Raw genomic sequence first — 142,496 nt, forward strand, 5'->3', positions numbered from 1 at the left:
CTTTTTTGTGAGGCATTCTACACCAAAGATTATTTGTGCATTTCCTCATGAAAATGGGTGTAAGTGTGACAAAATGTGACTGATGTCACATTTAATAAAGACATTGAGAAATTATTCTAAAAATTTGGGAGAATAAGAATGAAAGGTGCTATTTCAAGTCTCCTTTTGGGATAAATTTTGCTAATGGACTAGATAACCATTATTATGCAAAGCATGTTTTTTGCATTTATTATTATTCAGTAAATAATTGTTATTGATCTCTAACCATGTTTCAGATGTATTCTTGGCATTAGGGATATAGCACTAAACAAGAAATAGGTCTTTGCCCTCTAGAAATTAAACAAGTATGAAAGTGAAAAACACAATGGGGTGTGGAAGACAAAACAAAAATAGAGCAACTCAAAATGAGTCTTTTAAACAAATTTCAAAAAAAAGTGAAGAAATGTTAAGAAAGCCAGAAAACAAAAATTAGAACATGAATGCACTTAAAATGTAATTAATTTTAATGAAAAATATGATACAGATAAAAATAAGTGCACTTACAATGATCAACAGGAAATATCAAGTATAAATACTATCAAAAAGAAATTAAAAACAAGAAAAATTTAAATAAAATTAAAAATCATGAAATGGAATTCATACTAGACATAACATCTATAAAAATTGTATGCCTTTTCTCCTGTTAGTCTATCATTTATTAGTTAATTTACAGGACTCCGCTACTGAACCTGAGAATAGAGGAGAGCGCTTTTTCCCCTACATAACTCACAAGAAAATAAATTAATTTGAAAAACCATTTTTACTTATATTTACCAAGATTTAAAAATAACTTTGAAAACACACAGAAATAGTGAAAAATTGGAAGCAGGTAGGCCCCTGCTTAGGGGGTGAGAATAACCTCAATAAAACAATTGGGTTGTCTCTCTTAATATTAAAAATGAAGACACTCGTTTTTCCACCAATGCTACTCCTAGGAATTACTCCTAGAAAAAAAAACTTGTTCATATTGAAATTAATCATTTATAAGAATACTAGAGGCCCGGTGCACAAAATTCGTGCACGGGGGGGTGTGTCCCTCAGCCCAGCCTTCACCCTCTCCAATCTGGGCCCCCTCGAGGGATGTCCAACTTCCCGTTTAGGCCCGATCCTACCGATCCTACCAGGATCGGGCCTAAACAGGCAGGTAGTCAGACATCCCTCTCACAATCCAGGACGGCTGTCTCCTAACTGCTTGCCTGCCTGCCTTCCTGATTGCCCCTAACCGCTTCTGCCTGCCAGCCTGATCACCCCCTAACACTCCCCTGCCAGCCTGATTGATGCCTAACTGCTCCCCTGCCAGCCTGTTTGCCCCTAACTGCCCTCCCCTGCAGGCCTGGTCCCCCCCAACTGCCCTCCCCTGCAGGCTTGGACCCCCCCAAATGCTCTCCCCTGCAGGCCTGGTCACCCCTAACTGCCCTCCCCTGCAGGCCTGGTCACCCCTAATTGCAATCCCCTGCAGGTTGATCGCCCCCAACTACCCTCCCTTGCAGGCCTGGTCCCTCCCAACTGCCCTTCCCTGCTCGCCTGATCGTCCACAACTGCCCTCCCTTGCAGGCCTGGTCCCTCCCAACTGCCCTCCCCTTATGGCCATCTTGTGGTGGCCATCTTGTGTCCACATGGGTGCAGCCATCTTTGACCACATGGGGGCAACCACCTTGTGTGTTGGAGTGATGGTCAATTTGCATATTACTCTTTTATTAGATAGGTTAGAGGCCTGGTGCACGGTGGGGGACAGTTGGTTTGCCCTGAAGGGTGTCCCGGATCAGGGTGGGGGTTCCCTTGGGGCATGGGGTGGCCTGGGCGAGGGGCCTGTGATGGTTTGCAGGCCGGCCACACCCCCTGGCGACTCAAGCAGAGGCCCTGGTATCTGGGATTTATTTATCTTCTATAATTGAAACTTTGTAGCCTTGAGCGGAGGCCAGGGCTGGCCAGGATGGGTAGAAAGCTTGGCTTCCTCCATCGCCGGGGGCAACCCAAGCCTCCTGCCTGCTCCAGCTCTGTGACTGCTGCCATATTTGTTGGGTTAATTTGCATACTTACTCCTGATTGGCTGGTGGGCGTGGCTTATGGGCATGGTGGAGGTATGGTCAATTTGCATGTTTCTCTTTTATTAGATAGGAGGATTTACTGAAGTATTGTTTGTAATAGGAAAATGTTCATTAGGGAGCAAACTAAATAATGTAAAATCTCATACAATGAAAAAGGATGCAATCATTTTTAAAAGTCATTAAGTTCAAAACTGACTGATAAGGAGTGATTCTTAGGATCCTTTTTAAGTGAAAAATGTCAAGTTCCCATGTAAGGAAAAAAGCAATATATATACATGTGCTCATATATGTATAGGCATAGCCATCTTCTGGAAGGGTCCACTAGAACTAGTAGTTCAAAAATGGTTGCTGTCGGATGCAGAAAATGGCGGTGGAATAGACAGACGTGTTCCGAGCCTTGTCCCAGAGCAGAAAGAAAGAACAGCTGAAGGTCGCACGAGGAGTGTTTGTTGGCAACTTAAGGGACAGCTAAACTCCAGAAGAAGGTAGGGGACTGCTAGACGGGGTTCCCCTGACCTGGCAGCCCCCACTGCGGCTGGGTCCCCTCCCGGAGCTACAGGCTCCAACACGAGGAGTTTGTGCCATCTTGAACGGGAAAGTGGAGCTTATTGGAAGCCTGAGAATCCACAACTGTGGCACCCACCGAACAGCTGCGAGCCCCAGAACACAGGTCCCCAATTGGCACAAACACACGGATTCAGAGGAGCTCTACACTCCACCACGGAAAGGTCAGATTTTGCCTGGGATAAGGGGAGTTCTCTGGTCCCGGCGGGAGAGAGGAATGTGCGTTTTGCGGGAGCTGGAGGACTAGGAAAGTCTGTGCCTAGAAAAATCCGTGGCTGTTGGGGCTGGCGGGATCCGTGAATGTGGAAGGGGGTCCTCAGAGCTGCTAACAGAAGGGCTCTCTAAAAAGTAACCCATTTTGATCTGACGTGCAGGGACACCCTAAGAATTTCAAAGGTGTGCCGGCTGCCTAGACTTGCGCGCAGACCCATTGTTCGCACACTATGGGCTTTTTCCTCTTCAAATCCTTGCTTCTGATTACTAAGCCCAATACATAGGATCACCCAGTTAGGGAAACCCTGGGAGACTTCAGGGGAAAGTGTTTTTCTGGAACCTGGGGATCGGAGCAGGTAGTGACCATCGGAGAGCCAGCGCTGAGGCAGCCCACTCCCATAAACCGGTAGTGAGTGCCACAGGGAAAGGAGGCTCTAACACTGCCTAGAGAGGCCATATATAGACCCAGAAGTCAATCCAGAAACACTGCCACCCAGGGGCTGAATCACAAATTGACTCTTGTGTAAAAAAAAATAAATAAATAAAGGAATACGAGAAATTAAGACACACTGCCTGCTTAAAATCAGGACTGGCTTACGACACTGAAGAGCAGTGGAATGCAGGGAACTGCAATACTGTCCAGACTGAGAAACAGGCGTGCCAAACAGAGCAACAGAGGAAGTGAATGACTTTCACTACTCCACATTTTATTTTTATTTTTTATTTTTTTATTTTTTTTATTTTCATTTTTTGCATCTTTTACTCAACAAACTATTTTTTTTTCTTTTTCCCTCACTTGATTTTACCTTTTTAATTATTACATTTTTATTTTCAATTCGTATTATTACTACTGCTATTTTATCTTTTTTTTTCTTTAAAGTGTCATTTTATTTTCTCTTCATTTTATTTTGGGATTAGTGTTCTACATTCTATTGTCATCTTTCCTTTAGCATCGTTTTACTCTATCTCAACTCTATCTTTATGCCATCACTCTCTTCCTAACCTTCCCCGTTTGGTGTCCTGTTTAAATTACCCCTTTCCTGCTTTAGATTTTCCCTATTCTTTCTGTTTACCCCTTGTTAAAATTTCACCCTACTTACATATCTAATCTCCAATCCCCTGCAACAAGTCCATAAACACCTCTCTCTTCGCTGTCTTAACTATCCAAAAAATTGTTTTCCTCTCTGTCCTTTTGTTGTTGTTCGCTTGAACATTGATTATATCGAATTTTTATATTTTGTGAGATTGTTTTGCTTATTATTCTTTTGTTTGTTTATTTTTTTGTTTGTTTTGTACTTCTGTTTTCCCTTGCCTCACTCAATATTAGTTGGTGTTGTAGTTTGTATTAATGCCCAGGTAATTGTTGCTGGCATTTGCTGGGATTAGTGATTGTTCTATTGGAGTTTTATCCCCATATATATAGTTTGTTCCCCTTTCACTCTTAGTCTCTTTCTTGTCTATCTTACTTTTTTTTTCCTTTTCCCAATTTGATATTGACACTGCTTTTTTTTTCCTTTCTTTCTTTTTCCTCTTCTTCTTTCTCTCCTATCTCCTAATTTGCCTTTCACTGGTGGTCAACTTTATTGGAGGTTATTAATATCGAGAATACATTTCTGTTCAGTGCCTTGTGTGTTTTTCCTGGTAGTGCTGTATTTGGTGCCTTTAAATCAACACAGGAGAGAGAGAACTACATAACCAGACACCCAGAGAAGAGAGACCATGGGGAGACAAAGAAACAGCTCGCATATGAAAGAAAAGCAGGCATCACCAGAAAAGGAAGTAAACAAAATGGAGGCAAGCAACCTTCCAGATAAAGAATTGAGAGAAATGGTCATAAGGTGGCTGAAAAGAATGGAAGGCAAATTTGACAATATGAGCAAGAACCAAGAGGAAATGAAGAAGAACCAAGAAGAAATGAAAAATGACATCGCTTCTGTAAAGAACTCAATAGAAAGCATCAAGAGTAGACTAGAAGAAGCAGAGGACCACATCAGTGAGCTAGAAGACAAGATGGGAAAAAAATACCCAAGTAGAGCAACTTCTAGAAAAAAAAATTAAAAGGCAGGAGGAGAGCCTAAGGGAACTTTGGGACAACACAAAACAAAACAACATCTGCATAATAGGGGTTTAGAAGGAAAGGAAGCTGAGCAAGGAATAGAAAACCTGTTTGAAGAAAAAATGACAGAAAACTTCCCTGATATAGGGAAGAAAAAACCCACACAAAACCCAGAAGAAGCTCACAGAGTCCCAAGCAAAATGAACCCCAAAAGACCGATGCCACGGCACATTATAATTAAATTGGCAAACACCAACGACAAAGTAAGAATCTTAAAAGCAGCAAGAGAGAGACGGAAAGTTACATACAAAGGAACACCCATCAGACTAGCGACTGATTTCTCAACAGAAACTCATCAGGCCAGAAGGGAATGGAATGAAATATACAAAGTCATGCAAAGGAAGGGTCTGAATCCAAGAATACTGTACCCAGAGAGGCTATCAATCAAAATTGAAGGTGAAATCAGGAGCTTCACAGACAAAAAAGGACTAAGGGAATTTATTAACACCAAACCAGCAATGCAAGAAATGCTAAAGGGTCTGCTGTTAAAAAAAAAAAAAAGAAATAGGAAGCGAAGAAGGAACACAGGGGTAAAGAATAAAAATGGCGACAAATAAGTACCTATCAATAATAACTTCAAATGTAAATGGATTAAATGCCCCAATCGAAAGACATAGGGTAACGGACTGGATAAGAAAACAAGACCCATATATCTGCTGTCTACAAGAAACCCACCTCAGAAAAAAAGATGCACAGAGACTGAGGGTGAAGGGATGGAAAAAAGGTTTTCCAGGCAAATGGAACTGAAAAAAAAGCTGGGGTAGCAATACTTATATCTGACAAAGTAGATCTCAAAGTGAAGGACATAAAAAGAGATAAGGAAGGCCACTTCATAATAATAAAGGGAGCAATCCAACAAGAAGAAATAACTCTGGTAAACATATATGCACCCAATACAGGAGCACCCAAATACATAAAAAAAAACTCCTGGAGGATATCAAAGGAGAGATGGACAGCAATACAATCATAGTAGGAGACTTTAATACCCCACTATCACCATTGGACAAATGCTCTAGACAAAAAATCAGCAAAGAAACATCAATCCTAAATGACTCACTAGACCAGATGGAATTAATTGACATCTTCAGAACATTTCACCCCAAAGCCACAGAATATACATTCTTCTCAAGTGCACATGGGTCTTTTTCAAAGATAGACCATATATTGAGACATAGGCAAAGTCTCTTCAAATTCAAGAAGATAGAAATCATATCAAGCATCTTCTCAGACCACAGTGGCATAAAACAGGAAATCAACTACAATAAAAACAACCCAAAGAAATCAAACACATGGAGAGTAAACAGCATGCTATTAAACAATGACTGGGTTACCAGAGAGATCAAAGAAGAAATAAAAAACATCATGGCAACAAATGACAATGAAAACACAACAATGAAAAATCTATGGGTCACAGCGAAAAAAGTCTTGAGAGGGAAGTTCATAGCTCTACAAGCACACTGCAAAAAACAAGAAACAATGATAATAAATTACCTAACCCAACAACTCAAAGAGTTAGAAAAAGAGCAACAAGAAAAGCCCAGTGTAAGCAGAAGGAAGGAAATAATAAAGATCAGAGCAGAGATAAACGACATAGAGACCAAAGAAACAATACAAAAGATCAACAAAACCAAGAGCTGGTTCTTTGAAAGGATAAACAAGATTGATGAACCTCTAGCCAGGCTCACCAAGAAACAAAGAGCGAGGACCCAAATAAACAAAATCACAAATGAAAGAGGTGAAATAACAACAGATCCCGCCGAAATACAAAGGATTGTTAAAAAATACTACGAACAACTCTATTCCAACAAACTGGACAACCTGGAGGAAATGAACATATTCCTAGAAAAATATAACCTTCCAAAACTCAATCAGGAAGAATCTAAACAGCTCAATATGCCAGTAACTATGCAAGAAATTGAAGCAGTCATCAAAGAGCTTCCGGCAAACAAAAGCCCGGGGCCAGACGGCTTCACAGGAGAGTTTTACCAAACATTCAAGGAAGAACTAAAACCTATCCTCCTCAGACTATTCCAAAAAATTCAAGAGGAAGGAACACTTCCAAGCTCCTTCTATGAAGCCAGCATCACCCTAATACCAAAACCAGATAAAGACAACACAATGAAGGAGAATTACAGGTCAATATCCCTCATGAACGTAGATGCCAAAATCCTCAACAAAATTCTAGCAAATCGGATCCAGCAGTACATCAGAAAGATCATACACCATGACCAAGTAGGGTTTATCCCAGGAATGCAAGGATGGTACAATATCCGCAAATCAATAAATGTGATACATCACATAAACAAATTGAGAGATAAAAATCACAGTCATATCAATTGATGCAGAAAAAGCATTTGACAAAATCCAACACCCTTACTTGATAAAAACTCTCAACAAGGTGGGAATAGAAGGATCATACCTCAACATAATAAAAGCTATATATGATAAACCGACAGCTAACATCATACTCAATGGGCAAAAACTAAAACCATTTCCCCTAAGAACAGGAACAAGACAGGGATGCCCACTCTCACCACTCCTGTTTGACATAGTACGGGAAGTATTAGCCATTGTAATTAGACAAGAAGAAGAAATAAAAGGCATCCAAATTGGAAAAGAAGAAGTAAAGCTGTCTTTATTTGCAGATGACATGATATTGTACATAAAAAACCCGAAAGATTCCATCAAAAAACTAACAGACTTAACAAATGAATTTGGCAATGTAGCAGGATACAAAATTAACGCCAAGAAGTCTATGGCATTTCTATACACCAATAGTGAACTTATAGAAAGAGAGACTAAAAAAGCAATCCCATTTACCATCGCACCAAAAAAATTAAGATACTTAGGAATAAACCTAACCAAGGAGGTAAAAGACCTATACGCGGAAAACTGAAAAAAGAGATAGAGGAAGATGTAAACAGATGGAAGAACATACCATGTTCATGGATTGGTAGAATCAACATCATTAAAAGGTCCATACTACCCAAAGCAATCTATAGATTCAATGCACTCCCCATTAAAATACCAACGGCATATTTTACAGACCTAGAAAAAACTCTCCAAAAATTCATCTGGAATAAAAAGGACCCCGAATAGCCACAGCAATCCTTAGAAAGAAGAATAAAGTAGGAGGGATCTCAATACCAGATTTCAAGCTGTATTACAAAGCCACTGTCCTCAAAACAGCCTGGTACTGGCACAAGAACAGACATATAGATCAATGGAATAGAATAGAGAATCCAGATATCGACCCAAACCACTAAACGCAATTAATATTTGACAAAGGAGGCATGAACATACAATGGAGTCAAGTCAGTCTCTTCAATAAATGGTGTTGGGAAAATTGGACAGATACATGCAAAAATATGAAACTAGATCACCAACTTACACCATACACAAAAATAAACTCAAAATGGATACAGGACTTAAATATAAGATGGGAAACCATAAAAATACTAGAGGAATCCACAGGCAGCAAAATCTCAGACATATGCCAAAAGAACTTTTTCACTGATACTGCCCCTAGGGCAATGGAAGCCAAAGAGAAAATAAACAAATGGGACTACATCAAAATAAAAAGCTTTTGCACAGCAAAAGAAACCATCAACAAAACAACAAGAAACCCCACTGTATGGGAGAAAGTATTTGCAAACGTTATCACTGATAAAGGTTTAATCTCCTACATCTACAGGCAGCTTATACAACTTAATAAAAGGAAGATAAATGATCCAATAAAAAAATGGGCAATGGACCTAAATAGAATCTTTTCAAAAGAAGACAGAAGGAAGGCCAAGAGACACATGAAAACATGCTCAAAGTCACTAATTATCTGAGAGATGCAAATCAAAACGACATCTCACACCTGTCAGAATGGCTATCATCAACAAATCAACAAACGACAAGTGTTGGCGAGGATGCGGAGAAAAAGGAACCCTCATGCACTGCTGGTGGGAATGCAGACTTGTGCAGCCACTGTGGAGAACAGTATGGAGTTTCCTCAAAAAACTGAAAATGGAACTCCCATTTGACCCAGTAATCCCACTCCAAGGAATATATCCTAAGAAACCAGAAACACCAATCAGAAAGGATATATGCACCCCTATGTTCATAGCAGCACAACTTACAATAGCTAAGATTTGGAAACAGCCTAGGTGCCTGACAGCAGATGACTGGATCACAAAACTATGGTACATCTACACAATGGAATACTATGCTGCCATAAAAAAGAAGGAATTATTACCATTTGTAGGCACCTGGATGGAATTAGAGAACATTATGCTAAGTGAAATAAGCCAGTCAATGAAAGAAAAATACCACATGATCTCACTCATTTGGGGATAATGAAAAACGGTATAAACTGATGAACAAAAAGATAGATACAGAGGCAGTAAAGCATCAAACAGACTGTCGAATTACAGCGGGAAGTTTAGGGAGAGGTGGGGGAAATAAGAGATCAACTGAAGGACTTGTATGCATGCATATAAGAGTAACCAACGGATGCAAAACATTGGGGGGTGAGGGCATGTATGGGAGTGGGGTGGGGGGGCAATGGTAAGATATGTACACATATAATACCTTAATAAAAATAAATAAATAAAAATAAATAAATAAATAAATAAATAAATAAATAAATAAAAATAATAAATAAAATTACCCCACATGAAAAGGTATAAAAAAAAATGGTTGCTGTCATTAAGGACACTAAGTACCTGATAAATACGGGGGCATACTTTGAATTTTTAGTCAATTTATGAATTCTCTATTTGGAAAATAAAATTTAGAATATATCATATGTAATCTGTATTGTAAATCTTTATGTGAGTTTTTTGAAATTTATTTTGCCACAGAGCCATTTTTAGTGAATATACAGTGTGAATTGCCACCTCTTGTCAATGTCTTCTCTAGTAAGAAATGATCTCTCCTTCCTTTTGTAATCATCATATGGTGTGTGCTGTGGCAGCACTCAGAAAGTAGGACTTATACTCACCTATATTCATGTCTGATCTGCCCCCTTTCAATCATAACTTCCTTGAGGTCATTCCTAGTGCCTTATTCATCTTTGTATCACCAGTATTCATCAAAGTACCAACACACAGGAATTTGCTGAAGTGACACATCCCTCACCCTCACATTTTGCATTGGAAGGAGCACTCCTAAAAGGGGGTACAGGGGTGCCACAGACAGGAACATATGGCACAGCCCGGTCAGATATGGGTTGCCCATCTACCCAGAAGTGCTCTGACTGCCTTGTCCCCTTGGTTACCCTGACTGGTCACTTGACTATTCAGCTGCCCTTATTATTGTAATCCCTCAGATGGCCATCTGCTCTGCTCAGGTGGGAGAGCTAGCCCCTGGGAGAAGTACTCAGCTGCCCTGCATCTTCAAATTAGGTCAATTACACCACTGCTCCTTAACTGCTTGTGACAGGTTGGCTACTGTGTATGAACCATCAGTAATTTCCAGTTCACTATGGCTAAAGATTTTGGACTAATGAAGGTTCCAATCTGTCCCTCAGGGTCCCTGACACCACTCAGCTTGTACATGTTGCACAGCATGCTGGGTTCCATTTCACACCCTATCAGCTGCTGAATTTCAAGCAAACTGCAAGTTAAAATAAAACCGTATCACAAAAGATAAGGCAAGAAAAGTGTCATGTAAGGACAGTGATTCATTTTCAATGAAAAAGAACAGGGAGAGCATAATTGTGACAATAGCCCTAATCGGTCCTTTTGAGTAGCAGCCCACAGCCATCCCTAAACCCAGGTCATTAATGCTGTTTCATCTGAGGAATGACCAGTCCCACAGGTCACTGGCATGAACACTTACTGGGTCAAATTTAGGGGCTTTTGAACAATTTCAGAAAAATGAAATTATCTAAAACTTCTCATTTGAGAAACTCTAGTGTTCATTTCTCATCTTGCCCTGATATAAATGAATAATCTCCTTCAAAACTTGCTACACTGTGAACAGTTGGTTTCCTTTTGTCCAATGGTAAACAAAAAGTTGATGGAAATGTCCCAGGAAGCACATTTGAAAAGGCTGGATTTATAACAACAACAAAAAACCTCTTTCTAGCTCTGAGCGATACTAAGAAATTTAAACCTTAAAGCTACCCAATTTCTTTCTCTCACCCCCTCTCCATACGATTATATATAAAATCAGAATTAATTGCATGTTAGAATAAATTCTCAATGTCAAGGTTTCATTGATACCATATTTGATGAAGTTACTAATATAGAATGGATGTCCTTTCAACTTCTCAGTTTTCAGACAACTGCACCTTGGAGTTTAGAGTCATAGATGCTGCTTCCAACGTGGTATGGCATTAAATAAGCCAAAAAGCCAGCCTTTGGCTGTCAAATCACAATATTGAAGCTAACTATTTTAAATCCAACATTCTTTCTTGGAATTTTGGATTTAAAAGAGTTTGGAAAATTTCAAGGAATTTTCCACCTACAAGGAAACTTCAAGGCCACTTTACCAAAAACCCGGCCTTTAAAAGTAAATAATCCAAATAGGTTAGATGTGTTTCTAAGTCATGTGACTAAATAGTAATGATTACAGATCTAGCACCAAAATCTCCTGGGGGAGTACTGTGAGCCTGTGTCACGGAGCTTCCACTTGAGTAAGCGATTCCCCCACAAAGAGTTGTCTAGTATTTCCATTACCAAATGAAATTGTGTCAACTGAATTAAAATAGTCAAAATTAGTTCTTTCTTTCCTTTTTTTCTAAATGTCGAGTCTATATCTATAATAATAAAAGTGTAATATGCTAATTAGACTGGACAGCTGAACGACCTTCCAGTCGTCCTTCTGGACGACCTCCAGACGAAGGCAGGGCTGCGAGGGCTGAGGCACGCCACCACGGCTGCAAGGACCGAGCCCCTTGCACGAAATTTTGAACATGGGGCCTCTACTTAGAATATAGTAACTGTGTAAAATATTTCATGCAAAGGGATTTTGAATTTCATTTAAAACCCACTTCCCAAGTGTTAACATGAAAATTGCAGTCTAGAGTAAAAACATGCTTTGCAGAAAATTCATGTGATATGTACAGAATTACTGGCTTATAAAAATTAAATGTCCCTTTGAAGTGAGAATACATTTACAGTAAATTATCCTCTGCAGAAAGGAAGTCAGTACATCCTGATGGATATTCAGAAAGAAGAGCTTACAACCTTTCCTGGTGACCCATCTTTATAATACTGTGATGTAGAAGTCAAAAGATCAAGTTTTAATCAAAGCTATGGTTACTCTTTACTGGAGGTATGACCCAGAACAAAGAACTTCTCCAGCTGCATTTGTAAATGAAGACAGGTCCCTCCAACTCTGCCTCACTGATTTCTGTAGTCCTGTTGCCTTTACTCCTTAATTTTCTTATGCTTTTAGCACTTTTACACAGACAGTATATACATGTCCAAAAATGTAAATAAAGATTATAGGTTGTGACACTAAAGTAATGAATGAATCGTGTATAGTTCTATTTTGTTTGTAAAAAAAATCATCCCAGTAGCTATATTCAAGAAAAGCATTCTCCCCTTTTAAGTGATTATCTTAAAAGGCTATATGGCCTCAAGTAAGTTTATGTGGCACACAAAAAAACTTCATTACTTTAGAATCTCCTTTAATTTTTTTAACAGGAGTGATTTTGCCTACATTACTCAATGTATTTGTCAGATTGGCCACAGTAACGTAATATTGTTCCTCCAAATCAGAATACCATCGAAAGATGAAGGTGTATCATCACTGGAGATGCATCAAATAATAGCCTAATGTTTGAATAATAACATGCTTTAAAAAAATCACATGATCTCACTCATTTGCAGATTATAATGAACAACATAAACTGATGAACAAAAACAGATCCAGAGACAGAGAAGCATCAATCAGATGCTCAAACCTCAGAGGGAAGGCAGGGGAGGGTGGGGGTAAGGGGGAGAGATCAACCAAAGGACTTGTATGCATGCATATAAGCCTAACCAATGGACAGAGATACCAGGGGGGTGAGGGCATGAACGGGAGTGGGGTGGGGGGGCAATGGGGGGATAAGGACACATATGTAATACCTTAATCAATAAAAAAAATGAAAAATTAAAAAAAATCAGTTTCATGGAATAGAATAGATGATACATTTCAAGAACTCTAGGGTATGCCTGAAACCACAGATAGTAAAGTTTAATTTATAAATTAGGCACTGTAAGAGATTAACAATAATAACTAATAATAAAATAGGATAAGAATAAGAATATCCTGTATAATAAAAGGCTAACACGCAAATTGACCGGATGGCAGAACGACTGGTCGCTATGACGTGCACTGACCACCAGGGGGGAGACACTCAACACAGGAGCTGCTCCCTGGTGGTCAATGCGCTCCCACAGGGGGAGTGCTACTCAGCCAGAAGCCAGGCTCATGGCTGGTGAGCGCAGCGGCAATGACGGGAGCCTCTCCCGCCTCTACAGCAGTGCTAAGGATGTCCAACTGGTGTCAATCAGACATTCCCCGAGGGCTCCCAGACTGCGAGAGGACTCAGGTCGAGCTGAGGGACCCCCACCCCCTGAGTGCATGAATTTCATGCACCGGGCCTCTAGTACTATAATAAGAGTTGTGTGAATGTGGTCTCACTCTCTCTGAAAATATTGTATGGTACTCACCTTTTCACATAAAGAAAGCACTTAATAACTTCTCTTTAGCATATCTTAATTGACAATAATACTACTCTTGTGCTTTGTGGCCTTATTAAGTAAAATATGGGTTACTTGAATACAAATACTGCGATACCACCACAGTCAGCCTAATATATGAGATGGTTCCAAAGTAACAGGTGGGGGCATCTACAGCATGAAGATGCTGAGGGACAATTCACATCTCGTGTGAGATTTCATCGCACTACTCAGGACAGTGTCCAATTTAAAACGTATGAACTGTTTATGTCTGGAATAGGTCTAGAGACATAGAAGCATGGAACAGACAGTCGAATCTCAGAGAGAAGGCGGAAGTGGATGGGTAGGTGAGTGGGAAGAGATCAACCAAAGAACTCATATGCATATATGCATAACCCAAAGACACAGACAGTAGGGTGGTGAAGGCCTAGTCATAGCAAACCTTAAAGCATTTCATATAAGCTCTTTACCTAATAGTCTTAGCAGCCATTGATACTATTGCCCATATCCATTAGTTCTTTAGGGGTTACAAAATGGCATCTTTTAATTGTCTCTTTTTTCTTCTTTGATTAGCTATAATCTATAATAATAAAAGTGTAATATGCTAATTAGACCAGACAGCCGAACAACCTTACAGATGTCCTTCCAGACGACCTTCTGGATAAAGCCAGGACTGGGAGGGCTGAGCCCCTTGCACAAATTTCATGTATTGGGCCTCTAGTGCATATATGAAAAAGACTACTTCATCAATTCCACTGAGGTGGAGAAACTGGGAAGACAGGAGAAATACTTGATTTTGAGGCAGCAAGAGTGCTGTCTCCAAAATCTCCAAGCAGACTTATCTAAGAGTACAAATGAGTCAGCCCTTAAGAATTCCCAAAATGTTTGAGAGGGGAGGAGTCTTGGGACAGAGAGGTGTGTATTGGGAGGAGGGGGGGATGAGCAACTGAAGTTCCTGCTCAAATGGGGACCTACATTTTCGTGCTATATGTAAGTAATTACTGTTAAAATTACCCAATTAATATCCATAGGCTCGTGAGGCATGGGAATATTCAACTTAGATTTTAGTATAATATCAAATTAATGAGGAAGAGAAAAATTATGTTAAAGTAGGACAATCAGAAAAGTATTTGGAGTTTAAAAAGTTGTATCATCCTTAACTCAAATGTTATACCAAAGAACACCAGGTGAATTACAGTTAAATAGAAGAAATGAAACCAAAGAAGCATGAAATTTTTGGTTAACATTTATCTGAATTTGTATTAATATTTCTAATAATAACAACAAGGAAAAAACTACACTGGTAAAAACTTGATATATTTGATTTCACATAAATTTTAATAAGTTTGTCAACTCTAACATAAAAGATAAATGACAACAGGGGAAAAAATGACAACAATAACCTCAATATATAAGGAGCTTTTATTTGCTAGTCAATAAGCAGGTGTTGAACATTAATAGTAAAATAGAATATATGCATAAGTCATTCAAAATGAGGAAACATGCAAATTAAAATAGAATACAATTCTATGTTTTTCCTTTAAAATTGACACCAATTTTTTTCTCTGTTAAAACTTACTATTGGAACTGGCACAGAAAAAAGAAAACCCATACTCTGCAGAGGGAATCATGTAACAGTATAATTTTTTAAGAAGATCAACTTGGTATCATGAATAAAATCTTAAAAATACTCTTACTTTTGAGTCAAAATATCCCTTACTATAAATTTAAATTTTCTTTTAAACACAAACACATACAGCCCTAGCCAGTGTGGCTAAGTGGATAGAGTGTTGGCCTGCAGACTAAAGAGTCCCAGGTTTGATTCTGGTCCAGGCTCATACTTTGGTTGCAGGCTCCTCCTGGCCAGGAGTGAACCCTGGTTGGGGGAGTGCAGGAGGCAACCAATCAATGTGTTTCTCCCACAATGATATTTCTCTCTGTCTTTCCTTTTCTCTTCCATTCTCTCTAAAAATCAATGGAAAAATATCCTCAGATGAGGATTAAAAAATAAAAATAAATAAAGACAGACACATACATTAAGAGTTGTGTGTAAAGCTGCTCCTGTTAGGATTAGAAAATTTGGAAAAATATTTAAATAAATAGTGTACATCCATGAAATGAAAAATTATCTATACTAATAAAAGCCTAGGTGGTGTCTCGCCCTCATCATCACAAGATGGCCGCACCCATGTCATCACAAGATGGCTGCACCCATGTCGTCACAAGATCAGGGGAGGGCATTTGGGGGTGATCAGGCCAGCAGGGGAGGGCAGTTGAGGGTGATAGGGCTGGCAGGCAGAAGTGGTTAGGGGCAATCAGGAAGGCAGGTGAGTGGTTAGGAACCAGCAGTCCCAGATTGTGAGAGGGATGTCCAACTGCCAGGGGGAACCAGCAGTCGGACATCCCCCAAGGGGGTCCCAGATTGGAGAGGGTGCAGGCTAGGCTGAGGGACACCCCCCCCAGTGCATGAATTTTGTGCACGGGGCCTCTAGTATAGCTAAAAAAAGTTTCAAAAAATGTTTTAAATGTGAAAATCCTTCACTGTATAATAATAAAGAGGAACAAAATAAGTTTCAAAATTATTCTGTAGTCTAAATCTAATTCATTTATATGTACATATTTATATACATACAAGTAGACATAACTGTATTTTATAGATACATATGCATGTCTACATATATATAAATATATGTTTATATGTGTGTGTATGTGTGAGTGACCAGAGTGCTAACAGTGTTGAGTTTAAGGACTTTTTTCCTTCTTTATAAATTTATTTTTACTTATATATTTCCCAATGAAACGTCATTTTATAATTTAAAATAGAGAAAGCTTAATATTATTTTTAAAAAGAAATTTGTTTGATTCACTCAGCTGCTCCATCTAGGTACTTTCATTTCATCACCATCAATTTTACAAACATTTTTTGTTATGTGCCAAGCACTGTCAGTACTGGGATCCATGGGGAAAAGGACCTGACAATTATACAATATTGAGTAAGATGCTGACCCTGACCTTCGGGAAACATACTCTGGTAGAAAAGCAGATCATTACAAAACTAAGTGTGGTATCTGTACTCAGCACTCTAATAAAAGTATAAACTAAGAGCAGATAGCTATCACATTACCCGAATTCTTTTTTGTTTGTGTTAAGTTCTGATTAGAGCAAATATATGTTTTCAAGGACAACTATCTGTGTAGTATACAGTAGATTCCCTAGCAAAAGAAAAGTAAAGACAGAATGCAAAAGACTCAATGTTGTTAGTACTTCACATAAACATTGTCATTCACTGTACTTAGAGACAGAACTATCAATCCCATTTTTGTTGTTTTATAGTTCTGGTTTTCTCTCAAGTCTTCTCTACCTTCTTAGTGCAAAAGTGGCAATAGTTCAAGATTTTCCCATTAAACATGAGAAATGGTCATCAGCCATGCTTGTCCCTCTCAGCCTCTCTGCCCTGTTCCACATCAGCTAGCACCAGGTCCCAATCCAAACCAACCTTGGAGGTTTTGCTTCACATGTTATGTGGGCAGAGTTAATGGAGCTATCACTTGCTCTTGTCTGCAAACGAGGAATGATGGATGGCTATCTGTGAAATGTATTAAACTTCAGTCCAAGAGAGTTGCTCCTTGGCGAGAGAGAGAGAGAGAGAGAGAGAGAGAGAGAGAGAGAGAGAGAGAGAGAGAGAGAGATATCTCCATTCACCTCCTACATTCTAAGAAGATACTTCCCTTCTCATCTTCTCATGCTAGTCACCAACATAACTCACAAGTTACTCGGTGTCAACCCCCATATTCAGAAAATTTATTTAACACAGTGCATCCATTCATTCATTCTACAAACATTTATTGAGAACCCATTAAGTGGCAACATTCTGTGCTAGAAGCTGGAGATACAAAATAAATAAAACATAGTGCTGGTACTTGTGAACTTTTATGATACAGTAGAAGAGGGAGAGAGACAGATATTAAAACAAATCATTGAAATGAAGCATTATATGTTTTTATAAATAAAATATATCGAGTAACAATTATAAACCTCTTTTACTGAGAACTTGCTCTATAGTTACTCTGATAATACAGAGTAACTCATTATGCATTAAAATCAGTCAATTCTTACAATAATTATCTTTGTGATATAGGGATACTTTGCTGACCCTGTTCTAAATAATTCTGACAATAGTTTTCTGCCTATGTGCTAAAAATACTAGGACCGAATAAAAGGAAGTACTTTTGCTCCTGGAAGATAAGACTATAAGGCAATTAAAATAGCCTACTTATTACCAAGACTAACCCACTCATCAGGGCTTGCCACATCCAACATCAGAGACACTGCCCAATCCCAACCAATTCTGTGCCTTGAAACACTCACCTTATAATCACACAGCTCAGGCCCTAAAACACCATATATATCCCCCCCTCATGTATTCATTTTGTAACACTACCAGAAGTCATCAAATTGGCCTTCTCCTTTATTTCAGAAGACCTAATAAGCTTAGTTTTGCTTGATCCACAGGTTTTTCTGGGATCTGTTGAGAGATCAATGATCAGCAATTGATATTATAGTCATCATTTCACATTTGTATCAGGACTTATGTGACTCTAACCTAAACCTAGTATTTCTGTTCATGCTCCCATTTATGGTGGATTTAAAGAACTGATATTGGGAAGTGCATGAAGGAAGGGCACAGTGGAGGTGTTATTTGAGCCAAGTTTTAAAAGACAAAGTATCCAACTAATTTCCAAGCAAGGAAACATTATTTGTGTGCAAAGAGACAGAGGTATGAATTTGTAAGATAGATGAAAATAACTTAAAATCATATAAAACCGCTAGAACCAAGACTATATGCAGGTGGTCTGCCAGGAAACAAAGCTGGAAACATAGGAGGGGCCTGACCACAGGTATTGCCCTCCTAAGAGTTTTAATTTTATCTTGTATGCAATGGGAAAACAGAAAATGATTTTTTAACTAGGGAGTGACATAATTAGTATAATATTTTTATAAAGTTTATTCTGGCTTCAGTGTGGAAAACTGATCTGCAAGGCATAAAACCAGAAACAAGGAGAGTGTTTGGGAAGCTACTTTGACAACCGAGAAGAGATTCCAGTGACCTGGGTGATGTCAATAGCAGAGGGATGAAGAAGATGGGATGTATGAAAGAAACAAAAGCAATAGGATTTTAGTGTCAATGAGATGTTGTTAGTATGGGTAAAAGAAGAGCTTAGGTTAAGGGATACAAAGTCACACCATTTCAAAGATAAAAAAATTTGAGGAGAAAATCTTTTTGGAAAAATAAAAACAGATACATTCAGGTTTAGACATAATTTTAGACATACTGAGTTCTAAGTATCCAAGGAATAACTAGACAAGAAGTTAGATGATGTTGGGGTCTCTGAGAGACCCAATAAATAGCACCCTTTCTTCCCTGAGCAAATGAAGAAATTAAGTAGTGGTGCAAAACTAACGAGAGACTTAAATATCACGTTTTCTACCAATAGAGGCCAAGAAAGAAGATGCGAATTTAGGTTTGTTATCCAAATTGGCCTGCACACAAATAGATGGACACACCAACCCTGCCATTGGCCCTGGGGCCCATGAGTCAGGCAAAGAAGCTGAGAAAGGGCAGTCACAATTAAAGTGGTATCACCAAAGCCAGAGCAGGGAAGAATGCAGAAGGAAGGCAGCTGCAGTGTCAAATACTGTGTAGGTTAAGCAAGAGGAGGCCTGGAAAAATACAATGGAATTGGACATTCAGGACATGACAATCTGAGAACAGGGGGCTAAAGATTGAAAAGTCAGGTAATCTTCTAAGCTACAAGGCTATGAAGGTATTGAACAATTCTGGGCCTCACTCAGAGGAGCGATAATCTATAATAATAAAAGGGTAATATGCTAATTAGACTGGACGTCCTTCCGGATGAAGCCAGGGACAGAGTGAAGCCCGCGTCCCAGGTGCCTGAGGGAAGCTGATTCTGGCAGCCAGCTTCTTGCACAAATTTTCGTGCATCGGGCCTCTAGTAGAATATATGGTCCAATCAAGGCAAGGATCTTGCTTGTTATACCCTTCTCTCATATATTACATCCTCCCAAGATAGAAAAGTTGGAAGAAACTTATAACCAGCTGTCCTTTCCTTATTTAGTGGCTAATATGATATGATTATAAGGTTTGATACCAAGCTACTTCTAAAGCTCTAAGAATTTGTGAGTGTAATAGCAAATGAATACTACTGGAAAGAAAAAGTCCCCAAAAATGCATCTGAAAAAAACAGAACAATGCAACATCCTTTGAGAAAGATGCAATTTAGGGAAGGTGATACTCATGACATTCTCTTTGCTCTAAGACAGGTGCCTTCTCCTTGCTGCTTTGGAAAAAATGTCTTTAGCCTGACATGTAAGTACCACCTTCATGAGACCCTGGTCTACTTCCCCCCTGCCTCCCTTCATCCATCCTACTTTCTAGCCTATGAGTCAGCAAACTATGGTCAGTGGGCCAAAATGAACTTCCACTTGTTTCTGTAAATAAAGTTTTATTGGCAACACAGCCACATCCATTCATTTACTTATTGTCTATGAGTACTGCAACATAGATCAGATGTCTTGCAAAGCCCAAATATTTGCTATGTGTCCCTTTACAGAAAAAGTTTGCTGACCCATGTGATCTAGCAAACATGAACTTTATACTTTTATTTCCTCCTTTTTAAGCTTTGCTTATTCTGTTTACTTTGTGGAATGCCTTTCAAATGCTATATATCCTTCGGGAGCAAGCTTCTTGTGATGCCATTTCTTCCATAGATCAATCAAGATGAGTTCCCTGAGGCTCCTTCCTGGAAGACATTACTGCTGTTTATGAATTCCCACAATATCTAGAGTGTCTGGCATGTATTGGGGGACCAATTAGTAATTGTTAAAAGAATAGAGGAAGGGGTCTGTTTTAGGATGTTGTCCATTCTTTTGTTTTAGCTATGTACGCATCTCTAGCCCTTCTGTCTTGAGGGTAAATCAGTCTGATACTTCTTAAAGCATTTAGCACAATACCTTAAACACTATGGTGTGATGAGCATTAACTGAATGAAGGGCTCAGAAGCAGGAAGACAGGTAAAGCCTGAATTAGTTAGTTAGTAGAAAGAATGTATTATTATTATTATTCTCTCTATATATAAAAGGCTAATATGCAAATTCTCCCCTCAGAAGTTCGACTGGGAGACCGGGAGTTCAATGCTCACTATGATGTGCACCAACCACCAGGGGGCGGCATGGAACATGGCGGGCATCAGTGACACAGCACTGGCAGCAGGCAGCAGTAGAGGCTCTGCTGGCCCTGATGGGCCCCAACGAGAGCAGGACCATGGCAGGATGGTGGAGCAGGTGAGCAGGTGGCACCAGGCCAAAGTGGGGTGCCAGTAGGGGCTGCGGGGCTGTGGGGCTGAAAGGCTGGGGGTGTGAGCTGAGTCTGCGAGGCTGGGGACTTGAGCTTATACCTCTGCAGCTGAAAGAAGCCAGCAACATCAACAGAATAAGTCTGAAGACCAACTATTGGCACAATGTACTTCTGCAGCTGAAAGAAAGCAGCAGTGTTGACAGAATGTGTCTGAAAAACCTGAAAAACTGTCGTCAACAAGTACTACCAATACTGGTAGGAACTGCCTTCACAGTGAAAATGAAGTAAATGAGGATGCAATTATTTAACATAGTTGTGGTGGACTGACTGTTACATGTCAATTTTGCCTATCACTAAATTTCTCCAATGAAAAACCATCTGATGGAAAATTTACTCAATGTTGCAGCAAAGGTAAAGTTTGTCCAAAGTATATAAATTTTCCAGAATAGCCGGCTTATATTAAAAAATTAATGATAAAGATTCTGACAGTAAAAATGTTATGGAAGATATTCATTCTATAAATAGTTCTTTTGCTTTTGCTTCAATGGGTGCAAATATCGCTTCACCATCAGGATATGGACCATACTGTTTTAGAATACACGGTCAAGTTTATCACCATACTGGAACTTTACATCCTTCAGATGGTGTTTTCTTGGAAGTTTGCTCAAGTCTACATTTTAGACACAGCTGAAGCGACAAGTAAAAGATTAGCAATGCCAGAAAACCAAGGTTGCTCAGAAAGACTCATGATCAACATCAACAACCTCATGCATGAAATAAACGAATTAATAAAATCATACAAGAAGCTACATGAAGTAGAAAAGGAAGCCCAATCTGAAGCAGCAGTGAAAGGTATTGCTCCCACAGAAGTAACAATGGCAATTAAATATAATTGTAATAGTGATCCAGTAGATATAATTATCCCTTTGTAACTGAAGTTACCATCATATTCAGAAATGAAGATGGAGAACCTCCTTTTGAAAGGGACCTGCTCATTCATTATAAACCAGATCCCAATAATCCAAATGCCACTAAAATGAAACAAATCATTATCCTGTTTCCTTACATTAGATGCAATGACGTAGCCTATTCTTTTTCTACATGGTGAAAAAGGCTGGGGAATGGATATTGCATTAAGACTCAGAGACAATAGTGTAATCTATATATATAAGAGGCTAATATGCAAAGTGTCCCCTCAGGAGTTCAACCGAGAGACCGGGAGTTTGCTCGCTCACTATGGTGTGAACTGACCATCAGGGGGAATCATGGAATGCAGGAAGGCGTTGGCCAGCAGCCAGTAGGCTCCAATCAGCCCTGATCGCAGGCCAGGCCTAGGGACCCTACCCGTGAATGAATTTCATGCACCAGGCCTCTAGTCAACAATAATACCAGACAAAATGTAAGGACACAAGTCACACAAATGCAGTATTATGGATTTCATCTCTCTGTCCAGGACATGTTCAATCCTATTTTAAATGAAGGAAAATTAACTCAACAGTATATTGTCGATTCATATTCAAAAATGGAAGCCAATCGAATAAATTTCATTGAAGCAAACCAATCTAAGTTGAGAGTTGAAAAATATGGTGGTTTGATGGATTATCTCACATCTAGATCTGAAAATCACAATGTGCCAATTGGTAAAATGATAATACTTCCATCGTCTTTTGAGGGTAGTCCCAGAAATATGCAGCAGCAATATCAGGATGCTATGGCAATTGTAACTAAGTATGGCAAGCCCGATTTATTCATAACCATGACACGCAACCCAAAATGGGCAGATATTACTAATAATTTACAATGCTGGCAAAAAGTTGAAAACAGACCTGACTTGGTAGCCAGGGTTTTTAATATTAAGCTGAATGCTCTTTTAAATGATATATGTAAATTTGATTTATTTGGCAAAGTTACAGCTAAAATTCATGTCATTGAATTTCAGAAAAGCGGACTGCCTGATGCTCACATATCATTGATATTAGATAATGAATCCAAACTACGAACGGAACATGACATTGACTGTATAGTCATTAAGGCAGAAATTCCGAATGAAGACCAGTGTCCTCGACTTTTTCAAATTGTAAAATCAAATATGGTACATGGACCATGTGGAATACAAAATCCAATATTAAATATTAAAATATTCTAATTATTTTCCTTTCAATGAGCACAAATCCGTGCTCTGGACCATTAGTTTTAATATATTTTTATTGATTTCAGAGAGAAATGGAAAGGGAGAGAAAGAAACATCAATGATGAGAGAGAATCATTGATCAGCTTCCTCCTACACGCAGTGGGGATAGAGCCGGCAACCTGGACATGTGCCCTGACCAGGAACTGAACTGTGACCTCCTAGTTCATAGGTTGATGCTCTACCACTGAGACACATCAGCTGGGCTAGAAAGAATTTTTTAGGAGCTCCTACTATTCTAAATTTTAAATGCTTGCCCAAAATAAACACAGATTCTAAAATCTTTGCAGGGCCCTCCCATCATTAGCTTTTATAAGGATTTCTGCAACTGAAACATTGCCTGCTCTTTATTTTGCTCCCTGGTATTTGAAATGGCTGAGCAAGAATCATGTGGCAGAGAAATGAGAAACAGTGAGAATATTTGGAAGCCTGATTTTTTAAAATTTTTTATAATATGCAGAAGATGACATTTACCTTTTAAACCATTTTTAGTTATACAGTTTAGTGGCATTAAATACATTCACATTGTTGTACAACTGTCAGCACCAGGCATTTCCAGAACTCGTTAATTTTCCCAAACTGAAATATTTAATTTCAACATTTGATTTGCACATTCAGAATCTGGATTATCTCATATATTATCATGGGACATTATCTCATCACTTCATTAACTCAAGTCATTCAGTGGCCCTCCCCAAGTATAACTCCAGCATACAGAAAATGAGCTGATTGTTTAGAAATAATTTAAGACAATGAAATTTTAGACAAAATAATTATTCATTGTACCAAGGCTCTAAGGAGATTCAATGGCTGGGATTGAGGTTGTTTGTTTTTTTAATTATTGAACATAATTAATAAGAAATGTATTTTATGCAAGCATCTGTTGCTTTTTTATTAAAAAAAAAAAAAGACAACACACCAGCAGCTACTCCCCAAAACTTCCCAGTACCCAGCTATTCTCATTTCCTGTTAACAGATATTCCCACGTGTTGAAACATAGTCCCAAGAGAGGATTCTGTATCTTCCATCCGAGCATTTCCAGAAATACAATCTTCTTGGCTAACATGGCAATCGCTGCAGGGTGTCCCACAAGAGGGCCACTCTTCACCTTGTAATGTCTAACCACTGGAGTGTTTGTGTGGTGAAGATTGATTTACAAACCAAGGTGTCTGATCCCGAGGGCCACTCGATTCACTCTAGCCTTCAAGAATTGTATTTCACAGTTCCGGATAACCCGCTTGGGTAAACAATCAAATTGAGCCCCAGAATTGCCCAGAAAGCAGAAGGTTTGTCAGACATCAAGCTGGGATGCCAGCTCTGAGGCTTTAAGGCAGGGTAGATGTTTCTGGAGGTACCACCCACTCTTAGCCAGGTTTCTTGATTGACAAGTGCTTGGTTTTTTGTTACTTGTCTACAGGGTGGTACAGCCCTGGCGATTAATCACTCACTAAATTGCAGTCTTCAATCCAGAAAGGCCATGTCTATTAAACAGAAGGCCAAATTCTGGAAGGAGCTGGTGGGAGAAGTGTTCAGTGGTTTTCCAGTGCTAGGGGTCTGTGGGCAGAGCTTGTGCAATTTGCATGGACCAAAGGAAGAATAGTGGCTTCTACAAAGCCCTTGATCCCCTCAACCTGGGTTTGGGTCTAGTGCAGAAGCTGCTTCAGACTGGAACAGGGCACCTTTTAAAGGTGGCTGGTGGAAGCCAAGCTGAGGAAGTGCCTCAGGGTGTATAAAGGCTGCCTGGAGGGGTGGGGGAATCTGAGCCGACACCATTACAGATACTAAGTCCTCCACTCAAAACAACCTTTTATATATGTTAAAATGATTAAAGAAGATGTAGGTGATGCATACAAACTTTTGAATACTTCATGAAGCAGACAGTCTTTACTCTCAAGGATCCAGAGAACTGCACAATGGGGCAGAGGACAGGAAGCTTTTATAGGATGAAGAAATAATAAAAGGAAGGAAGAGAAAAACAGAAAATTAATAAGGAACAAGGAAGTAAGTATAGAGCCCAGAGTTGGCTTGGCATTTGGGGAATGGCTGACAGAATATTGTGAACTTCTGGTCAATTGGAACATGTACAGGGACACAAATGTTTTCTAAGTTTTGGTTTGCTGATGTGACACCCAGAGCAGAAGTGGCTCCATTTTGGGCCTGGAAAGTTATTTCAACATATATATCTATATAAATAAACATATTTTATGGATAAAATAGGCATTTTATACTTGGATGAATCTACGTAAGTTTTTCTCTTTTTAAGGAGAAATTCTACTGCAAAACAAGCAGATGAACTAAAACCTCTGATGAGAAAAAACAGACTTCTAGTGCAAAAAGACCCAGCAAGTTCAGACATATTGAGCGAGGGCCAGAGATTAGAATCCATGTCCTCCTAACTTCCCACCCACTGCTTTCTCTCCACCCAGCTGCTTGCTTCACAGTGTACCCTTTTAACTCCAACATGCAGGGTGGCTAAGCCATTTACAATGTTCTGGTCTCAATTCTCATTGAGTGTGAACAGCAGGAGAAAATGAAACCTCTGAAAGAAGCAAACAGGATCTGCCTGTGGACAACCCAGAAATCAATGTCAGACCCAGAACAAACGCAGACAAGCTTGCCTCAGAATCCACTATTCTTTGCCCTGAACTCATTTTCACCTGCTTGTGAGCCCTGCACTGTCTTCAATATTTGTGGTTCCTGATTCTTTGAGATGTACAAGGTGACAAGGAAAATTCTGATACTAGAATGTCCCCCAAATTATACCTATACCTGTGCCCTAAGGAGCTCTGCGATTTCAATACCTTCTAGCTAGTGTATTTTTTAATTGATTTGAGAGAGAGAGAAAGATCAGTTTGTGTTCCACTTATTTATTCATTAATTGGTTGATTCTTGTGTGTGCCCTGACCAGAGATGGAACCCTTAACCTTGGTGTACCTGGATGATGCTCTAACCCAGTGGTCGGCAAACTCATTAGTCAACAGAGCCAAATAATCAACAGTACAATGATTGAAATTTCTTTTGAGAGCCAAATTTTTAAACTTAAACTTCTTCTAACGCCACTTCTTCAAAATAGACTCGCCCAGGCCGTGGTATTTTGTGGAAGAGCCACACTCAAGGGGCCAAAGAGCCGAACGTGGCTCGCGAGCCGCAGTTTGCCGACCATGGTTCTAACCAACTAAGCTACTGGCCAGGGCCAGCTAGTGTATTTTTAAATGCAGACTTGTTTTTCCATATAATTGAGAGGCTAGGCTAGGCCCTTGAGACAAGGAATACCAACCTTATTAGATGTTCCTGCTGATGCCCTGAATAAAGTGTGGGTACTCCCTGAATAAATTAGTATTCAATACCATGGTCAGTTACTTAGGAGGAAATGTTTCATAAGAGTATTGCCCTGTTCTTTCAGAAAAGGAAAGAATCTCATATACAGTGGTTCCCAGATCTTTTGCACTGCATTATTCTCAGATGTCCAACTATTTTTTTTTTGCCTATATTTAAGAGAACACATTGATTTAACCAATTAGTAGGAGGCAAAATGAGTCACCCAGAAATCTTTTTCTCCCCTTCAAGTAAATGACAGAAGGATTCAAAGCACCAGCACCCAAAAAGACAATAAAGACTTAGTCCAATTCTTTGATTTTTACAGTCACTTAAGCTGAGAATTACCCAGAGATTCTAAGTAGTTTATGGGAGAACCCATTTCCTGGTCATGGATCTTGCCACCACCCCTCATAACAAGAGCAGGTTGACACTTTCGCCCAGTTTGCCTAGGATGATCTTGGATGATGTATGCTATCCCAGTGAGGTTACTAATAGTGCCTCTGTCACTCACTGAAGTGTTCCAGTGAAGACAGTAAATGACATGGTCACATCTCCTAAAGATGTGTGTCACTGGGTTTCTAACTAAGATAGATAAAGCCACCAGGAGGAAGTCAGAAATGTACAGAGCATTAGCCCTTGGACTGAGCACTCAGAAAATTGGACTGTCTTCAATATTTGTGGTTCCTGATTCTTCGAGATATGCAAGGTGACTAGTGAAATTCTGACACCAGAATTCCCCCCAAATTATCTTTATACCTGAACCCAAACCTCATGTTGATGTGCATGTTCCTCAAACTCTCAGAGACACCCATGATCTAAAATTGGTGAACAATCACTCAACCAGTTTATGGCTCCATTCCCTGAGCAAACATGCCAGAGACAATGAACTAGGTAGGCAGCCTCCCCCTTCTCTGCTCACTATGCCAAACCATTCCCATGAAACCCTGACTTTTCCAAGTCAGGTTGGCTCTTGTTTTAGTTTTTGTCTAACTCCCTAGGGCCTCATACTTTGGCAAGATTCTGTTATGTTTGTCATGTTTCAGACGCGTAATCATTATGAATCACAGAAGGCAAGGGAGTGGGAGGAGCAGAGACAGCAAAGGCGGTGGAGGAGGGGAGGCAGAAGGAGGAGGGGTTGGGGAGGAGGAGGAAGTATTGTTAGCAACAGGGCCACTGGGACAATCAGCCATGGGAATGATTTCAGTTTAAGCAATAAAGACTGTTTTGTTTCCCTGAACTCTCAACTGAGCAGCATTTGGCTGAAACAGAAGAAAGAGATCCCTGGGGAAAGTCGGAGGCTGTGTATTCAACTGAATCCCTCATCACCACAGGCTGTCATCTTGTCAGGAGCTCATAAAGCAGGCAAAGATGGGTTCAGTCCCCCGCCAGGGGGAACCACCCAGGGAGACATCTACTCCTGCAGGTGTTTGGGGTGATGCCGAGGGGGTCTATCTCTTCCCTCTGAACCTCTCCATGGGAGATTCGCCCTCCTAGAGATTCTGCCTTCTCTCACAGAGACATGAAATAAGGTTCAGACCACTTGGGATAATAAAAATCCCGAGGCAACTTGCAGGAGCTCCCTGCTGGCTCCCTTTGGAGGTGAAGCACACTCATGTTCTTCTCTCACCTGCCTTCCTTCCCAATGAAAAACGGTGCTCACTTGAGAAACGGGAACAGTTTCCCCACTGGGTTGTTGTGAGGACCAGGGAAAATACAAACAGGGCGTTCTCGCCACTGTGTCTGACAATCAGTGGTGCTACATGGCAGCTCTCATTGGTGTTCTGCATTGAAAGGCCTGATTTATTTATTTACTTATTTATTTTAGGAAGAACTAAATGACTTCCTAGAAAGAAGAAGCACTATTAGACAGTGCGTGAGTCTGTCTTAAAAACTAGGTACATTCAGTCCAGTGTTTGAAGGAACGGCATGCCCTGGTTTGGCTGAGAGCACTTCCCAGCACAAAAATTAACATGTCTGAATTTACAAAATGATCTCTGTGGAAGTAGGAAGATGGTCATGTGGTGCTGGCCATTCACCCACAAACCGGTGGCAGTGATGAAAGAAAAAAGCACATGATAAACACCCTGTACACAGGCCTGGGTGGAGAAAAATGAGCATCTGGTCAATGTCAATGGGCAGATTCTCCATAAAGAAACTCAGACAGTAGCGGGCAGGGCTGCCTGCTTAAACTTGAGAAGTCCAGAGGCACAAGAAAAGGCAACATCTGCTAGAAGTCCAGGGAAGCATCGAACACTCTCATTCCCCTCTCATGCTCCCACCTGCCCTCTCACTCAGGGTTGAGACCAAATGTATTCATACCCCAAAACTGAGAGCTCACAGTACCATGACCTTTCTGAAACGCCCCTTTGCTTTAGGGGAGTAGAACAGTTCCTGAGCTGCCCTCTCCAGAGCACCATTCATTACTGCTCTGAACAGGCTGGGACTTGCTTTCAAAAGGCAGCTGGGCCTGGGGACCATATTTCACTTCTTGACACCATTAATTGGGTTATGAGTCAGAGCCATAATGAAGACAAGTTTTGGTGTCTCCTGCAACTGTCCTGGGAAATGCAGACGCACAGGCCCAAAAGCCACAGAGGGAGGGAGAGACGGACAGATTTGCTTTGTTTATCGGGCCCTCATGGCCACCAGATAAATGGTCAGTGCCATGGGACTCCTCTGTGGACAGACCTACAGTTTTTCTGCTATTCTCAGAGGCACTTAGGTGTCAGTCTCTCACCCAGAGTGGCTCATTAGTAACAGGAGGAAGTGGGAAGAGGTAGATGTAGATTCAAAACAAGCTACAGTGGGAGGCTTAAAGGAGAGAATATTTTGAAAGCCTGTGATGGTGAATGTGAGGCAGGAGCTGGTCTTCCATGCAAACCAGACTGTATCACATTCAGGCATGACACTAGTTCCTTCAGTGGGACAGCAAGAAGAACAAGCTCTCTCAGCAGCTCTCTACGTCAAGGAGCAAACCTGGAAAGGTTTGGTTCAAAATTAACAGCCCAAACTTATCAATCTTGCAAGGAGCCATCATACACATTGTCCTGAATCTGTTCAGTTAGGCTGCATAAAACATGCAGGCTGGTAAGTCCATTGCCACAACTAAATCAAAAGTTCAATTTACATTTATAGGATTATTGGCATCTCTAATACCTTCATGCAGCTCTATCAGACTTCATTTCATCACCCTGCCTTTTGGGTTATATGTTTGCAGCCCCAGCTGCAATCTCACTTGGATTTTAGAATCCCCTGGTCTGCCATATTGTTTACAACTAGCAGGAGGCTCATGCATGGTCCTGTGGAGAGGATGTATTATGACATCATCTAGGGAAGTTACGATGCAGGCCATGTACAGTCTCCCTGAAGTCACCACTCCAGAACAATTTCACAAATCCCAGCATTTTACGAACCAGACTCTAGAAAGGCACAAGGTCTGATAAAGATGACCATTCTGAAAGCAGGACTTGGGCACCTTTTCTAGGGGGCAGAAGGGGACATGGTGCAGTACTGATTATCTGCTGCCAGTCCTGGGAAGGTGAGAAAGCTAGGGTGAGATGAGAGGTTGGGCAGGTGTGTGAACCAGGCCTGAATGCTGCCCCAAGGAGTTTGGGAAGCACAGAGAAAGAATTTGTGTCTTTGAAGCCATATACTTAGAGGTTCATTCTGAGTGCTCTTAAGTCAGATTGCCTGGTTCCAATTCAGCTCCATTCTCTGTGTCCTTGGGCAAGTTTGCCAACCACTCCCTGTCTCCTCTTTCTCCTTTGTAAAATGGAGAGAATAAAACTGCTTGCTTCATAAGACACTTGTCCTTGCTTCATAGGACACTTGTCAGGGTTATGTGAACTGCACAGAATGATGCTTGGCACAAAGTAATTGCTCAGAACATTAGCTCTTATCACTAATATGCCTTCTCTAAGCACCTGATCACCTTGACTTTATTATCTCCAAAGGAACTAGAAGTTGCAGGCTCTGCCCCTAAAAGGAATGAACATTTAGCCAGATAGCCCAGGCAAAACATGGTGGCACCACAAATGCCTGTTACCTCCACTTCCTCACTCAAGACACCAGAGGCTTTCTGGTTGGAACTTTCCAGAGACAACAATACCAAATGAGGCACACAGAGCAGCCTTACATTGTGCTGCCAACCGCGGAATCAGATATGGTGCTGGGGACTGAAACCTGGGCTCTAAACCCTAGTGCCTCTGATAAGTACCAATTACATCCTTTCTCAGCGTTAGCAAGCAGCAGGCTGCAAAATCTGGATGCATTTTAAGGCAACAAAAAGCTAAGTATTTCCTGTTACCCTCAGTTGCTTATTAAACCTCCCATCTTGAGCACTGCAATCGACCCTAATAACATGGTTATTTATCCACAGCCTGTGTGCCCTTATTCATTAACTGGCATCTATTCCACATGAAGTTACCATCCTGGGAATTTCCAGTTCCGGGGCTGGACCCACAATATTGCTCACTCAAGTAAAACTCTGGTGGGAAATTGGTGGATAAAGCCCCAAACTTACCCAACCCCACCACACTCCAGGTGGAATTGGAATTTAGAACTACTATCACCAAATGTCATATTCAAGTGATATGGTATTTTCATCTAACTTGATCTGAACTGTGAATATTTCTGGGCTCACTTACCTTTAAAGACAACCCCAGCTGAGATTAACGCTCCCTGCCACCGCACATGGTGCCAGAGTGTAACATTTACAAGGGGAAAATAACTTGAAAGTGAAAGAGACCAAAAAGGCATAATTACCCCAGGCAAACTGTTTTGTTCATTCAGTGATTACAGTGGTTTTAAAGCCGTATAATTTATCATAGCTCAGAACAATTTAAATCTCAGTTGTGCTCCTTTGAGAAACTGAGACACTTCCCTTTCTTTATTCCTTCTGACAGGCTATTCTTTTAATATCATCTTAGTTCTAAGATGGCATAGACTCACCTTTCCCTGCATCACACGCAGAAGAAAAACAAAACTGACCGAGACAGGCTTTACCTTTGCATTAGGCTGCAGTGCACAAATAACTAGAGTATAACAATTCCAAATGGGTGTAAATTTCTTGCAGGTTCAAGGATCAGTTTGCTTGTTTTGCTGCTGCTAATCACCTCTTAAACAAACAATTGCTTTATCTGTGTACTGTGCCTCATTTCACTTTCAAATTATGTGTGTGTTTTGCTGCTAACAGCTTATTATGATCTATAATTAACAATTTTGCTGAAAGCAGAGCCATGTATTGAAGAGAGCCCACATGCTATCTGAGAAGCACTTAAAACAGGCGGCCTTTGTTTTCTTCACAGATTGGGCAAACAGAAGGTACCTCCCTCCTCGGGGATGCACTGTCTTCTCCAGAAGTCCAGAAGCACACAAGCAGAAAAGGAAAAGAGAGATTTCCAACTTGGGCAATATTTCAATTTTCTATCTTTAAATATAAATAAACTAGGCATTCTCAAGTTTTGCCACAATTTAGAATCACGTGGATTCTAAACTGTCTCACCCCAGACCAGAATCTCTGTGGCCTGAGTACTAGTTAAAGTGTCCAGATGATCATAAAGTACAGTCAAGATTGAAAATTATCATGGCAAACCATCTAGTCTACTTTGCAGGAGCCCAGAGAAAAAAGGTTCCACCAGTAAGAATTAAATGGTTAAAAACTGAATTTACTAGACTATGCTAAAACTTGGATTATTTTCCAAGTGCATGGAATACCTCCAATGTAAGTGACTTGCAGAAGGTTATTTTGGCTCATCTCTCAGCTTATTCAAACTCACCAAGCAAGCAGCAAAGTTGTTTAAAAGTTTCTTCCATGGAACTAGGCCTTTGAGATAAATGGAATGGAAAATCAGGGGGTAACAGATTTCCTGGACATATTCCAGAATAGGCAACCTGCATTTCTCTTGTGGCTCAACCACTTTAGAACTTTCTCTGTGAGGCGTGACTAAGTTATTAAAGACACAGCTCCTGAATTCTTATGTTGAAAGGTCTTGGTATGGTTCTCCACTGTGAGACTGGAGGGAACCCAGTTTCTTCCATGAGCTTCAGAGGAGGTAGGCGTGGGCTTTAGCGTGAGTGAGCCATCAGAACTTTTAGGTGTAGGTATCTTTATCCCTCTGTGATGCAGCCTTGAAGCCCTGCCAGAGGAGCTTCTCCTGGACCCAAGACTAAAGTTGCCAATTTTGTTTCCTGTGCTCCACTCTATCCTCGCTGCCACCCTCTCTGGGAACTACTCTTTTATCTATTATTCAATTGGACTTGGTATCAACTAACTTAATCTCATCAATTCTCGTACATGCACATTCAAATTCAAAGAGCTAAAAATGAATTCTGAATTGAATACTGCCCTTTTTGGGGAGGGGAGCAACTTTCCCCCCTTTCGTACTTCTACTCAAACTCTTTCTTCATCAAATACACACACAGTTCTGTTATCTAATCCAGTAGTTCCCAAACATGGCTGGTCACTGGACTCAACTAGGGAGCTTTTAAAATTATAATTGCCTGGGCTCCACTCCCAGATTCTGCTTCAATGGGTCTGGAATAAGGCCCAAGAACCTGTATTTTTGGAAGCTCCCTAAGTGATGCTGACAATCATCCCTACTTGGAAACCATTGATATACTTCCTAAGAGAATGCCAGGTCTGACTGAGGGAAAAGGGAAAGGGCTGCCCCTGTGGAGCTGCACAGGGAGTGATGTTCAGAAGTAGGCAAGGATTCAGGCTACTTCTTCAGGCCTGTGGTGCGGTGCTGGGCCACACAGCAGCTGTCCGAGCATGTACTATAGAGTGACACTGCTCAGAGTGAATGGCCCAGGGTTTGCAATCTATCACCATCACTGTGCAAATAGTTCCCAGAGGTGTCAAGGGAAAGGACCACCTTTGGCCACAATTAAGATTTTCATTTTCCAAAATCTATTCTGCATGCAGTAAATGAGAAAGCATCTGCTATATCCAAGGGTCTGCTCCTCAAAGGAAAACCTCCAATTAAACGTTAAAGAGGGGAGCAAGGGGTTGGGAAGAAGGGGAGCTGGGAAAGAAGGTTTATGAGAGGGTTGAAATGCATGGAGAGCATGGAGGGCAGGAGACCTTACATTTAAAAATCGCTTCAACACAAAAACATTTTCTGAAACAATGGAGCAAGTAAGGGTGGGAAGCTAAGGAACTCTTCTCAGTATCTCTCATTGGCTGGTTTGCCTCACAGATTCTACTCATGAAGAAAACATTCTGCAAGGCAAGAAACAGTGTGTCTTAAATTGCATTCATGAGATTCTCTGATTAAAAAAATCAATGTTTCAGATCAATTTTTCTTAAACAAGTTCATCATACTCTAGAGTGATCAATAGGGAATGTTTTTCAGCCGCTTCCCACTTCAATAATTGCTAGAATTTCATATCGACAGGCCATAGGATGCATTGAAGGCTGAATTGATCCATTAGCCTGTGGTGCTACAAGGCTGGGCCACAACAATAATGCTGTATCTCCCCAGGGACAGAGCTGGAATCAAACAGGAGGTAAGCCATCATATTATGTGTTTGACCCTGGAGGAGCCAGGCTCCAGCTTCTATTTGCAACCAGGGAAGGAGGAAGAAGAAGAAGAATGGAGGAAGTAAGAGGAGAATGGGACCCAGAAGAGGAAGCAGCCAAAACTGGGAAGGAAGGAAATGCCAAGAGACCTACAGCCTGATTATAAATGGTGCATATCGAAGAGGAAATGCGTGTGGCCATGTGAACCCATATGCTGAGCAGCTGCATCCAAAAGAAAAATAAACTCAAAAGAACTCCAAAAGGGAAGCTAAATGATGCTCATCAATATCGTTTTGGTTCTGAACCTTAGCTCTTCTTTGAACCTCAGTTCTTTTTTAACAGTGATGCGAATAATTACTCGTGCCTGGGGCAAAGGAGAAAGAGCCTCTGGGAGTGAAGCCCAGGAAAGAAGGGCAAGGACAGGGGAAAATGGAGAAAACTCTTCCCCGGTGCCAAGAGGTAAAATTATTCATCTTGTAATCATTCCTGAACAGCTGTTCTGTGCATTTATGCTACCCACCAGCTCAGCAGCTTATCATAACAGGAATTATAATACAAAAAGCATCTCGGAGAAATCAAGGCTTGATTCACTATAGAGAGGACTTACCTTAGGGGGCCAGGTCAGACTGCCTTTTGCAGTACGAAGTCTAACTTTGGTAACAGGAAAATAAAATCTGGCAATCACAATGTATTCTAGTGAGAGGCACTGATTTGCCCATTACAAAGCCAGTTAATCTATTAATCCAAGAATTGTTCATTAACTATCCCACACACCACAGTTATGTGGGCTTCTGAGAAACCTGTTGGAAAGCAATGTCTGTGGAAAGCAATGTCTGTGGAAAGCAAATTTATACGAGATGAAAATTGCGCACCACATGCTAGCATGGTTAACCTTCAATTTTTATGTGGAAATTAGGTATGCCTTATTAAAACTCAAAAGCCAGAGCTTTGCTGCTCTCAAATGTAAGCATATGTAGATAGCAGTAGCATGAGCATAGCTCTGAGTGACAGGTTGGTATATATTAGCAGCTGGGTCAGACCTCACCGGAGGATAAACTGACGTGTTCCATGCTGTCACACGTCACTTTATGCATGTACCAGACATCCTGAAGGATGCTGACCTCCTTGGAAACTCACGTTTTTTCAGTTTTCAAGAAAACTTTAGGTCAGTGGTCGGCAAACTGCGGCTCGCAAGCCACATGCGGCTCAAGAGCCGCGGTTTGCCGCTCTGTTGACTAATGAGTTCGCCGACCACTGACCTAGGCTCTCAATTCCAATAATTATAGGCTGTTGTTGTTCCTTGTGATTAAGCCCCTATCCCAGTGGTCGGCAAACTCATTAGTCAACAGAGCGGCAAACCGCGGCTCACAAGCCGCATGTGGCTCACGAGCCGCAGTTTGCCGACCACTGCTTTAGGTAATGAGGCTATGTGGGTGTTTGCTCGGTATATTTCAGAGTTCACCCTGGACCACATGGGAATATAATTAATCTGTCCACTCTGAATAGACAGTTGTAGTATCACCTATGTGATTTTTTTTCCAAAATATTTTTATTGATTTCAGAGAGGAAGGGAGAGGTAGAGAGAGAGAGAGAAACATCAATGATGAGAGAGAATCATCGATCGGCTGCCTCCTGCATGCCCCACACTGGGGATCGAGCCCACAACCCAGGCATGTGTCCTGACCAGGAATTGAACCCTGACCTCCTGGTTCATAGGTTGACACTCAACCACTGAGCCATACCAGCTGTGCACATATGTGATTTTTTTATATAAGAAATATGGGAGAAATAAAATTACAAAAATGATGACTGTTTCAATACTAGGTTTGTTGAATATGTCACTAGATAAAACCATTGACAGAGTTAGGCAATATGCAGTTAGCAATATATTTGAGCAAATATGCTGTGAATTATGGAAAATGCATTACTTCTAGAAACAGTGATTTATGAAAAAATAATACACAGTGGCCCACAATAGGCAGAGATGCAGTGGCAATACCAACCTCGCTTCTCACCTAGAGTGATGTGGACAAATTTGTCACCCAAATGTCTGCTATCCGGGCATGGGGCTAATTCCTACACAGAGCAAGGCAGACAGGTCACACTCCAAGCAGGCTTCTCAAAATCGCCACTGCAGTGAGTGATAGATAAGACTGTCTCAGGAAGTGAACCTCACAAATACCCTGTCTATGAACCAACTTCACAACTGTGAAGTTTTTATAAAATGTATGTCCCCAAGCTCCACCTCCAGAACTTGTAACTCACCAGCTCTGAGGTGAAGTCCTGGAATCTGTACTTTTTAAAAGTTCTGTAGGTGACTCCAAAGGATAGGTTGGGGTGGGAACCAATAAGTTATATATGGTTTCTTAGGTGCTCAGTCCTTTCTGTGCAAAGCATGTGTGTACCAGTGGCATGTTAGAAATGCAGAATCTCAGGCCTCACCTACTGAATCAGAATCTGTATTTAAACAAGATCTCCAGGTATTTGGTGTGGATGTCAAAGTTCAAGAAGCACTGCTCTAATTTGTTTGCATACCTATTAAGTCACTTAAAGTTATCTACCTAGTGCTCACTGGATTGCCTCTACCTTGCTTCACATACAAAGAAGTGCCTTCACTAAGGTGTGCCATCAATTTTGATAGATCTCATGAAGAATATTTCTGGTTTTAATAAAATCATTGTTTAAGGCATTATCTATCATTTAAGGCTGTCAAGTATACAAAGACCTATGAAGAAAATTATTCATTCATTTTTATTTTAAACTATTAATTTTTATTTTAAAACATGGTATTGATTTCAGAGAGAGAGGAAGGGAGAGGGAGAGAGAGAAATATCAATGTGAGAGAGAAGCATCTATCAGTTGCCTGCCATATGCAACCCAACTGGGGAGCAAACCCGCAACCCAGGCATGTGCCCTGACCAGGAATCGAACCAGCAACTCTTCAATGCATGGGAAGATGCTCAACCAACTTGGCCATACTGACCAGGGCAAGAAATTTATGTTTAATGAAAAACACAGCAGAAAGTAATAGATGTTTGAATGAAAAAATATAAATAAGCAAGAACACACATACACATACAAACACAAGCAAATAAAAGTGAATAAAAGCAATCTATGATTACAGCTTCCAAAGGCAGATACTGCTGATATTTTTCTGTAAAGTATATGTACAAATTCTATGTATCATTATAAACATTTTCACAGAATGAAAAATAGTCATTTTCAACATGCCATCAAAAGATTCGTATGTAATAGTGGTATGGAATATAACTATACCACTATTCCTCGGTGTTTTTCTCCAGTTACATTTTTGCTAGTCTGAGCAATAAACATCCTGAACTTCATTTGGATTTACATATCCCTGAAAATATTTTTAATATATAATATCTATAAATTTGACTGCATCTCTAAGGAAATCCTAAGGTCACATTTTTCAAATGAGAATTATAGTTAATTGAGTTTCCCTTTTTGCTTTTGCTATTGGGAAACTCAAAATAAAATGTAATGCTCAATTATTCTGATTATTCCAACCTACATTTCATATATATATATATATATATATATATATATATATATATATATATATATATAATTTTTGATAGAATGAAAATATGCATCTCTAATAAGATTCATCAAATCTTTTAAGGAAATAGGGTAGTTATCAATTTAAATAAATGTAATTAGTGCTTTCAAATAAAAAGATTCCAAAGCTGAGAGTTCCTTTTAATGCATACCAATAAAATTACAGTTAAGTTAGGAATATAAAGCTCAGCAAACATACTGTTATTTAAATACCAACCAAAATTTTCCTTACTATTCTGTTATTAGAGGGTTATTTCTTTATACCTTAAAGCAGCAATTTTCAACCTTTTTCATCTCGTGGCACATATAAACTAATTACTAAAATCCTGCAGCACAACAAAAAACATATTTTCTACTGGTCTGACAAAAAATATAGCTATAATTCTTTTTATTCACACCGGATGGATATTGTTGTGTTAGCTGTTGTCATTTTTTTTTATTTGACAATCTAAGGGAAAAGAGATCAGTGCCACTGACTCAATAGTGGGGTATTGCATGTTTTAAAAATTCTTGGGGCACATGGATTAAAAATTGCTGCCTTACAGCATGCCCCTATAAAATGCTTAAATCCATGTTAAATGAAGGACATTAAATTCAGAGCAAATTGCTACAAAGGGGAAAGAGGTGACTATAGAAAGATGATAAAAAGGAACTAAAAGAAGAAACAAAGCCCTAGCCAGTTTGGCTCAGGGATAAATTCTACTGAAGGGTCCCAGGCTTGATTCTGGTCAAGGGCACATGCCCGGGTTGCAGGCTCGATCCCCAGTAGGGGGCGTGCAGGAGGCAGCCGATCAATGATTATCTCTCATCATTGATGTTTCTCTCTCTCTCTCTCTCCTTCTTCCTTCCTCTCTGAAATCAATAAATATATATTTTTTTAAAAAAGGAAACAAAAATGGAGGCTTTGCCCCATGAGAGCACCTACTTTGGCAGATTCTCAGAGAGTGGGTTACAATACAATGACTTCTAAGGGAAATGAAGCTTTAATTCATTGTAAATATAGATTACCACACAAGGATTGGGTTTCCTCTGCAAAGGGGAAGTTTAGATTCACTCAGATTTAAATGCAAATAAGTGATAAGACTAAGGTAGGGAAAGGCAAAAAGTGAGAATTACTTTATCCATTCCCAGGATCAAGATATGAATGTGAGATACTGTCAGACAGAAATTTGTCTGCTCAAATTTGAAATGATGAAGACATGGGAAGGCAGGAAATGTAGACAACTGAGCAGTTCCCATAGCAACTCCCAGTGGTTCTTAGGAGATTTGACCCAAAGCCTTGTCTCACCAATAAGTAACTTAAACTAGAGGATAGACACTGAAGCCTTTGTAACCTTCTCTGCCTTCTAGGCACCTTCTTGCTTGCAGTTAGTTAATGCTAGGAAAACTTCTAATTCTTCAAGAACGGTACAAGTAGATAACCTGAAAGCACAAAATAAACTTGAGATAGACTATTTGATGTGAACCTTAAGAACACAGACCTTCAAAGCCTCAGACTTCATGTTACATCATTACAGAGATAGAACCAACCTCATGGAGAGAGAGCACCTCAGATGTAGCCCTGTAATGGGCCTATTATTACTGTAGAAGAAATAAGTGGCTTTCATTTGGGGAGCAATTTAACCCTGGAGCAAATTATTTTGTACTAAAGTTCAACCAATGGAAAGCATATATATATAAAACACGTGAGCAATTAATCCATTTGCAAACAGGTGAGAAGAGTTTTGCTTGGCTATCTCAGAATTGGAATTTTGGAACTGAGTAAGATAGAATAATCAGGGGTCCTCAAACTACAGCCCTCGGGCCACATGCAGCCCACCGAGGACATTTATCCAGCCCGCCAGGTGCCACTGCCTGTCCTGCTTAGCAGCCGACTCGTCCCGGGCCCACAGTGCGCATAGGAATTTGTTCACAGTTTTTTTTTTTAAACTATAGTCCGGCCCTCCAACGGTCTGAGGGACAGTGAACTGGCCCTCTGTTTAAAAAGTTTGAGGACCCCTGGATAAGTGCTCTAGTCCAGGGGTTCTTCGTAAATGAAAAATCTGATGTGGTAGGCAGAATAATGGTCCCCAATGATGTTCACTTCCTAATTCCTGGAAACTGAAAATATATTCCATGGCAAAGGGGTATTAAAATTGGAGATGAAATTAAGGTTGCTAATCAGCTGATCTTAAAATAGAAAGATTACCCTTGATTATCTGGGTGGGTCTCTAGTGTCATCACAAGAGTCCTTTAATGTGGAAGGAGGCAGTAGAGGAGGTCAGTCAAGGAGGGATTTCAGCCCTCAGCGTATAGAGCATCAGCCTGCAGACTGAAGGGTCCCAGGTTTGATTCTGGCCAAGGGCACATGCCCAGGTTGCCGACTTGATCCCTAGTAGGGGGCGAGCAGGAGGCAGCCGATCAATGATTCTCTCTCATCATTGATGTTTATATATCTCTCTCTCTTCTTCTCCCTTCCTCTCTGAAATCAGTAAATATATATATATATATTTTTTTTTTTTAAAAAAAGGAGGGATTTGAAGGAACTATACTGTTGTGTTGGCTTTGAAGATGGAGAAAGGGGCCATACCAAGGAATGCATGGAACCTCTGGAAGCTGGAAAAGGCAAAGAAATGGATTCTCCTCCAGAACTTCAAGAAGCAACACAGGTCAGTCAATACCTTCACTTTAGCTCCATGAGACCCAAACTTCTGACCTCCAGAGCTGTAATATAACTTTGTGTTGTTTAAGCTAGTAGGCTTGTGGTGATTTGTTACAGCAGTAATAGGAAAGGAGCACACCTGGGAACTTGTTAAAAATGCAAATTCTCTGGCTATACCCAAACCTGCTGAATCAGAAATTCTGGGGGTGGGGTTCAACAAAACAGCATTTTAAGAAACGATCAAGATGATTCTGATGCATGTTAAACTTTGAGATTACTTATCTAGTTCAACTCCTTCTAAGACCCAAGAGTGATTGATTTGCTAATGTCAAGAGGCTCATTACTGGCAGAACTGGAACTGGACCTACATCTTCTGGGCTTTTTAAAATCGATTACTTTATGACTTTTTAAGCATGTACTTCTATTTAGTCTAGCCCTGAGCTGTTTCATCAGTTAAGTGAGATTAAGTCTGTTGAGAGTAAAAATTTAGGTAATATATAGGTGAAAATGCTTTGAACAGAATAAAATGTTGTTTTGTGTGTTTTTGTTTAAAAAACAAACAAAACAGTATTTTGCCCAGCTGGCATGCTCAGTGGTTGAGTGTTGGAGGTCACAGTTTGTTTCCCGATTAGGGCATATGCCCGGGTTGAGGGGTTGAGGGCTCGATCCCCTTTTGGGGGCATGCAGGAGGCAGCCAATCAATGACTCTCTCTTATCATTAATGTTTCTATCTCTCTCTCCCTTTCCATCCCTCTCTGAAATCAATAAAAATATATTTTAAAAAATAAAATAAGTATTTTTACTAAGCTAATGAGTGCTAATATTATAATGGGATTTATATGGGACTGGAGTAGCCATTATTTCTGTGTGTTCAGCAAGCTATTCTACCTCTTCTCATGCTAATATAATCACTCTCTCCTTAAAATGTCACCCATGGATATGGCATATAACCCACATCTGGCCAAATAATACCTAATTCCCCCGAATTGTGTTTTGGGAGGATAAGATGACCCTGGACCAGTGTTTCCCCCTTGGATTTCCATATACCTAACTAGAGGCCCAGTGCATGAAAATTCATGCACTGGAGTGGGGGTCCCTCAGCCCAGCCTGCCCCTCTCACAGTCAAGGAGCCCTCAGGAGCGGGAGGCGACCCAGCGATCAGGGGAAGGCGACACCCCATCACGCCACTGCTGCAGCACAAGCCTCGGCCAGCCCTGGTTACCTGAGCCTCATGCTGCCCTGGGCAGCTGGGCAGCTGCCATCCAAGGCTTGCCTGTGCCTCTGGCCGGCCGTGGGCTGCTGGGGGGCTGAGGGGACTGGGGGACTCTGGATGCAGGCGCACGGCAAGGCTGAGGGGACTGGGCGCCGCCATCTTTGAGGGTGGGGCAGTCAATTAGCATATTCCCTCTTTATTAAATAGGATTGGGGAAAGAATCCCTTTCCTCTATGTTTGCTAACTCCTGCCATTTAGAGAAATTCTATCTGCAGAACAAAGCCCAGCATAGATAGACATGACAGTTGTATGGGTAGGTGGGTGGGTGGGTGGATGGATGGATAGATGATGGATGGATGCATGGATGGATGGATGGATGGATGAAGATGGTGGCAAGAAGCAGAAAAAGATTCCTAGAGTCAAGTGTGGTTCCAGTTCTTGAGGTCCTGGGTCCTATCCTATAACTTCAGTCCTATGAGCTATACCTATTTCCTTCTAAGCCAGCCATGGGCAAACTACAGCCCACGGGCCGGATCCGGCCCGTTCAGCTGTTCTATCCGGCCCGCGGAGCCGAAAGAGCAGAGGGTTCTCTTGCTCTCCCCTTCGCTCCTTTACTTTGAATTTATATTAGTTCACACAAACACTCCATCCATGCTTTTGTTCTGGCCCTCCGGTCCAGTTTAAGAACCCATTGCGGCCCTCGAGTCAAAAAGTTTGCCCACCCCTGTTCTAAGCTATATGAGCAAAAATGCCCCTTTTTTGCTTAAACTGTCTAAATTGAGATTCTGTCACTTGTAGCCCAAAGAGTTTTAAATATATAGCATTCTTCTTAAATATAGTACTGTTCTTTAATACCAAAATATTGCCTTTCATACTGACAATTCTCTTCATCAGCACTTCATAGCAGTTTTAATCTGTACTCCCACCACCCTTGGAAGGCATCATGCTGAGGGTCAATTTCCAGGCTCTGGCACCCATTTGGAAGTCCCCTAACTTGCTAGTCCACTCCCCACTGCTCTCACTAGTCTTTCCTTCCCTGCAACTGCATCAAGAGTTTTCCTAGCCAACAGCCCAATGGTATGGCACCAAAACTTGCAAAAAGGTTTTTCTCTATCTCCTTATGACTTCCACCTATGAACATTTCTATAATTCCCAGTAATACCTACAAGTATATCTGTAATTACTCCTTGAAAACTCATGGAGCATCCTATCTTCATAAAGTTCCTCTGGGCCTTCTAAGGTAAAAGAAGTACTAATAAGAATCACAGCTTTCCTATGTAATTTAGTTCAAATTTGACTCAAGCCAAATGCTACCTGAAACTGAATCCATAATGACATACTGTGTGTATGAAATGAGGTTATGATTTGGGAACTATGCCTAGTGGGCTAGTACTCACGTAACAGAGGTCCTCACAAAGCCTCTCAACTGATGGGGAAAGAACTGAGTTAGAAATAATTTTCTATTCACTAAAAAACTATGTCTAGTAAAAGGAAAGGAGGGAGGGAGGGAGGGATCCACTGGCCAAGCAAAGAAGAAAGGGAATGAGAAAAGCTGATTCTTTATTTTGTATGCTGAAAAAAGAAAACATCCTTATTGACATGGAATATTTTCAAGGAGAACAAGGATGTTTACATTTTAAGGTGGACACTAGAGAAGGGTAAATTCATCCAAAATATAAAAACAAATATGCCATACTGAATGGTGTGGTATAATAACTACCTTCTAGACTGAAGCAAGCATTTGTCTTAAGTAATTAGCCAAGGTCATGACACAGAGAAAGAAATTCATACTGAGCTATCTCCTCTTATACCCCATGTTCTAGAAGGCAACAATAGTTTTCTCAAGTCTAGGGAGAACATATGTCTTTTTTACGCAACATCCATTTCTCCAACATGCTCCTTGGACTTAATGAAAACCTACATCTGCCACATGTCTGGGTTCACCTCAGCAGTCTGCATCGCAAGGCTTCTTCCATTACAAGCCTATCTTTACAACATGGTTTGTAAGTCCTGTGGGCTAATTAAGCACAGCTGGGTCTACATCAGCCACACTCAAGTGTGACAATTAAGCTGGCAAGAAAAAAAATCAATCATCATTAATCACTAAATCTATGTAGTGACTTTTAGAGGTGCTAAATGGGTTGAGCAGGGCAACAGTGATGCTTTTCATTGAGTGACCAAATGGTGAAAGTAAGAGAGAGCACACATTGCTCCTATCATGAATAGCCTGGATCGGAACATCAGATGCTCATGTGTGTACAGAACAAGAAAATCTAGCTAAAGTGGGAAGGAAGGGCTTATAATTTTCCATAGATTGCACTCCCTCCAATTTTGACTCACTGTTAGGACCAGGGGGAGATGCATATATAACTATTGCCACCACTTGTTATCACCTCAATGGTACTGCCGTTAGAATTTAGGATATCTCTTTTAGAGTGAATATATAAAGTGTTTTCATTGAACAGACTTTTTCCTTTTATTGGACTATTCCCTACAGCCCTTTGCCTTATGATGCTTTGAGAGTTTATGCCTTTTCCAAAAATAGTCTTTACCAAACCATTCACTATAAAAGAGTCTTGTTTATATCAACTTCATTTAATTTGCCAAAACCACCCTCCTTTTTAAGGAAGGTGGTGTCAAGCTTTTAGATCTCCATGAGAACAATTAGCACTAAGCTCATTATTGCTTTCTATAATGTTTTGGTTTAGGTTTGTTTTCCTGTTTTTAATTCCATTCTGTTTCACTAGCCAAGTAGGTTGACTGTGGAAGCTGCGGAAATATTTTATTGTGTTCAGGATGAGAATAGCTTATGATATAAAGGAGCCCAGTTTCTCGTTTCTTTGCTGGACATTAGTTTAGAAGCCATTTGTCCTGTGCCCTGTAGTAGAGAATTCAAGCCAGGGTGTGCATATTTCCCCAAAATGAAGCAAGCTCTGGTATTCTTTCTGGTGCAAAATGAGTGCAGGGATCGATTTAGGCAACAACACACTCCACACTGCTTCTATCACACTCCAGCTGAAAACAATAACAGCACAGGGAACTCATTTACAGGCCAGTTTGAAAAACAAGAGGTACAATAATAGGAAAACAGCCTTAAGTAGGTGAGGCAATTTTCACTTTGCTTCCTGAAACTTCAAGGTTTGTGTCCACTATAAACTCACCATGATATATGTCCTGTTCTTAGGTCACTCTTTGAGGATTCTTTGCTGGAGAACCAGCCTGGGGGAAGGTAGGTTATAAATTCCAATGCTTTCACCACTCTGAACCTTCTTCCTTTCAATCCCAGTGCATGATCACTCTCCTCAATGAACTTTGGAATTGTTTGGAAGATAAAAATGACTAACATCTAAGGTCAAATTTTCTCCTACTCTTTTAAAATCAGAATAGCATATAGAAAAAAATGAAAGGCATCTTCCTTTAGGTCTCCATTCCCCTTTTTATCTTCCTGGAAGCAGCAATTTTATTTTTTAAAATATATTTTTATTGATTTCAGAGAGAGGAAGGGAGAGAGAGAGAGAGAGAGAGAGAGAGAGAGAGAGAGAGAGAGAGAGAGAGAGAAGCATCAATGATGAGAATCATCCATCAGGTGCATGTGCCCTGGCCAGGAACCGAACAATGACCTCCTGGTTCATTGGTCAACACTCAATCACTGAACAACACCAGCAACTTTAGAGTGAAGAAGCACAATATGGAAGAGGTGGTGGCTATTACGGAGGAAGAGAAGCAACATTACCAACAGAAGATGGAGAAAAGCAGGAATGACAAAAAGGGAAGGGGACAGGAGATCCTGGAAAGCAGACATAAAAGGAAGTGGCCTGGACAAAATCATAAAGAAAGCCAAGATCGTCTATGGTCCCATTTTCCCACACACCTCTCATTTCTCTTAATAATGCTTAAACACCCAGCAGTCTCCTCTCACCCATCCAGTCCCACTGTCTGGTACAAAATTAGCTCTCACAAACCCCATCCACATCAAAACATTATGCACTTTGTCATCTGTTCACCACACTGAATGTGTATGGTCTAGCTGACCCCACTATGTCCCCCACAGTCTCCAGCATAGTGCAGACACAGCAAGTACTCAACATATACTTAAAGAAGACTCAACCAAATAATGAGGACTGGTGGACTACTAAATTTAGAAGGGTTTTATGAGGATTTTTATGCCTTCATGACCCTGATTTTCCTGGAAAAAATCACAGGTCATTGGCAGGCTCTGGAGTAGACATCATGGTTGTTCAGGGTTTGGAGAGGATCTTTAATTATACCAAGGCAGCGACTTACTGACCAGCCCTAGGGGAAAGGAAGGCAACAAAAGCTCAACTTGTATAATAATAAGCTAATTCTGGGCCCCCCTCCACCTCCACACCTCTCTCTCTCTCTCTCTCTCTCTCTCTCTCTCTCTCTCTCTCACACACACACACACACACACACACACACACACACACACACACACCATCCAATCTGTCCCCTATCACACTGGACTAATGTCAGAAATTTAAAGTCATGTTACCGAAGGTTTTGAACACCTTGAGAATGCTAACACCTTAAGTTGTCCATCATGTATACTGTAGTGTGAGTGTATGGTTCTTGAGCCTGTTTTGATAAAGAGAAGGAAAGTCAATGGCAGGTACTATCAATCTAATTTAGAGTCATAGAGAAATAGGTTAGGACTCAAGATAGGAAAATAAAAATGTTCAGATGCCCTTCAGGCAAGCTGTCCAAGTGTCATCTTCTAAACTAGAAAATCATTGGCTGGTTAACACAAACTCTCACCCAAAACCTGCAAAGCTGACACTCGCTCAATCATTCAGAATGGCTTTTTTTAAGTCTCGTGAACAAGATGCCTCTGCGTTTCTGGCAGTGCAGGTGACCCACATGAAAAGGGCCAGCTGAGTTACAAAGCTGCTTCACCATCTGAACTCATGTTCTCCATCAGCAGGTTTTGCCAACAAGCTCAGTTCCCAGGGCCTAGGCCTGGCACAAGGTAAGCAGACACGGAAAGGAAGGAAGTGTAGTCAGTGGGTGAGCAAAAGCAGGAGAGAGTGATCATGGATGTTGGCAGACTGGGTTTCCTGAGCGAAACACCACCAAGAATCCAGCATTCAAAACAGGAAAGACATAGATTTAAAAAGCCACACACATACACACACATGCATAAATGCACACATGAACACACACACAGGCACATACCTAGAGAATAAGAACAGCTCAGGAATAATAAAAACTTTTAAGTGAGCACAGGTAGACAGCAGAAAAAGTCTATAGAGGCTTGAGATAGGAACCCAAAGCCCCAAGAGATGTGTGACAAATGATAAGGATTTGATAACTAACAGCTACTACAACTCCTACTCGTATAAGAACCTATTGACTAGCAAGTGGAGGGAAAGGGCAGCATTGCTGGAGCATCCAATCCAGATGCTATTTTTAAAAATTTCCCCCTCAGTGCCTTCCTTGGTGAGTGCTGCAGGGTGCTGGCCACCGATGTGAGTGCTCAGATGGACAAGTGTAACAGGATGTCAGAATAGGACCCTTCACACCTCATTTGTCAATAAGGACCTCATATGACAAAATACCAAAGCTAGTGTGAGATACTACCTCCTCCCATAAGCAGAATGTATAAGAGCAATACAGGAGAACCTGTTCCACTAGTCTTGACTTCAGCCACCCATCTTGAGAAGATGAAAGGAAAGAGAAAGTAGAGAGAGAGGGTTGATGAAGGGTTCTGCAGAAGAAAGCTGTTCCCTATAAGGAATCACCATCACAGCTGGAACCCCATTGTGCAACCCAGGAAAATCAGCCCAATTGTATTTGATGTGTCCTATGTATTCTGGAGTGACAGAAGCTGTGAGATATATGGAATGAAATATGAATGCTGCTTCCCACGCCCTACTCCTCAGAATTCTAAAAAGCCACAGCCTAGTCCCATCATATTTCTTAGGGGAAGAGGTGAGGGATGCTGCCTTCTCTCCACACATTTAGTGAGGGAATCTTCAAGGTTTACATCACAGAGCTCTGAAATGGATTTCCTGCCTCTGACACACGCGCGCGCGCGCGCGCTGGCGCGCGCGCGCGCACGCACGCACGCGCGCACACACACACACACACACACACACACACACACACACACAACTAGTGCCTGATTCATTCCTGAGAAAGACAAAGCAGATTGAGCACTGGAACCTGACGTGAGGGGACATGACTGGCAGAAGTACACAGCAGCATGGAATCCATCTGCAATCCCAACATTCATCACAGCAAGTAGGGGGCTGGGGGAAGATATCAGACTAGGCCAGTGGTCGGCAAACTGCGGTTCGCGAGCCGCGGTTTGCCGCTCTGTTGACTGAGTTTGCCGACCACTGACCTAGACTCTCGATTCCAATAATTACAGGCTGTTGTTGTTCCTTGTGATTAAGCCCCTATCCCAGTGGTCGGCAAACTCATTAGTCAACAGAGTGGCAAACCGCGGCTTGCGAGCCGCATGTGGCTCGCAAAGCCGCATGTGGCTCGCAAGCCGCAGTTTGCCAACCACTGGTCTAGGCTAAGAGAGCTATGGACAAGAGGGACATCAGAGAACCTCCAAAATTCCTGACAAATACCCATAAACAGAGCCAGATAGGACCCTCTGCAGGCCCAGAACAGAAGCCACCAGCCAAGTAATAACTATCCTACCTCTTATATCTCCTTGCCCCCATTCTACGCCACCACCACCCCTCCACCGTATAACAAAAGGTAGCTAGGCACAGAAGGTGAGCCTGGAGAGAAGAGTAGGAAAAGCCAAGAGGTTCCCCTTTACTCCTTGGTGTCTATCTGAGGAAGGGGAGACTTAAAACTGTACTGTTTACTACTGCTGTGTAACAAATTACCACAATCTTAGCAGCTTAAAACATCTGCTTATTACTTCACAGTTCTGTAGGTCAGAAGTTCAGCATGGCTCAGCTGGGCTTTTTTTTTTTCAGATGAAAAACTGTATTTTTAACATATATTGCTTTGATACTCTTTAAAAACTTCTTTCTTTTTTGATTTAAATTCTTTATTGTTTAAAGTATTATATAAGTCACCTTTTTCCCCCATTGACCACTCCACTGCTGCCCCCACGCCCCAGCACATGCCCTCACCCCACCACCACCCCCGTCTGTGTCCATTGGTTATGCTCATATGCATGCATACAAGTCCTTTGGTTGATCTCTTACCCTCCTCACCACCCACCTTCCCTCACAGGTTGGACAGTCTGTTCGATGCTTCTATGACTCTGGTTCTATTTTTGTTCATCAGTTTATGTTGTTCATTATATTCCACAAATGAGTGAGATCATGTGATATTTATCTTTCTCTGACTGGCTTATTTCACTTAGCATAATACTCTCCAGATCCATCCATGCTGTTGCAAATGGGTAAGAAATCCTTTTTTTATAGCAGCTTAGTATTCCATTGTGTAGATGTACCATCAAGTGGGATTTATTCCAGGGATGCAAGGCTGGTACAATATTTGCAAATCAATAAACATGATACATCAAATGAACAAACTGAGAGACGAAAATAACATAATCATATAAATTGAGACAGAAAAGGGATTTTACAAAATCCAACACCCTTTCCCGATAAAAACTCTCAGCAAAGTGGGAATAGAGGGATGATACCTCAACATAATAAAAGCCTTATATGACAAATCTACAGCCACCATCATACTCAATGGGAAAAAACTAAAACCTTTTCCCCTAAGAACAGGAACAAGACAGGAATGCACACTTTCACCACTCTGTTCAACATAGTACTGGAAGTGCTAGCCATAGCGATCAGACAAGAAGAAAAAATAAAAGGCATCCAAAGTCAAAAAGAAGAAGTAAAATTGTCACTATTCACAGATGACATGATATTGTACATAGAAAACCCTAATGATTCCATCAAAAAATGACTACAACTAATAAATAAATTTGGCAATGTAGCAGGATACAAAATGAACACCCAGAAATATATGGCTTTTTTTATACACCAACAATGAACTCACAGAAAGAGAAATTAAAAATAAAATCCCATTTGCCATTGTAACAAAAAAATTAAGATACCTAGGAATAAATTTAACCAAGGAGGTAAAAAACCCATACTCAGAAAATTACAGGGTGATGAAGGAAGAGATAGAGGAAGACATAAACAAATGGAATAATATACTGTGTTCATGGATTGGAAGAATCAACATCATTAAAATGTCCATACTACCCAAAGCAATCTATAGATTCAATGCAATCCCCCATTAAAATACCAACGGCATACACCAAAGACCTACAACAAACTCACCAAAAATTCATCTGGAATAAAAAAAAGACCCCAAATAGCTGCAGCAACCTTAAGAAAGAAGAATAAAGTTGGAGGGATCACAATACCATATATCAAGCTATACTACAAAGCCACTGTTCTCAAAACTGCCTGGTACTGGCACAAGAACAGACATATAGACCAATGGAACAGAACAGAGAATCCAGAGATCGACCCAAGCCATTATGCTCAATTAATATTTAACAAAGGAGGCATGAACATACAAGACAGTCTATTCAATAAATGGTGTTGGGAAAATTGGACAGATACATGCAAAAAATGAAACTAGACCATCAACTTACACCATACACAAAAATAAACTCAAAATGGATAAAGGACTTAAACGTAAGATGAGAAATCATAAAAATCCTAGAAGAAGCCATAGGCAGCAAAATATCAGACATATGTCGTAGCAATATCTTTACTGACACAGCTCCTAGCCCAATGGAAACTAAGGAGAAAATAAACAAATGGGACTACATCAAAATAAAAAGCTTCTGCACAGCAAAATAAACCATCAACAAAACAACAAGAAAGCCCACTGCATGGGAGAACATATTTGCCAATGTTATCTTCAATAAGGGTTTAATCTCAGCTGGGATTTCTGCTTAGTGTTTTATAATCTTGAGGTTCTGAAAAAGATCCCATTTCCAAACTTATTGGATCATCGGCAGAATTTAGCTCCGTGTGGCTATAGATCTGAAATCCCATTTCCTAGCTGTTGGCCAGTAGGCCCTCTCAGCTCCTATGTCTCTCTAGTTCTTGCATGTGGCCTCATCTATCCACAAAGCTGACAAGAGCACTTGGAATCCCTCTTAGGCTTGGAATCTCTTACTTCCCTTTCTACTACCAGCAAGAGAAAACTGCTTTAAATGGTTCATAAGCCAGGCTGGTGTGCTTCAGTGGTTGAGCAGCAAACTGTGAACCAGGAGACCACGGTTTGATTCCTGATCAGGGCACATGCCCAGGTTGTGGGCTCAATCCTCAGTAGGGGGCGTGCAGGAGGCAGCCGATCAGTGATTCTCTCTCATCATTGATGTTTTTAACTCTCTATCCCTCTCCCTTCCAGTCTGAAATGAATAAAAATATATTTTTAAATAAATACATACATACATACATACATACATACATACATACATACATAAATAAATGAAGGGTCCATGTGATTAGGTCTGGCCCACCAAGATAATCTCCCTTTTGCCATATCAAGTAACATAATCATGAGAATGTATATCATTATCTTTCTAGATTTTACTTACACTCAAAGGGAAGAGAGTTATATAAAACTAGGGGTCACTAGAGATCACTCATAAATTTTCCTACCAGAAATGAGTCAGGTTGGATGTTTTGATTACTCCTCAGGTCTGAACATTCAAATTACTACATCAGGAGCCTGTTTGCAACACAAAGGAATTGTGGCTGTCTATTAGTGAAGAAAACTCTATGGTTTGTGTAGTTTTTATGGTGGGGGAGAGGAGGTAAAATGGGAGATTATCGATCAGCCCTCCTGCAACAACTTCCCCTCCAATCCTCAGCACTGCTTGTGGAGGTGGCAACCATCTCCTACTTGGCATCATTGTTGCCCTCACACTTCTCAGGAAGCCTAAGGTGGTAAGAAAGAGGACCAAGAAGTTTATCTGACACCAGTCTGACCAATATGTGAAAATTAAGCAGAACTGGCAGAAACCTAGAGGCATTGACAAGGTGGGGTACAGAAGATTCAAGGGCTAGATTTCAATGCCCAACATTGGTTATGGGAGCAACAAGAACACAAAGCACATGTTGCCCAGTGGCTTCCAGAAGTTCCTGGTCCACAAGGTCATGGAGTAGCGCTGTGGTGTGCAACAAATCTTACTATGCTAAAGTTGTTCACGACTCCTCCATGAATGCAAAGCCACTGTGGAAAGAGCAGCCCAGTCGGCCATCGGAGTCACCAATCCCAATGCCAGGCAGCACAGCAAAGAAATTAATAGACAGATTGTGTACACATTGTGTTTGTGTTAATAAAACCATATAATTACCCCCCCCCCCAATAAAAAGGCAGGGAGGTTATCACCAATGAATAATTGTTAAGGACAGTGGGATAAATAAAGCATTAAGGGTTTTGTATGCATCATGAGTTGTACTTGTTGGACATACCGTTTATCCAGGGAATCCTAAAGAAAGGTAGGGATGAATCAAACCAAAAGAGTATGTGCTAATGATTGGAATCATGAGAGGAATGTTAAAAACAGAGGTACAGTGGAATTCCCTACTATAAAGAAAAGTTCCAAATTTACTAGAAAATGAATCCTGGGTGAATCTTTGTACACCATAGGGGAAAACATAGCTATATCATGGGATCACTGGAGTAAATGACAAGATATTAAATCCTGGACCCAAATTCTTCCCCATCACTTGTAGCATACACTCAGGCAAGACCCTAACTCCCTAGACCTCAGTGTCCTATCAGGAAAATATAGCAAGAATGAAGGAAATAGGGTGGCATATACTCTAAAACAGTGTGCAAACTGAAGGCCCATATGCTCTGGTAGGCCCACAGATGTGTTTTGTTTGGCCCATGCAGTGTTTTAAAAAATATAGTATCATATCATTTAATGCCAACATTTAAAAAAAAAATCCAGATTTCCAGCTTCTCTTGAAAAACGGAAAGATCTGGAAACACAAGGCTCTGTGGCTCTGCATCAGCTGTCTTCAGCGGACTCAGGCGTGGGTACTCCAATTCCCCACCATCCTCACCAGGCGGGCTTCAAGCTTTAGGCTTTGGAGAGACCACACTGGGCCCTGTTGGCAACTGTGTGTTTGACCTTGCCCTAAAGCATTACACAAGTGTTGGCTGTTATTACCTGTAAAATGAGGTCACTGGAATGGATGATCTACTTCTGCTCTCAGAGGCTGTAACTCCAGTCGATTAGATGGGTTCTTTGGTCAATTTTCCCAAATAGGTGTAAAATGACCACCCAAAACCCAGGGTGGCCTATGTCCCCTGGGTGTGGTATAAAGGCCATAAAATGCTCTTAAACTCAAGCATTTGTACTACAAGTTGCCGAAAGACTTCAATAAACTGCAAATAAACTTCAAAAAACTGTAGTTTTCCAGTGGGCAATATTTAAGCACTGGCTTCTTTAAAAGCAAATAGAAAGTGGAGATGAGGAAAGAACAAAGTTACCATCAACACTAAGAAACAGGGGCAGGCCTCCAAGAGAGGAGGGGATTTTAGGGAAAATAAACATTTGCCATAAGAGAGCAAATCCCAAGTGGTACATCCAGAGAAAGAAGCCAAGAGTTTATGGTACTTTGGGGTTTGTTTTATTTATTTTTCCCCACAAGATATAAATCAATCTATTTAGATAGGGATGGTAGAAAGAACACATTTTATTGCAATGGATAATTTCCCAAGGGTGAAAGATCATTGTGTTTTATTTCTAATGTGTGTTTTATTTCTAATGTGTGTTTTTTCCTCGTAAAACCCCACAAGTTTATGAAAATTTGTCCAAATGAGGACATGGAACTTAGCAAATTATTCCTATCTTTAATTCTCATAAAAAGTGGAAACACATACCCAGGCTCATGCACACAGAGCACTCGAAACCCGGAAAACTAATTGAGTGCCAAGCACTTCTGGTACCCTACGGAGATTATATATATATATTATATATATATATATATATATATATATATATATATATATATATATCCTGAGGCTGCCAGAAACTTTGCCTGCTGAATGAATTATAGAACAGGAAGCAGATGGGCTGTGTATATGAAACAACCACTATCTGGCATGATGTGCTGTGCAATTTGGCTGCAAAGATTAAATTGAGCTATTGAATGTTTAATACACTATGCATAACAAATACAGCCAGAGCCACAAAACAGCATAAATTACAGAATTGGTATTCACACGGCCTTTCCCAGGAATCAATACACTGCCACCGCTCATAAGAGTCTGTTGTTTAATACACATAAAGAAGAGAAGAATTCTTCTATTAAAATGAGTTATCTGGGCTATTTACCAAAGGCAGTGATTTAGCAGTGGTAGAGTCTATGTAGTGCTGTTCAATGCAGATGATAATACTTCTTGTCCTTGTCTGCCTGTTTCATTGTGCCTATCAGTTGCTGGGGCTGAGAGTCCCTTGGGTACATTAGCAGTCAGCCCAGGAAGTGTGTTTAAGTAATGGACATAATGTTCACATTTGCTAGACCAGCCTTCTCTCTAATCATGAATTATTCTTCCCCAAGGCTCAATTGAACATTACTTTAGAAGCAGAAGATTTAATCCTTTTCAGCTGATTGGAGGGAATGATTACAGTATTATTTTCTTGTACAGGCTGTCTCCAGTGAAGGTGCCTTTTTCTGTCCCCATCTTTAACAGGCAGCACTCTTTATTTCCCTGGAGGGAAATAGCAATGAATTTGAAATGGGATAAATCTTCAGGAATCCAAGGTGCTAAGGCTGTAGATCACTGCTGGTTAGTTAATTAGTTTAGCCCTCACTTGTTTCATCTTCAAGGTAGAGTTACAAGGGAAAACAGGGGGTAGGTGGGTATGTGGGTGGAGTGAGAGAGTGAAGGAACCAGTTGTGGACATATAAATAATCAGATGCTTTAAAGCAACAATGCCCCCATGGATTTCCTTCTATGTAAATGTTCAGTTCTGGATCTTTGATTCCCAGTCGCTACAATGACTAAAATAAGCAGTACTTGCCCATTCTGACTTCTAAGGACAATTCAAGTCACTGAAAGGGATTGCATCTTTATCTTGTAGAGATGGTTAAAGCAAAGTAAGGCAGAACAGTATGGGATAGGCAACCAAAGGAGTTGTTGCCCTATAGTGACAGTGATACTTATATTCAGGTCTGGCCCCAGACTCAGTCCTGGGAGGAAAAAAAAAAAAGTTTAAACATTCCTGGTGAGTGCTCTTTAAGCACTGCAGCACAGGGATGTGATAAATAACAATTGGCTAGGTGTAGGTTGTTTTTTTTTAATTTCCATGATTAATGTTTCTATAGAAGGGAAAATGTGGATTCGAAATTAATTACCTTGGGGTGGAAGATCTAAGCCTAGGACATGTCTTCTTGCCCCGCCCATCTGATGGAGAGGCCACACGGAACAACCTTCCAATCCCCTGAAGTTTGATTTTTATCAAATATTCCCTTCACCCACCACCATTTTCTGTTGTTTTTTAACATAAATAACAAAGACAGAAAAGATCAAATCTAAGGAGATCAACTGAATCATAATGAAGTCCTTGCGGGATAATGAGTCTTGCATCTGATTTAAAGCAGGAAACCCCCATGTCTAGCTGCCTGTGATCTATTTAGAATAAAACAAGGTCATGCTGCCTTGGCCCTGATTATAAATATATTAAGTTTAAGTGATGAATACTGCATTCATGAGGAGCAGGAGATCAAGAGTGCCTGAGGCTGGCAGCTTTCAATCTCTCCTCAGTGCCAAGCCGGAGAAGTAAAATAAACACACTGTTAAATCAATGCTACAGGACCCATGTACAGAGGCACAGGGACAATTCTGTTTCCAAAGTTGAACATAACAGGAGAGGAGAGGAAAAACCATGCTAGGGCATGGGGGAAAAAACCTACTTCTATTGAGTAGAAGTAGAATCTATTGGCTTGGTGGGGGGTGGGAGTTGGCCCCCTCAGCCTATTATTTTAAGCCACCAAGAAAGATGGAGAAGGTCACATATCTTCACATCAAAGTTTTCAATGGTACTGATATGCCTGTTTCTGTACACATGTTCAGTCCTCAAATTCTTCCATTTCTCACGAACGGTCACAATGGCTCCCCACCACCTACACATATCCTCCAATGATAGGACTGGTGTACAAACTCCAGCAACAGTCACCTTGATCTGCTCTCATATTTCAAAGAGAGCAAGAATCTCTTTAAAGGACACCCAGCTGGGAAACAGCAAACCTAGAACTGAGACCCAAAGATGCTGTGCTATGTCTATCTACAGGAGACAAGCTGCCGGCTCACATGTCCCCTTGTTTAAGTCACCCCTGTATTCTGCCCCCAGAAATCCTAAACTCCTCTGAATTCAAAAATCCACAAGCCTTGGTAAAGGACCACCAGCACTGCCTATCATTCCTCTGCCAGCTCTTTCAATTAATCAATCAAATCAATATAGATCAAGCACCTATTTACCTCTCTCAACAGCTGAGTTCTGAACAGAACTGTCCTTCCTGTTCGAGATTCCTTTAGTTGTGTGACCCACTTTTTTGTTTTTCATTTTACTTCCATCAGACTCTGGTTCAGAAAATTAGTATTTTCCCCAAAGCTGACATTTACATACAGTATAATATCACATGTTTCTATTCTGCTGTAGCAGGAAGTAGGAGTGATTATCATATGCCACATAACAGAAGGAGCCAGTGCTGGCAGTTTTCAGCTTTTCTTCCTCTCCCTCTCCCTCCTGAAGGTAACAAAGTTCAGAAAAAATAGCCAAAGCTGCAGAAAGGAAGAGGTGCAGGGAAACATGGGCATGAGAAGGGGGGATGAAATGTGGAGATAAGGTGTCTGTAGAACTGAATCCTAATCCCAGTTGGAGTGAAGATTACTTGTCTGACCTTGGTTGAGCTGCTCAAACTCCTTAGGGCCTTGGGAGTTTGTAGCGTGGAATATTAGAGGTTGGACTTAGGTCCCTGACTGCTCTGTCTACAGTCCTGATTGCCCCCAAAATATTAATTGGATTTTACATCATTTGGTTTCATTTCCGGACATTTACAATTCTCTGAGTAATGGATAACATTCATAGCCCAATTATTTTCCCAAGCTCATCAAAATTTAATTTGCTTCGAGCAGTGACACACAGCCTGAGTTTGACGAGGAAGTCAGCAAAGCCACACCAGTGATTTACACAAGGCTCCCTGTCTACAGAATTTACCATTAGGGATATCTAATGAAATTTTTTCTCATGTAAACATACAGCTTTCACGTCTATTGGAGCTGGAGCAGATGAGCTTCCTGGGAACAAATGTACTAGACAATACGCTCCTTTTCATATAATGAGCTCAGGAAATTCTGTGAAATGAAAGGTCTTGTAGTTATTAAAATGCTTCATAAATGAGAACTCTATCTCTTTCAGGACTTCACAATGCTATTTGCATGTTTAAAATACCTGACCCCAAGAGGCTACATTTATTCTACTACAGTTTTAAAAATACTTTGACCTCCACATTTACCTTTAAATATTGATACCTGTGCATTTTTCATTCTCAATCTACTATAAGGTTTGCATGAGAAGGGCAGTTTGACATAAAATCAATGTAATTAGGAGGCAGGAAATATTATTAGAACTTAGAGATAAGTCAACAATATAACCATCATTAAATTGCTGGATCAGAAAGTATTTTCTTCTTCCTATCACAGTTTTTTTAAAATAAATCTTTATTGTTCAGATTATTACAATTGTTCTTCTTTTTTCCCCCCATAGCTCCCCTCCAACCAGTTCCCACCCCACCCTCTACCCTTACACAATCCCCCACACTGTCTTCATCCATAGGTGTACGATTTTTGTCCAGTCTCTTCCCGCACCTTCCACACCCCATTCCTCCCGAGAATTCAGTCCACTCCCTTTATATGCCCCTGATTCTATTATATTCACCAGTTTATTCTGTTCATCAGATTTTTTATTCACTTGATTTTTAGATTCACTTGTTGATAGACATGTATTTGTTGTTCATAATTTTTATCTTTACCTTTTTCTTCTTCTTCCTCTTCTTAAAGAATACCTTTCAGCATTTCATATAATACTGGTCTGGCGGTGATGAACTCCTTTAGCTTTTTCTTATCTATGAAGCTCTTTATCTGCCCTTCAATTCTGAATGATAGCTTTGCTGGGTAGAGTAATCTTGGTTGTATGTTCTTGCTATTCATCACTTCAAATATTCTTGCCATTCCCATCTGGCCTGCATAGTTTCTGTTAAGAAATCAGCTGAAATTCCTATGGGTGCTCCCTTGTACATAACTGTTTTTCTCTTGCTGCTTTTAATGTTCTCTCTTTGTCTTTTGCTCTTGGCATTTCAATTATGATGTGTCTTGGTGTGCTCCTCTTTGGATTCCTTTTGTTTGGGGTTCTCTGCACTTCCTGGAATTGTAAGTCTATTTGTTTCACCAGGTAGGGGAAGATTTTGGTCATTATTTCTTCAAATAGGTTTTCAGTATCTTGCTCTCACTCTCTTCTTCTGGCATCACCATAATTCGGATGTTGGTACACTTGAAGTTGTCCCAGAGGTTCCTTACAGTATCTTCATATTTTTGGATTCTTTTTTCTTTTTGCTTTTCCGGTTCGGTGTTTTTTGCTTCTTTGTATTTCAAATCTTTGACTTGATTCCTGCGATCCTCTAGTCTGCTGCTGGATTTCTGTATATTATTTTTTATTTCAGTCAGTGTATGCTTAATTTCTAGTTGGTCCTTTTTCATATCCTCGAAGGTCTCACTAAATTTATCAGCCTTCTCTAGAAAATTCTTGAAAAACCTTATAACCGTGGTTTTGAACTCTATCTCCAGTCGTTTGCTTTCCTCCATTTCTTTCATTTCTGACCTGTTTCTCTGTTTCCAATTTTGGCTGCTTCCCTGAGTTGATAGAGTGGCTTTGTGTGCTAGGTGTCCTATAGGGCCCAGTGGCTCAGCCTCCCAGTTACCTGAGGTGGACATTCTTGGTGCACCCCTTTGTGGGCTGTGTGCACAGTCTTGTTGTAGTTAAGCCTTGATTGTTGTTTGTATCACTGGGAGGAATTGACCTCCAGGGCAAGTGGCTGTGAGGATCAGCTGTGTCTACGCTGGGAGAACTTCTGTGCTGGAGACACCCTTATGAGTCAAGACTTGCTTCAGTGGGGCTTTGGTGCTCACTGAGTCTGCCCCCTGAGTGTGTCTCTTATGGATCTGAGAAGTTGTAATCTGGATGGTCCTACTCTGACCCCTGGGTAAACTGGCTCTTGGATCTCCAAGGAGGTGCTAATTTAGCCTCTGCCTGAGGCCACCCAGCAGGAGCTACAGAGAGATCTGCAGATTCCTCTTCTTTGTTTGGGTTTTGGAGGTGCCCAGATGAGGCCCAGCTGAGAAGAAATGCAAGCTGCTGCGGGGTCTTGGGCCTTCTTTTGGATGTTCTGGGTCTCACTGACTCAGCTGCAGTTTGTTAGGTAAGTTTAGATTTCAAAGGACCAGGCCATTCATATGCAAAAGCCTCTGCACTCAGCTTGGATGGGTTGGAGTCTCAGGGTGGAGCAAACTGCGATGGCTTCCCGTCAGCCCTTCCCTAAGAGGCCCCTGGGTCTCAGTGTCCCGCGGTAACCGCTGCAAGCACCTCTGAGAGAAAGCTGCCCTCGAGTTTCGCCCGCTGCCAGACAGTTCTATTTCTCCCCGTATGAGTCTGGATCCCCAGAGTCTCACCCGGAACTGGAGTTCAGAGCAGTCGGGAGCTTTTGTCTCCCTCCCGATTGAGAAAGCCAGCCGCATACTCAGTTGCCAGCCCTCTCCGCACATGTGCCTCCATACCTCTGCCTTCCGCAGCTCCTGTGAGTCTCAATGTGCTTTTCTCTTTCCTTCTAGTTGTAGAATTTCCACTCAGCCAGCCTTCCTGTGGTTCTGGATGATGTCCATTTTGTCTTTTAGTTGTAGTTTTGAAATTGTTGTGTGAGGCAGCAGTTCAGGTGTTTACCTATGCCACCATCTTGGTTTCTCCCTGACTACTTTTCCCTATCACAGTTTTTGAAATCATACTCTGTATCTGCACATATGATTAGTGAGCCCCTGAAAGAAGCCCATCCAAACTGAGATGTGCCATAAATGTAAAATACACAGTGGGTTGCAAAGATTAATGTGAAGAATGTAAAATATCTCATTAATCATTTTTATATAGATTACTTGTTGAAATAATAGTTTGGACATCTTGAGTTAAATAAAATAGATTAAAATTAATTTTACCTGCATCTTCAAAGTTTTTTTTAAGGCTTCTAGAAAATTTTAATTACATAAGCTGCTTAATTATTTCTATTGGATAACGCTGCTCTAAGTATCTAATAACTCTATATCATGCTTTATACATCTCTAGCACAATGTTCATTTAGTCTGAAAATTATTTTTACGTGTTTACAAAGTGCCATTCTCTGTGCTTGATGAAGGAATTAAAAAATGAACACAGTTCTTGTTTTTAAGGATCTAACATTTTAGAAGAGGAAGGAGACTTAATCTATACGATGCTTACTACTTTCCAATCAGGGCCATGACTTTAGTTTAGAAGACATATCAAGGAAGCACATTCAGTCTCTTTTGTAGTTCTGTCCCCCTTATGATTAAGCCCCAGGCCTTACATTTAGGTCCTAGGGTGAATCTAGATTTTGTAGAGCCTGCAGCTTCTGGAAGCCAGCTTTAGTGGAAAAAGAGAGAGAGAGAGATGCAAAATGACAAAATTAGGTAAATATTATAATTGAAGTATGAAATACTAAAATCTAACAAAGGTAGGAATGATTAATCCTTTGAGTGGTTCCAACCTGTCTCCAGAAGATCCTTGGCTTAGATCATGTGGGATGAATAGGAATGCAGTGAGGAGGTTGGGACAGCTTTTCCTGCCAGAAGACAGAGTATGGGTAATGGCATAGAGGTGTTTTCAGTAGGAGTGTAGAAGGAGCCAATAATGACAACAAGTGAGGCTGGACAAAAAGCAGGCAAGGGACAGATTGTGTGGAGGCCCACATGCCAGTCAAGGGTATGATGATTTCATCCTGGAGTACAGGAATTGGGAGCCAATGAAGATTTGGAGTGACATGATCAGAGTTATATTTTAGATGGATATTTTAGTGGAGGGACCGGACTGGGAACCCTTATTATTCAAAGTACTCACCTACCTCTGCATTTCTTATCTGAGTATCTGAGTAATAATATCAGAATCTCAGCACAATTCCATGTGCCTAGCTTACAGAATGTCCTTTCCCCTAAAACTTCCAATAAGTTCTCTGGGCTGACTGGTGTTCACTGACTCAGTCTTATCTCCCACCTCCTCACTAAATCCAGACTTCAGGCCCTGCCTTCCATCACCCATCATAAGCTGTTGCTTTTGAATGACCTCCACATTGCCAACCTAGAGACCTGATGTGGCAGCTCACTCTGGGAGACACAAGAACTTTCACACACAACGAAGAGCTTGGCAGCTGAAGAAATATGGTTGTCACGGCAGTCTGCAAAATGAAGGGATGACAATACTTCACTTGGTGCTTCCTCAGCCACTGGTGCACCACACTGACCCTGGCCCAGCTCCTAGGGACACAACCTAGACTCCCTCAAACAACTAGTCTCCAAATTCCAACCTTACACCTGAGTGATACACTCAGATAAGAACTTGGTCTACTGCCTCACAGATACAAAATCATCATTTTCTTTTCATGACCTAACTTGGAATAGGGACCATCCCATCAGGATCACTTCTTTATACATGCTGAGTGTCTTCCCCTCAGCATCTAATGGGCCTTGATCAGGGTCACTTCAGTTTACAACTATCTGGCAAAACATAACTGTGAACTTAGTTCTATATTTTGTAGACTCATGTGCTACTTAGGTTAATTGGCTTACCCATTCCCATGCAAACTTCTAGCTCCACCTACCAATAGGCTCTCTGGCAGAAGTAAATAAATTGAATATATACACAGGTTCAACAAAGGTTAGCTTTTGGCCTCAGTGAAGGTAAATACAGTGCTCTGAGTGTTGGGATTTAGCTCTGTGAAGTCGGCCCCACCATGACTTCCACTACACCTGCTCTTGAACACTCCTGTATTGAAAGGTGCTTTGCTTTCTTGGTTATGAGGTAAAAGGTAGATAGTGTCATCAAGCTGAATGCCAGAGTGTAATCAGATCTCCATTCAGGGCTGAAGGAGTCATGGGAATATATCAACCTATAGAGGTCTACAATGAGGATTCCCTTTAGGAATAAGACAAAGACAGCAATCTGAATGGACATTCACTAAGTTCCAGGTCCTTTTTATGATGACCACTGTAGCTGTGTATTTCTCAGTAAAAGGCTTTTCTGTAGTGAAATCGACGTGGAAAGCCATATTCTGATCAGGAGATTGCTTAAAAGGCCTAAAATTGAGCTGGAGAAGGAAGTTGAAAAATTCACATGTGTTCTGACATCAGAATGTGGCCAATGAATCTAGAAGGCCCTGAGGCCCCTCTTAGGTAGCATCAAATTCACATGGACAAAGTTTTCTCCCAATTTTGTGCAGTTTTCTCAACAATGACTTAAGTAACATATAGCTAACCAATTTTATCTATTTCTATATTTGTTAGAACTCAGACATGAGAACATCACAAAAAGCATCTCCTAACCTCCATCATTCACAGAGCCAGATGCCACATAACATAACCCCCTTGAATAGAGAAAACTTTTTCTTTAGATGTTAATGAGCTATTGCTTTTTATATTTGAGTTAGCATAATATGATTTCTTATATTTTAATAAATCACTTTAGTTCTGTCTACACTCCTAGAGAACTTACTGGCCACCAATCATGTTTCTAACAAAAAATAAAATAAAATAATGCAGATATCAAACAACAATATAAGATGCCTATTTAAAATCCAATAATATTCTTAAGAGAATTAAAGATTTAGCCTACTGTGGACAAGCCCTATTTTATTCTTTTTATTCTACATGTCAAATAGCATATCAAAACTAAAGTGAAAACTACTATGGAAGAACACAAAACTGTGTATCCTGCTATGTACATTGATTTCTCTCTCAGATTCAAAAGATCAAGAAATGTCAACCATTAGAACAAAATACCTATATGTGAAAATCTATATATATAAAAGCCTAAGCGACCGTTCAACCATTCGACCGGTAGCTATGACGCACACTGACTACCGGGGGCAGAAGCTTAATGCACAGGCATGGAAACATAGAACAGACTGATCAATCTCAGAGGGAAGGGGAGAGGAGGGAGGGTGGGAAGAGATTAACCACAGATCTTGTGTGCATATTAGAGACCCGGTGCACAAGTGGGGTCCCTTGGCCTGGCCTGCGGGGATCGGGCTGAAACTGGCAGTCCGACATCTCCTAAGGGACCCTGGATTGTGAGAGGGCGCATGCCAGGCTGAGGGACCCCACCAGTGCATGAATCTGTGCACTGGGCCTCTTGTACGCATATAAGATCTTTGGTTAACCTCTTCCTGCCCTCTCCCATCCCCCTTCCCTCTGAGATTCATCAGTATGTTCCATGTTTCCATGCCTGTGCATTGAGCATCTGCCCCCTGGTGATCAGTGCACATCATAGCTTCTGGTCGAACAGTTTTCAGTTCTATTATAATCTTACTAGAGGCCTGATGCACGAAATTCATGCAAGAGTAGGCCTTCCTTTCCCTGGCTGCCAGCACCGGCTTCCCTCTGGTACCCGGGACCCGGGCTTCCCTCTGGCCATTGGCAGGCACGCAGGACCAGGGCTTCCCTCATAGCACCAGTTTTGTCCAGAAGGTCATCCGGAAAGACATCCAGTCTACTTAGCATATTACGTTTTTATTATTATAGACTAGAGGCCCGATGCATGAAAATTCATGCAAGGGGCTTGGCCCTCCTAGCCCCGGCTTCGTCCGGAAGGTTGTCTGGACAGTCGCTCTGCTGTTCGGTCTAATTAGCATATTAGCTCTTTATTATATAGGATGAGACTACCCACATATGTATAGTTCATCATTGACCAAAACAACATTATGCACTGCATGACTGTAAATTAATATAATGTTCCTGGCATATGTAGATACTCAATAAACAGTAGCTGTCATCATTGCTGTCATTTTATAGATATTCTCATTTTTTGAGCATTTATTTTCCCTTCTCCAAAGCAACTCTATATCTCTTCAGCCAAATAGAGTTTAACAAAATATCTTTCTAACCCTCATCATGTGTCTACAGATAACTGATGACAGTGTATATATTCTTAACTTTTCCTGAAGGGTACCAGTTTCTTTTGCATGGAAACAGATGGGTCAAAAAGAAAGAACCTAAAAAATAAAAAGAAAGAACCAATCAGATGAACTGTTAAATAAGGGAACTGGAGTTACATCAGTCTCCATATTGACCAGGACATGGAGGTCAAGACTAAAAAGTGTATCCTTAAAACTAGAGATTATTACATAGTTCAGAAGTTGGTTTGGCTCCACTTCCTAATTTAATTTCTATTCTTTCTATGGTTGTCCCTAAATGTTTTAACATGTGTTTTCTCTCAAATGCTATTTTTAATCAAAATCTTACTTTTCACCCAAACAGAAAAGGACCTTAGCATGGCTTTAACTCAGTCTCTTCCCTTCTTTGGGTTACTGAAAGAAATGGGAGAGCATACAGTCAATACTAGTTTGCATTTACCAGCAAGCTTTCCTCTTTTATCTGCCTCCCACTTTACCCTTTTTCATTCAGTTTGCTTCTTACTGATGTAAATATGTCAAACAGGTCTTTCAACAGAAAGAATAATAAATAATAAACTCTATAAAAAAATAAACTGAATATTAAACTCCCAGTTTTATGTATCTACATTTGTCTATATGATACACTCTGTCTTGACCAAAATTTTCGCTGGGAATACAATCCCAGCTTGTTTTCTTATAGAACCTTGAACATTTATTTAATTACTATCTGACATGTACTTTTTGTTGTGAGAATTCTGTCACCAGTAAAATTACCTAGAAAACGATAACAACCTGGCTTCTTTTTTCTGGTCAATATTTACTCTTTAGGTATAGATTTGTTCATCAAATCCTAATGTTCCTGTTTATATGTGAGAAACCATGTATTTTTTCAATTCTAAAAAAAATTTCAGCCATAATCTCTTTGAATATAAACCTTTCCCCATTCTTTCTATTCTCTTATTGGTGCTTTTAATTTTTTCCTCCATCCCGCTAAATTCCTCTTCCATTTTTCCCGTCTCCTTTTCTCTCTGAACTGCATTCTGGTTGATTGTTAGATTTTTACAATTCAAAAAAATATTTTCTTCAGAGATCTAACTACTGATTAACCTATTTATTGAGTTTTACTTCATTCTGCATCTCAGCATTATACCAAAAAAAATTGTTTTAACCTAATTTTCTGATTATACCAAAGAGATGAAAATTCATATTTTTATGCAAATGTTCTTGGGGGATGTTCCTGATTCATATTCTGTATAAATACCATCTTCCATTTCAGTCTTATCATAATGATATATTGGACTCTTCTAGTACAAAGAAGCTAGGAAACATTTCGAATACACATGCAGACATATACTTTTCCAGTTAATTATCTATCCTGTTTTAAAGCACGCTTATTTTAAGTGTCAAAATGTACTAATCCATACTGCAATTGTTTGGAAAACCTCATGAGCAAGTATATTTCCGCAAGAACAAAAGATATTTTATGCCAGTCAAATTCTCTTTTTTTTCTGTCACTATAAATGGATTTCCTATTTTCAACAGTTTTTCAAAATCAAAGTTGTATCTAAGCTGACAACTTCTTTGGCAATTTTCAGGTAGATGTAATTTGAAACAGTCAAGGAAGCAAAGCCTAAACAATAAGGTTTTTAATGGGACTGGTGTCAGATCCTTAACTACTGTCATGCTGCATCTGACACCAGAAGACTTGAGAGGAAATTTGTTAAATAAATACTTGCAGTTAAGGAGAGCACCTGCATTTAGAGTATGTTTACTGAGTCATGGAAATATGTAAGATCTGAGAATTCAGTGATGTTAAACACTTAACAAAAACAGACCTGAAAAATCCCCTCAAGGAATTTCTCTCTTTAACCTTCCGAATATTCTTTAGCTATAGTTGGCATCCAAAAGTCATTAAAAGGTCACAATGAATAAAAAAAAAAAAAATCAAAGCTCTCTTCCTTTTAGCCTCAGATTACTTCTATACAAAACAAAGCTGTTTACTTTCTGAGGGAGAAAAATGTTCTAATGTGACCTTTTAACCACTACTACCACTACACTTACACACATGGTTTTCTTTAACTAGAATGAAATTTTTTACAATTAATGCTGTATTTATATTAATTCATGTATTATGTACTCAGGATACATGAATATTTTGTTTTAGAAACATTACAAATTTGAGGACTTTCATAAGAAAAATAAACTACATCACAAGGAAAGCCAAAATGAGTCTATACCTGACAGTTAGTTTAATGTATAATAGTTTTCTCTACTTAATCTCCTAAGTATGGTTTCAGATAAAAGTTACTGTCTTTCTTTAGACTTTTTATGTTTCAACAGCTAAAATATCAACTCTGATGTTAAACTCTTTAAGTGAAAATTACTTGAAGAAAAATGAAGAAAAATCAAATCTGTGTTTCAGGACACCGCTAAACCCTTCAAACCCAACAAATGTTTACACAGCTGTCACAGAGAAGAACCTAGCAGGTGATGCTGGGAAGATGTGTCTTGATTATAAATCTCTTCTCCTCCAATACCAACTTCAGCCTCGCTCCCTGTCCTGTACAGAATAGCTGTTCAGACCTATAAGCTTCAAGGAATAAATAAATTCTTGGGTTCTAGAAAGAAGGGACTATGGGGAGAATAGGTGAAAGGTTGTCTCCCTTTCACAATGGTTAAGCATGAGAGACTAGAACTGAGAGTGAAAGTCATAAACTGGTATATTCTAGGAAGACCATTTGACTGTGGAGATTTGTATGTTCCTAGGGAAGTTCAAGATCAATCCTCAGGAAAAGCCTGACTTTCTGATCCTTGAAAGACCAAGAACGAGCATGCAAATGAACCCTGGCCTTCCTTTCTTCAAGCCTGGCAAACACAAGGAACCAAGTACCCAGAGGCTTTCTTCACTCCAAGTACCTCAACAGTGAACTCACCATCTGCTTGCTTCTAGGCCAATAATGCACAGGAGAGACTGCTTTCTCTTAAACTTATTTTAGACTGCCCCAACACTCAGCATACCCCAATCATACCTAAGTCCTTGGAATCCAACAAACACAGAGGACAGCTGGCAGAGAGACAAGGACCACGCTAAACAGAAAAATTCAGACACGGTGAACAGAGCTGCCAGGAAAGATAAAAATTTAAATAGGCACACATACACACACAAAAAAAAAAAATTCAAGTAATTCAAGTGCAGAATTTTTAAAAATGTTTAGGGAAGAAAAAAATATATTCCCACTAAACAATACAGACATCATTGAGACCAAAATTAGTGACATGACATATCAAAATACCTCAAAATATAAAGGGGTGTAAATTATGAGGAAATCATGATGATTATTATGAAAAAGATAAGGAGAGGTAAGGTGGAAACAGTAGGAACTAGGAAAGTGAAGACTCAAAATAAAAACAAAGAAATAATTTAATAGATAACAGACCATTTCCTTAAGGTAAAGAAAGAACATTCTGGAATTCAATGAAACCCAGCACTGATTGTTGCGAAAAACATATACTTGGAACAGGGTGACACAAATCTGGACCTCTAAGGATACAGAAGAAATGTTACATGCACCATACAAAGGAATAAGTTGCCTATATAAGAAAATACATTATTCTCTTACACTTATAATTAAAAGATAGAGGAATAAGAACTACTACTAAAAGAAATAATTTGATTTCCACTAATTATAAACACAACCAAAATATTCGCCTACCAAGGTGAAATAAATATGCAGGAATGCATAAAGGATATCACCCAGGTATACCATCTGAGAAAAATAATAACTATAAAAATACAATGAGTAAACCTGAACTTGATCTCACAATTTAGAAATAATATAAGTATGTTGAGCCATAAACCCTATCCTACATAATAAAAGCCTAATATGCTAAGTGTCTGGTCATCCGGTTGGCTGTTCAACCAATCAAAGCATAATATGCTAATGATATGCTAAGGCCGCTCAACCACTCGCTATAACATGCACTGACCACCAGAGGGCAGACAGTTGACCGGTCGACCAGTCGCTATGACATGCACTGACCACCAGGGGGCAGATGCTCCAACTGGTAGGTTAGCTTGCTGCTGGGGTCCAGCCAATCGGGACTGAGCGAGATGGGCAGGACACGCCCTAGAGCCCTCCCGTGGTCCCTCCCTGGCTGGCCAACCTCTCACATCTCTCCCCAGCCCCAATCGTGCACCGGTGGAGTCCCTTGGCCTGGCCAGTGCCCTCTTACAATCCAGGACCCCTCAGGGGATGTCAGAGAGCCGGTTTTGGCCCAATCCTGCAAGCCAGGCTGAGGGACCCCACTGGTGCATGAATTCGTGCACCAGGCCTCTAGTTATTTATATTTATACACACAAACATATATATATATATATATATATATATATATATATATATATACACACACATATATATATATACACATATATATATGTGTGTGTGTGTATATATATATACTTTATAATTTACATTATATACTATATTTGCACATAAAAATACATATATAATACATATTTGCATTATCTATAATACAACTATATACACGTCATTAAATACCAATTAATAATTGATTCTCTGAAAATATGAAACTTGAGTGTCAAAAACCCTTAAAATAGTAAGAATATACTCAAGGGAAATTCTAAACCTGGAATAATAAAGGGAAGAAAAAAAAAGAGTAAAAATTTTCTAAATATTGCATTTCATGGGGGAGAAAATAAGTATTTTAGTGAGAAAAATTATACCTCTCAATGGGAATAACAGTATCTTGTTTTACATACATAAAAAAATGTGTATTTATCATAGTTTCGAAAGGTAGAATATAAATAATGGATCACAAAAATATAAATTATCAGATTAACTCAAGAAATGAAGTGAATATAACTTGATCAAGAAAATAAGAGAAAGAAAATGGAGAAGAAAATGGTCACCAAATAGACAGATGTGTTGTGCACCAAGTCCCGGGGCCAGACTGGAAAAGCAACTAAATTGGAGAACATCCACCCGGAATTAATAAATTAGACACAGCTGATGAGACAATTATCAACTATGAAGGGCAGAGGATGCCTCGGGAATGATAGGAACAGGGATCTGGTCGGGAGAGGGTCACCTGGCCACCAGGCTGAGAGGGGGTGAGGTGGAAGCTGCATTGCACCAAAGCCGTGTCCCTTGGCAACAGGCGTAATACCCAACTGAGAAAAGGAAAAGCCACAAGGCTGCTGGCACCTGGGGAATCTAGACCTAAGACCACAGCCTCAAAAGGCTGCACGCTGACATGCAACCTGAAAAGTGGCCCGAGCAGCGTGGTGCCAACAGGAGAGAAATCGCAGTCTCGTGGTTGTTTTGCTTTTATTCACTAAACCCAGAACACAGCACTTTTCAGTTGCAAGAACTGACCCGAGGCTATGGAGCAGAGAGAGGCACAGACTTATGGAGCCTGAGGAAAGGTTGTGGAAGGAAATAGGGCAGGGAGACGTGACCAGTAACTGGGCATTGGGACAATCCTACCTTCCAAACCTAACTGGCCATTTCTCTCCTGAAGAACTAACTCCTCCCAGTAGCTCAAGGCAGGTAATACAGCCTGCCATACCCTGCCTGCATTTTGAGCTATACAAAAAAAAGGCTCTGAATAGCCCCAAAGAGCCCTCAGTGACTTGGTTGGAAGAGGGGCTGTCCACCACACTATTCTGGAAAACAGACTGATAAAAACTCCAGTTTGCCAGTCAACCCCATTGGTCTCCACCAAGGCCAAAGTAATATTTTGGGCCACTTGTGGAGAAGTAGCTCTTGCTCAGGGAAAAACACATCAATCTGATTGCTGTAAAGTGAAAAAGCACCACCCCTACCTAAAGCCCTGTCAGAAATAGACACTTGAGATTAAGATTGACAGATGGGGGGAGGATCCAAGATGAAGGCATAGGTAAACACCTAAACTGCTGCCTCACACAACAATTTCAAAACTACAACTAAAAGACAAAACGTCTATCACCCAGAACCATGGGAAAGCTGGTTGAGTGGAAGTTCTACAAATAGAAGGAAAGAGAAAACAGCATTGAGAGGTGCACAAGTGCTGAAAAGCTGAGGTACGGAGGTGCGCGATCCGGGCTGGCGACTGGCAACTGGGTGCACTGCTTTTTTCAACCCGAAGGGAGATAAGCCCCTGATTACTCCGAACTCCAGTTTCTGGGGAGACAAGGGGTACCCAAACTCCTACAGGGAGAAGCTGGACTGTCTGCCATTGGGTTGGAAAGTGAGGGAGGCTTGCTTGCAGGGCTGCGCGCAGGAATAATTGTTTACTGTGCTGAGGCATGGGACGTGGTTGGAGACGCAGAGCCAGCTAACTGGCAGCCATCGCTGTTTGCCACGCCCTAGCCTAGTGACGCCCTGAGACCCCACCCCACACAATCTACAAACCCACCCAAGCTCCAAGCAGCGGCTTTAGCATATGAATGACCTTCCCTATCGCAGCTTAACCTAGCAAACTTGCAGCCCGGGTCAGACAGCTCCAAAACCTCCAAACCCCAAGCAAAGAAGAGAAAACTGTAGTTCTTGCTGTAGCTCCTGCTGGGTGGCCTCAGACAGTAGCTGACCTGCACCCCATTGGAGATCCAGAAGCCAGTGTACCTAGTGGTCAGTGGAGACACCAGATTTCAACTCCTCATATCCATAAGTGACACATTCAAGAGGCAGACTCAGTGAGCACCAAAGCCCCACTGAAACAAGTCCTGCACCATAAGCGTGTCTCCAGCGCAGCAGTTCTTCCATTATAGATACAGCGGGTCCTCACAGCCAATTGGCCTAGAGGTCAATTCCTCCCAGTGTACCAACAGCAATCAAGGCTTAACTACACCAAGACTTTGCACTCAGCCCACAAAGGGGTGTACCAAGAGCATCCACCTCAGGTGACTGGGGAGGCTGATCTACTGGCCCCTATAGGTCACCTACCACACAAAGCCACTCCATCAACACAGGGAAGCAGCAAAATGCGGAGACAAAGAAACATGTCACGAATGAAAGAAGTGGAGGAAAGCAAACTACTGGACGACATAGATTTCAGAACCACATTTATAAGGTTACTCAAGAATCTTCTAAAAACCGCCGAGAAACTTGATGAGACCTCCGAGGAGCTTAATGAGACCTTCAAGGACCTTAATGAGAATGCCAAAAAAATGGAAAAGGACCAGTCAGAAATTATGCATACACTGTCTAAAATAAAGAATATACAGAAACTCAACTGCAGATCTACGTACCTCAAGAATCAAACCAAAGATCTGAAATATGAGAAAACAAAAAACACCCAACCAGAAAAAAAAAAAAAAAAAAGAATCCAAAAATATGAAGATAGTGTAAGGAGCCTCTGGGACAACTTTAAGCATACCAACATCCGAATTTTTGGGGTGCCAGAAGAAGAGAGAGAGCAAAATATTGAAAACCTATTAGAAGAAATAATGACAGAAAACTTTCCCTACCTGGTGAAAGAAATAGACTTACAAGTTCAGGAAGTGCACAGAACCCCATACAAAAGGAATCCAAAGAAGACTACACCAACACACATCATAATTAAAATGCCAAGGGCAAAAGACAAAAAGAGAATCTTGAAAGCAGCAAGAGAAAAACGATTAGATACCTACAAGGGAGCACCTATACGACTGTCAGCTGATTTCTCGGCAGACACTATGCAGGCCAGAAGGGAGTGGCAAGAAATATTCAAAGTGATGAACAGCAAGAACCTACAACCAAGATTACTCTACCCAGCAAAGCTATCATTCAGAGTTGAAGGTCAGATAAAGAGCTTTACAGACAAGAAAAAGCTAAAGGAGTTCATCACCACCAAACCAGGATTACATGAAATGCTGAAGGGTATTCTTTAAGAAGAGGAAGAAGAAGAAAAAGGTAAAGATAAAAATTATGAACAACAAAATGACATCAAATACATACCTACCAACAAGTGAATCTAAAAATCAAATGAAGAAAATATCTGAAGAACAGAATGGACTGGTGAATATAATAGAATCAAGGACATAGAAAGGGAGTGGACTGACAAATCTCAGGGGGAAGGAGGTGTGAGGGGTGCGGGAAGAGATTGGACAAAAATCTTACACCTATGGATGAAGACAGTGGCGGGGGGTAAGGGCATGGGGTGGGGTGGGGAATCAGGTGGAGGGGAGCTATGGGGGGGAAAAAGAGGAACACCTGTAATAATCTGAACAATAAAGATTTTTTAAAAATTATGTTGTTATAAAAAAAAAAAAAGATTGACATATGGAGACTAGCAAAGCAGGCAGATGGGTTCTGCCTGCTTGCAGCCAAGGCCTGTGGAGACAGACACAAGCAGAGGAGTGGTGGATAGCTTGAAGCTTCAAGACGGTGCTAAACGCCAAATCAGTGCCTGTCTGTGGTCAGCACCTAACTACCTAACAGGAAGCCCAGAATTGGCGGACAGAAGAGTGGGGTCCTAGAACAAGCCCTATGGGGCATTAAAACACGGAAGCAAAAGACACTTCAATTATTTTTTTTAATTTGTTTTAGTATTATTCATTTTCTTTTTTTTAATTGTTTTTTACACTTTTATTGATTTTTTTCCTTATTTTTCACCTTTTTCTTCCTCATTTCTCCCTTTTTCTTCCTGTTTTTCTTCTCCTCCTTTCCCTGCTTTAGCTTTTCTCTTACTGTTCTTTTTATCCATTGTTAAAAATTGATCTTCTTTATCTACTTTATTGATGTTATTATTATTGTAGTCTCTGTTGGCTTACTCATATATAAAGTTTCCTCTTCCCTGCTCCTACTCCATTTACCCTTTTCTTTGCTCTTTCTTCACTACTCAATTTCCTTTCCTCTCCTCTTTTGTTTTCTTCTAATTTTTTAATTAGTTTCACTTCCTAAATTAATGCCTATCTGCTCTCTAGTCTCCTTTTCAAAAAAAATAAGTAAATAAATACTTTTTTTTATTTTTTCTTCTTCTCCATTCTTTTTCTCCTTCCTCTATACTAAACTGTGGTCCTTCCCCTATTCATCTAATTCCTTAACCTTATTTTCTGTATTTTAGCTCTGTTTCTACAGATTCTGCCCTGCCCCCCACCCCCCTTATTCTGGGTGTTTTTCGTTTGGGCTTTTGGTTTAATTGTTTGGTTGTGTTTTCTCCCCTTATTCTTTCTTTTTTTTTCTTTTATCTTTATCTCTTTCTTTTTTCTTTTCATGTTATCTTTTCTTGCTATCACTTTTTCTCTCTTTTCTCTCTCCTAATTCTCTTTTCTTTGGGGGCCAATTTTATTGGGGTTATAAGTGTCTTATGAACTGTCATGTTCTGTTCCTTTGTGTCATGTCGTGTTGTGTTGCACCTCCACAACACTTGGCACAATGTGGTAGAGAGCAAGTCACAAAACCAGACACCCTGAGAGGAGACTCCATCCACAAACAGGACAATAACATTTAAGACCCAACTACACCAAGAGAACCCAAATATCTTAAGTAGGGGGCATCTCTAGAATAACCAGCCAGAAGGCCTGAGAGACTTACCACAAAACATCTACTACATAAGACAAATCCAAAAAATCTGGGTGGCATAACAGTTTGATCAAATGCATAGAAACAATCACAAAGTAACAGCTAAAATGGGAAGACAAAAAACCAACCTCATATGAAAGAAAAGGTGGAGCCACCAGAAAAGGAAATAAATGAAATGGAGGCAAGCAATTTGTAAGGGGAAAAATTCGGAGTAATGGTTATATGAATGCTCAAAAGGCTGGATGAGAAATTCACCAACATGTGTAAGAATCAAGAGGAACTAATTACATAGCTGCAATAAAAAACACACTGGAAGGTTTCAACAGTAGATTAGAAGAAGCTGAGGATTGAATCAGTGAGTTTGAAGACAAGGTAGAAAAAACACCTGAGCTGAGCAGTAACTGGAAAAAAAATACTTAAAAACAGGAAGAGAGTCTAAGAGAGCTTTGGTACAAGAAACAAAACAATACCCACATAATAGGGGTGCCAGAAGGAGAGGAAGCTGCGCAAGAAATAGAAAACCTGTTGGAAGAAATAATGACAGAAAACCTTCCTGACTGGGGAGAAAAAAGCCACACAAGTCCAAGAAGCACACGGAGTCCCAAACAATATGAACCCAAAAATACTGACACCAAGACACACCGTAATTAAACTGGCAAACATCAACAACAAAGTAAGAATCTTAAAGGCTGCCAGAGAGAGACAGAAAGTTACCTACAAGGGATCTCCCATTAGACTATTAACTGATTTCTTTTTTTCTTTTTTTAAATATTTTTATTAATATCAGAAAGGGAGAGAGAGAGAGAAACATCAATGATGAAAGAGAATCACTGATCAGCTGCCTCCTGCACACCCCACACTGGGGACCGTGCCCACAACTCATGTTCCCTGACCAAGAATCGAACCATACATCCTGGTTCATAGGTTAGTGCTCAACCACTTAGCCACACTGGCCAGATGACTATCAACTGATTTCTCAACAGAAACACATCAGGCCAGAAGGAACTGGAATGAAGTATACAAAGTGATGTAAAGCAAGGGACTGAATCCAATAATACTCTATCCAGCAAGGCTATCATTCAAAATAGAAGGGGAAATCAGGAGCTTTGCACACAAAAACAAAAAGCTAAGGGATTTTATTACCACCAAGATAGCAATGCAAGAAATGCTGAAGGGTCTGCTAGAAAATGGAGAAAAAGAAAGGGAAGAAGTAACACAGGAATAAAGAATAAAAATGGCAACAAAAAAGTACATATCAATAATTACCTTAAATGAAAATGGATTAAATGCTCCAATCAAAAGACATAGGGTAACAATGAATAAGAAAACATGACCCATATATATGCTGTCTACAAGAGATTCACCTCAGAACAAGGGACTCACACAGACTGAAAGTGAAGGAATAGAAATAAAATTTTCAGCCAAATGGAAAAAAAGCTGGGATAACAATACTTATATCTGACAAAATTGACCTCAAAGTGATGGCCATAACAAGAGATAAGGAAGGCCACTTCATAATAGTAAAGGAATCAATTCAACAAGAGGATATAACTCTGGTAAACATATATGCACCCAATGCAGGAGCACCCAAATACATAAAAAAACTTCTGGAAGATATAAAGGGAAAGATTAACAGCAATATAATCATAGTAGGGAACTTTAATACCCCATTGATACCACTGGCTAAATCCTCTAGACAAAAAATCAGCAAAGAAACAGTAATCCTAAATGATTCACTAGATCAGATGGAATTAATTGCCATCTTCACAATATTCCACCCCAATGCTAAGGAATATATATTCTTCTCAAGTGCACATGGGATATTTTCAAAGATAAACCACATATTAGGACACAGGCTAAGTCTCTACAAATTCAAGAAGACTGAAATCATATCAACCATCTTCTCAGATCACAATGTCATAAAATTAGATATCAACTACAATCAAAAACAATCAAACACCTGGAGGCTAAATAGCATGCTACAATGAATGGATTACCAAAGAGAACAAAGAAGAAATAAAAAACATTCTGGAAACAAATGAAAATGAAAACCCAACAATCCAAAATCTATGGGACTCATCAAAAGCAGTACTGAGAGGGAAGTTCACAGCACTACAGGCCTATCTCACACACAAACAAAAAACAACAACAAGAAAAACTGATAATAATTTATCTAACTTGACAACTGAAAGAACTAGAAAGAGAGCAACTGAAAAAGCCCAGAGTAGGTAGAAGGAAGGAAATAGTAAAGATCAGAGCAGAAACAAATGACATAGACACCAAAAACAAACAAACAAACAAACAAAGCCACAGCACAAAAGATCAATAGAACCAAGAGCTGGTTCTTTGAAAGGATGAATGAGGTTGATGAACCTCTAGCTGGACTCACCAAGAAACACAGAGAGAGGAACCAAATAAACAAAATCAGAAATGAAAAAGGTGAAGTAACAACCGACCCCAAAGAAAAACAAAGAACTGTAAAAAAATACTACAAATAATTCTACTCCAACAAACTGGACAACTTAGACAAAAGTAACATATTCCTAGAAAAATACAAACTTCCAAAACTCAATGAGGAAGAATCAGAAAACCTGAATAGGTCGATAACAACCGATGAAATTGAAGCAGTAATCAAAAAACTTCCAGCAAACGAAAGCCCTGGTCTGGATGGCTTCACAGGAGAATTTTACCAAACATTCAAAGAAGAACTAACACTGATCCTCATCAGACTATTCAAAAAAAATTCAAGAGGAAGGAACACTTCCAAACACTTTTTATGAAGCCAGCTTTACTCTAATCCCCAACCAGGTAAAGACACTACAAAAAAAAAAAAAAAAGAATTACAGTCTAATATCCCTGACGAACATAGATGCTAAAATCTTCAACAAAGTATTAGCAAATCAGATCCAGCAATACATTAAAAACATCATATGCCATTACCAAGTGGGATTTATTCTGGGGATGCAAGGCTGGTACAATATTTGCAAATCAATAAATGTGATACATGACATAAACAAAATGAAAGACAAAAACCTCATGATCATATCAATTGATGCAGAAAAAGCATTTGACAAAATCCAACACCCTTTTTTGATAAAAACTCTCAGCAAAGTGGGAATAAAGGGATCATACCTCAACATAATAAAAGCCTTATATAAGAAATCTATAGCCAACATCATACTCAATGGGCAAAAACTAAAACCATTTCTCCTAACAACAAGAACAAGACAGGAATGCACACTTTCACCACTCTGTTCAACATAGTATTGGAAGTGCTAGCTATAGCTATCAGACAAGAAGAAGAAATAAAAGATATCCAGATTGAATAAGATGAAGTAAAACTGTCATTATTCGCAGATGACATGATATTGTACATAGAAAACCCTAAAGACTCCATCAGAAAACTACTAGGCTTAATAAATGAATTGGGCAATGTAGCAGGATACAAAATTAACACCTAGAAAACTTTGGCATTTTTATATACCAATAATGAACTCACAGAGAAACTAAAAAAATAATCCCATTTTGCTTGAGGCAAAGACCAGCAGTAGTTAACATATAAATGGGTGAAGTCCCTTAGAAGGTTAATGGACTTTAATATTCAGCAGGTCTGAAAATCAGCATTGTATTACCCTGCTGCTGGCTGAATGACTGAAGGCAATCCCCTAACCTGATAATCCTTTATTGTTTACCAAACCTTACTACTGGTATGTTTGCTAAAGGGCAATTGTGTATTATAGTAAATAAAAAGCCAATGGGTCCAGGCATTTGGGGAACCTCTCCGCTAGAGAGTAAGGTCTCCACCTGGCTCCCCTCATGCCTTCTAAATTTATATTTCTTGTCTAGTGTATCCGTTTATGTGCAGCCCCTTCTCCAGATCCTGAATCCTCACTGCAAAAGGTTGTGGCACCATTTACCATTGCAACAACAAAAAATTAAGATACCTAGGAATAAACTTAACTAAGGAGCTAAAAGACCTCTACTTGGAAAACTGTAAGACACTGAAAAAAGAGATAAAGGAAGATATAAACAAATGGAAGAATATACTACTGATATGTTCATGGACTGCTAGAATCAACACCATTAAAATGTCCAAACTACCCAAAGCAATATATAGATTCAATACAATCCCCATTAAATTACCAATAGCATATTTCACAGACATAGAAAAAGCTCTCCAAAAGTTTATATGGAATAAAAAAAGACCCCAAATAGCTGCAGCATTCCTAAGAAAGAAGAACAAAGTTGGAGGAATCACAATACCAGATATCAAACTATATTACAAAGCCATTGTTCTCAAAACTGCATGGTACTAGCATAAGAACAGACTTATAGATCAATGCAACAGAACAGAGAACCTAGAAATCAACCCAAGCCATTATGCTCAATTAATATTTGACAAAGAAGGCAAGAGCATATAATGGAATCATGACAGTCTCTTCAATAATTGGTGTTGGGAAAATTGGACAGAAACACACAAAAATGAAACTAGACCACCAACTTACACTACACACATAAATAAACTCAAAATGGATAAAAGACTTAAACGTAAAATGGGAAACCATAAAAATCTTACAGGAATCCATAGGCAGCAAAATAGACATCTCGTAGCAATATCTTTACCGACACATCTCCTACGACAGTGGTCAGCAAACTCATTAGTCAACAGAGCCAAATATCAACAATAAAACGATTGAAATTTCTTTTGAGAGCCAAATTTTTTAAACTTAAACTTCTTCTAACACCACTTCTTCAAAATAGACTCGCCCAGGCCATGGTATTTTGTGGAAGAGCCACACTCAAGAAGCCAAAGAGCCGCATGTGGATCACGAGCCACAGTTTGCCAACCACGGTCCTAAGACAATGGAAACTAAGAAGAAAACAGACAAATGGAACTGCATCAAAATAAAAAGCTTATGCACCACAAAAGAAACCATCAAGAAAATAAGAGAGCCCACTGCCTGGAAGAACATATTTGCCAGTGTTACATCTGATAAAAGTTTAATCTCCAACATGTATAGGGAACTCATACAACTTAAAAATAGGACGATAAACAATCCAATAAAAAATGAACAAAGGAATCAGAAAAAAATGGCGGCAGAATAGACAGACGTGTTCCAAGCCTTGTCCTGGAGCAGAAAGAAGGAACAGCTGCGGGTCGCACGAGGAGTTTTTGTTGGCAAGTTAAGGGACAGCTAAACTCCAGAAGAAGGTGGGGGACTGCTAGACGGGGTTCCCCTGACCTGGCAGCCCCCACTGCGGCTGGGTCCCCTCCTGGAGCTGCGGGCTCGGAAACGGAGTCTGCGCCATCTTGTAAGGGAAAGTGGAGCTTATCAGAAGCCTGAAAATCAACAACTGTGGCACCCACCGAACAGCTGCGAGCCCCAGAACACCGGTCCCCAATTGGCGCAAACACGCGGATTCAGAGGAGCTCTACACTCCACCACGGAAAGGTTAGATTTCGCCTAGGATAAGGTGAGGTCTCTGGTCCCAGCGGGAGAGAGGAACGCGCGTTTTGCAGGAGCTGGAGGACCAGGGAAGTCTGTGCCTAGAAAAATCCGTGGCTGTTGGGGCTGGCGGGATCCATGAATGTGGAAGGGGGTCCTCAGAGCTGCTAACAGAAGGGATATCTAAAAAGCAACCCATTTTGATCTGACGTGCAGGGACACCCTAAGAATTTCAAAGGTGTGCCGGCTGCCTAGACTTGCGCGCAGACCCATTGTTCGCACACTTGGGCTTTTTCCTCTTCAAATCCTTGCTACTGATTACTAAGCCCAATACATAGGATCACCCAGTTGGGGACACCCTGGGAGACTGCAGGGGAAAGTGTTTTTCTGGAACATGGGGATCAGAGCAGGGAGTGACCATCAGAGAGCCTGCTCTGAGGCAGCCCACTTCCCCAAACTGGTATTGAGTGCCACAGGGAGAGAAGGATGTCAATACAGGCCAGAGAGGCCAAAGAGATCTGGAAGTGAATCCAGAAACACTGCCACCCAGGGGCTGAATCACAAATTGACTCTTGTGTAATCAAAAATAAAGGAATACAAAAAATTAAGACACACCGCCTGCTTAAAAATCAAGACTGGCTTACAACACTGAGGAGCAGTGGAACGCAGGGAACTGCAATACTGTCCGGACTGAGAAACAGGCGTGCCAAACAGAACAATAGAGGAAGTGAATGACCTTCACTACTGCACATTTATTTTTATTTTTATTATTTTATTTTCATTTTTTGCATCTTTTACTCAAGAAACTAATTTTTTAATTTTTTTCCTCACTTGATTTTACCTTTTTAATTATTACATTTTTATTTTCAATCAGTATCATTACTACTACTATTTTACCTTTTTTCTTTTTTTAAAGTATCATTTTATTTTCTCTTTATTTTACTTTGGGATTAGTGTTCTACAGTCTAGTTTCATCTTTCCTTTAGCATCATTTTACTCTATCTCAACTCTACCTTTATGCCATCACTCTGTTCCTAACCTTTCCACTTTTGGTGTCCTGTTTATCTTACCCATTTCCTGCTTTAGATTTTCCCTATTCCTTCTGTTTACCCCCTGATAAAATTTCACCCTACTTATATATCTAATCTACAATCCCCTGCTCCAAGTCCATACACTCCTCTCTCTTCGCTGTCTTAACTATCCAAAAATTGTCTTTCTCTCTGTCCTTTTGTTGTTTGCTTGAATGTTGATTATATCGAATTTTTATGCTTTTTTGTGATATAGTTTTTCTTATTCTTTTTTTCTTTGTTTGTTTGCTTTGTTTTTGTTTGTTTGTTGCTTCTGTCTTCCCTTGCCTCGCTTGATATTAGTTGGTGTTGTAGTTTGTATTAATCCCCAGGTACTTGTTGCTGGCAATTGCTGGGATTAGTGGTTGTTCTACTGGAGTTTTCTCCCCATATATGTAGTTTGTTCCCCTTTCTCTCTTAGTCTCTTTCTTGTCTCTCTTACTATTTTTTTTCCCTTTTCCCAATTTCATTTTGACACTCCTTTATTTTATTTTTTTATTTCTTTCTTTTTCCTCTTCTTTCTCTCCTATCCCCTAATTTGCTTTTTTCTGGTGGTCACCTTTATTGGAGGTTATTAATATCGTGAATACATTTCTGTTCAGTGCCTTGTGTGTTGTACCTGGTTGTGTTGTATTTTGTGCCTTTAAATCAACGCAGGAGAGAGAGAAGTACATAACCAGACATCCGGAGAAGAGAGACCATGGGGAGACAAAGCAACAGCCCGCATATGAAAGAAAAGCAGGCAGCACCAGAAAAGGAAGTAAACGAAATGGAGGCAGGCAACCTTCCAGAGAAAGAATTCAGAGAAATGGTCATAAACTGGCTGAAAAGAATGGAAGACAAATTCAACAATATGAGTAAGAACCAAGAGGAAATGAAGAAGAACCAAGAAGAAATGAAAAATGACATCGCCGCTGTAAAGAACTCAATAGAAAGCATCAAGAGTAGACTAGAAGAAGCAGAGGACCGCATCAGTGAGCTAGAAGACAAGATGGGAAAAAATACCCAAGTAGAGCAGCTTCTAGAAAAAAAAATTAAAAGGCAGGAGGAGAGCCTAAGGAAACTTTGGGACAACACGAAACAAAACAACATCTGCATAATAGGGGTTCCAGAGGAAAGGAAACTGAGCAAGGAAAAGAAAACCTGTTTGAAGAAATAATGACAGAAAACTTCCCTGATATAGGGAAGAAAAAACCCACACAAATCCAAGAAGCTCACAGAGTCCCAAGCAAAATGAACCCCAAAGACCAACGCCAAGGAACATTATAATTAAATTGGCAAACACCAATGACAAAATAAGAATTTTAAAAGCAGCAAGAGAGAGACAGAAAGTTACATACAAAGGAACCCCCATCAGACTAGCAACTGATTTCTCAACAGAAACTCATCAGGCCAGAAGGGAATGGAATGAAATATACTAAGTCATGCAAAGGAAGGCTCTGAATCCAAGACTACTGTACCCAGCAAGGCTATCAATCAAAATTGAAGGTGAAATCAGGAGCTTCACAGACAAAAAAGGACTAAGGGAATTTATTACCACCAAACCAGCAATGCAAGAAATGCTAAAGGGTCTGCTGTAAAAAAAAGAAATAGGAAGCAAAGAAGGAACACAGGGGTAAAGAATAAAAATGGCGACGAATAAGTACCTATCAATAATAACTTTAAATGTAAATGGATTAAATGCCCCAATCAAAAGACATAGAGTGACGGATTGGATAAGAAAACAAGACCCATATATCTGCTGTCTACAAGAAACTCACCTCAGAAAAAAAGAACCACACAGACTGAGGGTGAAGGGATGGAAAAAGGTCTTACAGGCCAATGGAAATGAAAAAAAGCTGGGGTAGGTAGCAATACTTATATCTGACAAATTAGATCTCAAAGTGAAGGACATAACAAGAGATAAGGAAGGCCACTTCATAATACTAAAGAAAGCAATCTAACAAGAAGAAATAACTCTGGTAAACATATACGCACCCAATAAAGGAGCACCCAAATACATAAAAAATCTCCTGGAGGATATCAAAAGAGAGATTGACAGCAATACAATCATAGTAGGAGACTTTAATACCCCACTATCACCATTGGACAAATCCTCTAAACAAAACATCAGCAAGGAAACATCAATCCTCAATGACTCACTAGACCAGATGGAATTAATTGACATCTTCAGAACATTTCACCCCAAAGCCACAGAATATACATTCTTCTCAAGTGCACATGGGTCATTTTCAAAGATAGACCATATGTTGGGACATAGGAAAAGTCTCTTCTAATTCAAGAAGATAGAAATCATATCAAGCATCTTCTCAGACCACAGTGGCATAAAACTGGAAATAAACTACAATAAAAACAATCCAAAGAAATCAAACACCTGGAGACTAAACAGCATGCTATTAAACAATGACTGGGTTACCAGAGAGATCAAGGAAGAAATAAAAAAAACATCATGCAACAAATGACAATGAAAACACAACAATCCAAAATCTATGGGACACAGCAAAAGCAGTCTTGAGAGGGAAGTTCATAGCTCTACAAGCATACTGCAAAAAAACAAGAAACAATGGTAATAAATTACCTAACCCTACAACTCAAAGAGTTAGAAAAAGAGCAATAAGAAAAGCCCAGTGTAAGCAGAAGAAGGAAATAATAAAGATCAGAGCGATAATGAAAAACATTATAAACTGATGAACAAAAAGATACAGAGGCAGTAAAGCATCAAACAGACTGTCAAATTACAGCGGTAAGGTTAGGGAGAGGTGGGGGAAATAAGAGATCAACTGAAGGACTTATATGCATGTATATAAGAGTAACCAACGGATGCAAAACATTGGGGGGTGAGGGCATGTATGGGAGTGGGGTGGAGCGGCAATGGTAAGATATGTACACATACAATACCTTAATAAAAACAAAAAAGATCAGGGTGGAGATAAACGACATAGAGACCAAAGAAACAATACAAAACATCAACAAAACCAAGAGCTGGTTCTTTGAAAGGATAGACAAGATTGATGAACCTCTAGCCAGGCTCACCAAGAAGCAAAGAGAGAGGACCCAAATAAACAAAATCAGAAATGAAAGAGGTGAAATAACAACAGATCCCGCCGAAATACAAAGGATTGTTAAAAAATACTACGAACAACTCTATTCCAACAAACTGGACAACCTGGAGGAAATGGACATATTCCTGGAAAAATATAACCTTCCAAAACTCAATCAGGAAGAATCTAAACAGCTCAATATGCCAGTAACTATGCAAGAAATTGAAGCAGTCATCAAAAAGCTTCCGGCAAACAAAAGCCTGGGGCCAGATGGCTTCACAGGAGAGTTTTACCAAACATTCAAGGAAGAACTAAAACCTATCCTCCTCAGACTATTCCAAAAAATTCAAGAGGAAGGAACACTTCCAAGCTCCTTCTATGAAGCCAGCATTACCCTAATACCAAAACCAGATAAAGACAACACAATGAAAGAGAATTACAGGCCAATATCCCTCATGAATGTAGATGCCAAAATCCTCAACAAAATTCTAGCAAATCGGATCCAGCAAGCAGTACATCAGAAAGATCATACACCATGACCAAGCAGGATTTATCCCAGGAATGCAAGGATGGTACAATATCCGCAAATCAATTAACATGATACATCACATAAACAAATAGAGAGATAAAAATCACATAGTCATATCAATTGATGCAGAAAAAGCACTTGACAAAATCCAACACCCTTTCTTGATAAAATCTCTCAACAAGGTGGGAATAGAAGGATCATACCTCAACATAATAAAAGCTATATATGATAAACCAACAGCTAACATCATACTCAATGGGCAAAAACTAAAACCATCTCCCCTAAGAACAGGAACAAGAGAGGGATGCCCACTCTCACCACTCCTGTTTGACATAGTACTGGAAGTATTAGCCATTGCAATTAGACAAAAAGAAGAAATAAAAGGCATCCAAATTGGAAAAGAAGAAGTCCTTATTTGCAGATGACATGATATTGTACATAAAAAACCCAAAAGACTCCATCAAAAAACTAACAGACTTAATAAATGAAATCAGCAATGTAGCAGGATACAAAATTAACACCAAGAAATCTATGGCATTTCTATATACCAATAGTGAACTTATAGAAAGAGAGACTAAAAAAGCAATCCCATTTACCATCGCACCAAAAAAATTAAGATACCTAGGAATAAACTTAACCAAGGAGGTAAAAGACCTATACGCGGAAAACTATAGGACACTGAAAAAAGAGATAGAGGAAGATGTAAACAGATGGAAGAACATACCATGTTCATGGACTGGTAGAATCAACATCATTAAAATGTCCATACTACCCAAAGCAATCTATAGATTCAATGCACTCCCCATTAAAATACCAACGGCATATTTCACAGACCTAGGAAGAACTCTCCAAAAATTCATCTGGAATAAAAAAAGACCCCGAATAGCCACAGCAATCCTTAGAAAGAAGAATAAAGTAGGAGGGATCTCAATACCAGATCTCAAGCTGTATTACAAAGCCACTGTCCTCAAAACAGCCTGGTACTGGCACAAGAACAGACATATAGACCAATGGAATAGAATAGAGAATCCAGATATCGACCCAAACCAATATGCGCAATTAATATTTGACAAAGGAGGCATGAGCATACAATGGAGTCAAGACAGTCTCTTCAATAAATGATGTTGGGAAAATTGGACAGATACATGCAAAAAAATGAAACTAGATCACCATTTTACAATATACACAAAAATAAACTGAAAATGGATACAGGACTTAAACATAAGATGGGAAACCAAAAAAATATTAGAGGAATCCACAGGCAGCAAAATCTCAGACATATGCCAAAAGAACTTCTTCACTGATACTGCCCCTAGGGCAATGGAAGCCAAAGAGAAAATAAACAAATGGGACTACATCAAAATAAAAGGCTTTTGCACAGCAAAAGAAACCATCAAGAAAACAACAAGAAACCCCACTGTATGGGAGAACATATTTGCAAATGTTATCACTGATAAAGGTTTAATCTCCAACATCTACAGGCAGCTTATACAACTTAATAAAAGGAAGATAAATGATCCAATAAAAAAATGGGCAACGGACCTAAATAGAATCTTTTCGAAAGAAGACAGAAGGAAGGCCAAGAGACACATGAAAACATGCTCAAAGTCACTAATTATGCAAGAGATGCAAATCAAAACGACATCTCACACCTGTCAGAATGGCTATCATCAACAAATCAACAAACGACAAGTGTTGGCGAGGATGCGGAGAAAAAAGAACCCTCGTGCACTGCTGGTGGGAATGCAGACTGGTGCAGCCACTGTGGAGAACAGTATGGAGTTTCCTCAAAAAACTGAAAATGGAAATCGCATTTGACCCAGTAATCCCACTCCTAGGAATATATCCAAAAAACTAGAAACACCAATCAGAAAGGATATATTCACCCCTATGTTCATAGCAGCACAATTTACAATAGCTAAGATTTGGAAACAGCCTAGGTGCCCGTCAGCAGATGACTGGATCAGAAAACTATGGTACATCTACACAATGGAATACTATGCTGCCATAAAAAAAGGAATTATTACCATTTGTAGGAACCTGGATGGAATTAGAGAACATTATGCTAAGTTAAATAAGCCAGTCAATGAAAGAAAAATACCACATGATCTCACTCATTTGTGGATAATAAAAAACATTATAAACTGATGAACAAAAAGATAGATACAGAGGCAGTAAAGCATCAAACAGACTGTCAAATTACAGCAGGAAAGTTAGGGAGAGGTGGGGGAAATAAGAGATCAACTGAAGGACTTATATGCATGCATATAAGAATAACCAACAGATGCAAAACATTGGGGGATGAGGGCATGTATGGGAGTGGGGTGGGGGGGCAATGGTAAGATATGTACACATATAATACCTTAATAAAAAAATTAAATTAAATTAAATTAAAATAAATAAATGTGAGCTATTGAAATAATTCTATGCAAAAAAAAAAAATGTACAAAGGACCTAAATAGACACTTTTCAAAAGAGGACCTACATAAGGCCAAGAGACATATGAAAACATGCTCAACGTCACTGATCACCAGAGAGACGAAAATCAAAATGACAATGAGTTACCATCTCACTCCTGTCAGAATGGCTATCATCAACAAATCAACAAACGACAAGTGCTGGTGAGGATGTGGAGAAAAGGGAACCCTAGTGGACTGCTGGTGGGAATGCAACTGGTGCAGAACAGTATGGGGTTTCCTCAAAAAACTAAAAATGGAACTCCCATTTGACCTAGTAATCCCACTTCTAGGAATATATCCCAAGAAATCAGAAACAGCCATCAGAAAGAACATATGCAACCCTCTGTTCATAGCAGCAAAATTTACAACAGCTAAGATTTGGAAACAGCCTAAGCGCTCATCAGCAGATGAGTGGATTAAAAAACTGTGGTACATCTATACAATGAAATACTATGCTAATGTAAAAAATAAAGAACTTTTAATATTTGCAACAGCATGGATGGACCTGGAGGGAATTATGCTAAACAAAATAAGCCAGTTGGAGAAAGATAAATTCACATGATCTCACTCATTTGTAGAATACAATGAACATAAACTGATGAACAAAAATAGATACAGAGAGACAGAAGCATCGAACAGACCAACAAACCTCAGAGGGAAGGCAGGGGAGGGCGGTGGTTGGGGGGGGCAGTGGGTAAGAGGTGAACCAAAGGACTTGTACACATGCATATAAGCATAACCAATGGATGCAGACAGTAGGGGGGTGAGGGCATGTGCTAGGTGTGGGAGCGGGTGGGGAGAGGTCAATGGGAGGAAAAGGAGACATATTTAATATTTTCAACAATAAAAAATTTTTAAAGAACAGAAAAAATACAGTAAAAATATGAAATAAAAAACAGTAAAGAACAAAAATAAAAAGACCAACCAATAAAAAACTAAATAATAACCATAAAGTGAAGAAAAACTCAAGTATATTGGTTACCACATGAACTAAATTCCTCCAGGAATGAGAGAGACTATCTAATTGACTTTAAACAAGCTATATTCTATTAGCAAAAAAAACTTGCACATTATACTGGGGTAAAGAAAAGTTGAAAGTAAGAATTAACTAAAATTCAAAATGGATTGCAGACTTGAACATAAAACCTTAAACTAAAACTCCTCGAAGGAAACATAGGTGTATTCTCCTTGACATTGGTCTTGGCAGTGATTTTTTTGGATGTGATGCTAAAAGAAAAGGCAACAAAAACAAAATGAAATAGGTGTGACTACATCAGGGGTCCTCAAACTTTTTAAACAGGGGGCCAGTTCACTGTCCCCTAAACCGTTGGAGGGCCGGACTATAGTTTAAAAAAAAAAAACTATGAACAAATTCCTATGCACACTGAGGCCGGGACGAGTTGGCTGCTAAGCAGGACATTCAGCGGCACCCAGCGGGCTTGTTAAATGTCCTCAGCGGGCCGCATGTGGCCCGTGGGCTGTAGTTTGAGGACCCCTGGACTACATCAAACTAAAAGATTTCTGCAAGCAAAGGAAACCATTAACAAAATGAAATGGCAACCTACTGAATGGGAGGAAATATTTGCAAACCATATATGCAATAAGGGACTGATATGAAAATATAAAAAGAACTCACACAATTCAATAGCAAAAATAATAACCCAATTAAAAATGGGAAGAGTATCCATTCTTCTAAAGAAGACAAATGCCAAAGATATGTGAAAAGGTGCTCAACATCATTAACTGACAGGGAAATGCAAATCAAAACCACAATGAGGAGAAACCAAGATGGTGGCATAGGTAAATACCTAAACTGCTGCCTTGCACAATTTCAAAACTACAACTAAAAGAAAAAACGGACATCATCCAGAACCACAGGAAGGCTGGCTGAGTGGAAATTCTATAACTAGAAGGAAAGAGAAAAGCACACTGAGACTCAGAGGAGCTGCAGGAGGCAGAGGTACCAAGGCGCGTGCGCGCGTAGAGGGCGAGCAACTGAGTACGCAGCTGGCTTTCTCAAGCAGGAGGGAGACAAAAGCTCCCGACTGCACTGAACTCCAGTTCTGGGCGTACTCTGGAAATCCAGACTCATTCGGGGAGAAAATGGACTGTCTGGCAGCAGGTGGAACTCGAGGGCGGCTTTCTCTCAGAGGTGCTTGCAGCAATTACCATGGGACACTGAGACACAGGGGCCAATTAGGGCAGGCTGACGGGAAACCAATGCTGTCTCCTCCGCCCTTAGACTCCACCCCATCCAAGCTGAGCACAGAGGCTTTTTCAAGTCTTCTCCCATAAGGGTGTCTCCAGCACAGAAGTTCTCCCACCGTAGACACAGCTGATCCTCACAGCCTCTTGCCCTGGAGGTCAATTCCTCCCAGTGATACCAACAACAATCAAGCCTTAACTATAACAAGACTGTGCACACAGCCCACAAAGGGGTGCACCAAGAGTGTCCACCTCAGGTAACTGGGGAGGCTGAGCCACTGGGCCCTATAGGACACCTAGGACACAAAGCCACTCTATCAACTCAGGGAAGCAGCCAAAATGTGGAGACAAAGAAACAGATCACAAATGAAAGAAATGGAGGAAAGCAAATGACTGGATATAGAGTTCAAAACCACGGTTATAAGGTTTTTCAAGAATTTTCTAGAAAAGGCTGATAAATTTAGCAAGACCTTCAAAGATATGAAAAAGGAACAACTAGAAATTAAGCGTACACTGACTGAAATAAAAAATAATATACAGAGATCTAATAGCAGACTAGAGGATCGCAAGAATCAAGTCAAAGATTTGAAATACAAAGAAGCAAAAAACACCCAACTGGAAAAGCAAAAAGAAAAAAGAATCCAAAAATATGAAGATACTGTAAGGAACCTCTGGGACAACTTCAAGCGTACCAACATCTGAATTATGGGGATGCCAGAAGAAGAGAGTGAGAACAAGATACTGAAAACCTATTTGAAGAAATAATGACTGAAAACTTCCCCCACCTGGTGAAACAAACAGACTTACAAGTCCAGGAAGCACAGAGAACCCCAAACAAGCAGAATCCAAAGAGGACCAAACCAAGACACATCATAATTAAAATGCCAAGAGCAAGAGACAAAGACAGAACATTAAAAGCAGAAAGAGAAAAACAGGTACCTACAAGGGAGCACCCATACGATTGTCAGCTGATTTCTCAACAGAAACTATGCAGGCCAGACAGGAGTGGCAAGAAATATTCAAAGTGATGAATAGCAAGAACCTACAACCAAGATTACTCTACCCAGCAAAGCTATCATTCAGAATTGAAGGGCAGATAAAGAGCTTCACAGATAAGGAAAAGCTAAAGGAGTTCATCACCACCAAACCAGTATTATATGAAATGCTGAAAGGTATTCTCTAAGAAGAGGAAGAAGAAGAAAAAGGTAAAGATAAAAATTATGAACAACAAATACATATCTATCAACAAGTGAATCTAAAAATCAAGTGAATAAAAAAATCTGATGAACAGAATAAACTGGTGAATATAATAGAATCAGGGGCATAGAGAGGGAGTGGACTGACAATTCTCGGGGGGAAAGGGGTATGGGGGGTGCGGGAGGAGACTGGACAAAAATCGTACACCTATGGATGAGGACAGTTGAGGGGGAGGTAAGGGCAGAGGGTGGGGTGGGAACCGGGTGGAGGGGAGCTATGGGGGAAAAAAGAGGAACAATTGTAATAACCTGAATAAAGATTTATTTAAAAAAAAAACACAATGGCCAAAACCGGTTTGGCTCAGTGGATAGAGCGTCAGCCTGCGGACTGAAAGGTCCCAGGTTCGATTCCGGTCAAGGGCATGTAACTTGGTTGCGGGCACATCCCCAGTAGGAGGTGTGCAGGAGGCAACTGATGGATGTTTCTCTCTCATCGATGTTTCTGACTATCTATCCCTCTTCCTTCCTCTCTGTAAAAAATCAATAAAATATATTTAAAAAAAAAAAAAAAACACAATGAGCTATCACCTCACACCTGTTAAGATGTCTATTATCAAAAGAAAAAGATAGCAAATGCTGGTGAGGTATAGAGAAAAGAGAACCCTTACACATTGTTGATAGAAATATAAATTGGTATAGCCACTACGGAAAACAGTACAAAGGTGTCCAAAGAAATTAAAACTAGAACTACTATATGATCCAGCAATTCCACTTCCTAAGTATGTATCTAGTGGAAATAAAATCACTATCTCAAAAAGAAATCTATTTTTCCATGTTCATTGAATAATTTTTCACAATAGCCAAGTCATGGAAACAACCTAAATATTAATCAACAGATAAGTAAATAAGTATAAATGTGATATATCTAATTATATAAATTATGTGATATAATGATATAATACCTATCCTATATAATAAAGAGATAATATGCAAATTAACCCTCACACCCTCACAAGATGGCCTCTTACAAGCAGGCCAGCAGGGGGGTTAGTGAGGGATGACCAAACGACTGAACAGCAGGCTGCGTGGAGCGACCAGGCTGGCAGGGGGGTCAGTGAGGGAAGACCAAAAGACTGAACAGCAGGCTGCGTGGGGCGACCAGGCTGGCAGGCGGGTTAGTGACTGAACAGCTGGCTTCATGGGGCGACCAGGCCAGCAGGGAGGTTAGTAAGGGACGAATGAACAGCAAGCTGCGTGGGGCGACCAAACCAGCAGGGAGGGCAATTGGGGGCGATTAGGCTAGCGGGGGGACAGCAGTGAGGGGTGACTGGGCCAGCGGGGGTGGGCAGTTGGGGGCAACCTGGCCGGTTGGGGAGGCAATTAGGGGCAACCAGGTAGACAGGCAGGTGAGCGATTAGGAGCCAGCGGTCCAGGATTGTGAGAGGGATGTCCGACTGCCGGTTTAGGCCCGATCCCTGGGCCTAAACCGGCAGTCGGACATCTCCTGAGGGGTCCCGGATTAGAGAGGGTGCAGGCGGGGCTAAGGGGACCCCCCCCCCCCCCCGTGCACAAATTTCATTCACCAGGCCTCCATATAAATGTAGTAAGATAAATGTGGTAATGAATATTTAGCCTTAAAAAATAAGTAAACTCTGACCTTTGCAACTATAAGGATGAACCTGGAGGGCATTATGCAATGTAAATTAATCATATATAAAGAAAGAAAAATACTATCACTTAAATGTAGAATTAGAAAAAAAATCAAACTCGTAGAAGATGGTGGTTGCCAGGATCTATCTGGGGAAATTGGGAGAAGTTGGTAAAACGATACAAAGTTTCAGTTATATGATAAGATATGAGAACCTAATGCAAAACATGATGACTATAGTTGATAACACTGTATTGTAGAATTAAAATCTGCTGAGGAAGTAAAACTTAAGTGTCTTCACCAAAAACAAAACAAAATAAAAAAAGAAATATGTGTGGTGATAAATATGTAAATGAACTTGGAGGAAATCTCTTCACAATGTATATGTATAACAACTCAGCATATCACACACTTTTAATCTATTACAATTTTATTTGTATGATGAAACTGCAAAATCCCAATGAAAGAAATTATAAAAGACCTAAATAAATGTAAAGACATACTATATTCATGGATTGGAAAACTCACCATAGTAAAGATGTCAATTTTCCCCAAACTGGTCTATAGATTTGATACAATTCCAATCAAAATTTCAGCCAGTATTTTTGTACAGATAAACTGATTCTAAATTTTACATAGGAAGGCAAAGAAACTGGAAGAGACATTTTTGAGGAAGAACAGTTAGGAGAATCATACTATCTAATTTTTAGACATACTATAAAACTACATTAATCAAAATACTGTGTACTGTGGGCATATAGATGGCCAAAAGACATATGAAAAAATACTCAAAGTCACTAATCATCAGAGAGATGCAAATTAAAATGACAATGAGGTATCATCTTATACCAATCAGAATGGTTACCATCAACAAATCAACAAATGACAAGTGCTGGTGAAAAAGGAACCCTAGTACACTGCTGGTGGGAATGCAAACTGGTGCAGCCATTTTGGAAAACAGTATGGAGTTTCCTCAAAAAAATAAATATGGAACTGCCCTCTGACCCAGTGATCTCACCTCTAGGAATATATCTTAAGAAATTCAGAAAGAAAATATGTACACCTATGCTCATAGCAGTGCAATTTACAATAGCTAAGATTTGGAAACAGCCCAAGTGCCTGTCAGTAGATGAGCAGATAAAAAACCAGTGGTACATTTACACCATGGAATACTATGCAGTAGTAAAAAAGAAGGATCTCTTAACTTTTGAGACAGCATGGAGGGACCTGGAGAGTATTATGCTAAGCAATGTAAGCCAGTCAGAGAAAGACAAGTATCACATAATCTCACTCATATGTGGAACCTAAAGAACAAGATAAACTGATAAAATAGATCCAGAAACATAGAAACAAGGAACAGACTGTTGAATCTCAGATGGAAGATGGGGGTGAGAAGGTGGGTGAGAGTGAAGAGATTAACCAAAGAACTTGTATGCATATATGCATAACCCACGGACACAGACAATAGTGTGGTGAAGGCCTAGGGCAGGGCCTGGGTTCAGCCTACAAGGGGTCAATGGGGGGAAAATGGGATATCTGTAACATTTTCAATAATAAAGATTTTTTAAAACGCTGTGTATAAAAAAGGAGTGGATACGTAGATCAATGGACTAGAATAGTAAGTGTATCAATAGAGCAAAATAAGTATCGCCAATTGAATTTTTATTGAAGTGCAAAGCCAATATAATTGAGAAATGATAGTCATTTCATCAAATTGTATTGGAATAATTGGGTATCTATATGCAAAAAATTAAACCTAAGTCTAATAAAAATGTAATTATAAAATTTTATTGTACTTTATACAAAAAATACTCAGAATGTATCATAGATCCATTAGATCAGAGATCTCAATGTAAAGCATAAAACTATAAAAATTTTAGAACAAAACAGAAAATCTTCATGACCTGGAGTTAAGAGTTCATGGGTATGATACCATAAGCTCAGTCCATAAAATTAAAAGTTGATAATTCAGACTTCAACACAATTAAAGCTTTTCCTCTTTGAAAGACAATGTTCAGAGACTGAAAGGACCAGACACAATTTGAAAGAAAACATTTGCATATAACTAATCCAAAAAGACCTTTTAACCAAAATATACAAACTCAACACTAAGGAAACAATCCAATTTAAAAATGGGTACTTGAAATATTGGGGGACCACTCAATAAAGTACATGATTATTTAACCACTATGCTGTACACCTGAAACTAATCTAGATATATAAAAGCCTAAGCAACCATCCAACCACTTGACTGTTTACCCAGTAGCTATGATGTTCAATGACTATCAGGGGGCAGACGCTCTGACCAGTAGCCGAGGGAGCCTGATTCCTTGCGGAATCGGCCATGGGTTATGTTACTGCTGGGGCGATGTTGGCTCCGAATCTGCTTCATCCACACCCTGGACCCAGAGATTGGTTTCAGCCTGATCCCGGCAGGCCAGGCCAAGGGACCCCACCAGTGCACGAATCCGTGCACCAGGCCTCTAATACAGAATAATATTGAATGTAAACTATAATTAACAAACAAATTTTTAATGAGCAAAAGACTTGAATTAGATACTTCACCAAAGGGGATATGTGGATAAGCCTAACATCATTAGCCATTAGGGTAATACAAATTAAAATTAAGATGAAATGCCATTGCACACCTATTAGAATGGCAAAAATTAAAAATACTGGGAATACTGAGTCCTGGCAATGATGCTGAACAACTGGAGCTCTTATGCATTGCCAATGGAAATGATGCAGCCCCTTTGAAAAACAGTTTCGCAGTGTTTATAGTTAAACAGACACCTACCTTACAACCCTGCCATTCCACACTTAGGTATTTACCCATGAGAAATTAAAACTTAAGTTTACATAAAAACCTGTACATGAATGTTTACAGCAGCTCTATTCATAATCAGAAACAATTGGAAACAACCCAAAAGTCCTTCAACAGCTGAATGAATAAACAAGGAAACTACTGATTCACACAACAACATGGATGACTTTCAAAGACATAATGCTAAGTAAAGAAGTCAGTCTCAGAGAAGCCAGTCTCAAAGATTGTATATTCTGATTCCTGACATTCTTGAAAAAACTCCATTTATAGTGATGGAGAACAAATCAGTGTTTGGCAGGGGCTAGCAGTTAGAAGCAAGGATTTTCAAGGGAGTTTTTTTGGAATGATGTAACTGTTTCATATCCTGACTGTAGTTGTAGTTACATGAATTACATGTGTTAAAATTCATAGAATTGTACACCAAAACTAAAGTTTACTGAATGATAACTTTTAAAAATAAAATAATGTTGATTAAACTAATCCAGGCCAAAGAAAAATAGAGAGTTCTTCCAATTCATTTTATAAGTCCTGTATAAATTTTACTTCAAAAACTGATAAAGACAGCACAAAAAGAAGAAAAAAAAAACTTTCTTCTAGCATCAAACAGACTGTCCAATCTATGAGGGAAGGCCAGAGGTGAGGGGGTAAGAGATAAACTAAAGGAGCATGTGCTGGGGGGTGGGGGTGGCTGGGGAGAGGTCAATGGGGGGAAAAAAGGTTACTTATGTAATACTTTAAATAAAGAATTTAAATTAAAAAAAAACACTTAATATAAATGTAAATTTTCCAAATATTATAAAAAACAACAGAAATGTTATCATAGATGATAAATATATAGTACATCCACATACATATGTATCATAGGTGATATATGCACATGCATGTGTGCACACACAAACATATACACAGATATATACACATACATACATATATAAATATATACTGGTAAGTTAAGGAGGTTTTTTTTTTTAAATATATTTTATTGATATTTCACAGAGAGGAAGGAAGAGGGATAGAGAGCTAGAAACATCGATGAGAGAGAAACATCGATCAGCTGCCTCCTGCACACCCCCCACTGGGGATGTGCCCGCAACCAAGGTACATGCCCTTGACCGGAATCGAACCTGGGACCCTTCAGTCCGCAGGCTGACGCTCTATCCACTGAGCCAAACCGGTTTCGGCAAGGAGGTTTTTATAACTGAATAAAATGATCATAAAATTTCCATGAAGGAATAAATCTCAGAAAATCATCAAGTTTTTAAAATAGAAAAATGGCAGAGATTTTTCCTACCTTTTATCAGATAATTCTATAAAGCCAACAAGTGATTGTCATCATGGTGTTGGCCCATGAATAGACAAAGATCACATGTACAGAATAGAGAATCCAAAATTGATGCCAATGTATTTAAGAATTTAATGGGACAAATATATATACAATTTCAATAAAAAATTAAATTGTTCTTTAAATACCAGTTTTATTAAAAACTTAAGGGCAAAAAAAAACCAATTATAATTCTACAAAAAATAAATAGCTATATACAGGTTATAAAGTCTAGGTGCATAAAAACCTTTTAAACAAAATTGGACATTAAGAAAGCATAAAAACAAAGAAAACTATTTGGCTCTATTTTTTCCAAATGTTTAGGAAAAGAAAGCAAATCATCTATTAATCAATGTGGGGAAAAATGCAAGCAATGGATGAAATAGAGCACTTGTATCATTAATATAGTTATTGTCTTTCAAATTTACATATGAAAAACAACCCAATCATAATATGGGCAAGATGGGAAGCATAGGCAATTCAGAGAAAAACAAAACCAAGAGATATCTATATATATAAAAGGCTAATATGCTAAATGTCTGACTGTTCAACTGGTTGCTATGACGCACACTGACCACCAGGGGGCAGACGCTCAACACAGGAGCTGCCGTGACGCACACTGGCACCGCGAACCTGGTGCCCACAAAGCAACACTTGACTTCCCTCCAAGTGGGACACAGGCCCTGACACCACCCCAGAGTGACAGCCCACCAAATCGCAGCCAACGCTGCCAAGACCCCAAGGCGAAAAATGTGGCCCACAGCCCAGCCCAGCCCAGCCCAGAAACCATGGCTGTGGGCACTGGGTAATGAAGTCATATAGCAACACCCAGCTTCCTCTCCCTAGCGACTAGCCTCCTTGGAGTTTCTTCAGCCCAGGAACATGACTTGCTTTATAGCCAGGTGGAAACATTTTACACTTTAACCAAGTGTCTGTGAAGCGTTTTCCTGTGCCTCATCTCATTTGATCCTCACAGAAGTCCTGGAGTAGGTAGATAGGAGACTCGGTGGAATCCTATTTTCTTTTCATTAGCTGGAAAACGTTGATTTAGAAAGCTTAGAAACTTCACCCAACTGAAAAGAAGTAAGAAATGGTGGGCCTTGAAAATGACTTCAGGTTTTCTCACTGTGCAGAATATAGTTAAACACTGCTGCAGTTAAATATTTTACCCTTTGTTCTCCCTGCATGATCTACAATAATATCTGCTTCATGTTGCTGTGTTGCTGACAATTACCTGTAAGAGAAATTGGAGTGCTTCACTGGGCTAAAAAAAGTTTAGCTAAATCAGAAAGGTCTAATTAAGCAAGTTTATTCTATATATATAAAAGGCTAAGTTGACTCGTGCATGCACAACACATATAAAGTTTGCGCTTGCACCAATCACACACATGTGTTTTAATCTGTCATTGTTGATCATGAATTTGGTTGACACTTCTATTATAGAGAAAGGGCTAATAGCAATATTAAAATATTTTTTCTAATTAATTTCCTTTCAATGTGCACGAATTCATGCACCAGGCCTCTAGTATTAAAATAAAATAGTTCGGAAAATTCAAATTAAAATAACAAAGAGCTATTAGACAGACAAAAATGAAAAAAAATCTGATCATGTATATTGCTGCCACATGGCTTGTGAGAATATTAATGAAATATTAAATCCTTTGGCGAAAACAACCCAGAAATATATATATTTAAACTTAAGAATCTTCGTGTATTTCAGCAGAGCCAAGGCACTCTTAGGGATCTATCCCCTGTAAATGAAAAGTACTATTATCTAACTACGATTAACCACAGGAAATATGAGCAAGATTGTTTTCTGCAACACTATACTATCAAAACATGGGAAATAAAATGAATGCCCATCCACAGGGAGTGATTAGATAACTTTGGCACATCCACATCACAAAATTATTATACAGCCATTAAAAAGAAATACCAGGTGATTTATAAAGCAAAATGCAGAAAAGTATATAATGTGATCCTTTTGAAAGAAAGAGAAATATTGACCAAAAACTGCATGTGTGTTACATTTATATATGGTTATATGAGCATATGTATGAGTATGAAAGTATCATGTATTTGTCTATAATCATATCAGCATGAAGAAAAACACAGTTGTCAGTTTGGCCTCTTAAGGGATATAGGGAGTGATGTGAGTAAAGTTGGGGTAGGAGGAGAATAGAAGGAGAGGGAAGCTCAGCAAAAATAAAAGAAAAATAAAAGAAATAGGCTTCAAAAAATTTCAATACAGCCCTGACCAGTTTGGCTCAGTGGATAGAGCGTCAGCCTGTGAACTGAAGGGTCCCAGGTTCTATTCCAGTCAAGAGCATGTACCTTGGTTGCAGGCACATCCCCAGTAGGAGGTGTGCAGGAGGCAGCTGATCGATGTTTCTCTCTCACTGATGTTTCTAACTCTCTATCCTTCTCCCTTCCTCTCTGTAAAAAATCAATAAAATATATATTTTTTAAAAATTTCAATACATATAATGTTACATTCATGCATTTCTGTAAATTATTATATGTATACTAGAGGCCCGGTACATGAAATTCGTGCACAGGTAGGGTCCCTAGGCCTGTCCGGCAATCAGGGCTGATCTGTGGAGCAACCAGCAGGGTGATAGGGGGGTCCCCACTGGCACTTGCCTTGGCTGGCCTGGAGCCTGCGGGCTGGGGCAGCTCCTGCATTGAGCGTCTGCCCCTTGGTGGTCAGTGCACATCATAGCAACCAGTCGTTCCACTGGTCGTTCCGCTGTTTGGTTGATTTGCATATTGGGCTTTTATTATATAGGATGAGTAGTAATAAAAATTCAATTAAAGAAAAAGAAGCAAGAAAGAAGGGAACCAGGTGCATTTGATAGATGATATGATCACTTTATTACATTACCAAAGAGGGCTATTCCAAAAGATTCATCCTAAGTTTGTTGCTTTTGGATCTCATCTACCCAAATACACAGATTCCCATGCAATTCTTTTTTTCTCCCTAACATCCCCTGACCATAACAGTACAATGAGCTCTAGAACCTATTCAATGGGAAATCCAAGTTCTATCTAGGAAACCCAGGGCTACTGCTGCCAGTGGTAGCAGTAACAGTGGTCATTAGTAGACCCATTCCACGCCTCCCTGCAACCAAGGAAACCAGGAGTAAGAGTAGGGCCAGATGTTTGGCCCTACTACAGGGGAAACCATCACATTATATTCTATATGAGTGTCGCCTCCTAGAGTTGTGCAATATAGTGGTCCTGACCAGGAGTTTTCCTAACTCCAATCTATTGATAGGAATTCCTGTGGCCAGAAGCAGGGATTCCCACTCAGATAATGGTAGAGGGGGCTGATAGGTGAGAGGTTAGAACTGGAACAAATTATAGGCAGCAGAGATGAGATGGAGTAGGGAGGAAGAGGAGGCTAGACAAGCATGTAAGAAGCCTAACATGACAAGTTTTCTAAATCAAGAACTATCTCTACATATAGCACCTTTATATTTCTTAAAAATATAAGAAATTTTTAAAACACAAAATTTAAATATCATCATATAACAATAGTATAGGCCTGTCTTACTTAGTATTTAATTCTCATATTCAAAATCCTAATCTTTAATCAGGCAGGTAAATACTGAGGATGTGAAAACAATCAAAAATATTTTTAAGTTGACTGTCAATTTTTAGTCTCTATTGTTACCTGGGTTAAAGTTTTAATACTTATCTTTCGAAGTCACTTTTATATTTTATTAATTTATTGGATGCTTTAGGCATCCAATTGGGTCCAAATATTTTCCTCTTACAAATGGAACCATCCTATATAATAAACGCCTAATATGCTAAGGCCACTCAACCGCTCGCTATGATGTGCACTGACCACTAGGGGGCAGACATTCTGACCGGTAGGTTAGCTTGCTGCTGGGGTCCGGCCGATCAGGACTGAGCGAGATGGGCAGGACACGCCCTGGACAGGATACTCCCATTGTCCCTCCCCGGCTAGCCAACCTCCCTCGTCCCTCCCTGGCCCCGATCGTGCACCAGTGTGGGTCCCTCAGCCTGGCCTATGCCTTCTCGCAATCCAGGACCCCTCGGAGGATGTTGGAGAGCCGGTTTTGGCCCGATCTCACAGGCCAGGCCAAGGGACCCCACTGGTGCATGAATTCATGCACCGGGCCTCTAGTATTCTATAATTATAGCTTACCACAAGCCATCCAATTATCCAGTGTTTATTCAATTGTTCTGTAAAAAGCTGGAGGCAATGTCTGTGATTTGATATCTACCCTCATCCACATAGCCTAAAAGCCTCCAAACACAGTTGGGACTCAGGACTTCATCAGAACTTTTTTATTTTAAAAACATATACATTCCACCTTTCACTATATACCTCTCCCTTCTCTTCCTTTTCTAACATGGACTCTTTCACACGGACACAGTGTCATATAATAAAACCCTGACTTAGGGACTTTCAAGTGTATTCATGCTCAACATAGTTTCCACAGTGAATCCTCTCCTGGAATGTAATTGCTAAGCTCTATCTAAGCCCACAGCTGACATACATAACAAGCCTAGCCTCTCATCAGTGCAGAACATCCTGTGGCCTAAGCAGACAGTCATGTCACCTTCACTGAAATTGAGACCATCAGGCAGAGCTCCTCTCCTATCAAGGGGTTTAGAGGTAGGCTCATGATTCTATGCTGACAGCAAGGCTTGCACATCAACCAAGAATCTGACCTAAAAGGAAGAGGAATCAAGTATGAGCCAAGGGTTATTTACAGCCTTCTAGCACTCTTAAGGCAGCCTAGCAATAGACATTTCCAGTAGAGTAAAAGACATTTCACTTATTTCTGATTCTGTCCAACCAGCTGATGAGTCACATAGCTATAGCCAAGATTACCTGATCATATTTCCCCCCTAACACAAGTTAATCAGGACAGTGACAGCAGAAGGAGCCAAGAAGAGGGAATGACTCAAATATCCAATTGCCAAAGGGAGCCTGGTAAGGGACATAACGGGTGAGGAGAATCAGTGTTTGAGTCAGCCCCTCCAGAGTGGGAAGAGAAAAACAAGTGGTCTGTGGTTACAACTTCCTTTTTTTTTAAGCTACTTAGAATTGCCTGGTTCAACAGTTAAAAAGAAAAATTTGGCTAACTTCCATCTAAAAAGAAACTATCAGCACAACCAACTGATTTAGCTGTCAAAATGGAAATGTCTTGGCCAGTATGTTGGTTGAAAGTTCATAATTGTGAACTAACGAAGTTCACAAATGTTAGCTTAGTATGCATTGTCAGAAATTATCAGCTTTAATTCCTCCAAGAAACCTTCTTCCCAAGTCCTAATTCTTCCTTGCTAATCAATTGCTATAATGCCTTCTTAAAAACTGGCTTATTTTGTGTGTTTTCTATCTTTCTGTTGAAAGTATTACAGATGGCACATTTTTTTTTCCCATTGACCCCCTCAACCCCACCTCCATCCCTTATTCCCAGATCTTCACTTCACTACTGTCTGTGTCCATGGGTTATGCATATATGCATACAAGTTCTTTGGTTAATTTTTCCCACCCACCCACATCCACTTTTCCTCTGAAATTCAACATTCTGTTCCATGTTTCTATGTCTCTGGATCTATTTTGTCCAACAGTTTATTTTGTTCTTTAGATTCCACATATGCATGAGATCATGTGATACTTGAAAAACTGCTTATTTTGGAAACTGTCATTTCTCTGTATTAAATTAATATTATTTAGACCTTAAATTTTAAAAGGTAGCACCAGCAATTAACCCCCATCAAGAAAACAATTGGGAAAAAATTCCCTGCCCTCCAGGAAAGCTGAAGTTACACATTTCAAACAACTGCAATACTCTCTTATTTGAGAAACTAGAGGCCTGGTGCATGAAATTCATGCACGGGGGTGGAGGAGTCTCTCAGCCCAGCCTGCACCCTCTCGCAATCTGGAACTGCTGGCTCCTAACCGCTCACCTGCTTGCCTGCCAGCCTGATCGCCCCTAACCATTCGCCTGTCTGCCTCATTGCCCCTAACCACTTGCCTGCCTGCCTGATTGCCCCTAACCACTCTGCCTGCCTGCCTGATCACCCCTAACTGCCTCTGTCTTGGCCCCTGCTGCCGCAGCTTCATCCAGAAGGATGTCCGGAATGACGTCTGAAAGGTCATTCAGCTGTCCGGTCTAATTAGCATATTATGCTTTTATTATTATAGATTATCAAGTGTTGCTTCATAAATGTATTTAGGAACCACAAGCATTTTCCAGTTGATCAGGACATTTTCCTATTTAAACATTGATTTCCTATTTAAACATTTTCCTATTTAAACATTGATTTAGCCAAGTAAACCAGAAAATCAAGAAAGCAAAATTATGCAGCACATAAAGCAGCTGCATTTCTCCAACCCTAGTAATTTAAACAGTCGTTACTTTAAAGAAAAATGAAGAGGATGAAAAAAAAGAGAAGCAAATCTGGCATCACTAATCTCATTTTATTACACTGGTAAACTAAAATATCAGTCATCAAGCATAGTTGATGGAAAACTTTTGTCTATTGTTCTTAAAAAGTGAAACCTACAATATAGTACAGGAATTTAATATCAAATTACATTTGAAGGATAATTTCACTAATTAAGTGAGAAAATGATTTCTAGCAGATGCCTTTCAATTTAAAAGCATACCCCCGGCAAAATTCCATAGCACTGAGAAAGATCAAGAGTGTCAAAAGATTCAGGAACCTCCCATACATACACACACATACACACACACACACACACACACACACACACACACACACACACACGTCAGGACAGAGAATGTGCACCTTGAATAGTAATATATAAGAAGATGCACATTACAAGACACAATAAAGCAAGCAGGTTGTCTTCATCTAAGAGCATACAATAAGGCAACAAGGAGGAAGAGAGAGATTCTTGCCTAAAGATTTATTGTATGACTTTTATGATAATTTTGGGGTTAGGTACTGGTCCCACATTTAAAATTTAAAATTACATAGATGAAATCTCTATGGATATTTACTTAGTCTCCTGTTTAAGCCCAAGTAGACTACTAAAAGCTCCCCTGGGCATAAAGTGTGCTGGAAATATCATACTCCTCTCCAATTCATGTTATTCCTTCATCCAAATTTTTGCAAGTGACGGAGAAATGTACACAAACAGGTTTGGGTTTCTAATAAACATTGGAACATCAGTTAACAGGAGCAAGAAATTTTTCTGAAATTACTGCTCTATAAGTAGCTACCACAACCTGATGAGGCCACAATCTAGAGAGGATATATTCAAGTCTTGAAAAGGAAACAGAAGATAAAATATAATACTGAGGGCCTTATAATTTAACTTACATGATCTTTTTAAATTTTACAAAGAATAGAATTTTCTGCATTCTTTGTTTATCTCTTTTGATTCCAGGGATGTGCTATGATTGTTAGCTTTCAATGTAGACTCTTAAAGTGTAAAAACACTACCATTTTAGATATGCTAAATGATCACTGAATTAGTTTGTTAGGACTGCCATAACAAAGTATGACAAATTGGGTGGCTAAAACAACAGAAACTTTTTTAAACCTCCTCCACAGTTCTGGAGACTAAAATTCCAAAATCAAGGTGTCAACAGGATAATCTTGTGTCATGTTCTTCTTACTGTCTTCACATGATCTTCCCTCTGTGTCCTAATTTCCTCTGAAAGACACCAGTCATACTGGATTAGGACCCACCCATATGACCTCATTAATTACCTCTGTAAAGGCTCTGATCACCAAATATAGTCACATTCTTAGGTGCTGGGGAAGGATTTTAACATATGAATTTAAGGGGACACAATTTATCCTATAAAATCCTGTTATCGAAAATAACTTAAAAATGCAAGAAGAAACTTTCGGTAAAATTTTATAATCTATCAATGATGGGTCAGTCATTTGTCTTCTCTCTGACATCATTTCCTCATCTGTAAAACAAGTACAGTCTTTTCAACTTTACCAGTAAATCATTGTTTGGGGATTAAATAAGATAAAAATGGGTAGAATTTTCAGCATTATGCCTCATTCATAGTAGATGCTAGCATTATTATAAAAACTAATTTATTCAAAAGCAATGTATCTCGATTAGAACCAGTCACAGAATCGTTCCGTGACTGGTCTGCATTCAGCCTTCCCCTAGTCCTGGTCAACTTTTTTCTGTCTTGCTTATCTTCAAACCCATATGTGATTATACCAGGCCTCAAAGCAACAAAAAGTACACATAGAGAAAGGGTATGCAAAGTGCTATTACTGTCCAAATATCAGCATAAAATCCTAGAACTGGCATCAGCTAAGCACCACAGCCTCCAAGAATGCAGCTCCAGCCCAGTGAATCCCAGCCCAATTCAGTCATGGTGCCTACTCTTTGGTTAATGTGAGAGAGTTTCCTTTAGCCTTCCAAACAGGCCCCCCTAGTCCCTGGTCAACTTTTGAAAATTAAGATAACAAATTTCTATTCCTTGCAACCAAAGGAGTCCTGACTAGTACACAACTTACTCACATAACTTGAACCACTATTTTTTTCTCTCTCTGAAGTAGTAGATAATTTCTATGCATAGACAGGCAAAAAGGCTACATCCACTCAAGCTTGTTTGAGAAATACATTTGATTCTTACTTAACTGTATCAATACCATTGCTGTTCTGAAAACATCTATAACATTTCTATGAGTGAAGGTGGGCTCATTCCACGGCTCTCATTTCTCTCTGGGACTCATCAATTTCTTTGGAATCATATGCATATAAATCAGAACAGCAGCCTCTTGGCAACAAAATTTAGTCTGTGTTCCAAAATAATACAAGTATTCATAGGTCCTTTTAAAACTCCAGAGGTATCCTTTTAAATAAAAATGAGAAATTATGCAATTAGCCTAAGTAAAGGAAAAGGATACAAGAAAGTATATACAAGTATCTAAGAAATTGAGGAATGAATTTAAAATAAAATCTCCAAATACAATTAAAAAGCATTTTTATAGCTCCAGACTTACTCAACTGTTTTTTAATGTTTTCATGTAAGCAAATATGTTTAAAAGTTCCAACAAGACTTATAAAATCAGAAGCCAGGCCCTAATACAGCCAGTGGATTTAAGTGGGTCTCTGAGACCACGAAATGTGTGGCTACTGCTGACAGGTTAAGTTTTTATCTACTTTAGACAAAATGGGTTTTAAGGTAAGAAGTATTATCAGAAATAAAAAAAATGAAAGGGTTAATTCAACATTAAAATATAGAAATTCTAGACAACTGCGGCACACATGGAACAGCTGCGAGCCCCAGAACACCGCTCCCCAATTGGCGCAAACACACGGGTTAGAGGAGCTCTACACTCCACCACGGAAAGGTCAGATTTCGCCTGGGATAAGGTGAGAGAGAACTACATAACCAGACACCCAGAGAAGAGAGACCATGGGGAGACAAAGAAACAGCCCGCATATGAAAGAAAAGCAGGCATCACCAGAAAAGGAAGTAAACGAAATGGAGGCAAGCAACCTTCCAGAGAAAGAATTCAGAGAAATGGCCATAAAGTGGCTGAAAAGTATGGCAGACAAATTCGACACTATGAGCAAGAACCAAGAGGAAATGAAGAAGAACCAAGAAGAAATGAAAAATGACATCGCCGCTGTAAAGAACTCAATAGAAAGCATCAAGAGTAGACTAGAAGAAGCAGAGGACCGCATCAGTGAGCTAGAAGACAAGATGGGAAAAAATACCCAAGTAGAGCAACTTCTAGAAAAAAAAATTAAAAGGCAGGAGGAGAGCCTAAGGGAACTTTGGGAAAACACAAAACAAAACAACATCCGCATAATAGGGGTCCAGAAGGAAAGGAAGCTGAGCAAGGAATAGAAAACCTGTTTGAAGAAATAATGACAGAAAATTTCCCTGATATAGGGAAGAAAAAACCCACACAAATCCAAGAAGCTCACAGAGTCCCAAGCAAAATGAACCCCAAAAGACCGACGCCAAGGAACATTATAATTAAATTGGCAAACACCAACGACAAAGTAAGAATCTTAAAAGCGGCAAGAGAGAGACAGAAAGTTACCTACAAAGGAACCCCCATCAGACTAGCAACTGATTTCTCAACAGAAACTCATCAGGCCAGAAGGGAATGGAATGAAATATACTAAGTCATGCAAAGGAAGGGTCTGAATCCAAGAATACTGTACCCAGCAAGGCTATCAATCAAAATTGAAGGTGAAATCAGGAGCTTCACAGACAAAAAAGGACTAAAGGAATTTATTACCACCAAACCAGCAATGCAAGAAATGCTAAAGGGTCTGCTGTAAAAAAAAAAAAAAAAAAAAGGAAGCGAAGAAGGAACACAGGGGGAAAGAATAGGAATGGTGACAAATAAGTACCTATCAATAATAACTTTAAATGTAAATGGATTAAATGCCCCAATCAAAAGACATAGGGTAAAGGAATGGATAAGAAAACAAGACCCATATATCTGCAGTCTACAAGAAACCCACCTCAAAAAAAAAGACGCACACAGATTTGAGGGTGAAGGGATGGAAAAAGATTTTCCAGGCAAATGGAACTGAAAAAAAAAGCTGGGGTAGCAATACTTATATCTGACAAATTAGATATCAAAGTGAAGGACATAACAAGAGATAAGGAAGGCCACTTCATAATACTAAAGGGAGCAATCCAACAAGAAGAAATAACTCTGGTAAACATATACGCACCCAATAAAGGAGCACCCAAATACATAAGAAAACTCCGGGAGGATATCAAGGGAGAGATTGACAGCAATACAATCATAGTAGGAGACTTTAATACCCCACTATCACCATTGGACAAATCCTCTAAACAAAAAATCAGCAAAGAAACATCAATCCTAAACGACTCACTAGACCAGATGGAATTAATTGACATCTTCAGAACATTTCACCCCAAAGCCACAGAATATACATTCTTCTCAAGTGCACATGGGTCATTTTCAAAGATAGACCATATATTGGGACATAGGCAAAGTCTCTTCAAATTCAAGAAGATAGAAATCATATCAAGCATCTTCTTCAGACCACAGTGGCATAAAACTGGAAATAAACTACAATAAAAACAACCCAAAGAAATCAAACACATAGAGACTAAACAGCATGCTGTTAAACCATGACTGGGTTACCAGAGAGATCAAAGAAGAAATAAAAAACATCATGGCAACAAATGACAATGAAAACACAACAATCCAAAATCTATGGGACACAGCAAAAGCAGTCTTGAGAGGGAAGTTCATAGCTCTACAAGCATACTGCAAAAAACAAGAAACAATGGTAATAAATTACCTAACCCAACAACTCAAAGAGTTAGAAAAAGAGCAACAAGAAAAGCCCAGTGTAAGCAGAAGGAAGGAAATAATAAAGATCAGAGCACAGATAAACGACATAGAGACCAAAGAAACAATACAAAACATCAACAAAACCAAGAGCTGGTTCTTTGAAAGGATAAACAAGATTGATGAACCTCTAGCCAGGCTCACCAAGAAACAAAGAGAGAGGACCCAAATAAACAAAATCACAAATGAAAGAGGTGAAATAACAACAGATCCTGCCGAAATACAAAGGGTTATTATAAAATACTACGAACAACTCTATTCCAACAAACTGGACAACCTGGAGGAAATGGACATATTCCTAGAAAAATATAACCTTCCAAAACTCAATCAGGAAGAATCTAAACAGCTCAATATGCCAGTAACTATGCAAGAAATTGAAGCAGTCATCAAAGAGCTTCCGGCAAACAAAAGCCCGGGGCCGGACGGCTTCACAGGAGAGTTTTACCAAACATTCAAGGAAGAACTAAAACCTACCCTCCTCAGACTATTCCAAAAAATTCAAGAGGAAGGAACACTTCCAAGCTCCTTCTATGAAGCCAGCATCACCCTAATACCAAAACCAGATAAAGACAACACAATGAAGGAGAATTACAGGCCAATATCCCTCATGAATGTAGATGCCAAAATCCTCAAGAAAATTCTAGCAAATCGGATCCAGCAGTACATCAGAAAGATCATACACCATGACCAAGTAGGGTTTATCCCGGGAATGCAAGGATGGTACAATATCTGAAAATCAATAAATTTGATACCTCACATAAACAAATAGAGAGATAAAAATCACATAGTCATATCAATTGATGCAGAAAAAGCACTTGACAAAATCCAACACCCTTTCTTGATAAAATCTCTCAACAAGGTGGGAATAGAAGGATCATACCTCAACATAATAAAAGCTATATATGATAAACCCACAGCTAACATCATACTCAATGGGCAAAAACTAAAACCATCTCCCCTAAGAACAGGAACAAGACAGGGATGCCCACTCTCACCACTCCTGTTTGACATAGTATTGGAAGTATTAGCCATTGCAATTAGACAAGAAGAAGAAATAAAAGGCATCCAAATTGGAAAAGAAGAAGTAAAGCTGTCCTTATTTGCAGATAACATGATATTGTACATAAAAAACCCAAAAGACTCCATCAAAAAACTAACAGACTTAACAAATGAATTTGGCAATGTAGCAGGATACAAAATTAACACCAAGAAATCTATGGCATTTCTATACACCAACAGTGAACTTACAGAAAGAGAGACTAAAAAAGCAATCCCATTTACCATAGCACCAAAAAAATTAAGATACTTAGGAATAAACCTAACCAAGGAGGTAAAAGACCTATATGCGGAAAACTACAGGACACTGAAAAAAGAGATAGAGGAAGATGTAAACAGATGGAAGAACATACCATGTTCATGGATTGGTAGAATCAACATCATTAAAATGTCCATACTACCCAAAGCAATCTATAGATTCAATGCACTCCCCATTAAAATACCAACGGCATATTTCACAGACCTAGAAAGAACTCTCCAAAAATTCATCTGGAATAAAAAAAGACCCCGAATAGCCACAGCAATCCTTAGAAAGAAGAATAAAGTAGGAGGGATCTCAATACCAGATTTCAAGCTGTATCACAAAGCTACTGTCCTCAAAACATCCTGGTATTGGCACAAGAACAGACATATAGATCAATGGAATAGAATAGAGAATCCAGATATTGACCCAAACCAATATGCGCAATTAATATTTGACAAAGGAGGCATGAGCATACAATGGAGTCAAGACAGTCTCTTCAATAAATGGTGTTGGGAAAATTGGACAGATACATGCAAAAAAATGAAACTAGATCACCAACTTACACCATACACAAAAATAAACTCAAAATGGATACAGGACTTAAATATAAGACGGGAAACCATAAAAATACTAGAGGAATCCTCAGGCAGCAAAATCTCAGACATATGCCAAAAGAACTTTTTCAGTGATACTGCCCCTAGGGCAATGGAAGCCAAAGAGAAAATAAACAAATGGGACTACATCAAAATAAAAAGCTTTTGCACAGCAAAAGAAACCATCAACAAAACAACAAGAAACCCCACTGTATGGGAGAACATATTTGCAAATGGTATCACTGATAAAGGTTTAATTTCCAACATCTACAGGCAGCTTATACAACTTAATAAAAGGAAGATAAATGATCCAATAAAAAAATGGGCAACGGACCTAAATAGAATCTTTTCGAAAGAAGACAGAAGGAAGGCCAAGAGACACATGAAAACATGCTCAAAGTCACTTATTATCCGAGAGATGCAAATCAAAACGACAATGCGATACCATCTCACACCTGTCAGAATGGCTATCATCAACAAATCAACAAACGACAAGTGTTGGCGAGGATGCGGAGAAAAAAGAACCCTCGTGCACTGCTGGTGGGAATGCAGACTGGTGCAGCCACTGTGGAGAACAGTATGGAGTTTCCTCAAAAAACTGAAAATGGAACTCCCATTTGACCCAGTAATCCCACTCCTAGGAATATATCCTAAGAAACCAGAAACACCAATCAGAAAGGATATATGCACCCCTATGTTCATAGCAGCACAATTTACAATAGCTAAGATTTGGAAACAGCCTAGGTGCCCGTCAGCAGATGACTGGATCAGAAAACTATGGTACATCTACACAATGGAATACTATGCTGCCATAAAAAAGAAGGAATTACTACCATTTGTAGACACCTGGATGGAATTAGAGAACATTATGCTAAGTGAAATAAGCCAGTCAATGAAAGAAAAATACCACGTGATCTCACTCATTTGGGGATAATAAAAAACATTATAAACTGATGAACAAAAAGATAGATACAGAGGCAGTAAAGCATCAAACAGACTGTCAAATTACACCGGTAAGGTTAGGGAGAGGTGGGGTAAATAAGAGATCAATTGAAGGACTTATATGCATGCATATAAGAGTAATCAACGGATGCAAAACATTGGGGGGTGAGGGCATGTATGGGAGTGGGGTTGGGGGGCAATGGTAAGATATGTACACATATAATACCTTAATAAAAAATAAATAAATAAATAAATAAATAAATAAATAAATAAAATATAGAAATTCTAAATATGTGTGCACCTAATAACATAATTTCAAAATATATAAAGTAAACTGACAAAAAGAAAGGGAAAATTAAAAATCAAAAATAATAACTGAAATTTTTAAAATACATATTTCCCCCAGAGGTCAAGTTACCCAAGAGAATAATGAAACCAAAAAATGGTAGGGGAAGCATGGGAATCTTTGACTGATTTTATCTGACTCTTAGCTAAAAATGAGAGAGATTCTCAGATGGACACAAGAGCAGTTATGTAGAAAGAAAGTAGGAAGCCCCACACATTTGAAGGAGGGGTTATTTGTTTGAGTGTTTTTTTTAGCTCCTCATTTTAGTCCAAAGTGTAAAGTATGATCCAGAAGCTAAGCTATTAACCCTTGATCTAGCAATAGCACTATCTCAAGGTGAAATGGATTTAACCTTTTTAGCAAGAACACTTGTTTTTAAACATTTTTAGATGTGAACTTATACCAGGTTGAATTATATGAAACTAGAGGCCTGGTGCATGAATTCATGCACCAGTGGGGTCCCTCGGCCTGGCTTGCAGGATCAGGCCCAAACCAGCTCTCTGACATCCCCCAAGGGACCACACCAGTGCACAATCGAGGCCAGGGAGGGACGCAGGAGGTTGGCCAACTGGGAAGGGGCCACGGGAGGGCTCCAAGGCGTATCCTGCCCGTCTCACTCAGTCCCAATCAGCCGGACCCCAGCAAGCTAACCTACCGGTCCGAGTGTCTGCCCCCTGGTGGTCAGTGCACATCATAGTGAGTGGTTGAGCGGCCTTAGCGTATCATTAGCATATTATGCTTTGATTGGTTGAATGGCCGACCAGACAACCAGCTGTAGTATCCCTTTCACAATTCCAACTTAGCATATTAGGCTTTTATTATATAGGATTGCTCTTTCTGTAGGTCAAAACTTGTTGACTATCAGCAATTTCATACACGCAACCAAATATATTTATATATGTGTATGCTTTGTTACAAAAATAAATTCTTCCTTTAGAGGTTTCATGTATTAGAATATGCTTACATAATGTTTCCACAGAACTTTTGAGGACAACAAAGCATATGGGTATAAGAAGATGTCTAATGAATATAAATTCTCCCCAAATTCCTTCCCAATAGATAGGTAGTTAGATCTAAAATTATAAAAAGTTACAGTATACTGCTAACATATTATAAACATCAGTTTCACAAGTGACACTCAACAGAGAACTCTACAGATGTCCACCCCCTAAAATGTCCATCCCCTGAAAATACACTTTCTCATATAGATCAACTGAGCGTTTAAAGTGAATTAAATCAGAATGAACTGGGTTTCATTCTTCTTGGCCCTTAACAAATTCTTCATGACCACTCTGATTTGTTCTCTGCCTGTGCTATACTTATTTTCCCCCTCTCCCAATCCCCCTGCCCTGCTATAATTATATAGCAGCTATAGAATTTATAACCTCACACTGCTGTCCAATCTCAGACTTCAGCATCTTGATTGAGCCATTAGTCTCCAATCCATTGCTCCATTTCAGCTGTAGTATCCTTTTCACAAGAGCTTCTGAGTTTTTTAGTTGATTTAGTGGCAGGCCTTAAACTGACAAGCCTCCATCAATCAACAAAATATGAATTTGTTTTTATTATTTAGCTCATCCTTTTTTCTCCTTCAAAGTGCTGAGAAAGTATATCAGAGTAGTTGAAGCAAGATGATTAAACTTTTTTTCATCTAGAGAATATGAATTATGCTAAAACACTTCATTAGAACATTGAACCTTATATTGAAAGGTTTTTAAGGTATGTTAAAAATCAAAATATTATTATAGAATTATACTTATAACTATTAATGATATAAAATGGTATATAAGAAGATATGCTAGAAATTTTTGACAAATTGGCAAGAAAAGTACATTCTACACTTCATTGTCTTGCCAAAGTTCTCAAACTTGCTTCTAGGGTCGAACTTCAACTATTAAAGCAGACAAGCTAAGACATAAAATTCCAACAATAATTTAACCATTATGATAACTAGGATTGATTTCGGGGTTAAAGGTAAGTCACTCAAGAAACACAAATTTGCTGATGAGATTTTAAGGAGATGCACTGATAAAAAGAAAGAAGTCACTAAAGCATCTACATACATCAGGGACTTGGGAACCGTTATAATATAGAACCATCTACTTTTGTAAGAATATTTCCTTCTACAACTATAGAAATATTTTTTTCCTTTAACAAATTCATTTGAGCTGAGAAACAGTTTGAATTAATAGAGAATGTATTACTCTTCCAGATCATGAATAAATATGAAAAGTAAAGTGAAGAACAAATTGTACATGTAAAATTTCTTATTGACATATATTTTTAAATTTGTTAACATTTTAACTAACATAATTAAACACTTAAAAATACATGTTCCTGTTTTTTAATCTTTATTGTTGAAAGTATTACATATGTCCCCTTTTTTTCTCCCATCGACCCCTTATAGCCTGCCCCCACCCCCCACCCAGGCCTCTACCACCCTATTGTCTGTGACATGTTCCTGTTTTAAAATAATTTTATTTTTTTATTAAATACATTTTAAGTCATTTAAATATTAATTATTTTACTTTCATTTCTGCCCATGAAGAATTAACTTACAGGAATTGCTGTCCCTCTGCAAACATTTGGTCCCTTCTACTCTTTGATTACTGATCCATGTATGCCTTGAGAATTCAGGGGAAAAAAATCATTGGAAATTAGTAAGCCAAACAATTCCCAGGGCTAAAGCAAGGTGAAGCATAGTTGGTATCTCACCAGCCAGAGTGGAAAGACTTCATATGTGAGACCTAATGCAGAGTCCTCAGAAGGGTCTTATCTTACCAGTGGGGCTAACTTAGCCCTTAAATAAAAGTTACATAGTAACTATCATTATAAAGCTTAAAAGTAAGGAACTGTCATTTGGCCCAGTGACCCCAGTTCTAGAAATATATCCTAAAACACCAATCAGAAAGAATATATGCACCCCTATGTTCATAGAAGCATAATTTACAATAGCTGAGATCTAAGTAAGGAAACAGCTCAAATGCTCATCAGTAGACCCGTGGATAAAAAAAAAAAAAGATGTGGTACATTTACACCATAGAGTACTATGCAGCTATAAAAAAGAAGGATATCTTACCCTTCAGACAGCATGGAGGAACCTGGAAAGCATTATGCTAAGTGAAATAAGCCAGTCAGAGAAAGATAAATATAACATGATCTCACTTATCTGTGGAATCTAGTGAACAAAGTAAACTGATTAACAAAGCGGACCCAGAGATATGGAAGCATGCAACAGACTGACAAATCTCAGAGGAAGGGGGATGGGGGTGGGGGAGAGATTAACCAAAGAAATTATATGCATACTAGTGGCCCACTGCACGAATTCATGCACATTGAAAGGAAGTTAATTAGAAGAAATATTTTAATATAACTATTTGCCCTTTCTCTATAATAGAAGTGTCAACCAAATTCATGATCAACAATGACAGATGGAAACACATGTGTGCGATTGGCGCCAGCGAGAGCTTTATATATATATTGCGCATGCGCAAGTCAACTTAGCCTTTTATATATAGAGAATAAACTTGCTTAATTAGACCTGCTTTCTGATTTAGCTAAACTTTTTCTAGCCCAGTGAAGCAACCCAACTTCTCTTTCAGGTAATTGTCAACAACACATCCGTAAATATCAACATGAAGCAGATTATTATTGTACATCACACAGGGAGAACAAAGGGTAAAATATTTAACTGCAGCAGTGTTTGACTATATTCTGCTCAGTGAGAAAACCTGAAGTCATTTTCAAGGTCCACCATTTCTTACTTCTTTTCAGTCGTGTCAAGTTTCTAAACTTTCTAAATCTCCATTTACCAGCTAATGAAAAGAAAATAGGATTCCACTGAGTCTCCTATGTACCTACTCCAGGACTTCTGTGAGGATCAAATGAGATGAGACATGGGAAAATGCTTCACAGACATTTGGTTAAAGTGTGAAATGTTTCCACCTGGCTATAAAGCAAGTCATGTTCCTGGGCTGAAGAAACTCCAAGAAGGCTAGTCATAGGGGAGGAAGCTGGGTGTTGCTACATGACATCATTACCCGGAAGGTCGGACACTTAGCATATTAGCCTTTTATATAGAGAGATATGAATAGCCCATGGATAGACGATAGTGTGGGGAAGGCATGGGGAGAGGATGGGATAAGGGTGGAAGGGGTCAACGGTGGGGGCGGGGGACGATATCTGTAATACTTTCAACAATAAAGATAAATTTAAAAATAAAAAATAAATGGGCAAAGGACTTGAATATATATTTTTCCAAAGAATACATACAGATGGACAACTGGCACATGAAATATGCTTAACATCACTAATCAGTGGGACAATGCAAATCAGAACTACAATGAGCTATCACCTCACACCCATCAGAACGGCTATTATCAAAAAGAAAAAATAATAACAAGTGCTGGTGAGGATGTGGAGAAAAGGGAAGCCTTGTGCACTGTTGTTGGGAATGTAAATTGGTGCAGCCACTATGGAAAACAGTATGGAGGCTCCTCAAAAAATTAAAAATAGAACCACCATATGATTTAGCAATTCCACTTTGGGGTATTTATCCAAAGAAAACAAAAACATTAATTCAAAAGAATGTATGCTCCCCTATGCTCATCAAAGCACTACTTACAACAGCCAAGATATGGAAGCAACCTAAGTGCTCATTGATAGATATGTGGAATATTACACAGTCAAAAAATATTCCACACAATGGAATATTAGTCATAAAAAAGAATGAATTCTTGCCATTTTCAACAACATGAATGGATGGATTTGAAGGTATTATGCTAAGTGAAATAAGTCCAACTAAAACTAATACTGTATGATTTCACTTAGGTGTGTAATCTAAAAAACAGAACAATGAACAAACAAAACAGAAACCAGATTCATAAATACAAGAAACAACATGGTATTTACCAGAGGGGGGATGGTTAGGGGGCTGGCAAAATAGGTGAAAAGGATTCAGAGGTACAAATTTCCAGTTGTAACATTAAAAAGTAATGGGGATGTAATATACAGCATAAGAAATAGAGTCAGTAAGATTGTAATAACTTTGTATGGTGACAGATGCTAATTAGACGTATTGTGGTAATCATTTTGTAATGTATATAAATATAAAATCACTATTATGTACACCTGAAACTAATTGGATATTGTATGTCGATTATATTTCAATTTTAAAAAACCACTAGCCACACTGGCTATTTTAATTAAAATTCAAATTACCTAAAATTAAAATTAAGTAAAATCAAAACTTCAGTTCCTCAACTGAACATATGGCAAATGTGGACAGCACAGATATGGAACATTTCCATCACCATAGAGTTCTATTGGTCACTGCCTCTCTAGGGACTGCAGGCGTAAACATTACACCAAGTAATTACACCAAGAAATGCAGATTTCTTTGTGCACATGGAAATGTTTTTACCTATCTGGACATGTTGAACTATACTCTCTCTGAGAGTGAAATCGAGATTTCTGCTGGGTTAAAGAATGAAGTTCTTAAGAGTCTCATCATAGGTTTAAGTTATAATCCTAACATCTTTATGCCTTTTAATTATTCCTTTTGTATTTCTGCCTATTATTTTTACCCAACTGTTATGTCACACATTACAAATGTACTATACAAATTAGCACATATGACTATAAGACAAACAGAAGAATTATTACCCTGAAGAAACCTGATCAGTGTAAAATGCTCTAATTTTCTATGTTAAATTACTTAAAAGAAAAAAAAAACATCTGATGTTGAACATATATGGTAGACTAGAGGCCCGGTGCACGAAATTCATGCATGGGGGGTCCCCTCAGCCCAGACTGCACCCTCTCCAATCCAGCACCCTTTGGGGGATGTACAACTGCCAGTTTAAACAGGCAGTCGGACATCCCTCTCACAATCCTGGACTGCTGGCTCCTAATCGCTCACCTGCCTGCCTGCCTGGTCACTCCTAAATGCCCCCTACCCCCACTGACCTGAACGCTCCTCACTGCCTCTGTGTGCTGGCCTGATCACCCCTAAATGCCCCCCCTGCTGAGCTGGTTGCCCATAACTGCCCCCCGCTGCCAGCCAGGTCACCACCAACTGCCCCCTCCCTGCCAGCCTGGTCGCCCCCAAATGACCCCCCTGCCGGCCTGGTCACTCCTTACTGCCCCCCCTGCCGGCCTGGTCGCCCCTAATTTCCCCCCCGCCAGCCTAGTCGCCCCTCACTGCTCCCCTGCCAGCCTAACTGCCCCAACTGCCCCCACTACTGGCTTGGTCACCCCCAATTGCACCTCCCCCCACCAGCCTGGTCACCCCTAACTGCCTCCCTGCTGGCCTGGTTGCCTCTTACTGCCCCCCTGCCAGCCTGGTCACCCCACGCAGCCTGCTTGTTCAGTTGTTTGGTCATCCCTCACTAAAAGGGATGTTCATAGGCAGCCATCTTGTGAGGATGTGGCAGTCAATTTGCATATTACCTCTTTATTATATAGGGTTATTATATGGGATACTACACTTTCTCCACTAGAGCTCTCTCCTCACTTGGGTGTGCCTCTTAGTAAATTAAAAGATATCCTTGCCTAATACAAATTCGAATATACATGGCCAAACTACCAGGATCCAAATCCCAGCTCTACCAATTATTATCCTGTGTGAACTTCAGGAAGACACTCAACCTCTCTGTGCCTCAGTTTCCTCCTCTATCTATGGTGAAAATCACCATAGCTACTAAATTGGATTCTTAGGAGGATGATATGACTTAATAGATGTAAAAAAAAATCTTAAAATAGTACCTAGCATACAATAAATACTATTTTGTATTAACTATTATTTTATAGCATCAAGTATCAAATGATCTCAATACAAACTGGACATATGAACTCATTAGAAACTGGACTCATTCTTGTATAGTAGGAATAACACTATTGTGAGAGTCCCCCATACAGGAAGTGCATATCGACACAAACATAAGCAAATATTAAAGCCTAAGTTATTACTAAAAATAGGCATCTCTTTTATGGACACATTGAAGCCACTCTCCTACTTTTATCATGCTATTATTCTTTATTTTTCACACATTTGAAAATACTCTAATGGAATTTTACTCAGCCTGAATCCATGTGCTTGCATTTATGTGTATATATATGTGTGTGTGTGTGTGTGTGTGTGTGTGTGTATAATTTATTAATAGAAACTAAAAAATAAAAAAGGAAAAGTGTAATATCTTGTAAAGAAACCATACAACGCATGTCCTTTCTTTGTATATCAGTTCTCTATTGCCACAATAATACTGCATAACAAACAACCAGAAAACCTCAGGAGTATACAAAAGCAAATATTTATTTTTGATCATGACTTTTAATTGGCTAAGTATTCTGCTCAGCTGAGCTGTGCTTGGCAGAGTGCAGCTATAGTAACTGGTCAGTTTTGGGTTGACTAGGCAGCTTTGCTGAACTTGGCTGGATTTTCTCACCTGTCTGGAGCTTCAGCTGGGACAACTGGGCTAACTCAACTCTATTCCATGTGTCTCATGATCCATCAGGCCATCCCACACATTTTCTTATAGTGGAGGCAGGAAAGCAAGAAAGAGCAAACCCAATTATGCAACTTTATGTATGTACAGCATTCCACTGACTAAAGCAGTGCATTTAACAAAGCACAGATTTGGAGTAGGAGGGACCAAAGAGATACAGGACAAACATCATGATACAGGGGAGCCATTAATTGGGATTATTGATGTAGTAAGTCTATCACACTCTGTCTTATAAACTTTAGCACTTCCCCACTATTTTTGTCTCATAATCACTAGGGTTTTTATTTTGATAAATGTTTCTTTCTTGGAATGCTTGTGACATTGAGTCACTTGAACCTATTTTAAAATAGTTTAAGTTCTACTGTTGGTTATTACCTGAAAAGTTTCTATTCTTCTACATTCTCACTCAGTCCTACATAAAATGGATTAGCCTCTGATTAAATATGTCACTTTTCAAATCTTGAATTGTCTTGCCCTTAGAAAAACCTGAATCATTGATAATCCAAAATAACCAAAGATTATATGATTTTTAGTAGTTGTCCAAGTAATTAAAGATCCATTTGGCATTATCCTAAGAGCTAAAAGAATTTTCTAATATAATAGTGGGCTTATCTGCTCTCTTCATCTTAAAACTTTCACCATAATATCTCATTAGTTATCTCCTTGCAATGAATCCAGAATTATTTCATTTTTATCAGCTATGCTATCAGATTACATATAAAAGTTTTGAGGTGTGCTTCTGACATAGAAAAACTTTCAAAGACTTCCTTTTATTTACTTTTGTAAGCAAATACCCAGCCAGTGCCCATAATAGCCAAATATTAGATACCCTAAAAACAAAAGTTAATATAAGGCAAATCCTTACTCTGTTCTCAGCACTCAGAGAGGCTCTCTGTACATGATAAGAAGAGAAGAGAGACAACATGATGTTTATCATAATACTTTCAAGCCTTTCATTATTGTCACAGCTTCTTGGCAACTTTCTTACCTTGGAAATTTCTACTCAAGCCAAACACATTCATTCACTCAAACCACAAAACAAGCAATTGCTGTGGTTGGGAAGAAGATGTCCATATAATGCCAATTACCTGTGAATCAGCAGTTTCATTGGAGTAGCAGCCTACATTCAATTCAATTCACTGCAGTGTTTCAATTATGCCTTTGTTACATTCCCTGCACTTATTAACATCATGTACACAGAGAGTTACTTACAAGTTCCTTAAATTGGAATACGTACAGTCATATTCCCTCTAAACTCTCATCTTCTATGTTCCTATTCTTATTAGGTTATGCATCTTAATTGAAAGGCCCCAGTAGTCCTCTAAAGCAGCTCCTCTCAAATTTTAATGTGCATATCCATCATGTGGGGTTACATGTTAGAATGCAGCTTCTGATTCAGTCAGTCTGGAATAGGACATGAATTTCTGCATTTCTAATCATCTCATAGGTAATGTTGACTCTGCAGTGCTATGAATTTCACTTTGAGTAGCAAGTACTGGTCATAAGGGCTTTCATCCCCAAATGGAGGCATACAATCCCCACCATGATCGAATCACCCTTCCCTCCCTTTCAAACCTTTTCACCCAGCCATTTGAGAGTCCTAAATTGAGGTCTGCAAATTCCCTCCATTCTAAACTCTCACTGAGCATGTCTTTAATCTTCTTATAAAACATTTAGAATAATGCTTAACAGGTCTTAACTACTAAATAAATGTTAGTTGATGCTTTGTTAACTGAAATCTGACCATTCCATAAAAATGTTACTCTTAAATAGAAATATCTTACTTGCATAACCAACATCCTTTGGCCATAAGAAATTCAGTAGTTGTTCTTTTTGCTCCCCATTGCCATTTTCAAACTATTTCTCTCCCCTCTCCCCATCAAAACAAACAAAAAACACAGCTCTTTGAAGCCTGTACTACTTGGCTGTACTGCCCACTACCTCACCTGAAGCTGCTATCTTGTCATTCCTCCAGCTCTCAACCTCTACACCTGTTATCACTCTTAGTTGCTTCAACATCTATGTAGATAAACCAGATGCTACTCTGACCTCAGTTTCTTGAATTTCTCACCTAAAACATTAGTATCCACTCCTCTTCATCCTATCATTCCACATATAAACCCTAGACCTTTCATTACCACCTTCAAAACATCTATGTCAAATACCCACTATGTCCACCATAATCCGTACTTCCACTGCACCTGCCCAACGACCCTCCAGCTACAATTCTTTGACCTCACTGAACCCTACTGTGCATTGAAATTATATACATACGATTTTATATAAATGTAGTAAAATTTCATATATAATTAAATTACCTTCATATCTATATACCTGTATATAAAAGGCTAATATGCTAAGTGTCCGACCATTCGACTGGTCGCTATGATTCACACTGACCACCAGGGGCCAGATGCTGAACACAGGAGCTGCCGTGACACACACTGGCCATTTACAGAGAAATGGCACCACAGACCTGGCACCCACAAAGCAACACTTGGCTTCCCCCAAGTGGGACACAGGCCCAGCCACCACCCTGGAGTGATAGCCCACCAAATTGCAGCTGACATTGCTGAGACCCCATGTCACAAAATGTAGCCCACAGCCCAGCTCAGCCCCAAAACAGTGGCTGTGGGCCGCCAGGTAATGATGTCACGTAGCAATGCCCGCCCTCTCCCTAGAGACTAGTCTCCTTGGAGTTTCTTCAACCCAGGAACATGACTTGCTTTATAGCCAGGTGGAAACATTTTATACTGCAACCAAATGTCTGTGAAGCATTTTCCTGTGCCTCATCTCATTTGATCCTCACAGAAGTCCTGGAGTAGCTAGATAGGAGACTCTATGGAACCCTATTTTCATTTCATTAGCTAGTAAACGGAGATTTAGAAAGCTTAAAAACTTGACCCAACTGAGAAGAAGAAAGAAATAGTGGACCTTGAAAATGACTTCAGGTTTTCTCACTGCACAGAATATAGTCAAACACTGCTGCAGTTAAATATTTTACCCTTTGTTCTCCCTGTGTGATGTACAATAATAATCTGCTTTGTGTTGATATTTATTGCTGTGTTGCTGGCAATTACCTGAAAGAGAAGTTGGGGTGCTTCACTGGGCTGCAAAATGTTTAGCTAAATCAGAAAGCAGGTCTAATTAAGAAAGTTTATTCTATATCTATGAAAGCTAAGTTTACTCACGCAGGCACAATACATAACATTAGTAAAGCTCTCGCTTGCGCCAATCTCACGCATGTGTTTCAATCTGTCATTGTCGATCATGAATTTGATTGACACTTCTATTATAGAGAAAGGGAGAATAGCGATATTAAAATATTTCTTCTAGCTCTTCTGCTGCCAGTTTAAATCGGTTCTATACAATGCTCTGCCACCGCTGCCACAACCCAAACTGTGTGCCAGCACCCACAGGCTGACAAGGCCGCTACCGTGAAGGATGTGAATGAGTACAGCAACACGGAGACTTCGCAGAGGGATCCAAGATCAACGCAAGCAAGAATCAGAAGGATGATGGTAAAATGTTTATTGGAGGCTTGAGCTGGGATACAAGCAAGAAAGATTAGACTGAATATTTGTCTCGATTTTGGGGAAGTTGTAGACTGCACAATTAAAACAGATCCAGCCACTGGACGATCAAGAGGATTTGGATTTGTGCTTTTCAAAGATGCTGCTAGTGTTGATAAGGTTTTGGAACTGAAGGAACACAAACTGGATGGCAAACTGATAGACCCCCAAAAGGGCCAAAGCTTTAAAAAGGAAGGAACCCCACAAAAAGGTTTTTGTGGGTGGATTGAGCTCAGATACTCCTGAAGAACAAATTAAAGAATATTTTGGAGCCTTTGTAGAGATTGAAAATATTGAACCTCCCATGGATACAAAAACAAATGAGAGAAGAGGTTTTTGTTTTATCACATACACTGATGAGGAGCCAGTAAAGAAGTTGTTAGAAAGCAGATATCATCAAGTAGGTTCTGGAAGTGTGAAATCAAAGTTGCCCAACCCAAAGAGGTATATAGGCAGCAACAGCAATAACAAAAGGGAGGAAGAGGTGCTGCAGCTGGTGGAAGAGGCAGTACTAGGGTTCGAGGCCAAGGTCAGGGTTAAAATTGGAACCAAGGATTTAATAATATTATGATCAAGGATATTACAATAGTGCCTATGGTGGTGATCAAAACTATAGTGGCTATGGCAGATATGATTATACTGGGTATAACTATGGGACTATGGATATGGACAGGGATATGCAGACTACAGTGGTCAACAGAGCACTTATGGCAAGGCGTCTCGAGGGAGAGGCAATCGCCAAAACAATTATCAGCACTAAAGGAGGACACTGGAGAAAACAGAAGGAGATTGCTAAAGTAACCCATCTGGCAGGACGACATTGAAGATTGATTGGTCTTCTCTTGCTCTAACATGATTATTTTGTAAAGGGCTTTCTAGTGTACAAGACACAACTGTGTAAAACTGTACATAGCTGCCAATTAGTTTTTCTTGTTTTGTCTTTTGCTATCTTTGTTATGATTCAATGTGGATTTGTGTTTATACAAATTTTATTTGTATGATTTCATGTTAAACCTCAAATAAATGCTTCCTTATGTGAAAATAAATACATATATATATATATATATATATTTCTTCTAATTAATTTCCTTTAAATGTGCACGAATCCATGCACCAGGCCACTAGTATATCATAAAAGTTAAGATTTTGGGGCTTTTGTTTTAAATAATTCCTTTCAGATCCGTTTCTGCCTCCTAAATAATACAATAATGATGCAGCATCTGTCACAGTCCAAAAACAAATGTGATTTACCTGAGGTTGAAACTTCAGATCTGTAGATATAAACCCTGATATTACTCATAAAAAATTATATCTTTAATGATGTATACTTTTTCAGCAGATTCTCAAAACAAACAGGAATGTTAAATAGATTAAGAACTGGCCATTCACTCTCCTTTTTCAGCATGAGGGAACAGGAAGTATGTCCTCAGGGGGAAAACTGGGTGAATATGCCAGCCAGAAAAAAACTATCAGTTCAAGACAGTAAAGGGATCTTATTCGCTTGAAAGCAGATATCTTTCTAAATTCATTTCCAATCCTAAATTTCACAGTACGTAGGCCCATTGAATTCAATTCTTGCTGCTATGCAAAGCCCTTACCTGAGTAAATAGTTGGGGCCTGAAAGAAATAAAAACTGTAACTTTCTTTTATTGTTTGTTTCCATTTGCTATCACCTCTTTAATTGCAGATATAAGTGGATGCATATAAACTCTCTAGGAAGATTGGGTATGCTTAGCTTCTTTTTTTTTGAAATCTTAGATGCTTTTAAAAATGAAACATAGGTTATGGACAATGAGAATACATTAAGCACATAAAAGTATAGCACAATTCTGTAACAATGTAGATACATGTATAATTTATGAATCATCAATTTTGTGTCATGGTAAAAATTCTAATCATAAGTATATGTCTTGCAAAAGATTTCTAATGATATAGACTAGAGGAATTATAGCCCTATTTTTGGTTGGTCTTGACATAATAATTCTGCTGCTATGAAAATTTAAGTTTCATGACTACTGTCCATAAAATGTTTGACAGCCACTGACAGGCATCCCTTGATATCACTTCCAAGTGAATATACTTTTCAGTAACAGGTAAAATAATGTCTGATATTTACTTGTTATCAATGGATTTTTGTTTGTTTGTTTCCCGCTGTTAAGAGATAGTGCTGATGAGGAAAAGGGAACCCTGCTACACTGCTGGTGGGAATGCAGATTAGTGCAGCCACTATGGAAAACAGTATGGAGTTTCCACAAAAATATTAAAAATGGATCTGCCATTTGACACTGTGACCTCACTTCTAGGAAAATATCCTAAGAATCCCAAAACACCAATCAGAAAGAATACATGCACCCCTTATGTTCATAGTAGCACAATTTACAATAGCTAAGATTTAGAAACAGCCCAAGTGCCCATCAGTAAATAAGTGAATAAAAAAGATGTGGTACATTTACACAATGGAGTACTATCTATAATAATAAAAGCATAATATGCTAATTAGACCAGACGTCCTTCTGGATAACCTTCCGGACAAAGCCTGGGCTGTGAGGGAAGCCCGGGTCCTGGGTGCTGTAGGAAAGCCAGTGCCAGCAGCCTGGGGAAGGAAGGCCTCTAACACTTTTAACAATAAAGATAATTTTTAAAAAAAAAAGAGTATTGCTATTGATTAAAAAGCAAATAACTATTTAAATAATTCTTGCCACACCATACAGGACTTCATTTCATTATCTAAGAGGAGTTCTGAACCTTAACTATTAAGAGGAAGTTGTTTTTTAAAATAGAAAGTTTATTTAAAAAAATAGATGTGATTGTAGAATCTGATAGTGGCGTTTCTTCTTTGGTAAGTGATTGGCCAAAAATTTGTATTTAAGACCCCAGAAATTACTTTTTGCCATCAAGAATAATAAGAAAAACATTCTTTGCTTGATTCCCTAATCACAAAAGATTAAAAATAAAATATGCAGGTTGTCATATGTGAGGCATCACTGCCAAACCAAAACTGACCACAAAGCAGAGCTGTTTGTTAGCTGATATTGTAATATTACTTCAGTTAAAGTAAGTGTGCATTCAGGCCAGTTATAGAATAACATGAATTATATTTTTATTAAGTTTAAGATTTAGCAAACTTTTCCTTCCTTAGTTTTCCAAGCAATCATAAAGGCAGTTAAGAGACTGAGCTTTAGAATGGATCTAGATTCAAATTCTAATGCTTAATAATCCCAATAATTTATCTCTACTAAAAGCTCCTCCACACCCCAAATTCATATCCAACCATTTATTGCATACCTTAATTAGAATATATAATAGGCATCGCAGATTTACATGTCAAAAATGAAACTCCTGGTATTTTTCCTCTAAAATCTGCTCCTCCCATAGTTTCCCTCATCTCAATAAACAGCACCTCCAGCCTTACACTGGCTCAAGATAAAAACCAAAACAAAATTATACTTAACTCCTCTCTTTCTCTTATGCATGACATTTAGCTAATTAATAGAATATATTTGCTTTATACTCAAATATACAAAGACTCTAACCAATTCTGATTACCTCCACCATTACCATGCTGGTCCCAGGGATCATCCTATGCCCAGGTTATTGCAATAGGCTCTGCATTTATCTGTCTCTCTGCTTCCACCCTTAAGTTTCTTCTGTTATTTTCCATATAACGTGGGACCCAGAGTGATCCTGTTAAGATGTATAAATTAAAATCATCCAGTAACTGCTGATCACACTTAACTATTTCCAATGACCTTCAAAGATCCTGCTCCCTACCCTCCTATGGAGATGAAAATGGGGCTCACTACTAGGTGTACCGGTTAATAATGCGGATTTTTTTCAATAGATGGAGTTACATGTATGTTGATATATATATGCGATTTGATATGTATGCTATTTTGTTGTATTGACAGCAAGATTCAAAACTTCATATGTCAAATTTTCTGAAGGTGTTAACATCATAGATATTTTTACACTTAAAAATGTCAAATTTCGTGCCAAAAAAAGAGCATTTGCGGGAAGTTTTAATTCATTACTTTATTTTGAAGAAAAGTGCTGCTGAAAGTTATTGTATACTTCAGGAAGCTTATGGTGAACATGTTCCATCTCAAGATACTTGTGAACACTGGTTTAAAAGCTTTAAAAGTGATGATTTTGATGTGAAAGACAAAGAACATCCAGGTCAACCAAAAAAGTTTGAAGACCAACAATTACAAGCATTATTGGATGAAGATGCATGTCAAACTCAAAAACAACTTGCAGAAAGATTAAACATTGCTCAGCAAATAATTTCCAGTCATTTACAAGCAATGGGAAAGATTTTAAAGGAAGGAAAATGGGTGCCACATCAACTGAACGAAAGACAATGGAAAACCGAAAAGTCATCAGTAAAATGTTGCTTCAATGGCACGAAAGGAAGTCTTTCTTGCATCAAATTGTGACTGGTGATGAAAGTGGATTTATTTTGAGAATCCCAAACGCACAAAATCGTGGGTTAATCCAGGTCAACCATCAACATCAACTGCAAGGCCAAATCACTTCAGAAAGAAGACAATGCTCTTCGTTTGGTGGGATCAGGAAGGTGTGGTGTATTATGAGCTTCTAAAACCAGATGAAACTGTTAATACTGATCGCTACCAACAACAAATAATCAATTTGAACCACGCTTCAATGGTAAAATGACCAGAATGGGCCAGAAGACACGGCAAAGTAATTTTGCTTCATGATAACGCACCATCACACACTTCAAAACCAGTTAAAGCCACGTTAAAAGATCTTGCCTGGGCCCTAGCTGGTTTTGCTCAGTGGATAGAACATCAGACTGCGGACTGAAGGGTCCCAGGTTTGATCCCGGTCAGGGGCACATGCTCAGGTTGCAGGCTCAATCCCCAGTTGGGGGCGTGCAGAAGGCAGCTGGTCAATGATTCTCTCTTATCATTGATGTTTCTATCTCTCCCTCTCCCTTCCTCTCTGAAATCAATAAAAATACATTTAAAAAAAAAAAAAAAGATCTTTCCTGGGAAGTATTAACCCACCTGCTGTATTCACCAGACCTTGCTCCTTCAGATTACCACTTGTTCTGATCGCTGGCACACGCACTTTCTGAGCAGCACTTCAAAACGTACGAAGAAGTGGAAAACTGGGTCTCTGAATGGTTTGCCTCAAAACAAAAAAAGTTCTATTGGGACAGTATTCACAAATTACCTGAAAGATGGGGGAAATGTGTAGGTAGTGATGGACATTACTTTGAATAAAGCACTTTTAATGTTTCTCTTGAAATTATTCTGTTTTCCTTTGATTACAAAATCCGCATTATTAACCGGTACATCTGGTAAAAAGTCCACTGCTCCATCACATTCCTCAGACTCTGTAATTTTCTGGGGCCAAAATATAGAAGAACATGGTACAATATTCTGCCTATCTTCTCCTCTTCTGTAATTATCAAGGAGTCCATATGTTCTAAATAGTACTACAACAAGACAGCAAAAATCTGTTGTTTTAGGTACTTAACACATTGCGGATGGATCAAGAAAATTCTCGCTTCATATTAAATAGTGTTTTACAAAGTATCATACTTTAAAAAGATATTAACTTGTAAGAACATGCAATAAATAACTTCAAAATGCAATGGGTATTTAATTTTAAAGCATGCCTTTATCATTTATGTAAACATTTTTTGTACTCATTCAATAGAAACTTATCTGGCCACTGGGTAAAGCTAGCAATAAAACTACTAGTCCACAATGTGTTAAGAAACTACTTGGAGAGAAACCAAGATGGCAGCATAAGCAAACACCTGAACTGCTGCCTCGCACAACAACTTCAAAACTACACTAAAAGACAAAACATACATCATCCAGAACCACAGGAAGGCTGGCTGAGTGGAAATTCTACAACTAGAAGTAAAGAGAAAAGCACACTGAGACTCACAGGAGCTGCAGAAGTAAAGGCAGAGGTACGGAGGCGCGCGCACGTAGAGGGCTAGCAACTGAGTACACGATTGTCTTTTTCAAGCAGGAGGGAGACAAAAGCTCCCGACTGCTCTGAACTCCAGTTCCTGGTGAGACTCTGGGGACTATCTGGCAGCGGGCGAAACTCGAGGGCGGCTTTCTCTCAGAGGTGCTTGCAGCGATTACTGTGGGGCACTGAGACCCAGAGGCCTCTTAGGGCAGAGCTGATGGGAAGCCATTGCAGTTTGCTCCACCCTGAGACTCCGACCCATCCAAGCTGAGTGCAGAGGCTTTTGCATATGAATGGCCTGGTCCTTTGAAATCTAAACTTACCTAACAAACTGCAGCTGAGTCAGTGAGACCCAGAACATCCAAAAGAAGGCCCAAGGTCCCACAGCAGCTTACACTGCTTCACAGCTGGGCCTCATCTGGGCACCTCCAAAACCCAAACAAAGAAGAGGAATCTGCAGATCTCTCCGTAGCTCCTGCTGGGTGGCCTCAGGCAGAGACTAAATTAGCACCTCCTTGGAGATCCAAGAGCCAGTGTACCCAGGGGTCAGAGTAGGACCATCCAGATTACAACTCCTCAGATCCATAAGGGACACACTCAGGGGGCAGACTCAGTGAGCACCAAAGCCCCACTGAAGCAAGTCTTGCCTCAAAAGGGTGTCTTCAGCACAGAAGTTCTCCCATCGTAGACACAGCTGATCCTCACAGCCAATTGGCCTGGAGATCAATTCCTCCCAGTGATACCAACAACAATCAAGGCTTAACTACAACAAGACTGTGCACACAGCCCACAAAGGGGTACACCAAGAGTGTCCACCACAGGTAACTGGGGAGGCTGAGCCACTGGGCCCTATAGGACACCTATGACACAAAGCCACTCTATCAACTCAGGGAAGCAGCTAAAATGTGGAGACAGAGAAACAGGTCACAAATGAAAGAAATGGAGGAAAGCCAACGACTGGATATAGAGTTCAAAACCACAGTTATAAGGTTTTTCAAGAATTTTCTAGAAAAGGCTGATAAATTTAGTGAGACCTCGAGGATATGAAAAAGGACCAACTAGAAATTAAGCATACACTGACTGAAATAAAAAATAATATACAGAGATCCAACAGCAGACTAGAAGATTGCAAGAATCAAGTCAAAGATTTGAAATACAAAGAAGCAAAAAACCAGAAAAGCAAAAAGAAAAAGGAATCCAAAAATATGAAGATAGTGTAAGGAGCCTCTGGGACAACTTCAAGCATACCAACATCCGAATTATGGGTTGCCAGAAGAAGAGAGAGAGCAAGATACTGAAAACCTATTTGAAGAAATAATGACCGAAAACTTCCCCTACCTGGTGAAACAAACAGACTTACAAGTCCAGGAAGCGCAGAGAACCCCAAACAAGCAGAATCCAAAGAGGACCAAACCAAGACACATCATAATTAAAATGCCAAGGGCAAAAGACAAAGAGAAAATATTAAAAGCAGCAAGAGTAAAACAGTTAGTTACCTACAAGGGAGCACCCATATGAATGTCAGCTGATTTCTCAACAGAAACCATGCAGGCCAGATGGGAGTGGCAAGAAATATTCCAAGTGATGAATAGCAAGAACCTACAACCAAGATTACTCTACCCAGCAAAGCTATCATTCAGAATTGAAGGGCAGATAAAGAGCTTCACAGATAAGAAAAAGCTAAAGGAGTTCATCACCACCAAACCAGTATTATATGAAATGCTGAAAGGTATTCTTTAAGAAGAGGAAGAAGAAGAAAAAGGTAAAGATAAAAATTATGAACAACAAATACATATCTATCAACAAGTGAACCTAAAAATCAAGTGAATAAAAAATCTGATAAACAGAATAAACTGGTGAATATAATAGAATCAGGGGCACAGAAAGGGAGTGGACTGACAATTCTTAGGGGGAAGGGGGTGTGGGGAGTGCGGGAAAAGACTGGACAAAAATCGTACACCTATGGATGAGGACAGTGTGGGGGGTTGGGTAAGGGCAGAGGGTGGGGTGGGAACCGGGTGGAGGGGAGCTATGGGGGAAAAAAGAGGAACAATTGTAATAATCTGAACAATGAAGATTTATTGAAATAGAATAAAATAAAAAATAATAAAAAATAATAAAAAACTACTTGGAACAGAGTCCCTATCAACCCAAAATAGAAGCAAGTTTTGTTACTGCGCTAGGATGTAAAGTTAAAAATGCTACAGAAACTTAACCTAGCTAGTACTTTACCTCATTATCTACTCTGACTTTATCTCCTACCATAATTTCATTCACTCGCCCTGTGGCATCCAATCTCCCTGCCATTCTCTGAACAAACCAGGTACTCTCTCCACTGAGGGCTTTGCTGTTCCCTCTGAGTTCAATGCTCTTTCCCTAGGTCTCAATCTTTTTACTTGATATAGCTTTATTCAGATTCTCTATTTCTTTTAGAGCAGTTTCAGTTGTTTATGTTTCTATGAATCTGTTCATTTAATCTAGGTTATCTAAGTATTTAGCATGAAACTATTCATAGTATTCCCTTATAATTCTTGGCAACCTTTTGAATTGTACACTTAAAAATTGTTCTATGTAAACATTATGTCATATAAATTTACCACAATAAAAAAATATGAGAGGAGATATTTCCAGTCACATGAGCCTGCCAGTGACTAGTTCAGAGAAAGACAATATATGAGTTCCTGAAAGGAAAGAGTACAGGACTAAGAGTTAAGGATATTATTTTAGGCCATAGGAGTTCAAGGGTATCCAATAGTTTAGATAATTTCAGTTTTAATATTCCATTTGTCTTTTCCACCTTTCCATAGTTTTGAGGGTGGTAAGAACTGATGCAATTAATATCAGACCTTTGTCTAGTAAGCACCTCACAAATGGCCTACATCCCTCTGTGGCTTCAGTTTTAGGGGATATTGAATAATTTTTAGGTAAAGGGTTAAAAGAATCAATCTGAACTCATATGAGTTGAGCTCCAATTATAGAGTATTTTTCCCATAGCTATCCTAGAACCATAGCTAATTCTCAGCTATTTTCTAAATCATACATAATGTGATATATTATCTGTAAATCCAGATCAGCTATAATGTGATTATGTGAGGAGAAATTCTCTGTTTCTTTTATAAAAAATTCTTCTGTGGTACATTCTGTCTAGTAGTTCCATTTGCAAAGTAAATCTCTTCTACATATGTTAGGGGTGAGTGACAGAGAAGAAAAGTGTGTTCTGACAATGGTCCCAAAGCAATATTTAAAAATTCAGACATGGGAAAAGCTCAGGATTGTTATAAATTCCAACTATTTGAATGGTTTCAATATTCTAAGGGGACTGATAGTCTATGGTAGTGGGAATGATGATAACTAGAGTGTAACAAGTCAACAAGACACTATAGTATTATTGGTTTATATTTCCAGATCACACATCTTGTGAGTTCAGAAGAAGGACAGGGAATTGTTGGGCACTAATATTTCCTTTGAAGTAGCATCATTGGACATACTTTGGAGAGTTGTCCTTTTTGTTTCTTCAATAAGGGACATTGGCTCTTCCAATGACCTGTTTCCTTGCAACATCTTATAGGTGTCCTTATTTATGAGCTCTTGATTCTTAGACTTTCTGTTCTTATTTTCATTTCAGGTTTTACCTAAAGAGCCAAGACTTTATTTTTATTTCTAGATCGTTTGCTTTGTTGGTATTTTTTAAACTGCTTATCGCACTTTAGAGATCTTCAAAATTGGCAATTTCCAATTCCAACTTACTTTTTCTGACTATTTCAGGCTCAGCCCATTTTAAAATCACCTATTAGTTTGTCTTTATCTTATTTGAAATTCTACATTTTTAACTCATCATTACTTAATGAAGAGGCTTCTAAAATTGACTTATTTAATGCATTTTATATTTTCCTTCTCAAAGGCAAACTTTTAATTATGCACAGCTTGGTTACTTAAATCTTCCCCTAGTCTTTCCCTTCATGCTTCTTTTAACCATTTTCCCATAATAAGAGGCTAACAAATTGACTACCTGAAATAAATCCATTATTGCAAATCTGATATGTAGAATTATCTTTAAAGATTTCTAAATTCTGCAATTAATATTTACTTTTCTTGACCTCAAGAAAAAAGAATCTTTCATTATGGCTCTTATTGCAGCTCTAAACCAGGATTTAAGGTCAACATCTATATGTCTGCCTTCTTGGTCAGCAATGTAATTATTCCTTTCCTGAAAACAAGATAGATTTACTAGGCCTAATCTCCCTCTGTAAATCACACTAATGATTTTAGGTGGGAATTTTTTTAACTGTGCAGTTCAGGAATTGGCAGATTCTCAGATGTGTAAAGGAGTTGACATCATCTATAAAAGCATAGGTACTCATCTGAGACTATGTTTAGTTGGGACTCAGGGTGTGTTTAATAGTGTGTCTGTTTATGATGGCCTGATTTTCAGAAAGGAGAAGCTATTACAGGTTGTTTTGCCAAAGTATGTTACTGAATCAAGTTGTTTTTAATCAACTGAACTCATTTAAACCTGGTCTAATGCTATGAACAACTGGTCTTTTCCAAATGCTATAAAAACTTTTCTTTACCTTACCAAGTAGAATATAAGCCCCACAGGAGCAGGTTTTGCTCACTGTTATATCCCAAAGGTAGAACCATGCCTGTCATATAATATCACTCAAAAAGTACTTGTTTTATGGACTTCAGCCAATTGCTTAATATCTTATATCTTTAAGTGTATTTTTTTTTGAAAGGGCGTTAATTGTATTTAATTTCTGGGGTGATTGTGAGGATTAAATTCAGTTGTGGTTATAATACATTTGGTAAGGTACCTGGCATATAGGAAGATTTCAATAAGCAGTGGTGGCAACGTGGTGGTTTCCATTTTTCTTGTTATTATTAAACTAGAGGCCTGGTGCATGAAATTCTTACACAGATGGTCCCTCAGCCTGGCCTGCACCCTTTCACAATCCAGGACCGCTGGTCCTTAACCGCTCGCCTGCCTGCCTGCCTGATTGCCCCTAACCACTCGCCTGCCTGTCTCATTGCCCCTAACTGCCTCTGCCTGCCTGCTTCATTGCCACTAACCACTCGCCTGCCTGCCTGATCACCCCTAAACACTTGCCTGCCTGACTGATCGCTCCTAACCACTCTGCCTGCCTGCCTGGTTGCCCCTAATCACTCTGCCTGCCTGCCTGAATGCCCTTAACTGCCTCTGCCTTGGCCCCCGCCACTGCGGCTTCATCTGGAAGGATGTCCAGAATGACATCCGGAAGTTCGTTCAGCTGTCTGGTCTAATTAGCATATTACACTTTTATTATTATAGACTAGAGGCTCAATGCATGGATTTGTGCACAGGTGGGGTCCCTTGGCCTGGCCTGCGGGGATCGGGCTGAAACCAGCTCTCCAACATCCCCCCAGGGGTCCCGGATTGCAAGAGGGTGGTTTTTGGGTGACGCACACTGGAATCGGGCTCCCTCCTCTCTGGTTCTGAGTGCATCACCAGAGAACTGCAACTGCCAAGTCACTGCAGCTCAGGAGCTCCTGCGTTGAGTGTCTGTCCCTTGGTGGTCAGTGTGCGTCATAGCTACCAGTCAGAGGGTTGAACAGTCAGATGGTTACTTAGGCTTTTATATATATAGATGACAGGGTAAAATATATAAAATAATTTACTTCTCTAATCATGCTCCCCAGTATCCTTGCTTCATATTGACATTTCATTACCAGAAATATACTCCAGTAATTCCAATACACCAATTCCTTAATTATTCAAAATCTATCTTTTTTTATGTGCCATTCTATCTGAACCATCACTTAGTTCTTTTAAGAACTAATAATAGCTGATCATGCCATAACCTGATTTCCTTCAAAGTGCTTATTTCCCTGCCAGAACCCACATTGGCATAATGGGAACTTAAAGCACTGAGACAGCCCACAGAAGATTTTCAGCAGAAAGGGAGAATGTTGTCTACCATTCCAGAATTCATCTTAAATGAGATGGGGCAGCCCAGACTCCATACCAGGCTGCCTATTCATTTCTCCACAGTGCCTCTCTCACGATGATGAATGCATTAGATCTCAGTTACACCAGTCTGACACCATCCTTGTCCGTTCAGAGATCCAGATAAGAAAACCAAGTAAAATAAGTTCTAAAAAGTGTCCCAAGGACCACCAGACCAGGTTTCAATCTTGAGAGCAAGTTAATTGCTGTAGCAATGTCTACAGCAGCTAAACTACATCGTTTAAGGAATCATTGAAAATTAAGAAAAGCTAGTAAAAGTAAATTATTCTTTCAAGTAATCTTTTCATGATAAGGTGTGATAGTGTTTTTCTCTTTTGTTTCAAAAAGGATGTAGTTTAAGCTAATAAATTTTACAGTGCATGGCTGATTTATAATAATAAAAGCATAATATGCTAATTAGACCAGACATCCTTCCAGATGTCCTTCCTTCTGGACAAAGCCTCAGCAGGGCCGAGGCAGAGGCGGCAGAGGGCCCCCGCAACAGCAGCGGGCAGGGGCTGGGACCAAGACGCTTATACGTATTTTGTGCATCGGGCCTCTAGTAAGTACATAATAATAATGTGAACATACTTTGAATGTTTACTGGTCTTATCTTATTCAATCATCACAACAAATCTAAATAGTAGATATTATTATTGCCCACATTTTAGAGGTGAGATTTAGAGAGGCTACATGAGTTGTACATGGTTGTTAAACTACTAGGTAGGAGAGCCAAGATTCCAATCCAGGCCAGCCATTTGGCTCAAGAAGCCTTTCTCTTAACCACCATGGTACAATGAACTCAGAGGTGCTCTGTGTTTTCTGCTTTCCTAGAACAATGCTGAAGAGCAGGATTTTAATAGTTGCAGCTCTCAGAGAGCTACACTTCCATGACATCATCCAGCCACTGTCTGCTGCAAATGAGACAACTTGGAAAATATCCTAAATTCATAAAGCTTGTTCTCCATGTGGTCAACCAGATTTCTTTTTACTGTAGAAATACAGAGAGAATTCTATGATGTATTTCTCGTGTTATTATTCAGTTACTAAAACCATGAAAATGATAATTTGATGTAAATTTTGATGGTCTATGTGAGGAATTCCTGGTCCAACATATGTTTTTTTTTTTAATAATGGTATTGACCATACCAGGTAACATATTTTTTAATCACTGTTATGAATAAAAATGGTCAGTAATTTAAGGAGCTCAGGATACAATTAGATGAGACATTTGAATATGGATTAACATACTCAGTCCTCTAACAAGGTCTGTATGATATAATAGGTGCAATCCAACCATTTCAGCCATTCATATGCCCAATGGGGGGCTTTGTAAGATTCCTTCAGAGGTAGTCACCAAACACCATGGGAAGACCAAAGCAAGGACCACAAATTCAATTTCTAAAGGCCTTGTTCTGCCCTCAGGGGCTTTCCCCTCTAGGCTTTCCTTCTCTTTTACCTTTTAATGCTTTTTCTCTCATCACATTATTCTTTCTTTCCCATTACCAAGTGCCTTGTAAAGAAATCATTATAAAGCTAGTTTGCCAACGCAATGAATTTTTAAACTCTCTAAATAGGACATTAGTTCATAGCTTGAATGTTTTGAAATCTGATCAACACTCAGTTTCTCAATACATTAAGCAAAGCAAGCAAAATTAGTCTGCTTTATGTCAGGTGCTTAGCACAAATCCCTTAATAATGTGCTTGAGTGCAGAAACCATTAATAAGCGCATAATTCCCGAAGACAGGCTTGATTAATTAAGTCATATGTGTATCCTTCTAATTAAAAAAAAGAACATTAGGCAGATGAGTGGAAATTCTGAGTACAAAATTCAAAGGCTTCTTTTGAATGCCTTTTGCCTTTCTCTTCAAGATGAAAGGAACGCTGCTGGTTATTGTAACTGCCAGCAAACAGTTATAGCATGGGCACAAAGCACCCAAAACTCTGTGTCATATTAAAAACAATTTGGTATTTATCTGCCAATTTGTAATTCAGTTCTCAATCAGGGGCCTGTCTGATTAAGTCAGGCAATTCAAATGTGAGGGGGCAGCTGGTGCCGCTATGCAAATAAACAGATGAGAAAGAAATGGGACCAATGAATCAACAAGCAGATGGTAAAAAGCCAAGGCCTGCAAAGAGTACTTGAGTTTCTTTTCGTCTCTGCTTCCCATAACCCTGAGTCTCACAGAATTTATATTCCAAGGGATTATAAAGATTATCACTTAGCTTAATGATCAGCACAGAAGAGTTTCTAACATTGTTGCCTTTCACATTAAGGATTTATGTAAAGAAAACATTGCGGTCACAGAATACTATTTTAAATTGTTATCTGCTTCAATAATTCCTCGTTTTTTTTCTTAATCAATTAACTACATAATAGAATTAAGACACACATATGCGGCCATCTTTATTTCTGTCCAAGTATTTCCATGCAAAGCTGCATACTCTTCAAAGAGTAGGGAAGTCTTCCTCTCAGGTTATATATGTGTTGGGAAGCAAGGCTGAAATAAAGGCACTGGGTCCTGGATCTATTCATTACCTGTTATGCATTTCCTCATGACTGGGTCACTGTCACATAGTCGTACTAATTCTCGATCTTTTTTTTCTGCCACTGGTTCAAGCATTACTCATTTGTCCTTGTCTGAACTGGATCTATTTGGAAAATGCTCACAGAGTGTATCTTTATTTCAGGGCATCTCAAATTTCAGATGCAACTTTTGGCAGTCATGTTGTCGAGGTCTCGACATAAACACCTCCATTAATTATGGCTTTGCATCTGCCAAAATCTTTTCTCTAGCTTCCTTTCTTTATCCTGTTATCAAACAGACAAGGACAAATCATAAAGATAGTATAGGCGATAGGATGAGAACAGAAGCAGTTAGAAGTTGTTAGATTTGAAGTAGGCATATTATTTGGTATACATTTTTAAAATATAACATACTGGTTCTTACAATAACTCATTGCAAATATTGAGAGATTGCTTTTAGGACTTTGACAGCTGAGAAGACTTTCTTTAGAATGTGGTTGCAAGTCATTGATTTTTTTAAGAGGGTGGGGAACATTTCTATTTTTATAGGCAAATATTAACACAGGACCAATTCTTAACTTCAAGGATTGTTGAACTCAAGGATATGGTTCTTGTTGATAATGTATAAATCACAATATTTCTAAAATATTTGTTCATGATAAATATTTTGACCAAGGTCTTTGGAATGCATTTCCTTTCTGCTTTCTAAATAGAAAGTGTTGGTTCATAGTCATCTGTTACTATCTTGAAGTTCTTAAAAGCATGACAGTGACTGCTTTGGACTAGCTTTATATCATATAGTGACTAGACATGTTCTTTTGCAAGGCAAGGTTTAGTTTAATGCTAATTTCTCCATCACTAACTATTAAAAGACACATGTAAATCATAACCTGTGAAAAGGTCAGGAACAATGCTATGTAACATATCTATTTTCTTTGAATAAGAAAAAGCACTGAATACCAAGGATAAAAAGCCAATTTCTAGAAATCTGTGACAAAGATATAAAAGCTTAATTGTTGAAGATGTTGGGAAGAGTCCATAAATGCAGTCACTTGCACATACACAACCCCACACTTGTACCACTGAGTCATTTCACTTTAAGGTTTCTATTACCATTTTCCACAATGCTTCTTCTGTCTTTACCTTTGCTAACCCATTGGTTCCAGTTCCCTGGACATTAAATCTAATTTTGTTCCCTGATTTGATTACTGGCTTATATGTTTTCTAATTTCATATCTGGTTTTGCTGAGAAGTCAACTGTCAGTTTAATTATTGCTCCTTTGACTCAATTCTCTTTTTTTCTGCCAGTTTATAAGATTTTTCTCTTTGTACATAGGGATGGATTTCTTGTGCTAAAATAGCACTTCTTGAATATGTGTCTTGATGTCTTTAAATGGATTTGGAAACTTATCAACCGTTATCTCTTTAAATATGACTTTCTCAGTTTACTATCTACTTGCCTTCAAGACTCCAATAATCTATATATACTAGGGGCCCGATGCACGATATTCGTGCACTGGGGAGGGGGTCCCTCAGCCTGGCCTGCACCCTCTCGCAGTCCAGGACCCCTCAGGGGATGTCCACCTGCCGGGATCGGACCTAAACTGGAAGTCGGACATCCCTCTCACAATCTGGGATCCCTCCCTCCTTACCACCTGCCTGCTCGCTTCTTACCGCTCAGCTCGCTGCTCCTTAGCACTGCCGCGGAGGCGGGAGAGGCTCCCACCACTACCACTGCGCTCGCCAGCCGTGAGCCCGGCTTCTGGCTGAGCGGCGCTCCCCATGTAGGAGCACACTGACCACTAGGGGGCAGCTCCTGCATTGAGCATCTGCCCCCTGGTGGTCAGTGCATGTCATAGCAACCAGTCATTCTGGTCATTCTGCTGTAACAGTCATTTAGGTTTGTATTATACAGATAAAAGCCTAAGCGACTGGCTGACTGGCCGGTAGCTATGATACACACTGACCACCAGGGGCAGATGCTCAACGCAGGAGTAGAAACCACAGGCATGGAAACATGGAACAAACTGATGAATCTCAGAGGCAAGGGGGAGAGGGGAGGGTGGGAAGAGATTAACCAAAGATCTTATATGCATACTAGAGGCCCGGTGCACGGATTCGTGCACTGGTGGGGATCCCTCAGCCTGGCCTGTGGGGACTGGGCCAAAACTGGCTCTCTGACATCCCCCAATGGGTCCTGGATAGTAAGAGGGTGCAGGCCAGGCTGAGGCACCCCACTGATGCACCGGTCCTCTAGTCTATATATATAAAAGGCTAATTTGCTAAGTGTCCACCTGACCAGTCGCTATGACACACACTGGTCACCAGGGGGGCAGACGCTCAATGCAGGAGCTGCCATGATGCACATTAGCCATTTACAGAGAAACGACACCACAGCCCTGGAGCCCACAAAGCAACACTCAGCTTCCCCCAAGTGGGACACAGGTCCTGCCACAGTCCCAGAGCAGCAGCCCACCAAATTGCAGCCGACACTGCCAAGACCCTATGGCACAAAATGCAGCCCACAGCCCAGCCCAGAAACAGTGGCTATGGGTGCCGGGTAATGACACCTGGCTTCCTCTCCCTAGAGACTAGCCTCCTTGGAGTTTCTTCAGCCCTGGAATACGATTTGCTTTATAGCCAGGTGGAAACATTTTACACTGTAACCAAATGTCTGTGAAGCATTTTCCTGTGCCTCATCTCATTTGATCCTCACAGAAGTCCTGGAGTAGCTAGACAGGAGACTCGGTGGAACCCTATTTTCTTTTCATTAGCCAGAAAACGGAGATTAAGAAAGATTAAAAACTTGACCCGACTGAAAAGAAGAAAGAAATGGTGGACCTTGAAAAAGACTTCAGGTTTTCTCACTGTGCAGAATATAGTCAAACACTGCTACAGTTAAATATTTTACCCTTTGTTCTCCCTGTGTGATGTACAATAATAACCTGCTTTGTGTTGATATTTACTGCTGTGCTGCTGACAATTACCTGAAAGAGAAGTTGGGGTGCTTCACTGGGCTGCAAAATGTTTAGCTAAATCAGAAAGCAGGTCTAATTAAGCAAGTTTATTCTATATCTTTAAAAGGCTAAATTGACTCACGCATGCGCGATACATATAAAGCTCTCGCTTGCGCCAATCTCACGCATGTGTTTCGATCTATCATTGTCGATCATGAATTTGGTTGACACTTCTATTATAGAGAAAGGGAAAATAGTGATATTAAAATATTTCTTCTAATTAATTTCCTTTCAATGTGCACGAATTCATGCACCAGGCCACTAGTAAATATATAAGATCTATCTTCTATGTTTTTAATCTGTTTTCTGTATTTTTCATCTTTTTGTAACTCAGTATTTCCTTCTGGATTTTTTCTTCTGATCTACTTTCCAATTCATGAATTCTCTCTTCATCTGGGTATAGTATCTTTAGTACCCCACCCACTTAATGCATAAATTTGACTTTATAATTTTAAGTTCTATAATTCCTTTTTTTACAAAGTTTTCTGAAAAAAATCTCAATTTTGTATTTTATCTTCTTAAACATAATAAGAATAGTTATTTTAAAATCTCTCTTTGGCAATTCCAGTATCTAGAGCAGCCGTGGGCAAACTACGGCCCGCGGGCCGGATCCGGTCCGTTGGGCTGTTCTATCCGGCCTGCGGAGCCGAAAGAGCGGAGGGTTCTCTTGCTCTCCCCTCCGCTCCTTTACTTTGAATTTATATTAGTTCACACAAACACTCCATCCATGCTTTTGTTCCAGCCCTCCAGTCCGGTTTAAGAACCCATTGTGGCCCTCGAGTCAAAAAGCTTGCCCACCCCTGATCTGGAGCCTCTGTGGGTTTGTTTATATTATCTGTTTTTTCTTCTGTTTTTGCTAATGTTTTCTTTACTCTTTTGGTTTCTGATTACTTTTTATTGTTTGCCAAGCACTGTATTTGCAAAATTGCTTGTAGAAATAACTTGAAGTATAGAATAATGTTATCTTCTACCAGAGAGAATCTGAATTCGATGTTGGCATACAGCTAGGGGAACTAGTGATATGGGTTCACTTCATTATAATTTCAGAAACTGAAATGATTTACAACTGAGCTGCAGTCCCCAAAAGGCATGACTTCTCCCAGTTCTCTTTTTTCTTAGGATTCAGCTATTTGGATTCCTAATCAAAAGTGCTGAGAGCTCACTTGTCCCCCACTTTCACCCCTGGTGACACTGGACTCCAGTTTTTGCCTTTGTCATTTGACACTATTAAGTCTTTCAGCCACGTCCTCCAGAATGTGCAAATGGCCCCAGAGGTGAAGCAGCCAAAAATTCTTCCCTTGGCTTTCCAACTCCTCCAGATTCCAGTTATTTGTCATTCTTGTTTTTCCTTTGCCTACAAGCAGATGTGGTATTTTTTTTTTTAATATCCTGTTCAATTTTTCCTGCTGTCCTAATTGGAAGAATTGACCAGTAATTCAGTTTTGTCCTAATCCTTGAATGTGTGACTACTTTCTAAATCACTCCTTTTATGTTACTGATCCTGCCACAAGCTTAAGACAGACTCAGTAAAAACTGATGCTATATTACAGGTCCTCTTTCCAAAAACCCATAGGAAACACACACACACACACACACACACACACACACACACACACACACACACACTGAGAAGCCACACTATACCATAGCAACTCACCAACTAAAGAAAGTAGTGGTACCAATGAAATCAGAACTTTTAAGTTTTGAATAAAATAAAGAGTACCCAGCCCACACTCATGACTCTAACTGAATCTTGCTCACCTGCATACAAATAAGAGCATGTAAAAGGAAGCCATAGGCTTTGGCCCAGAACTCAAGAATTCATTCAGATAATCAACATTTGCCTGTCCCCTTTCAACTTCACGCATTTGTGTCTGTTTCTTGGCTCTAGTTTCTCAACCAATCTATTTATTTACAACAAGCACCCCCCACCTCCACCCCCACCCCTGCCAAACCTACCTTTAATCAGCACCTTTCTTAGTACAAAACCTCTGGCATTTTCCCTCTGACCCACCCCTATAATCTTGGATAAGAATCATGGCACAGGTAAAATTCTACCTGTTCCCATTAGATAGGCTTACCAAGTTCATGAGCCCTAAACAAGGTTGCCCAAGAGACAGAAGATGAACATTTTCACACAATTTCCAAATTATTTAGTGTTCAAACAATTGGATGTTTAACTCAAAATTACTATTTGCTGAAAATTATCTAAAATATATTAAATAGAAACATTTTTATCCACATTAAAAAGAAAAGTACCTTTAAAATAACAGAGGGGATTGGGGTGAGGATTTAAGCCAAATAGAATGATAAGGACTTTAGGGAGGGAGGGAGTTAGGCAGGAAGAGAGAGAGGGAGAGAGAGAGGGAGAGAGAGGGGAGAGGGAAAGGAAAGGAAAGGAAAGGAAAGGAAAGGAAGGAAAAGGAAATGGAGAAAAAAGAAAGGAAAGATTTGGTTGATGACAAGGAGAAAATATTCCCATGTCCAGCACAGACTGGGTATGATTTCTCAGTAGTATATACCTTCAGATATATAATTAAAGCTTGAGCTACTGGTATAAACAAACAACTACCCTGAACTTACTTCAGGCTTTTGTTTGCTTTCCCATAATTCAGTTTGGAAATAAAGCACTTCAAAAAATTTAAAAAACAGGAGCAAGCTATAACAATGAATAACTGTCACTTGCTCTCACTAGCTTGAGTGCCAAGGTTCCTCCCTCAAGGAAATGGTTACAAATCTCTAAATATAAGGATTTCAAATGGAGACAGCCACAGGGTAAAAGGCACCACTCTAATTTGAAAGAACCTTACTTAGTCAACGCTATCATTTTAAATAAGGTAGGGTTTTAAATGTATTTGTTTAGAAATGATTTATTTAGACCACCAATGATGCCAGAAAGATTAGAGAGAGCAGACTAGTTATTTATTTAGAGGTCTCTAGAAAAAGAATGTGACACATTTCTGTCATATCTCATAATTGCTGCTAAGGGAAGAATTAGATCCACATTATAACTCAATTGCTTTATCAGCCCACCAGTAACTTCCCAGTTGCCTGGAACGTCTTAATGGTGACTTCATACTTGCCAAAGATGCAACAATTCTGTAGGTAAATTCTAGGACCATCCCATTGAGACTTTCCTCCTCTCTTTGCTTTTGTGAAACTCCTGTTAATTTATAACCTCACTAGAGGCCCGGTGCACAAAATTCATGCATGGGGGGAGGGGGAGGGTGTCCCTCAGCCCAGCCTGCACCCTCTCCAAAGTGGGACCCTTAGAGGGATGACTGACTGTCCTCTCACAATCCAGGACTGTTGGCTCCCAACTGCTCGCCTGCCTGCCTTCCTGATTGCCCCTAACCGCTTCTGCCTGCCAGCCTGATCACCCCCTAGCCACTCCCCTGCCAGCCTGATTGATGCCTAACTGCTCCCCTGCCAGCCTATTTGCCCCTAACTGCCCTCCCCTGCAGGCCTGGTCACCCCCAACTGCCCTCCCCTGCAGGCCTGGTCTCCCCCAACTGCTCTCCCCTGAAGGCCTGGGTCCCCCGTAAATGCCCTTCCCTGCAAGCCCGGTCACCCCCAACTTCCCTCCTCTGCCGGCCTGGTTACCCCTAACTGCCCACACCTGCAGGACTGATCGCCTCCAACTGCCCTCCCTTGCAGGCCTGGTCCCTCCCAACTGCCCTCCCCTGCTGGCCTGATCACCCACAACTGCCCTCTCTTGCAGGCCTGGTCCCTCCCAACTGCCCTCCCCTGCTGGCCATCCTGTGGTGGCCATCTTGTGTCCACATGGGGGCAGGATCTTTGACCACATGGGGGCAGCCATCTTATGTGTTGGAGTGATGGTCAATCTGCATATTACTCTTTTATTAGATAGAATAGAGGCCTGGTGCACGGGTGGGGGCCAGCTGGTTTGCCCTGAAGGGTGTCCTGGATCAGGGTGGGGTTCCCTTGGGACGTGGGGCGGCCTGGGCGAGGGGCCTGTGGTGGTTTGCAGGCCAGCCACACACCCCCGGCGACCCAAGTGGAGGCCCTGGTATCTGGGATTTATTGATCTTCTACAATTGAAACTTTGTAGCCTGGAGCGGAGCCAAGCCTTCTGCTCGCTCTGTGGCTGCAGCCTTTTCTGTTGGGATTTATTTACCTTCTATAATTGAAACTTTGTAGACTTAAGCGGAGGCCAAGGCAGGCCAGGGTGTGTGGAAAGCTTGGCTTCCTCCATTGCCTGGGGCAACCCTAGCTTCCTGTTCTCTCCAGCTCCGTGGCTGCCGTGGCTGCCGCCATTTTTGTTGGGATTTATTTATCTTCTATAATTGAAACTTTGTAGCCTGGAGTGGAGGCTGGGCCGGCCAGGGTGTGTGGAAAGCTTGGCTTCCTCCATCACCGGGGAAAAACAAGCCTCCCTCCTGCTCTCTCTGTGGCCCCAGCCATCTTGGTTGGGTTAATTTGCATACTCCCTCCTGATTTGCTGGTGGG

At 39.7% G+C, this 142,496-nt stretch overlaps 1 pseudogene across 1 annotated transcript; it reads left to right on the forward strand.

Moving 5' to 3' along the window:
* The first annotated feature begins 36,112 nt into the window (after positions 1 to 36,112).
* On the forward strand, positions 36,113 to 121,303 carry LOC308248330 (heterogeneous nuclear ribonucleoprotein D-like; annotated as a pseudogene). The gene is made up of 4 exons: positions 36,113 to 36,185; positions 40,182 to 40,279; positions 120,308 to 121,059; positions 121,217 to 121,303. The product of its transcript is annotated as a heterogeneous nuclear ribonucleoprotein D-like (transcript).
* Positions 121,304 to 142,496: the final 21,193 nt, after the last annotated feature.

This window comes from Plecotus auritus (assembly GCF_963455305.1).
Source record: "Plecotus auritus genome assembly, chromosome: 5".
NCBI lineage: Eukaryota > Metazoa > Chordata > Mammalia > Chiroptera > Vespertilionidae > Plecotus > Plecotus auritus.